Genomic DNA, 104,110 nt, shown 5'->3' with positions numbered 1-104,110 from the left:
CTGGTGGTGGGGAGTGGTCACACTGCAGCCACCAAGCAGGGCTGCTCATTCTCCATCCGCCCCCTCCCGTCTTCTTCACAAATCAGCTTTTACCACCATTTCACACAGTCATGCTCTATTTCTCAATGTGCATTGTTCTGCATGGGCATGTGTGTGTATTTCGTATATATGCATATTGTAAACACTATATCTGTCTATCTATCTATCAGACTGCGTTTGTTTCCATCTGTGCCAAATCCCTCCAGGCACATATACTTATAACTGTAAGGATATCAGGGCTGTGATCACAGTACCTGGCACAGAGACTGAGTAGATAATTTCTAGGAAAAAAAAATGTATTGACTGAAAAGAGACATAGCTCCTGCCAATGCTTCCCCTCCTGTATGAAGCATGTTCCTCTCCAGGATCTCATGCCACAGCACTGTGACAATTAAAATAATGGATCCAGGATTCTTAAACTAAACTCCAGAAGCCTTCTTCCCTCCATGGTTCTGAGTGAAAACATTAGGCTCCATAAAGCCTGGATGATAAATGTGGGCACAATCATAATTACCACAGCCATAGTAAACAGACAAATGCTTTGTACCCCTACAACATATAATTAGCTCATGTTATTTTCATAACAGTTGTTGAGCTTGTCAGGACAGATGGCACCACTCCTGTGTGACTGAGAAGGAGCCCAGGGCACAGAGGGGGGCTATGAAACTGGCCGGCAGTCAGCGTCAGTGGGTGAACTGAGGCTAGAGCTCCAGTCCCTGGACTTGTGTGGGCCTGCAGTCCACTGGGATGGGCATGAGGGGTTCAGAGTGGGTGGCATCATCCCCGAGACAGATATGCGAAGACATAATGTGACCTGCTTTGTTGAAGTAATATAGCCTTGGCTTGTACTTCTCAAATTAAAATTATTTTGCCTGATGGTGGGGAAAGTATGAGAACACATTTGGAACAGAAGGGACTGGAATTAAACAGCACTTTTTCCTCATTTTCCTCTAGTGTTAATTTTCCTCAGTGGTTTGGGAAGAAATTAAAAGATATTTAATTCATAAATAATTTAAAATATTTTGATCATCTAAACTTCAACACACCATGCAGGAGAAAAAATTGCAAGATTTGCATGATTTTTAAAAATGAAAGTCCTCCAAGGAATTTTAATCCCTTAGAAGGGTCTTATTTTTAGCCATGCCCATTTCTCTGCCCTTGGAGTACTGTACTTTCATAGAGACGTTTGAGCTAAAATCAGAGAAAGTCCCTGGCACTGACTCAGAGAAAACTATGAGAATTTGTGGGAGTGTTGGCAGCACCCTTGTGGGAGAAGGTACCTGACCTCGTGAACACGAGTATCCAGTCTGTTGAGTGGTAGGGAAAGAGAACTCACTTTTGCTGTGGGTCAGAACATTAACATTACCAGCCCACTCCTGATACTTCCTTACATTTTGAAGGGCATTAATGAATTTTCATAAGAAGGCACTCAGATGGCCCCACTTCTGCCTGTACGAGAAGGCCTGGCTTCTTCTAGTGCTGCCTGTACTGGGAAGGTAAGCTTCTCTGGGATTCAGTATTAGAAAGACCACCTGCCTACAGATATAAGCCACATTCTCCAAACTCAGCTCTTTTATAAGTAATAGTGAATTGGGGAGGCGGGGCGTGAGTAGTTCTCCATTTGCTTACTCATCTCTAATTTCTCAACTCACTCAGAACTCAGCCTGGAAGAGGGATGGTATTTATTAGAACTCCCTTCAAAATATCAATAATTTTCTCTGTATTCACCATGCACCATTAATTGCACTTGAACTTTTTGTTCATCTTCTCATTTAACTCTTACAAACTTAGAGAATTAGATATTCTTATCCCCATTACATAGATGGAAAAAAGGAGACTCAGAAGTAAAATATTTTGCTTCCACTTGTATTCTCTGGGGCTGTGTCTAAGCCATTGCCAAACTATGGTCTATGAGTCATATCTGATTCCTGGCCTGTTTTTGTAACACAAAAACTGTTTTTGTTTTGGAACACAGCCACACCCTTCCATGTGCATGTTGTCTCTGATTGCTTTTGTGCTTCAACAGCAGTGTGGAGTAGTTGCAAAAGAAATCACACAGCCCACGAAGTTTAAAATATTTGCTATCTGGCCCAGTAAAGGAAAAAGTTCACTGACACTTGGTCTATACAATATAACAAATTTTTGGATTATAAAAGTTAAAAAAAAAAAAAGAGCGAACGGCAAGAAGAAAAGCAGGTTGTAATCACAAAGTGGGATAGTGAATTGGCAGGGAAATTATGGTTAATGACAAGTTGTAATATGTATTCATGGTTCTGGTTATCTAAAGCAGTACAAAGGAGGTCACCAGATTGAGGAGGGACAAAATTTATGAGGATTAAAGTGTCCGATGAATCATCCACATGGCCATAAAAAACATCCAGGATTCGGGTAGGATTCGGGTGGGGAAGGAGGTCATGAGCTAAATAAATATCTAAGTGTTTTACGGTGTGGGGGAGAGGTTGATAGATGGCTTAGAAAGGAGGGTGGTGATGAATATTAGAAGAGAATGATCTTTGAAAAGATGGGGATGTTTATGGAGAGGGTGGAGATTTAATTGTTTGAAAGTGACTCTGCTGATTAACAACCCGTTTTCCACTGGCTCTTTGCCACTTATGTTGAAATATCTGACCCTCGATACTTTCTTTGGTGGTTCAGACTGGTCTGTCAGTTTTTATGTCCCTTTATAACACTAACCAAATTTCTAGGCATTTTGATTTAAATTATAATAAAAAGGAATGATGATGAGATGCATGACCTTTGAGAATCCTCCAATTTGTAAATACTACTTCATAACATATAACTTTCTGCACAAAATATTTACATGACATTAATAGAAAATCACAAAGCAGTGCCAAAAAGGGGATTCTGCACTGTTGGCTGGGACCACAAGGTGTTTACATGACCTTTTGCCATGCACCAGTCCCATGGTGGACTGGACTTAAATTCCAATCCCAGAAAATTGACAAGTGACAATCTGTAATGGACTTTTGGGGTTATTCAGGTATAGATGGAACCAAGACTAAATTAATTGATGCCAAGGGCTACTGTAGCATTTCCCAAAGTGCATTCCATGGAAAGCTGTACTCATTGTACCACATGCTCTGTGCACAAAAGATTTCATAGGAAAATAAGGTCAGGAACATTCTAATGCTCACTACTACACAAATGGTTCTGAGATTTTCAGAAAACAAACTTGTTTCACTTTGTTCAAATGAACATTTTATAAAACGATTTGACCAAAGAACTGCCTGCCTCTGCCCCCAGAGAGCATATTAGCATTTTGTGGAATATACCTCATCAACTACCCCTGTGGTTTCTCACAGAGGGGATATATTAAATCTCTTTCTAAAATCCAGAGAAGGCCTCATACAAAGCAAACTTCTAAATAAGATTCTTTCTCATTAGTTAATTCATTAAAAGCTATGGTACTTTCCCTATCCCATATTTAGTACACTCCAGCTATAGGCAGAATGAACTGATATTTCCTGCAATTTGTTCCCAGCATGGGATGCATTCCATCACTAGAGCATAAATCCCACTTAATGGCAATTTTTTTGTTTTTTAACAACTTTATTGAGTTATAATATACATACCATAAAATTTACGTAAGTGTACAATTCACTGAATTTCAATAAACTTACCTAGTTGTGGAACCATCACCACAATCCAGTTGTGGAACGTTTCCATCATCCCCAAAGGCTCCCTCTTGCCCATTTGTAGTCACTCCCCATTCCCACCTCCAGTCTCAGGCAACCATTAATCTGCTCTGGTTAGTAGAGCTTTGCCTTTCCTGGACATTTCATATAAAATGGAATCACACAATATGTAGCCTTTTATATCTGGCCTCTTCAGTTAGCATAATGCTTGAAGTTCATGCATGTTGTAGCATTAATGAGTACTTTATTCCTTTTTATTGCTGAATAATATTCCATTTTACAGCTATACATTGTATTTATCCATTCATCTTTTGATAGGCATTTTAGGTTGTTTCCACTTTCTGGCTATTATGAATAAGACTGCTACAGACATTTAAGTACAATTTTTTGTGTACATGTTTTAATTTATCTGGTATATACCTTGGACAAGAAACTTGGCCCTATAGTAACTCTAAGTTTCACAATTTGAGAAAGAACCCAACTGTTTTCCAAAGCAAGTTCCCCATTTTATATTCCCACCAGTAATGTATAAGTGTTCCAATTTCTCCACATCTTTACCAACACTTGTTATTATCTGTCTTTTTCATTATAGCCATTCTAGTGGAGTGAAGTAGTATCCTGTGTTTCTGACTTGCATTTTCCTAATGACTCATGATGCTGAGCATCTTTTCATGTGTTATTTGGCCATCTGTATATCTTCTTTGGAGAAATGTCTATTTCGATATTTTGTCCATTTCTTAATTGATAGATTTTGTTTTTGGAGCAGTATTAGTTTTATAGAAAGACTGAGCAGAAAATACACAGTTCCCGTATTGCTCCCCTCTTCCCTGAACATATTTCCCCCTATTATTAACAACTTGCATTAGTGTGGTACATTTATTAAAATTAAAGAACAAAAAGTGATACATTATTTAAGTAAAAGCCCATTGTTTACATTAGAGATCAATCTTTGTGTTGCACAGTTCTGTGGGTTTTGACAGACACATAGTGTCATGTGTCCACCACTCAATATCATACAGAATAGTTTCACTGCCCCAAAAGTCCCCTGTGCTCCACCTATACCCTTCTCCCCCCTCCTGTTCTGTTTCCACCCCAAATCCCTGGCAACCACCAATCTTTTTTACCCTCTCTATAGTTTTGGCTTATCCAGAATGTCATATAATTGAATCATATAGTATACAGCCTTTTCAAACTGGCTTCTTTCACTTAGAAATATGCATCTAAGTTTCCTCCATGTCTTTTCATTACTTGATAGCTCACTTCTTTTTATCACTGAATAATATTTCATTGTGTATATGTACCACAGTTTATCCATTAACCTATTAAAGGACATCTTAATTGTTTCCAATTTTGGAATAAAGCTGCCATAAACACTCATGTGCATGTTTTTTGCATGGACATAGTTTTCAACTCATGTGGATAAATACCCATGAGCGCAGTTGTTGGAATGTATGATAATCCAATGTTTGGCTTTATAAGAAACTGCCAAACTATTCCAAAGTGGCTGTTTCATTTTGCATTCCCACCAGCAATGAAGGAGAGTTCTTATTGCCATATCCTAGCCAGCATTTGGCATTTTCGGTGTTTTGGATTGTGGTCATTATAATAGGTCTGTGTGGGTATATCATTGTTGCTTTTGTCCATTTTTAAACAGTATTTGTCTTTTTATTATTAAGTTGTAAGAGTTCTTTATATATTCTAGATACAAATCCCTTATTGAGTAGATGAGTTGAAAATATTTTATCCCATTCCATGGGCTGTCTTTTCATTTTATTGATGCTATTCTTTGAAGCACAAAAGTTTTTAATTTTGATAAAGTCCAATTCAACCATTTTTTTTTTCATTTATCACTTGTGCTTTTGGTGTCATATCTGAAAAGGTTTTCCCTACCCTAAAGCCAAAAAGACTTACTCCTATATTTTTTCCAAGAGTTTTATAGTTTTAGCTCTTACTTACCTTTAAGCCTATTATTATTTTGAATTAATTTTTGTGTGTAGTGACAGGATGTGGTCCAACTTCATTCTTTTTGCATGTGTATAACCAGTTGCCCCAACACCATCTGTTGCAGAAATTATTCTTTCCCCCATTCAAAGGTGTTTGCGCCCTCCTTGAAAATCTATTGACCATAAATGTAAGAGTTTATTTCTAGACTCTCAAGTTGATTCCATTTACAATCTATCCTTATGCAAGCACCACATTCTCTTGGTTACTGTAACTTTGTAGTAAATTTTGAAGACAGAAAATGTGAGTCTTCCAACTTTGTTATTCTTTTCGAGTTTGTTTTGGCTATCCTGAGTCCCTTAAATTTCTATATGAATTTTAGGATCAGCTTGTCAATTTCTGCAAAAAAGTCAGCTGAGATTTTAATAGGGTTCACAGTGAATCTGTAGATGAATTTGGGGGAGTACTGCCATCTTGACAATATTCCATCTTCCAATCCATGAACATGGATTTCTTTCCTTTTAAGTTTTCTTTCATTTATAGAAACAATATTTTGTAATTTTCAGAATATAAGATTTGCCCTTCTTTTGTTAAATTTATTCCTAAGTATTTTATTCCTTTTGATGCTATTGTAAATGGAGTTGTTTTCTTAGTTTCATTTTGGATTGTTCATTGCTAGTTTATAAAAATACAACCGATTTCGAATACTGGTATTATACCTTGCAACCTTGGTGAACTCACCTGTTCTCATAGCGTTTTAGTCAATTCTTTAGGACTTTTGATATACAAGATCATGTAATCTGTGAATGGAGAGAGCTCTAGTTCTTCCTTTCTAATCTGGATGCCTTTATTTCTTCTTACCTAATCACCCTAGCTAGAACTTTAAGTACAATGTTCAATTGAAATGGCAAGAGCAGACATCTTTGCCTTGTTCCTGATCTTAGGAAGAAATCTTTCAGACTTTCTTCATTAAGTGTGATGTTAGGTGTTGGGGAGGGGCAGTGACGGGGGGAAGGATAATATTTGTCCAGCAAACAGTCCTGCCCTTAAGGAACTCCAATGAGAGATAAGAGCTCAGATGTGTATCCTGATGCTATGGAAGAGAGCTGAACAAAAGAACCCCGGGCACAGGGTGTTCACCATGGGCCTTGAAGATTGCACAGAGCAGCTTGCTGACCTAGGTCAGTTGAGGTTTGATCTATTCTCTTTGTAATATCAGATGCTAACTGTAATCTATACCCAAAACTAGCTCCTCCCTGAGATTCCCTGAGATACTGTTATATCTATAATCCTCTCCTCCTCCCTGTTGACAATAAACCCCTCCCTACCTTGCAGGACTGTGCTCCCTGCCTTATGCTTTCATACCCATTGGCATGCTGAGCCCTTACAAGCAGCTTATTCAGCCCCCCAAAGGGTGGACTGTTTCCATGTTGTGCTCTGAACTGGCCGCCATCCGCAGCAGCTCCTGAACCCATTCAGAGAATCTCCTGATTTCAGGGCAACGTGGCTCAACTTCCCCACCCTGTAGGTAAGCCCTATAATAAAAGCTCATGTCTCAGAATGTGTCCAGTGCTTTCTTTAGTCCTTTGGCTACAAAAGCCCTCTTGGGCCATGACAAACAATGTTTTGTAATTTTCAGAATGTAAGATTTGCCCTTCTTTTGTTAAATTTATTCCTAAGTATTTTATTCTTTTTGGTGCTATTGTAAATGGAGTAGCTTTCTTAGTTTCATTTTGGATTGTTCATTGCTAGTTTATAGAAATACAGCTGATTTCAAATACTGGTATTCTATCTTGCAACCTTGGTGAACTCACATGTTTTCATAGTGTTTTAGTTGATTCTTCAGGACTTTTGATATACAAGATCACGTAATCTGTGAATGGAGAGAGCTCTACTTCTTTTCTAACCCGGATGCCTTTTATTTCTTCTTACCTAATCACCCTAGCTAGAACTTTAAGTACAATGCCCAACTGAAATGGCAAGAGCAGACATCTTTGCCTTGTTCCTGATCTTAGGAAGAAATCTTTCAGACTTTCTTCATTAAGTCTGATGTTAGGTGTTGGGGAAGGGCAGTGGCAGGGGGAAGGAGGATATTTGTCCAGCAGTCTGCCCTTAAGGAATTCCAATGAGAGATAAGGGCTCAGATGTGTATGCTCTTCGGAAGAGAGCTGAGCAAATGCAGAATCTTAGCCACCAACGACTGAACAAAGAAATTTTGCTTTCATAATCTTCAATGGAAGCTGCACTGTTTTGAAATTCTGGTTAAACTGGAGCAGGGGTCGGGCGGAAACATTATTTCCTGCAGTGTTTCCTGTATGGGCCAGTTCATAGTATTTAACTTTCAAATGAAATAATTGGTCACCTTTATACCCACAGGGAATTATTCAAATCCATCCCTTCACAAGACCACCACCCAAGCGACCTCACCTTTGTTAACTGACAACAGGCAGAGACTGAAATGCACAAACTCTGTTTGTTTTTAGTTTCCTAAGCCCTTACATTGACTCCTGACTGCCCTGAAGCTCTCAGGCTCCAGCTCTGAGGCCATCGCCCTTTCTCCACTCCCATCCCACAACATACTAGCTGCCAGGCATCTTGCTACCTTCTAGAGACCTGAGGATAAATGCTGTGGTTATCAGTCCCAAAGCATTTAGAGTCCATCCTGGAAGACAGACAGCAGTACACAAACAATAACGGAATGTGATCTTTGCTATAATGGAGGGAGAGCAAGCACAAAATTTAAAGGTGTTTAGCAGTGTGCCAAAGGCTCCCTGGGAGAGGAGGTGACTGCTTGGGCTTCCTTTCTGGGAAGAATGAGTTTGCTCTGGGGGCTGGGAGTAATGGACAGAACATGCAAATTCAAAGAAGTATAAACCAGGCATATTAGAATTGATAGTAATCAAGTGTGATTGGAATAGAACAAGTCATGGTTGCAACCAGGAATGAAAATGTCTTGCTCCTTCTTGGTCCCAGCACCCCTGCTCTTAAGGACAAGGACGGGATCAATATCCAGGGGGTTCTAGGTCTAGTCCTGGGCAGGACTGAGCCCAAGACATCCCCATGAGGGAATAGATAGGGTCTGTATGGAAATGAGATTGAAGATGTGGGTTTCTTCCTCCTCAACCTAGATTTTCCCTTAGATTAGAGTAAGGGTAGAGCTTTTAAAAAGATTACAGCCATTCTCTTTTATTCAGCTTCCATTGCAGGAAATGCTGTGTTTGCTTTGGTTTCTAGATTAGTTGGCTTAGAGCACTTCTTGTAGTGAGTGAGCACCCTCTGTGTGTAGACCACCCAAGACCTAGAGTCTGGGGACCTGCCTTCAGGAAGCTCCCAGGACCCAGATGCCACAGCAAGCACAGAGCTCCAAGACATAGAAACCCGAAGAAACCAGACAACTGTGCAAAGCTGGTCTCTGGGGTGGCCGCTAGGGCAGAGGAAGGGAGGATTGCAGTGGGAGGTGGGTGGTAGATTTGAGGAGGTTGTTTTGGAGGTAGGTTTTGGGACAGAGGCAGATGTGTGCTTCCAAATTCAGTGGGGAGGCACTCAGAGTGGAGGCCATAGATTTTTGTATTGGGAGATAGAGACAAGTCCTCTATTCATTTTCCATTTCAGGAACACACAGCAGAGTTCCTACCCAAGCTATAGCAGTGATACATCATTGGTATGGCCAAGAATTGCAAAAGAAAAGAAGCCACAAGGATACATTTCTATAATCATTTAAAATGAGAGAGCTATGTTCTAAGTTTTAGAATACAGTACTTAAAGGAATTTAGATATTATTTACGGTCACCTAAAGTGTCTAATTCATTGTGGAAGCCCAATAAATGTTAGCTATTATTATAAAAAAATTACCAATTCAATCTCTTTTCTTGTTGTCTATTTATATTTTCTATTTCTTCTTATGTCACTTTGGTAGTTTGTGTCTTTCTAGGAGTTTACCTATTTCATATAAGGTATCTAATTTGTTGGTATATGGTTGTTCATAGTATTTCCTTATAATCCTTTTTATTTCTCTAAGGTTGGTAGTGATTTCCTTCTTTCATTCTTTAATTTAGTAATTTAAAGCTTCTCTTTTCTCTTGGCTGGTCTATAAGTAATATGTAAAGAGAGTTCAGAATTGATCTGGGGATAAACATTTTACGTCTTGACAACAATAATTAAATTGGATTACCTTTAAGGAAAAAAATTCCCCTCATCTCAAATTATGGATAATTATAGAACTGTGGCACTTATAATGTAAAGAAGGCCCTGGTATTGGCCCCAGTCTAGCAAGGAATGCTGTAAAAATGGAAATACTGCTGTGTATCCAGAAAGACGTTATTTTAAAGAGGAGTGAACCAAGGTTTTTAAGTCTCAAAAAGCAGAGTATAAAAATGTCAGACAGGGCCCTCGAGAGAGAGAGAGCCAGTCCTCTCTGGAGTCTAGAATGTGCCAGAAATCATAAAGGGAGGAAATAAGGCCAGAGGGGAGAGTAGCATGGCTGTCCAAAGATGTGGAGAGAGTCCTCAGGCATTGGAAATGTGCATGAGGCCCAAATAAGCCTGAGTGCTGGCTGGTTTCTGGCGAAATGCAGTGAAACCAGCAGGGCCATTGATTGGAATCAGAAAGTTTAGATTCAACCCTTGACCTGCCACTAGCTCAGTCTCCTCACCCATAAGATAAGAATAATAACTGCACATAGGTTGGTCATGATGACTTAATGCTTTAGAGCAAATAAAGGGCCAAGTGCCTTGTAGGTTGTCAGTTGCAGCCATGTGATAAAGAGGAACCAGTTTCAGGGTGGAACTCCTAACCTCCAGTCTTAGACCTCTGGGTCCCTGGGTTCTGACCTTTACTTTATCCCTGTACCTTTTCTACCTACACAGCCTGTCTTTCTGACTCATTCCAGATTATAATTTTTTTCCTAATGTGCTGAACTATCTTCCACCTACATCAGCTCATAGCAATCAGTTCTGGTTCTCTCTGTCCTACCCTGCTAATATTGATGTTAACTATGTGGGCTTCAGAGAAGTTGTTGAAAAGTTGAAAAAGGTACATATTTCTCTGCATGTTTGGGGATCATCAGACTTTTCATACCCCTTCATTTTCAGAATGGATATATAGAGTAATGGTGTATGGGTGATTTTTATCAAAAGAACAGTGGTATTTGAAACATTATTTCATAATTCTCAGTAAAGTATGACTGCCAATGGGATAAAAGTCATGTTAATACTTTCACAAAGTTTTAAAACTTTGGACAAGTTCAGGACATAATTTCTTGTTAATGGGTCACCAAGATGTGATGGGTTTATAACCACAACATTCTAATTGGAGAGATTGTTGGGGAAATTCATCACTTGAAATGAATGTTTACCATATAACTGGATGAGAGAATATTTTAGGCAATAGCAAACATTTTTTGAACTTATCTTGAATAGACATTATGTCTGTATTTTGCCGAGGTAATAAATAGCATTATCAAAAAGAAAATTGGAAAGGAGTAGGAAAGCTACCTTGGATCTCTGTCCTAGTTTGCTAATGCTGCAGAATGCAAAACACCAGAGATGGATAGGCTTTTATAAAACGGGGGTTTATTTCGCTACACAGTTACAGTCTTAAGGCCACAAAGTGTCCAAGGCAACACATCAGCAACCGGGCACCTTCACCGGAGGATGGCCAATGGCGTCCGGAAAACCTCTGCTAGCTGGGAAGGCAGCCAGCGTCTGCTCCAAAGCTCTGGCCTCAAAACGGCTTTCTCCCAGGACGTTCCTCTCTAGCAAGCTTGCTCCTCTTCAAAACATCACTCCCAGCTGCACTCCCTTTCCTCTTAGAGTCAGCTCATTTATATAGCTCCACCGATCAAGGCCCACCCTGAATAGGTGGGGCCACGCCTCCATGGGAACATCTCATCAAAATTATCACCGACAGCTGGGTGGGGCACACTCCAAGCAAATCCAACCAGCACCCAAGCGTCTGCCCCACACAAGACCACAAAGATAATGGCATTTGGGGGACACAATACATTCAAACCGGCACATTCCACCCCCTGGACCCCAAAATGACATTATCTTTCCAAATACAAAACACATTCATTTCATCACAATATCACAGAAACTTACATCATCTCAGTAACAATAGTCAAGTACAAAATCCCATCAAAATCAATTTAGGCATGGTCAGTCCTAAGGCATAATTTTTCTTTAGCTGTGGATCTGTGAACTTAGAACAAGTTATGTGCTCCCAATATACAAAGGAGGGACATTCATAGGATAAACATTTCCATTGCCATAAGGAGAAAGAGTAAGGAAAACAGGGTTAACAGGACCAAAACAGTTCCTAAAACCCGCAGGACAAACTCCATTAGATTTCAAAGTCTGAGAGTCATTAACAGAACAACATTGCATCCTTGGGGCTTGAGAGAGTGGAAGCCTAACCCTTCCTAAGGGCCTTTTAGGCAGCCCTTTCCTCTCCAAACGCTTAGGTGAGTGCTCCAACATACCCACACATTGGGGAGACCACCTTCTCGGCCCCACCCTCCTCAAACATCGGGGCTGCTCCCGGATTCCCTTCCATCTCTGGGGCACACGCTCAACCCCTTCAGAACAGTGTGGTGGCAGCCAGGCTCTCCCCAATTCCCTGGGAATGTGCTCCACCCTCTTTGGGACCTCGGGTGGCAAAACTCTTCCAGAGCATCGAGGTGGAATGCCCAACCTCGACCTCCGGGGCAAACTCACCCTTTCCATGTGTGTGGGCTGCTCTGCTCTCCCAGCCTGGGACCTCTTGACTCCAGACCTCAACCTCCATGGCTCTGTCTTTGAAGAAACTTTTCCTTCAGTTTGTTCCTTGTCTCTCTCCTCCAGTCCCAACTGGCAGCGGCTCTGTCTGTAAAGATCTTGCAAAAATTCTGTTGGCTTCACATGAAGCATGCAGGGGTCAAAGCCATCAGACAACAGGAGTTTCCACAAATCCTTTCTGGATAATTCCATCTCCAATCTTGGCTTGTACTGAAATGGTGGCTGGGTTCCATGTTTGGTTACATCCTCATGTTGGGCTGTAGCTTCTGGGATTCCACCCCCTGGAAGCTCGTAATTTTCCAAGCCATCAGCTTCTGGTTTCTTTGAACCCAAGAGTTCAGTTCTAAATTTATCTCTCTCTGCTCGCATTTTACTATAAGCTGCAAGGAGAAGCCAGGATACATCCTCCACACATAGTCTGGAGATCTCCTCAGCTAAGTATTCCAGGTTGTTGCTTTCAAATTCTTCCTTCCATCTGACACCAGGACTCAATTTTGCCAAATTCTGTGCCACTTTAAAACAAGAATCACCTTTCTTCCAGTTTACAACAACATATTCATCATTTCTGTTCAAGTCCTCATCAGAAGTATCTTTAGAGTCCATATTTCCACAAACAGTCTCTTTAAAGCAGTTTTGGCCTTTTCTATCAAGCTCTTCACAGTTTTTCCAGAATCTTCCCCTTATCCATTTAAAAAGCCGTTCCAACATGTTTGGTGTTTGCAAAGTCAGCAGCAAAAGCACCCTACTTCTCTGGTACCAAAATCTGTTCTAGTTTGCTAATGCTGCAGAATTCAAAACACCAGAGATGGATAGGCTTTTATAAAACGGGGGTTTATTTCGCTACACAGTTACAGTCTTAAGGCCATAAAGTGTCCAAGGTAACACATCAGTAATCAGGTACCTTCACTGGAAGATGGCCAATGGCGTCCGGAAAACCTCTGTTAGCTGGGAAGGCACGTGGCTGGCGTCTGCTCCAAAGTTCTGGTTTCAAAATGGCTTTCTCCCAGGACGTTCCTCTCTAGCAAGCTTGTTCCTATTCAAAACGTCACTCACAGCTGCACTCCGTTCAGTCTCTTTGAGTCAGCACGTTTATGACTCCCCTGATCAAGGCCCGCCCTGAATGGGTGGGGCCACGCCTCCATGGGAGTATCCCACCAGAGTAACCACCCACAGCTGGGTGGGGCACATTCCAAGCAAATCTAATCAGCACCAAAAGTCTGTCCCACAAGACTACATCAAAGATAATGGCGTTTGGGGGACAAAATGCATTCAAACCGGCACAATCTCTATAATGGAACCCTAATTTATGCTTTGCTTGGAAAATGGGAGTGAAAGTTAATATACGATGCCATTTATTCAAGTGTATATGTGTATGTCCTTCAAGGAATCTCCTTTTCTTTTGGGTGTGCGGAACGGTCTGACGGAGCAAACATGGAAAATGACACTGTCCAGGTTTTTTTAAGTCCATGTATTGAGGCACGATTTATATACAGTAATATTCAACTTTTTTAGCATAAACTCTATGAGTTTCTATGTTAGTGTAACAACCACCACAGATGAAGAACAGTTCTATCACTCCAAAACATGATCTCAGGTCCCTTTGTGGTCACTCCTTGCTCCTATCCCAGCCCCTTCTGTCTGCTTTGGGTTTAATTTGCTCTTCTTTTTCTAGTTTTTCTTAATGTGAAAGATGAGGTTATTGATCTGAGATCTTCATTCCCTTCTAATGTAAGTATTCAATGCTATAAATTTATCTCTATGCACTGTTTTTGTTCCATGCCACATATTTTGATATATTGGGTTTCCGTTTTCATTCAATTCAAAGTATTTTCTGATTTCCTTTGAAATTTCCTGTTTGTCCCATGAGTTATTCAGAAGTGTATTGTTTAATTTCAAAGTAGCTGGGATTTTTCCAAATACCTTTCTGGAAAACCATGTGACATTGTTCTGTACCTTTTGGATATTTGGTTCTGTGTTTCTTTAATTCTTTTTTATTTTTATTTCATAAGGCAATTTCTATTTTCAGCTCGCTGGTCTTTCATCTTGTCAAGTCTACTGGTAAGGCCATTGAAGTCATACTTCATCTCTGTAACTGTCCCTCCAGACCATTCCAACACGTGGGTCATCTCTGAGTCTGATTCTGTTGACCACTTTGCTCACCATCATGGATTGTTGCTCTTGCTTTTTGTTTATGTCTCATAATTTTTAATTTATTGTCTGACAGAGTTTAGAAAAGCAGAGACTGAGGTAAATGGTATTTATACATAGAAATGGCACATCTCTTCTCCTTCTAGGCCATTGAGTCAGTCTAGTCAGGAGTTGAGCTGAGTTTGAGTTTTTATTGCTCTGTTACCTTCAGTTAGCCATCAGGTCCAGATTTCTCTGGAGTCACGCTGTGCTTAGGGTGGGCATGTTTTTTTTTTAATTGAAATTGTACACATACCGTACAATTATCCAAAGATCCAAAATGTACAATCAACTGCCCACGGTACCATCATACAGCTGTGCATCCATCACCACAATTAATTTTTTTTGAATTTTTAGAATATTTTCATTACTCCAGAAAAGAAATAAAGACAATAAAAGGAAACTCAAATCCTCCCATACCCCTAATCACCCGCCCTCCTTTATTGACTCATAGTAAGGTGGGCATGGTTTTAAGAAAGGCTTCTTCTCAATGTTTCTGCCTCACTCTTAGCCTAGCCCTTCCCTGTGTGCCTGTTTCAGAAAGAGTCTCCCTGGGTGCTCTGCCCCTTCTCCAGGGACTGACTGCATTGATTTTACCTGGTGCTGGCTAGCCTCGTGGGGAAAGGGAGTGGGATTCTCTGCTGTTCTGGCTCAGCCTCAGTGTTAGGCAGGCCCTGAATTTCTGGTTTTTGAGGGTGGGGTGTACTCAGTGATCTGTCCCCCTTGCCACAGCACTGGAACATCTCTAATGGTCTGGGCCCAGGATGTTTCCTGTCCCTCTCTCAAGAGTACAAGTTTTATTCCTTTTCCATTCCCCCAACCCCGTTGGGTCTCCATACATGCTCTGGGAGGGACAGAGCTTGCTGCCCTTCCCCCAGTGGCTTGGGGACTTTGTTCCTCAGGGGAGAAGGGTGCAGGCTAGACTTTGTGCCTTTGTCATTAAGGCAATTACCCCTCTCCTCCAGGCCTGCACCACTGAGGGAGGCTTTTTCGGCTCTTCTGACTGTCTCCAGTTTTTCTGTGAATTTCCTGTGGAGGTCCAAGGAGAAGCGCCTGCAGGTGGGTGCACACTCCTTTTACACCTGTGCTCTGAGGAGCTCTGTGTTCTCATGCTGGCCCAGACTCGCGTTAGCAACTCATTAAATATTTTGGCAAAATTCTCCTTACCTGTTTGTGTGGGAGGTTCATAGTCTTCCCCTGGTCTCTCAGAGGTGAGTTAGTAGTGTTCATGCCCCTTCTGCTTTGGGAGGTGTCTGAACTTCCTTAGACTTCAGGCTTCACGGATAGCCTGTGACTTCAGGCCTCTGAAAGGTTAACAGACATTATTTTGTAGATTGTCTAGCTTTTTCCTGACATTAGTGTGGGAGTGATGATGTTCTTTCCAGCTTTCTACATCCTAGGCTAAAACTGGAAGTCCTCCAGTGTTTATTTTAAAGGAAACAAAACTCATGTTAGGGATAAAAGCCAAGAACCTTAGACTGGAGAAGAAAACTCCACTTTAAAGAAAGCACGTATTCAATGAGCTAACTGGGCATTAATTGTTTACAACTAACAATAAGTAACAGTGTGTTATATTCCCCTTCTGATTAAGCGTTATGCTAGTGTTAAATGAGACTGTGAGAGATTTTGGTCGGTATTTAAATTTTGGGCTGGAGGCTGATTTTTAACTGAAAAGAGTATGTTTATCTAAGTGAGTAGGACTTTAAATAGATTAGAAAGATATCAGAATGGAGCCTAGCAGATCGAAACATTTTTGTTTAATCATCTTTTGTTAAAGATATATATGTAAACAGAAATATACATACATATATCCTTTGAAAAAGATAAATAAGGCTGTAACTAATGAGTTAACTGTTATTTGTGACTGTGAACATTTAAAATTTTTATTCTTTTTCTTCATTTATTTATACGGTCTATTTTTCCTGTATAAACATGTAGAAAAAATATTTTGAGTTTAAAACTTTCTATTAAGAAAATAGTGAATAAATATCAATGATTTAAAAAGTCATCACTAAACACAAAAGATATCTTTAAGTTAAATAGATGATAATTGAGTTAATCAGAATTACATAACTTTACCAATTAGGCTCAGCAAGTGTTTATTGAGTACATACTACATAGAAGCACTTTGCTTGCTTTTCAGATTCAAAGAGGACTGAGGCATGAATCTTTCTCTTCCAGAAACGTTCAGTGTAGAGGAAGAGACAGATATATGTATGAATAAATGTATCACAAGGCAAACTGGGAAAGACGGAATAATGAAGGCCCAAAGTGCCCTATGAATACGAGGGAGGAAGGAATTACTTTAGACCAGGAGCGTCTGGGAAGGCTTTTGGGCCTTGGGGGATTAGAAGGCTTTAGCCAGATTAAGTGTGGATGGTGTGGGGTGAGTTATTTCAAGCAGAAGGGATGTCACATCTTTGCTCAATTCATGATTTCATTCACTCACTCATCCATCAATTTCTTAAACATCTATCATGTGACAGATATTATGTTAGGCCAAAGAATACAGAGATAAAAGGCATTATCTGAACACAAAGTGACCTCAAAGAGTATTTCCTGGCTGGGAGCTTGGGAGGAGTGGAGTGAACTATTAAAATACAATATGGTAAGTGCAAAGACATGGGTTCCTAACCTTTTATATTCTTTTATGGTATATGGACCTTTTCTCAAAACAATGTTATTAAATGCATGAATTAAAATATATAGGATAACAAAAAAATATAGGATTACAAAGAAAACCAAGTATATTGACGACTTATAGTTTTCAAAGTATTTTTAGTTATGATACAGTGACATATGTTCTTCTTTATTACTTTAAATAACAAGTAATTTAAACTGTTAACAACTGTAATTCTTTAGTGGTGAGAGTAAATGTATTTCATGACATCTGCTACAATTGTAACATGATATGAAATATTTGTGATTTCTATCAGTACAAATCTTAGATATTGCTAATACTATTGTGCTTTGTTACCTATATTCAAATTAAAGAAAAGAAATGCTGGATTTCAGTTAGATATTGGTAAAAATATAGATGCAATATTTTTCCCTTCCAAGTTCACAGATTCCTCTGAATTCTACCCACAGATTCCCCCTAAACTTGAGTTGAGTGAGGAATTCATGGATTAACAGGCAAGGGAAATTACAAGCAGAGGTAATGGCATCTGCAAAATCATGCAGGTGAGGATGAGTGTTGTATATTCTAAGAACTGAAAATAATTTGGTAGTTTGGAATACAACTAGTAATGTTACTAACAGATGCCATTTATTGAGGGTTTTTTAGATGCTTTAAGTATATTACAAACATTACTCATGTACTTAAGTCTTCACAACATACTTTTGAGGTAAGCATACTCCATCTCCATTTTAGAGATGAGGAAATTGGAGTCTAGAGAGTTTAAGCAAACTTCTCTAAAGACCAAGTCAGTTGTCTTTGGTAGAGCATGTATATAGTCCCAAGTCTGTTTCATTCAGAGTTCATGAGGGCCTTTGGGTGTGGAGGCAGGTATTTCAGTCCAGGAATGAAAACAGATGAGGAGCCTTGTACCCATACTAAGGCAAGTGGACTGTAACCTCAACAGTCATGTGGGGTCTCCTTTACAACTTCATCTCCTGCCTCTTCACATACGTCTTAACCACCTTGTACCACCATCATCCCCAAACATCACTTGATTTTCTTTCCTCCATGCCTTCGCACTTACTGTTCCCTTCTGGCACGTATGCCCTCCCACATTCATCTCCCAGCTAACTGAAACACATCTTTCAAGACTTCACACAGAGTTCCTCTCTACTTTACAAATATAGATGCTGTCTTGTTTAGGAAAGCTGGAATCCCTGGCTTTCCAGAGGTGGGTGGGAAAGAAAGCTGAATAAGGGCAGAGCTAATAGGAATAGGGAATGCAATATGGAGTAAGGGCAGCAAAGGCGAAAATAAGGTTAAAACTGCCTTAAATGAATATCTAGCTGTAGCTAACTTTCCTTCTAGGATCAAAAAATGTAGTCAGAAGACGAATAGAGAGGAAAATGTAATGGTCTACTGCCTGCATAACGAGATAGTCAGGCTTGGAGGGAAAAATGAAAGTAGCATAAGCTAACTGATAAGACTGATGCTTCCTTAAACAATGCTGCCTGGAGTTTAGCCCTATATAACGTGCTTATGATGTTTAAGTTCCCTCTTCCAACTCTAATCTTAGATTGTTAAGTAAAGGAACAGGAACATTATGTCTTAAAATTCCTTTCTCCAAACAGTTTTATAAGTTAGAATTGGTAAGTATGCTTCATAGAAATTCTTTTTGCAAAAATGCATTCATTCAACCAGTATTTAATGAAGACCTGAAATGTGTTAAGGCACCACAGGATGAGGACTTATACAGCAGTGGATCCTCTAAGATCTTACACAGAGGTTGTAAATTTGGACCTCACAGTCATGTTTTGTTTGCTTTAGATTTTTTTAAAATGGAATTTGTCACCAATATTAAAAATTCAAGTTCCTCAAAAGGTTAAACATAGAATTACTATATGACCAGTCAATTCCACTCCCTAGGTATATACTCAAAAGCTTGGGAAACAAGCACTCAAACAGACACTGTACACTAGTGTTCACAGCAGCATTATTCACAATAGCCCAAAGGTGGAAATAACCCAAGTGTCCAGCGACAGATGAATGGACAAACAACACGTGGTCTATCCATTCAATGGAATGTTATCAGCCACAAAAAGGAATGAAATTCTAATACATGCTACAACGTGGATGGACCTTGAAAACATTATGCTGAGTGAAATTAGTCAGACACAAAAGGACAAATACTATGATTCCACTTTTAAGAAGTATCTAGAATAAGCAAATTCATAGAGACAGAAAGTAAACTGGATATTACCAGGGGTGAGGGGACGATGGAATGGGGAGTTTACTGCTTAATGTGCACAGAGTTTCTGCTCGGGATGATGGACTAGTTTGGGAAATGGACAATGTGATGGGAGCACAGCATGGTAAATGTAATTAATGCCACTGAATTGCACACTTAAAAATGGTTAAAATGGCTAATTTTATGATACATAAACCACAATAAAATGAAAAAAGAAAGCTTACCTAACAACACTTCAGAGAAAACAATGCATCAGAAGGAATAAAAACTGTGATCAAACTTGGGCACCCAATTACTGACCTTAAAGAAGCCACCCCCTCTAATAACATGAGACAAGTGTAGAGATCCCAGGGCTTAGAGTAAAAGAGGGCAGACTACATAAGGCAGCAGTGCTCAGGAAAATGTAAAAGAAAGAAAGAAAGAAGTGGGAAACCATGAGAAGGGTTTTCTGTGGGGAAAAAAGAAATGGGATGAAGAATATAAAGGTGCTGCTTTTTAAAATAAGAATTTTAGTATGATTTCATGTTCTAAACTATGTGAATATCTAATTTGATTTAAAAGTAAACATTAAACAAAAGCTCAAAAAACTTTCAGGAGATTTCACGTAATAATAAGAATTCCTGGCTTCTGTTGGAAAAAAAAAATGGATTGGCACACCTAGGCTTGTATTCCCAAATCTTTGCCTTTTCTGGACATTTCATATAAATGAATCGTATGACATGTGTTCCCTTGTGTCTGATTTCTTTCACTGAGCAAAACAGTTTGAAGTACATCCATGTTGTAGCATGGGTCACCAGTTTTTTTTTCCTTTTTATTACTGAATAGTATTTCATTGTATGAGCATACCAAATGTTGTCTATACATTCACCAGTTAATAGACAATTAGGTTGTTCCTACTTTTTGGCTATTATGAATAATGCTTCAAAGAACATTCACGTTCAACTCTTTGTCTGGTGTATTGAATTTTTAGGCAAACCTCTTTGTTTTATTATCAGTAGCTGCTCACCCATGGCAAACTATGGCCAGTAGGCCCACACTGGTCCACAGTCTGTTTTGCTAAATAAAATTTTCCTGGAACACAACCAGATCACACGTTTGTCCATGGGTGCTTTCACAAGTCACTACAACAGCAGAGTTGAGTAGTCATGACACACACTCTCTGGCCTGCAAAGTCCAAAATATTTATATTCTGGCCTTTTACCTCAAAAAAAAAAAAAAAAAAAAAGAAAAGAAAAGAAAAAAAAAGAAAAACTTGTTGACCTTGCCCTGGGGTTTAGAATACGCATCTTTAACTTATCACAGTCTACTTTTAAATATTATATTTCTTCACAATTAACGTAGAAATCTGCAACAATAAATTCTATTACTTCCTGCCATTTTTTCTGTCTCTGTTATGAACTTCACAGTCCAAGTATTAGGGAAATCACAGGTCTTTGTTAAGCGGCCATTGCCCAGACCTCACCTATCCGGTCCTCTTTCTCTGTGGATGTTGCACACACACAAGGGCCATCCTCTGGCCTTCAGCTACCCTCACCTTTTCTACTGTGTGCCATGCCACAACCTGGGGGAGATGTGAAGGCCAATCTGAAAAGGTTCTGCCAGATCTTAAACCCAGAAACGGAATAAGCAGCCCCAAATGCTTATCAGAACAGGAATTCTCAGTGGCAGAGCCCCTCCCCTCCAGGTGGCTACAAACCACACTCAAACAGTATAGACTTGTCTCTCTTCTCTGGTGTGAAGTGCGGTGTGCCAAGCTGCCATCTATGGACACTGATCCAGAGCGGTTTTCAGCCACCCAGGGAGAAAGACCATGACGGACTTCCCCTGTCCTTTTGGACTCTTGATACTATGTGTGTGACAAGGAGATTTGCCCTTCCTGGACTCTTTATCCTGTGCAATAAAGGGATCATTTGGAAAGTGTCTGTTGTGCCCTGAACTTGTGTTCCCACTATGCACCATTGTAGCAACTCGCTCCACAACACAACTATTACTTTTGTTTAAACATTAAGTCTTTTAAAGAAACATACCTGTCCTTTCTTGTGTTCTTCATTCCTTCCTGCGGAATTCAGGATTCATATGGCATTATATTGTCTCATATAGTATCATTTCTCTTTGTCTAAAGAACTTCTTTTAGCATTTCTTATAGTAGCACACATGTGCTGAAGATGAATTCTCTCAGCCTTGACCCAAAAGTGTCATGCTTTCACCTTCGTTTTTGAAGGATATTTTTACTAACCATAGAATCCTGGGTTGACAGTGTTTTTTCTGTTTTCACTTTAAAGATGTCATTTCATGGTCCTCTGGCCTCCATGCTTTTTTTTCTGATGAGCTATCAAGCACTCATTCTTCAGGGTATTCTCTTCTATGTAGTGTGCCTTTTTTTTCTTAGGCTGCTTTTAAGATCTGTCATCTTTGACTGGGATGTGCCTAGTTGCAGAAGTCTTTGCATTTATTGTTCTAGGGGTCATTGAGTTTTTCATAACTAGAGTTGATGTCTTTCATCAATTTTGAAAAATTCCCAGTCATGATCTCTTCAAATATATGTTCTGCTCCATTCTCTCTTCTTGTTTGTGGCCTCCAATTACTTACACAGTATGTTAGACCAACTGATAATGTCCCTTAGATATTAGATATTCTGTTCCTGTTTTTTTTTTTTTCACTTTTCTTCTTTTGTTTTTGTTGTTTTTTGTTTTGTTTTGTTTTGTTGATAATTGCTATTATCCAGTCTTCAAGTTTGCTGTTTCTTTATTTTTCTTGGTCCAGTCTGCCATGAAGCTATTGAATTAATTTTTCATGTATGCATCACTTTTTCATTTCTAGAATTTTCATTTGGTTATTTTTAATAATTTCAATCTCTGCTGAAATTCCCAAATCTATTCATAAACATTGTCCCATCTTTCCACTACATCTTTTAGCTTACTAATCATAGTGATTTTAGAGTCTCTGTCTAATAATTCCAACAACAACAGTTCCTTCTCCTCCATTTATTTACTCAATTATTTATTTTATCTGTCTGAATTATGGATATTTATTGGATATTTATTTTATTCTGTGGGTTATATTGTAAAAGTATTATTTATTTTGTAGTTCAAATTGTTTTAACTTTGGTCACTGGACTCTTTCAGATGAGTGTGCCATTTTGACATGTCCTCAGTCCATTGTTTAGCACTTCCTGGCACCAAAAGATGCTCCAGGATCATCTTGTATTTTCCCCTGCCCAAGTGCTATACTCAACAACTTCTCCACAAAGCTCCAGTTCCTTACAGAGGAAAATCATCTGTAGAAACCAACATCTGGACACTAGGTGTCATTGCTTCTAGGGTCTCTTGCTGAACAGAGCTTGATAATAATGTGTGTGTACTAACCCATGTGTATGTACAAATGCATATTTATTTCCATACCTATCTATATATCTATTTAAAAAAACATGAGATCTTACTGATAATTCCATTCCAATCAAACACCATAAGGTTAATTCTAATACACTCATTTTCTTATTTGTATTTCCTTTCTTCTAAAAGATTTACTATCTGACTTTTTACCAAAAGATTGGTTAACCCCTGGTTTAGACCATTCAGGTTTCATGTTACTATTCACATCTTTAGGTTAAAATCTTCTATCTTGATAATTGTTTTTTCTTTGTTCTGTTTCTTTTGTTTCTTTCCTCTTTCTGTGCCTTCTGTTGGATTAATTGAGCATTTTTATGATTCCATTTAATTTCCAATATTTCTTTATGATTTATACCTCTTTTTAAAGGACCATTTAATGGTTGCACTAAAGAGATATACCTTTAATTAATCAGAGTCTATATTCAAATATTATTACACTACTTCACATATAGTATAAGGACTTTACAATAGTGTTTTCAAGTTCCTCCTTTCCATCCTTTGTGCTATGGCTGTTACATATTTTACTTTAATATATGCTATAAACACACAATACAGTGTTACAATTTTTTAGAGCAATTAAAAACATGGAAAATGAATTTTATTATACCTTCATTTATTCCGTTTCAGCATTCTACATTTCTTTGTGAAGACACAAGTTTGTCTCTGGCATATTTCCTTTTGCCCAAAGAACTTCCTTTAATATTAAAATATAGCTCCACTGGTAATGTATTCTCTGTTTCCGTTTCTTAGAAAGAGTCTTTATTTCTACTTCATTTTTGAAAGTTATTTTTTCTGGGATAGAATTCTGAGTCTACAGAATTCAGGACTTCAAAGATTTCAGTCTATTGTCTGGTATTGCATAATTTCTGATGAGCAGTCTGCTGTAATTTTTATTACAAGTAATGTGTCCTTTTTCTCTGGTCACCTTTTGAATTTTTCTCTTTTGTCTTTTCAATAGTTTGAATGTGATATGCCTCTGTGTGTATGTGCATGTGTGTTTACGCATATAGATAGACATACATATACATATACATATGTGTGTGTGTGTGTGTGTGTTATTTAAACTGTTTACTGTTCCCTAATCTTCTGGGGTCTATGGTTTGATGTGTATTATTGATTTTGAAAATTCTCAGCCATTTTTTCTTTAAATATAACTTATGACTTGCTGTCTCTTTACTTTACTTCTAGTATGCCAATTATACATATGTTAGAACATTTAATATTGTCCCATAGCTTTTAGATTCTTTGTTCTGTTTTTTCTCATTCTTTTTTTCTCTTTGTGTTTCAGATTGTGTAATTTCTATCAGCCTATCTTCAAGTTCACTGATCTTTATCAGACTGCATCATGTCTACTGATACCCTCTCTAAAGTAATCTTCTCTGTCACTGTGTTTTCCATTTCTATCATTTCCATTAATTCTTTCTTATCAATCACTCTGCAGAAATTGCCTATCTGATCCTGCATGGTGCCTGTCTTTTTCATTAGAATATTTATCATATTAATCATAGTTATGTTTAAATCTCTGGAAGATAATTCCAATATATGTGTCATATCCTAGTCTTGTTCTATTGATTTCCTACCTCATAGGAGTGTGTCATCTTCTTCTCCTTTATGTATACCCTATAATTTTAAGTTGAAATTTGGACATCTTGTGTAGAACAGTAGAGTCTGGGGCAAATAGTTAATGCTTTTAAATAAGCACAGCTTTCCTTTCACTGTGCTAGGCCTTTAGGGTGGGGGGTTGTATTACCCAGGTCAGGATCTGAGCTAGACTTGAGGTTTGTGGTTGCTGTGGTTGCCCTCAATGTACCAAAGGCTTCAAATGCATTTAGTAATATCTCATATTTAGAGTGGGGGCTGATTTGTCATTGGGTTTTTCTCAAGGTCTGTTCCACCCTCAGCTTTCGGTCTTCCCTTTGTGCTGTACCTCAGAGAGGGTCTCTCTCTTTCAGCTTTCTTTGTTGTGTTCCACTGTTACTTGTTACTCAATACCTGTTAGCCTGGTGGTAGGGGTGGATGTGTAGAGGTGGTTTCTATCATTCTGAATAAGTCTCAGGTAACTTTCATTCCATTTTGCCCTATCTCAAGTACAACCCAGTTCCTTGCTTTCAATTTCCCAAGCACATCTGAGACAAAGCTATAATTTTCATTAAAATTCTACTATCAATTCAGAGACAACAGAAAGGAATTACAGAGCAAAATAATAATATAATAATAACAATAATAATTACTAAGTTCTATTAAATGTTACTAACTCAAGGACCCAAAGCCTAAACTGGACCTTTTGCATCTGTCACTAGCACCCATAGGGTCAAACTTATTCTCCAAAATAATGAGAACTCAAGAATCTCCTTACTTTGAACTCCAGGCCAAACTGACTCATAGGGTTCCAGTGAGGTAAGAAAATTACCTACCTCCTTATAAGTTCTAAGACCCTGTCTTGGCATAGATCTTCTTCTAGGATAAATGACAGTGGGCCATACTCCCTTGAGGTGAAATCAAGCCCCATCAAACAGGAATCTAGTTTTTCTCAGGGTCCTTAAAAGCAATTACACAATAATCTATCATCAATACATTTCCAATGACTGCTTTATTCAGTAGCAAATAATACCAAGTCATGGAATTCAATAGCCCAATCCACTCTTTGCCGAGTCAAACCTAACCCATTGGTCTTTAGGCCTCTGTTGTAGCCAGAAATGAATGGGGGATCAGGCTGTCATGACTCTCTCCTGGTCGTTGGGATCTCCAGTCACAACCCGGAAAAAGCAAGCAGTAATTTACAACACATGGAGCAGTTCAAATCCATACTGAGAACAAGGTAAGATTACCCCCAAAGAAATAATAAATCCTGTAGAGAAAATACGTAGCTTAATAATGCATATATTTATATTATGAAACAGAACATTTCTCATTCTGAAACATCTGCATTAGGTTGCTCCACTTCATTCAAGTTTTCCCAGAGAAAAAGGGGCATACCTTGGCTTTATAATCATATAACTAAAAAGTTCTTGGCAGGGTGGGGTGGGGGGGAATTCCAGACAATCAACCCTAAAGGGCAAGACTGCTTGCAATTTTTTAAGTAATTTTTTCCTCATTCTATCTTTGGGAGTAAAGTTTGAGTCAGGCAAACCTGTCACACAGAGTTTGATCAAAAATTGAACAGGTGACCAGCTGCCCATATACTCCTGTTGAAGGTGTGCAAATCCAGTAATTCAGGAAACCAACCACATCCTGTTTAAACAATCATATTCATTCATCTAACTAAGAAAACACCAGACACCTATCATTAGTTTTGTTAAAGTGTCAAAGTCAGGTGAGCTTGGACAGATAGAAGTTCATGGATTTCCTGTGTTTTATTTTCCATTGTGATGAATGCTGTTTTATGCATCAGTGAACAAAAACGCAATGCAGCTACAAGTAGCTGGATTCATGTAATGTCAACAGTTTCTCACATTTTATAATCATGTGAAAATTTGGGAGATAAAAGAAAATTCTTCCTGTATTCCCTCCAATGCCTCACAAGATCAAAGTGTTGCAGAAGAACTGGAAGGGTCTGTAGGACATGATGCTGCTCTAGTGATGGGTTTGAGACCACCTCAGCAGCAGGCATAAGTTATTGTTGCACTCCCCCATTTTAATGACTCAACTCCTTTCTGCCTCTGCTCCTCCTACTTCCTCTGTTAACTTTTAATTAATCTATACTCTCTTTCTCTCTACTTCATGGTTCTGCTGCTTCATGTCTTCTACTACTTCATGACTTCTGGCAGTACCTTATAGGGGTTAAAAATGAAGCTCTGGAGATCTGGGTTCAAGTCCTGCCTCTGCTGTTTATTAACTATGTGCCCTTAGCTAATATACTTAACTGCCCCATGTCTCATTTTCTTCATCTGAAAATGGTAACTACTCCATAGAGTAGTTCTAAGAGTTAAGTGGGCTAATGCATACAAAGTACTTAAAACAGTGCCTGACATGAAGTAAGTCCTCCATAAACATTAGCTATTGTTATTATATCTGTGCACCTCTCCACATCCACCCCCACCACCTGCTTTCTTCCCCCCATATATGCATCTCTTTCACACTGCAGAAAATAGGAGATCTGATTGGTAAGTAGTCACTGTCTAACAGGAGCCCCCTGATTGGCGGGGTTCTCATGCCAAGCCTCCTCATAGGATCTCACTATCATATAGTTTGTTGACTTTAAAACAGTTGCCCATTGCTGTTATAGGTTTGTCCGGCGCCTTCTCGCTCGGTCCCGTGCGTCCTGTCCTCGGCCGGCAAGGAGAACAGAGGGAAAGAGGGAGAGACACAGACAAACTGACACTTGAGGCACACAATGGCAGTGAATGCAAGCCTTTTACTGGAGCCAGGAAGAAAACTTTCTCTGTTACATATTCCACACGAGGCCCTATACCCCGTGGGAGAACAACCTCTATGCGGCCGTCAGGCACGGCTCCCTGTGGGCTGTCTCCCCGAGGCTAGCCCGGGTAATTTCTTATGTACTATAGTTGCAACCAATGTGCTGGCACTACGTAAGCGTGTACAATAGGCTAGCAGCAACCGCTGCCTCATGCGTCATATGCGGAAGCAGGATACGGGCGCCATCTTGGCTCAAACGATGGGCGGGGGCTACTCTAGAGCAGGTCGCGGCGTGTCCACTAGGCCTTAACCCGGAAAGCGGCTCCCCACATCTCCCCCTTTTTTATATATTTCAACCCAGTGTCTCCATTGATGAGTGTACTCCCGTGGGCCTGAGTGACCCACTACATGTTTTGGTGCTTTGGGGAGTCTGGACTAGGCCCCTGCCATTTTACGGCGGAACCTCTGGCACCGACCAGAATGCTTACCTCATATAGAGACCGGAGAGCCCGTGAGCTGGAAACAACGTGACTCTCCCTACAGTACTTCGCCTCGTAACTGGGGAAAGACGGTTGGGGCAGGAGAGTGGCAACCAGCGTCAAAGGCGTCACTAGGCGTCTCTGTGCAACGGCCAGAGTCCAGTCTGGCCACAACTGGGACTCCGCCTAAGAGACTCGCCTGAGACAAAAATTAAGACTGCTGGAGTTATATGTTATATCCGGGATACGGCCATGGACTTTGCCGCGAACCTGGCCCCAGAGCGCCCCACCCCGAGTGGCCGGGACGGGGATCGATCAGTATAGAAGCTACTGTCAGAAGTACTACAGGTTGAAGACATAGCCATCATAGTGGTAACGCGCAGTTGCTGCTGTGCTTGAAACAAGCGTTCTAACAGGCATTTGACGATTACTAAACCCACCAACAACCCTATAGCGAGGAGAACCCAAGTGGTCAGATTGGGCCATGAAAACCAGGAGGTAACTCGGTTCCACAGGTCAGTTACCAAACTGGCAAGGTTGAACTTAACGGGGGTCAACTTAACGGTCCCAATCTTGTCCAGGCTGACGTCCACCTGCTGGGTAAGATTGGTAAAAGTTGGCAGATAAGTATTTTTAAGCCAGTCAGAGACTTTGTGGGTGTTAGCAGTTACATTGGCCCTGACCGGAGTGACGCAAAGTCTGAAAAGGATCCATCGGGTGTCACACAGTTGCTCGACTGTTTTCCAGAGCCCATCTATCTCCTGTCCAAGTTCCTGTATTTCACTTTGCATTTTCTGGATCGCTTGCGAATTCAACTCTAACATTAGATTGTGGGCGTGCAACGCGTCCCGGGTGGCATTGGCTAAAGTGTTGACTGTTTCCATCGTCAGGGAGATCTGCTCCGTTGTCCAGGCTTGAAGCACCGCATTCCCCACTGCTGGGACGAACACTGAAGCGACGATGCCGCCGAGGTTCCACAGCCAGCTTTTGACACTTCTTGGTTTCCTGTTAAGGGAGGGATGAAAAGGCCCAGAAAACGGAAAGTTTTCCGTTGACACAACCTGGGTAATAGGGCCTACCCAATCAGTGGTGTTGACCGGGACCCAAACATAGCTGGGACGGTAGGTTAGGATGGCGTAGGGAGGGAATCCGTTCCAGCATTCAGACAGGGTACAGGGGACGCTGGAACAGTTGAAGGTAGGCTCTGTAGAGAGTAGAAAGGCGAAGGGAGGGAGCACACAAACCTGCCTGTGCAAAGGGAAGGAACAATTCTTATCAGCATATGTTCCCTCTGCACCCGAAAAAGAACAATTGGCAGTGGTAGAGTTACCCGTCGCGTCGGTTGACGTGTTGGTAAGGGTACCATTCAATAGCATGAAATAGCGCAGGTCCAGACATGCCCCTAGGGGGTTGCAGGCCAAATGCTGAGCGAAGTTTTGGATACGGGAGGCTTTGGGGTCGATTAGCGGTTCTCGACATTGGTTTACGGTACCCCACGCTGATGCCTCAGTATATTTTCGGATCTTGCTTATTGCTGTGAAATTACGTATGTGAGGGCGCACGGACCAGAGCCACCAGTCCTCACTTAAGAGGAACGGGTGCCTCACGGGCATACAGCTGTGCCAAGAGAAGTCCTCCAGAGTGGCTTTCCTGTGCAGATCATGCGCGCAAGGGGGGAAAGGAGGCTGCGGGACATCAGGATCTCGAGAGCAGTTAAGGACTGTTGGTCTAAACCCAGAAAACTTGAGGCATCTTTTCGTCTCATTTTTGTTAAGCAACCCCTCACAATCCTGTTGATAGCCAGCCGAGGTATTAAGAAATTCTAGCAAGACTCCAAAAGTCACCTGAGTGCAATGGGTATCACAGGCAGTACTTGTGCTGTTTGCGCAGGAACAATTAGCTATAGAGCAATTAGCAAATGAAAGGATCAGCGTGTCATCGGTTAGAGGAAAGGTCTCGTTGAAGGTTATGGAGGAAACATTGGCAGGCAAAGGTAGATGACGGAGGCTAAGAGTTAAATTAGGAGTGAAGAACTGAGGAGAGGCGGGGGACCCCGCAGAAAAGGGAGCTAGCGTCGGGGGATGGTGCCAGAGGCCCCAGAGGAACTGATCTTCTCCCTGAACCACTGCAACACTGCTGAGAAAGAGAAAACAAATCAGGAGGGTATTTATAGGGGAATAGGGGTTGGGATCACCGGTCCTCCCCCTGGACGACGGGGAGGCGGTCAGGATCATTCTCATCATCTTGCTGGTCATCTTGCTGGTCGTCACCAGCGTTGAAGGTTGGGTCTCTTGTGTCATGTTGGGGGTTCCCCAATTGGTCAGGCTGCAGCTTCTCAGCGCTCTCGGGCGTTGATACGGCTCTCACCAATCTCTCCGGAACCCACACCGGTTGACGTCCTGGTTCCTGTGGGAAGACACAAACAGAGCCTCTGGCCCAGCTGAGCACGGGGTCAGGGCCTTGCCACTGTCCTGACAGGACATCCTTCCATCGGACTAGACCTCTATGTGGAGGACTCGGGGTGGTGTGCTGAAGGGCAGGTGTCATGCCCTGTGAATTTTCATTTAAGAAATTATACGTGAATAAGGCTACAGACAGTTGAGCCTTTGGGGATAGGCCGTGACCTATCCCCTCTTTCTGTTTTTTGAGCAAGTCTTTCAGAGACCTGTGTGCTCTTTCAATGATACCTTGTCCTTGAGGGTTGTAAGGGATTCCATGCTTCAATTGTACTCCCATATTATCACAAAATTTTTGGAAAGTTTTACTGGTATAAGCAGGTCCGTTATCTGTCTTTAACATCTTTGGCTTGCCCCACGCTGCCCAAGCGGCAAGGCAGTGTGCAATGACTTGGTGGACTTTTTCTCCTGTCTCAGCAGAGGCAAATAATATTTGAGAACATGTGTCTACTGACACATGCAGGTATTTGATTTTTCCGTACTCTGAATGATGAGTGACATCCATTTGCCAAATGTCTCCTGGGACGAGACCTCTAGGGTTAACTCCCACAGATGGGATATGCTGTTGAGTAACACAATTTCCACAAGCTCGGACTATGTCTCTAGCGGCCGCTCGCGGTATACTAAACCGCTTAGCCAGGGTACCTGCACTGATATGAAATTTGGCGTGGAACTCTCGGGCTTGCTGATATGGTGTCAGCACGGGGAAGACGTGTGGCTGTCGAGTGGCCACATCTACTATGTGATTTCCTTGGGCCACGGGACCAGGTAGGCCTGAATGGGCCCTAATGTGAGTTGTGTAAAAGGGATGTTGCCTAGTACGAATCGTCTTTTGCAGCTCGAGAAAGAATGTGCTTACAGTGGAGGAGCATTTTATAATGCCCACAGTTTCTAGGATTTGTAGAGAATTTACGACATAAAGGGAATCAGAGACAATATTCAGGGGGCCAGGAAACTCTCTCAGGACTGTAATAGTAACCTGCAATTCAACCCACTGCGGTTTTTGTGGTTGAAAAAACACTGTTTTGGGAGTGTCCCCTTCCACACAATACGCCCCTGTACCGGAGCTGGAGCCATCCGTGTACACAGTGAGGGCGTTCGCTAGTGGCCTAGACGAAGTCACTTTGGGAAAGATTACCGGATGTTGGGTGACAAACTGTAAGAGGGGGTCTTTGGGATATTGGTTATTAATACATCCCGAAAAGGTGCATCGGAGAACAGCCCATTGATCTATGCATCCGGTAAGCACCTCAATTTGTGGGAGAGAGTAGGGTACTCTAAGGTTTTTTGGTGGTTGGCCAAGGTGTTGGATGGCCTTCTTGATGGCCTCCAGGGCCAGATCTGCAACTGCGGTAGGGTAATGCTCTAAGATCTTTTTTGGAGAAACTCCGGGGTGGATCCAGAGTAATGGCCCCTGTTGCCACAGCACCGCCGTGGGCTGTGACACCGTCGGCAGCAGGCAAGCTTTGAAAGGCTTATCAGGGTTTATTCTTTTTAACGTGGCACTACTGAGTGCCTGTTCTACTTGGCATAGTGCTTGTCTCGCTTCAGGGGTGAAGGACCGGGGCGAAGCTAAGTCCGGATCCCCTTTAAGCAAGTCAAACAAGGGTCTTAATTCGGCATTGGGTAACTTCAGATATGGGCGAACCCAATTTATGTCTCCCATGAGTTTTTGTAAGTCATTGAGGGTGTTCAGTTTATCTAACCTGAGAGACACCTTTTGGGGGGAGACTTGAGTAGACGTAAGTTTTGCTCCCAGGAAGGTGACAATCTCGGTCATCTGGATCTTCTCTGGGGCTATTTCAAGATTGACCTCTCTAAGTGTAAGAACCAAATGTGATAGTGCAGCGTTAAGGAGATCTGGGCTTTCATGAGTCAGCAAGATATCATCCATGTAATGAAGGATCCTTACTTTGGGGAATTGCTGCCGGGTATCGGCCAACTGTGCAGCGACATACAACTGACACATGGTAGGGCTGTTGGTCATGCCCTGGGGCAGGACCGTCCACTCAAAGCGGTGACAGGGCTCCTCTTGGTTTAGAGAGGGCACAGTAAAAGCAAATTTTTGGGTATCCTCTGTGTGAAGTGGGATAGAAAAGAAACAGTCTTTGATATCTATGATGATAACAGGCCAACGCTCTGGCAGGGCCGAAAGGAGGGGCAACCCCATCTGAACGGGCCCTAAAGGCTCCATGCAATTATTGATGGCTCTTAAATCGTGCAGCAACCTCCATTTGCCTGATTTTTTCTTTATGACAAAAATAGGGGTGTTCCAAGGTGATGTGGAGGGAATGAGGTGGCCCTCTCTTAGCTGATCTGACACCAGAGTGTGTAATGCGGAGAGCTTTTCCCGTGATAAGGGCCACTGAGGCACCCAAACCGGAGATCTGGTTTTCCATTTTAGCTTTATGGGTGTGGGTGGGAACATTCCCTCAGTGGCCCCCAGGAAAAACCCAGGCCTTGCTTGACAATGTTGGAGGTAGCTTGTATGGGCTCTACACGTCCCTGTAACGAGGCTCCTAAGCCTTTGCCAGGGACATATCCCATTCCTTTTAACAATCGCTTAGAGGTTGGGGAGCAACCACTGGTCAAGGTAACGTCCATCTGGGTAAGAATGTCTCTTCCCCACAGGGAAACAGGCAGGGCTAATACATATGGCTGAAAACTACCTTGGTGTCCTTCTTCGTCTGCCCAATGAAGGGCAGCGGCACTCAGCATGGGTGCCGAAACCTGGCCTATTCCTCTGATGGTATCTTCCGCCTTGCACGTCGGCCAGGTGGAGGGCCAGTCCTGTTGTCTTATGATTGACCGATCGGCCCCGGTATCTAGCAGGCCTAGGAAAGATCTGCCTTGTACCTTGATAGTCAGCATGGGTCGAGACTCCAGAGACATATGGAGGCCCTCAAAAACTTCTCCTGAAGACCCAAATCCCTTATCTCCTCTCTGTCTGGGTCTACTCGGAAAGAGTGTATGTAAGCTGGGTAAGAGCAAGAGCTGTGCCAGCTTGTCACCTTTTGCAATGACCAGCGTACCTTGCTGAGATTGTACCATAATCTGGACGTAGCCTGTGAAATCTGAATCCACAACACCTGGTATGACATTTAGTCCTTTCAGGGCTGTGGATGCTCTCCCTATTATGAGCCCAACAGTCTTTGTTGGCAAGGGCCCTTTAAAGGAGGTCCCTACCAACTGGACACCCATGGAGGGGGTCAGTACGAGTCTGGAGGTGGCACAGAGGTCCAGTCCCGCTGACCCAGGGGATGCGCGAATTTGGGCGGGCGTCGTGTCGCCGGATGGCATGCAGGGGGGCCCACCGAAAGGGTGGACCCCCCCTGCCCGTTTTTTGGGTCCTGTTCAGGACGGCCAGAGAGGCGCACACCTTGCGCATCGAAGGCTGACCTACAGTCTTCTGCGCGATGAGGTCCCTTGTGGCAACGGCCACATAGCCTGGTTGCTGCATATGGTCTACCAAACTGTGGAGTGGCAGGTGGTTGACCTTTATTGGGACAGTTCCTCTTAATATGTCCCAGCTGGCCACAATGATAACATCCTCTGGGCTTCATTTCTAGTTCTTTAGATTTCTTTGCAGACACTTGCAAGGAGTTGGCTAGCATGGCAGCTAGACCTGCATTAGTTAACGGGCTGCCAGCATCTCTGCAAAGCCGAACCCAGTCCGTCAGCTGTTTTCCTCTGTTTTGTGCTAAAATAATTTTACATTCTTTATTGCACTGTTCAAATATCATTTGTTTAACTACAGTCTCTGCCACCCCTGGATCTGAGAAAATTCTCTCGGCTGCAGTCTGCATTTTGGCTACAAAGTCCACAAAAGGTTCTGTGGGGCCCTGATGAATATTACTGAGCGAGGCTTGAGCCTCTCCCTCACCTGTCAGCTTTTTCCAAGCTCCCACGAAACAACGGAAGATTTGGGCATAGACCTCTTGAGGGAACCGCGTTTGATTTTGGGCATGGGCTCCCCTCCCCAACAGCATGTCTGTATTCCACGCGCCATGTCTTCCCGTTGCGTTCTTAGCCGCTTGTTCCTCAGCTAACTCCTCAAACCACGCTTTCCAATCTATAAATCGGCCTGGTGGCAAACAAGCACGGGCTAACTGAACGATATCTGCGGGCGTATGATTTAGGGCGGAGAGGTTTTCAACCATGTTCAGGGTATAAGGGGCATTGGGGCCGTACTGATGGACGGCCTGCCTTAGCTCCTTCAAAAGTTTGTAATCATATGCTTCATATTGGTTGTTGCCTTGGTGGTTAATAATAACCGGGTACATTTCTGGGGATGGTTCTGGCTTAAGTGGCTGGTACCCACCTAGTATACCGAAAGGCCTAAAGGTGAAAGAGGGGACCCATTTCCAGAAATGCCTCCCTCCACATTCTGATGATATGGGGTCTAAGGGGCCTGAGTATTCAGGTGGGGGATACGGCTGTGGATGCCCCTCCCCCGGCCCGCCTGCAAGGGGTTCCGGGTCCCGCAAAGGCGGACCATCGTGACTATCGGATTCGGGCACTAGTGGGAGCTCTCGGTAAGGGCCTTTGGCGGAACCGCTCAACCAGCCCACCGGGAGCCGCGGCGTTTTTTGTGACGCGGCGACAGGCGCCGGCGGGGCGGAAGGCCGCGTGGGTGGGGCGGGAGGCTCCTCCCAATCAATTAATGGAGGCGCTTCCGCTCCCTCACCGTCATCGCTATCCGATTCTGAGGCAGAGGTGTCCGAGCTACCACCACTCAACTCTGGCTGCTTGCCTTTATGGGAGCCGGCCGCAGATGACACCGACTGGGTTTCTTGGAGAGCGTGCCGTACCTCTTGCAAGGCGGAGGACGGACTTAGGCCTGTAGCCGACTCCAGTTCAAGGACCGCGCGGACGGTCTCCCATATAGGGACTAGAATTGGATCCAGACAAACGCCCGTCTGACGCGCCCGGTCTATATCGTGACCAAGCTTCAGCCAAGAGGGCAGACTGAGGCTGCCGGTGGAGGGAAACCAAGGGGCAAAAGTTTCAACATCATCGAGAAACCTCTGTAGGGAGCTTTTCTTAACTGAGATACCCCTCTGCTTCAGGAGGGTTTTTAAAGGAGCCAACAAAGGTGAACTTCCAGACTGCCCCATGCTTGCAGTCGGCACTGTACTTTAACCACTCGGAGAGCTCTTCCGAGTCCCCGGGACCGCCTGAGAACCCACGGGCTCTGACTCTCACGTAAAAGAAACACTCACCTTCTCGCGCTGATCAGGCGCGGGAAGTCCGCTGCAGTGCCCCGTACGGGCCACCACTTGTCCGGCGGCTTCTCGCTCGGACCCATGCGTCCTGTCCTCGGCCGGCAAGGAGAACAGAGGGAAAGAGGGAGAGACACAGACAAACTGACACTTGAGGCACACAATGGCAGTGAATGCAAGCCTTTTACTGGAGCCAGGAAGAAAACTTTCTCTGTTACATATTCCACACGAGGCCCTATACCCCGTGGGAGAACAACCTCTATGCGGCCGTCAGGCACGGCTCCCTGTGGGCTGTCTCCCCGAGGCTAGCCCGGGTAATTTCTTATGTACTATAGTTGCAACCAATGTGCTGGCACTACGTAAGCGTGTACAATAGGCTAGCAGCAACCGCTGCCTCATGCGTCATATGCGGAAGCAGGATACGGGCGCCATCTTGGCTCAAACGATGGGCGGGGGCTACTCTAGAGCAGGTCGCGGCGTGTCCACTAGGCCTTAACCCGGAAAGCGGCTCCCCACATAGGTTGTCAGGGTAACAAGGTACAAACATGATGATGACTTAGGCATATGAATCATTTTTCACCACCTTGTTCAAAGAGGGCAATGGACATGGCAGTCACTCCAAACATCACAGACTCTCCTCTGATATACCTGAAAATGACACAGAATCCATGGCCATCTGTTAATAATATATATGGTGCCATGGTGACCTATTTATCCCTATAACTGCCTTGGCATGGCTCTGTTTCCCTCCATTAATATGGTTGAGCTGCAACAGTCAGTGCCCTTTAGCATTGCTTAGTGACATATACAGAATCCTATCCCAGGTTTTCACTGCTGGAAACTTGAATCAGTCCTGCTGTCGCATCTTCTCTAATTTTCGTGTTCATCTTTCCAAAAATAGAGATTCTCTCCTTGTACTTAAATCCCATGGGAATAGGGCTTCCTTCCATGTAATATAGCTCCATGATGATGAGCATACCTTGTTTGATTCCTAAGATTACATTAGCCATTTTCCTAACCTGTAGCTCAGTCTTCAGTGAATGTTTCCCAGACACCTGCTCTTCAATACAACCACTTTGGGTTCTTTTAGACCCTGATCAACACTATCATACCCTATTTATACCCCCAGAGAACTGAAGATTGTATTTTATTGTGTAAACTCATAGTTTGGTGTTCCCAACAATGGCTGAGCTCCAATGTTTCAATTCCTCATATAGACCCATAAATGCAGAAGAAAGAAAAATAATTAAAGATGATGACAAAACCATAGACATAGGTGACCACATCTAACTGCAAAGAGAACATATTAAGGAGGACCATGTATCTTGTTCACACTAGGTTTTTGAGCCATTTGAAAGAAAGCATGAGCTTTTTCTTTTAAACATAATGGACAATAAACATATGAACCACAGGATCTCTTGGTTATACCAAGTGTATCAGAGACACGCTGACTAGCGGAAAGTGCTCTAAAGAAGAGATTGAAATGTCAGGGATTCTCATCTCAGCGCTGTTTCAAACCTCACTAGACGACCTGGACAAATCATTTAAACTCTTTCCTGTGCTCTCAGCTCTTTGAGTGAGGCATATTTATTGTGCCTACCTCCTAAAAAGGTGCTGAGTTAAAATATCAATATCTATATGAATAAAGCAATCTAAAACCCATAAATCTTTGCACACAAGCTGTGATCATTCAGACTAAACCAGCATGGTTGTTGACATCAGTCTCCCATGGAGCAGCCAAACCAATTGCAAATATTTTTCTCTTATTATAGACTCCCTAGGCAGAATTGAGTAATCCTGGACCCAGTTATTCTCATATAAAACTGCTTTTCCAACAGTCATCTTGTAAAGATCTAAAGAGGCATCGTTAAAGCCTGTTTGGTAGAACATGATCAAGGATGTTGAAAGGATTGTTAAAATCTGAAAGATCTTTAAGTGAAACAGATATTGATTCTTGCTTTTTTTCTTTTAATAAAACTGCAAGAGTTGATGGACATCTTCAAATATGTTTAACTTCCGGTGTGGGGCAGCACAAAGGAAGCCCATGGTGGAGCCACAGGGCACTCGTCTCCTACCTCCAGCAGACACCGGTGTAGCTATCCTGGGCAACTGCTCTTTTAAGCACCCTTTCCATTAGAACAAGAATACAAGTCCCAGAGGGATTCAAAACTGTGACAAAACTGTCACTCTCTTGGTCTGAGTTTTAATCAGTATTACTGTCCTGCCTCCATTGTACCCGAGTTTCTTTAACTCAGCAAATTTTATTGTGCACTTATCATGTACAAGCCGATGTGCACTTGAGTCCTGGTAATGGGCTCAGGTGTAAACCAGGTAGTTCAGCTCTCCATGGATGACTATCTCCTCTCAACCATTCACACTTCCAGCTTCATTTATGCTTTTTTCTTGTCAGGTATTTATGGTAGATTTACTAGAATTAGACTAACAAAGGCTCAAGGACATTAAGCTCACCTAGTCTAAAATACAGAAGCCCTTCTCCTTCCTACCTCTGCCTGTGGTTTGTGATCCAGGCCCCCTTCAGGTACACCTGAAACCTTTCACCTTAGCTGGAACAAGAATAAGGCCGTGAATCCAAGCTAAAGATTCCCAGGCTGCCATTTACATGTCTGAATTGTTTTGGTACAGCAGATGGGAAAACAAGTCACATGCTGGTGGCTTCATGACAAAGTTGCAACACCCAGCCTTCCATGTTTCCTTTGTATGGGATTGAACAAAGACTTCACATTAAAGGTATGGGAAAAAAATTGCAAAATTGGGCAGGTGTGGGGAAGGGGTAACATTTATTCTTGGATTCAGAAACATCTAATATCTATGTATAAACAGGGGATCCAGGCTAGAAGGTGCTTCTAGGGGAGAATAAATGTTGAGGCTTGGAAATTTTTAGAAAGGCAGCATGCAACCAGTTTTATTTTTAAAGATAACTTGAAATCCCAGGACAAAGACAAAAAGGAAGATGTGGGCAGAGAAAAAGATTGCTAATGCCTGGAGATTTTATTTTATCAAAAGAAATATGAGCTTGAAAATAATTTTTTTCACCCTTGAGTAATGCTAGAAAGGCTCTGCACATGAGCCTTAACAAGGAAACTGAAAAACCAATTTACATGAAAAGGACACTGGGCAGTGTGGCTCTCAGTGACATTATCTGCTGCGATGTTTTGTGCCTTCTTTTGCATTTGAGGGAGGAGAGTAAGGAACCTGTGAGGTCACACATGGCCTGGAAACCTCCCCTAGACATGAGTAACCTTGCATCCTTGAGCACTTAGCCACTCAGTTTTTACCATCCATGGTGGGCTCCATGTGTTGGCTTCCCTCTTCTGTAGCATATACAAGCTGGTCATCAAATGGTGGTCAAAAGATGAGGAGAAAAACAATCAGGAGGTATCAAATTTTCATATTGGTAGTTATAATCAAAAAACAGCACCTGCGTTTTGTCCGAACCAAGGCAAATGCTAAATTTTCTGAGCTAGCACAGAATTATGTGGCAGCCAGCCTCTTTGGCAAGTCCCTACAAGAGGCTCATCAACCCGGAAAAGCCAGTTAAGCTCCTAGTTAAACACATCTAGCCCAATAATGATAGAGCCCTGCTCACACTTAACCCACCCCTCTAAAACTAACAGGTCTCTGCTCGAATCAATAGAACCCAGCCAATTGCCTTCCTAGTTATAAAACTTCCTCAGTCTTAAGGCTGCTTTCACCTTTGTAAGTGTATGGCTTCCTTACTGCAGCAAACTTGGTGTCCTCAATAAAAATGCTGTAAACTGCAATTTGACTCCAATTTGGCTGTGGACAAGGTGATCCTGGGTTTGTTTACTTTTCTATTTTTTGTTGTTGTTGTATTTTGATTTGTGTGTTTATTTTTGTCTTGTCTGTTGTAGGATCTAATCATGAAAACAAGTATGACAAATCGTAGATCACTGCTGGTACTGTTGTTTCTCCTAGCCTCCTGGATCATTTTTATGGCTTTCCAAAACTCCACAGAGGTAGGAATTGCTATCCTTCTGTGTTTTATAAAAGTCTATCTTCACTTGATCTCTCATTTGTTCTAGGAAGTCCAAAGAACAAGACCTATATATTGTAGGAGGGATGGTCTACAGCTTATGCACTCTTTAAGAGGCAAAAGCATCTGTTACTCATTAAAAACAAATGGTTAGAGGATAACATTTCACCTGTGTGTATGCATCCTCTTTGTCACATTGTGTTGTAATTATTCTCTCCCAATTTTTATCTTGACTTTTCACTTCCTTTAAGGGAACTTCAGACAAAGCATTTTCATTTTTAAATAGTAAAAATTAACTTTTTTATAGTTAATGCTTTTTGAGTATTGTTTAAGAAACCATTCCAATCCTTCCCTACTCCAATGTCTGATTAATTACTGAAATATTTTACTAAAACTTTTAAAGTGTGTTTTTTAATTTAAACCTTTAATATGTTCAAATTTAATTTTTTGGTGATTTTTATTTTATTTCAATAAAAATAAATCATTTATAAAAATAATTATAAAAATATAAATTATATCAATAACCACTTGTCCCCTCTGTTTTTTGTTCCTCTCTTCCCCCTTTCTTGCCTTCTTCTGAGTTAATTGAATATTTTTTAGAATTTCTTTTTAGTCTCTCTATTACTTTTTAGCTATAACTTCTTTTTTTATAAAGTGGTTTCTTTAGGGATTACAATATACATCCTTCACTTTTAGAGTTAATATTGTATCACTTCAAGTACTCTGCAAGAATCTTTCAATCATACAGTTCAATTTATTCCCCACCACATTCTTTAGGCAATAGTTGTCACATTATTACAAAATTATAATTATATTTTAAATAATTATATGTATTTTAAAGAATTTAAGAGTAAAAACATATAGGCTTTTTATATTTATTCATATATTTACTATTTCCAGTGCTTTTTATTCCTTCCTGAAGATGTGTGTTTCCATCTACAGTAATATCCCTTTAGCCTGAAGAACATTTATTGGCACTTCTTATAATGCAAATCCATCACTGCTTCCTTCTTCCAAGTATTGATTCCCTCCAGTTTCTGTCTGCTTTTGGTCACTCTTCAGTGTTTTTAAGTTTGTGTCCAGAATTGAACATTGTTATCTGCAGGAGAATTGGTCCAATACAAGCTATTCTGCCTTTAGTGGAAATTCTGAGATGTTATTGTGATTAGTATTATTGTTTAATGATTTTACATTAAAATATTTTTAGTGAAAACATTTTTATTTATCAAATAATGGAGATAATAATAACAAACACTGAGTATGTGTCAGGTACCATTTAAAGTGTTTTTTCATATGTTAGCTCATTAATTCTCACAATAACTATGTGAAGTGTTTCTTTTTATGACCCCAAGTTGTAGATGATACAACTGGTTCATGAGAAGTTAAGGAACTTGACCAAGGTCACATAGCTAGTCAGTGGCAGAGCCAGATTTCAGTCCTGGGCAGATATTTTTTAAAATGAGTGACCCAGTATTGCAAACAGGCCCTGTGACTAAGATTCTCATGCACTGCTGGCTTGGGTGTAAATTGGCACTACATTTCTAGAAAACAATTTTGTATCATGTATCAAGACCCTTAACAATGTTGTCACAATTTACCAATAATTCTATCTTGAGATATTGACTAAATAAACTGAATTGCAAAGAAAGATTTATATAAAAAGATGTTCTTTACAGGACTATCTGCTATTGAGAAAAGAAGAGAGCAATAATGTTCAAAAAAGATGGGAACAGGTAAATTATTAAACTATATCCCTAGGCTGGACTATTATCTGAGCCTTTAAAATAGGGCAGAGAATTTTTAATGACACTGTTTACAAAATCAAAATTCAATGACAAATATGCAACTTATTCACAATCAGGTAATATGGTAAACAAAGAATGAGAGAAATTAACCAAAATGTTAACAGTAGTTATCACTGGTTGGTTGATTATAGATGATTTATTTCCCAAACATATGTATGCACTGTCTATTTTTAAATAATAAATCAGTGTTAATTTATTATTTAGAAATAATAAATATTTTTATAAACATATGCTTCTGTACCTCCTAAGGTAACAAAAGCATTCTGAAAAATACTAATAAATCTCACAGAATTTTTAAGCCAAGTGTGAAGATTAAATATGAAAAATAGATCATTCCTAGTTCACATAAAAGTCTCATGCATTTAAACATTTTCTTAAGGATTTATTTAAGTAACCGAATTTTAGTTTTAAGATAAGAAATAATAGAACAATAAACATTTGTTCTATGCTATTCAATGAAAAACACATTTTCTCATTTGATCTTCACAATTGCCCTGTAAGGTAGATTTTACCACCACCATTTTAAGGAAGAAGAGCCTAAGGCTCTTTGAGATTAAATAGCTTGATTTAAAACAAATTAAGGATGAGAAGTGAAGTTCCATCTTCGATTTTCTCAGGAAAATCATTTTGCCTACAAAACATATATGATCATAAAATCTCAATATCATTTTATTTTATTTTTGTACCTCCCATTATTCTTTAAAAGAAGGAAGATAGCCACCCCTCTAAAAATTATATTAAATCAGAATGTTTACTATGCTGTCTTTCTATTCCTTATCATATCAGTTTTGGACTGCACTCAAATTGCCCGTCTCCCTCCATCAGTGGAATTTCATCATGAAGTCCTCATGTCCTGAAGTGCCCCTGAGTCCAGTGGCTTCCCCAGCAGAGACCGATGTGAGAATAAAGGAGATCGTGAGGAAACTAGACCAGCTGTTCCCACCCAGACCCTTCACCCACCTGAACTCCACCACCAGTGCCGCGCACAGCAGAGCCACCGTCCTCAACCCTCGAGACACCTACTGCAGGGGGGATCAGCTAGACATCCTGCTGGAGGTGAGGGACCACTGGGGACGCAGGAAGGAACACGGCGGGGACTTCCTGAGGGCCAGGATGTCTTCCCCAGCCCTGCAGGCAGGCGCCTCGGGAAAGGTGAGGGACTTCGACAACGGCAGCTACCTCGTCAGCTTCACCCTGTTCTGGGAGGGCCGGGTCTCGCTGTCCCTCCTGCTCATCCACCCCAGTGAAGGGGCGTCGGCTCTCTGGAGGGCAAGGAACCAAGGCTACGACAGGGTGGTCTTCACGGGCCAGTTTGCCAGTGGCTCCTCTCGTGTCAATGCTGATTGCGCCCTGGTTTTAAACTCAAGCTCTGAGCTGTGCCAGTACCTGGATGCTCAAGACCAAGAAGCCTTCTACTGCGTGAGGCCTCAACACGTGCCCTGCGCTGCGCTGACCCACATGCATTCCAAGAACAAAGACGTTTCTTATCTTAACAAACAAGAGAGGAGCCTCTTTGAAAGGTAAATAATTATTTCTGGAGACCAACTGGGAAAATATGGTAATGATTTTACTTATATGTTGATAGAAATGAATGTCCTATGAGTATATCTACTTTGGGACTCCTTGTGAAGAGCCATTGGGAAAGGATCTGTGGATTCATTTGAGGAGAGCAGTCCCCAAACGTTCTGGGTATTTAATCCTTAATCACTGAAATAAATGGTATATAAAGAAGTAAAAAATTTTAAAGGATCAGAAATATATGAGCATGTGTGTGCTCTAATATATTCTTTCTAGATCTCAATAAATCATCTTGCACACATGGGTGTCTGTATCCCATGTACTAATAAGCAAAGAAATGGAAATTTACTAAGAGGTCTAAAACTTTGGGCATAGTGGTCAACTTTTCACTAAAAGCATTGGATAATCTGGCTTCTTGTGTTTTCTGTTCTTTTAGGCCACCTGCAGACTAATTTCTGTATTTGTTTCTTTAAGGTCAAATGTGGGTGTAGAAATTATGAAAAATTTCAACACCATTAATGTCTCCAAATGCAATAGTAAGTTCCCCTTGTGTTTGATGTGTGGTACTTAGTCTAGTCCCCCTTAAAGGGTTTCCCCTTTCTGCTGGACTTCTTCACTACCATCAGTCCTACAGGCACCCTGCCAATCTAGCTTGTCTAAGGTGGTCCAAGATATCAGTTGTATAAGTCAGTGAATGATTAGAACAACAAGGATATCATAAATTTGTTTTACTGACTATAGTTCCCATCATCAGTCTACTGATCAGGCAACAGATTATCTGCCCATCAACACAATAATGTTCAAACATCAAAACTCTTTCTCAATTCTTCCCCCAGTTTCCTACTTCTGCACACCACTATTACCTCTCACACCCGTATCTCCACCGTCACTGCTATCACCTCTCCCCACACCACTATCAACACCATCACCACTTCCCACATCAGTAGTAGACCAAGAATCACCATCTAGAGGTTTCCAACCTGCCATCTGGGAGTTGATTCATTAAACTTTTCTCCTCGTAATCTTTGCTGCCTTTTAAACAGTTTTAGCACAAAATAGCACCTCCACACTTACATTTACTAGTTTCTCTGACTACAAATAGCCTAGGAATTCCTCATCTAAGATGATTTAAGGCAAGATCTTTTATGGCCCTTTAATTTCAGCATTTACATCTTGCTAATCCCTAATAAATTTATTCACACTAAAGTGTAAATATGAACCTAGAGGTAGAATAGGCATTTTTTTCATAAAGGATACACTCATAAGAATTGTAAAATTATAAAACTACTTTTATAGATTTATCACTGGCCCACCTCCCCAAGGGCTCCTTACCATCCCATCTACCTCAGCCCCTCAGAAACCCAGACTCTTCTTAAACCCATGACTGACAGGTTAGTACCTGGCACGTGTTGGACCTCCAGTACCCTGCTCCAGCCTACAGCCATGTCTGTTAGGACTGTCCAGTGCCAAGGCCAGCTAGTTGTTAATATTTTTAAATATCATCCTCATATAACTCAAAGGATTTACAGTTTGATGGTGGCATATAAGTCTATGACAGAATGTGATAAACTTGGGAGTAAAGTGGGCTAAAATGATAAGGTAATAGCTTTCATTACTAAGCAAGAATCGATGACCTGACTTTCTTAAGGCAGCCAAGTATTTAAAATTTTACCCAGAAGGTCTTTTTTCCCCCCCCGGGAGAAAATATCTGCTCTTACAATGAACATTAATGGGAATCATTTACAAAATTCACATTATAGAAAAATTTTACTGAAAATAGCTATTCCATTAAGAGGATGCTTCAATAAGACTTTTCCATCATTGCTACCATCTTCACCTTCCTATTAAGAGGTCACTTAAATATAGTAGGCTTTTAATAAATATATTTATATAATTTGATGTTTTCGAAGATCCTATCTTGCTTATTCTTTGGCAGAACAAACAGTTCCAATGAAAAAGAAATGCAAGCTTGGAATGACATCCACAATCCCCAGTGGGCACGTCTGGAAAGGCACATGGATTCCCACCTCCTGTAATTTGACTCCAATCAAAATGGATGAATGCCTGAGAGGAAAGTTCGTATATCTAATGGGAGATTCCACAATCCGCCAGTGGATGGAATACTTCACAAAGGCTATCAACAGTATGCCTCAATCTAAGCTATTACTCTCATCCCTTTCTGGAACTTTTTGCTTTCCAGGGAGAAAGAAATATGGGGAGGACCTCTTCTTTTTCATATTCTTTAATCAGAACACACTAAAACTTTTCATAAGACATCGTTATCTTTCTTTTAAAAGAACACATTTATCTGACTGGAAGGGAGCCTGTGTAGGAAAAGGTTTATCACATTCCTGTACCTTCAGTATTTACCCAGCAAGCTTAGAAAATTATTGATGGAGCTGAAGGTAATTTGAGTTACCAACCTTCTTCAGCTTATCATTTAAATTGTGGTAAGAAAACAACTGTTTCACATTTTGTTAAAGGTTAAATTCTATAGCCAGAGTGTGTTTTGGAAAAGAAAACTGAAGTTGGAAGCAGAATGAAGAAAGTAGCCCTGCAATTGTCCTCCTCGCTCTCCCATCCCCTCCATATTCAAACCTCACTGGGTAAGGACTTTTCAAATGCAGCCCTTTAATTCTAAGAGGGTACCTGTTGGAAAGCATTAATAATCCTTTTCTGAACGTTATCCTCAGGAGTTCTAGCTACAAAGAAACTGCCCTTGGTAATGTGATAAGGGTCCAATTAGTGCAATGAAAGATAGAAGCAGTTCATTTTATACTATTCATATATTTTGCCTATTTTCAAAAGTGTTAACATCAGGTAGACTATTTTCACAAGCGTTGGGAAGAACTTCAGGTTAAAGTGCTGGTTCTATCACTTACTAGATGTGTATTGCTGGGCAAGTCATTTCCTCTCTTGGTTTTCTGTTCTATAACATGGCAATAATTTAATATAATAGTATAGTATAGTATAGTATCTGTGTATATATGTATATGTGTGTGTGTGTGTGTGTGTGTGTGTATGGAGCTTTGAGGTGAATGAACATATCAGTCCAAATAAAAGCTTTGTAAACTGTAAAGTACTTCACAAAGGAGTAGTTATACTATTATTATTTTAGGAGAGGTACTCAGTACCATTCCAGGCAAATGAGAAGGAAATGCAGAAGTACAGAATGTAATCCCACTCCAGAATTTACAGAGTAGTTGGAGAAATAGGTAAATTAACAGTTCAATTTGTTTCTTTAAATTTAAAGAGCATCAGTTAGTACCTTTCTCTAGTCTCAAATGAGTTTAGTCTACAGTTAACAAAATATACAAAAATGATACCTGTAAAATTCATCTCATCATCCCACAGTGAAATTACCTCAATGTCTTACCATCCCCAGGCCATCTGACTTCATATTGTTCTAGAAGGGAACATACATAATCTCTTACATTTGTATAACACTTTTGATTGTTCAAAGAACTTTCACAACTATTCCCTCATTTAAACCTACAATAAATCAGACATGATTAACTTATTCAACTATAAGCACAAAATCTTCTGTTCTATTTTTAAGACTAGTCAATCTTTGTAATTTTATTCTCCTTTCATTTGCATGTTTGTCATCAGCACTGAAGTCAGTAGATCTGCATGAATCTGGAAAATTTCAACACCAACTTGCTGTGGATTTGGGTAGGAATATCAACATCCAATGGCAAAAACATGGTTATCCCTTGATTGGATCATTGACCTATTCAGTCAAAGAGATTGAGTACATCACCCGAGCCATTGACAGAACTGGAGGAGATAAAAATACAATCATTGTTATTTCTCTGGGCCAGCATTTCAGACCCTTTCCCATTGATGTTTTTATCCGAAGGACCCTCAATGTCCACAAAGCTGTACAGCGTCTTTTTCTGAGGAGTCCAGATACTGTGGTTATCATCAAGGCAGAAAACATCAGGGAGATGTACAATGATGTGGAAAGATTTGGTGACTTTCATGGATATATTCAGAATCTTGTCATGAAGGATATTTTCCGTGATCTCAATGTGGGCATTATTGATGCCTGGGATATAACAATTGCGTATGGCGCAAATAATGTCCACCCACCTGAATCTGTAGTCAGAAATCAGATTAATATATTGTTAAACTATATTTGCTAGATAATACACATCTCTGCAACTCATTCACTTAATTAAGAACACTTATTCCATCTGCTAGGATGTCAGATGTTGATTTTGGCTCTGAACTCCCAATTAGCCTAAGGGTATAATCTGTACTCTGGCTGATCCATGAGCCACCATTTCAGTCATATCAATTATTTCTAATGTGGGCTTCTATTTAAAAATGAAAATGAAAATATTCATGAAAAGGATCTTTCCTTTTTGACCAGAGCCATGGACCTCTGCACAAATGGCAAATCAAGCTGCAAACAGTAATCATTTTAAATTAAAAGTTCTTCACTCTATGCAAACAAGTAAAATCAGAAATGAGAGGGGTGACATTACTTCTGAACTCACAGAAATAGAAAAGATCATAAGAGTATACTATGAACAACTGTATGCCAATCAAACTAGACAATTAAGATGAAATGCACAATTTATTAGAAACACATGAACAACCTATACTGAATCAAGAAGAAATTGAAGACCTCAATAAACCAATCATCAGTACAGAGATTGAAACAGTCATCAAAAACTTCCCAAAAAGAAAAGCCCAGGACCGGATGGGTTCACAGGTGAATTCTACCAGTCATTCCAAGAAGAATTAGTACTGATCCTGTTCAAAGTCTTTCAAAAAATTGTAGTGTCTTACTCATTCTAAGAAGCCAACATTACCCTAATACCAAAGCCAGATAAAAAAGAAGAAAAAAAGAAAATTACAGACCTATTTCTCTAATGAATATAGATGCAAAAATCCTCAACAAAATACTAGCAAATCAAATCCAATAGCACATTAAAAGAATTATACACCATGATCACATGGGGTTTATCCAGGTATACAAGGGTGGTTCAACACAAGAAAATTAATTAATGTAATATACCACATAAACAAGCTGAAGAGGAAAACCCACTTGATCATCTCAATTGATGTGGAAAAGGCATTGGACAAAATCCAGCATCTTTTCTTGATAAAAACACTTCAAAAGATAGGAATAGAAAGAAACTTCTTCAACACGATAAAGGGCATATATGAAAAGTCCACAGCTAACGTTGTACTCAATTATGAAAGGTTGAAAGCTTCCCCTCTAAGACACCACAGTTACTCAACACTGTGCTAGAAGTTCTAGCTGGAGCAATTAGGCAAGATAAAGAAATAAAAGACATCCAAATTGGAAAGGAAGTAGTAAAACTTTCATTATATTATTTCCAGATGACATGATCCTATATTTAGAAAGTCCCCAAAAATCTACAACAAAGCTACTAAAGCAAATAAGTTCAGCAAAGTGGCAGGATACAAGGTCAACAAACAAACAAAAAAACAAGTAGTGTTTCTATATACTGATAATGAGCAATCTGAGAAGGAAAACAAGAAAAAAAAATCCATTTACAATAGCAACTAAAAAGAATCAAATACCTAGGAATAAATTTAACCAAGGATGAAAAGGACCTATACAAAGAAAACTACAAAATATTGCTAAAAGAAATCAAAGGAGACCAAAATAAATGGAAGGATATTACTTGCTCATGGATTGGAAGACTACTGTCAACATATCAATTATACCCAAATTGATTTACAGATTCAGTGCAACCCAATACAAATTCCAACAACCTACTTTGCAGAAATGGAAAAGCAAATTTATTTGGAAAGGAAAGGGACCCCAAATAGCCAAAAATATCTTGATAAAGAAGAACAAAGGTGGAGAGCTCATCCTTCCTGACTTTAAAGCTACAGTGGTCAAAACAGCATGGTACTGCCATAAAGATAGATATATTGGTCAATGGAATTTATTTGAGAGTTCATAAATACACCCTCACATCCAGGGTCAATTGATTTTTGACAAGGCTGCCAAATCCACTCAACTGGGACAGAACAGTCTCTTCAACAAATAGTACTGGGAGAACTGGATATCCATATCCAAAAGAATGAAAGAGGACCCTCTTACACCTTATATAAAAATTAACTTAAAATGGATCAAAGACCTAAATATAAGAACCAGGACTACAAAAATCCTAGAAGAAAATATAGGGGGACATCTTCAGGATCTTATGTCAGGCAAGAGTTTCCTAGACTTTACACCCAAAGCAGAAGCCACAAAACAAAAAATTGATAAATGGGATCTCCTCAAAATTAAAAACTTTTGTGCATCAAAGGACTTTATCATGAAAGTGAAAAAACAACCTACTCAATGGGAGAAAATATTTGCAAACCACATATCCAATAAGGATTTAATATCAAGAATATATAAAGAAATCCTACAACTCAACAATAAAAAGACAAACAACCCAAATAAAAAGGAGGCAAAAGACTTGAATAGACACTTTTCCAAAGAGGAAATACAAATGGCTAAAAACCACATGTAAAGATGGTCAACATCACTAGCTAATGGGAAATGCAAATCAAAACCACAATGAGATATTATTCCACACCTACTAGAATGGCCACTATTAAAAAATGGAAAATAAAGTGCTGGGGAGGATGTGGAGAAATAGGAACACTTATTCCCTGCTGGTGGAAATGTAGAACGGTGCAGCCACTGTGCACCATTTGGTGGTTCCTCAGGAAGCTAAGTATAGAATTTCCATATGATCTGGCAGTCCCACTACTAGGTGTATATACTCAGAAGAACTGAAAGCAGGGATGCAAATAGACATTTGCACATCAGTGTTCATAGTGGCATTATTCACAATTGCCAAAAGAAGGAAACAATCCAAGAGTCCATCAATAGATGAATAAACAAAAGTAGTATAAGCAAACAATGGAATATAATTGAGCTGTAAGAAAGAATGAAGTCCTGATGCATGCAACAATATGGATGAACTCTGAGGACATGATGTTGAGTGAAATAAGCCATGGACAAAAGAACAAATATTGTATGGTCTCACTAGAATGAACTAATTATAATAAGCAAACTCTTGGAATTCAAATCTAGAGTACAAGTTACCAGGAGATAGAATGGGGGTAGAGAATGGGGAGCTGATGCTTAATTTGTACAAAATTTTTAATGAGGTTGAGTGTAAATGTCTGGAAATGGATAGAGGTGATGGTAGCACTTTACTGTGAGGGTAATGAACAGTGCTGAATTATGGGTGTGATTATGGATGAAAGGGGTAGTTTAGGGTTGTGTACATCACTAGAAGGAAAGCTAGAGGATAAAATATGGGACTGTATAACATAGTGAAACCTATTATGGATGATGACTGTGGTGAATTGTACAAATAAAAGACTATTCATACATGAACTAGAGAAAATGTACATTACTATTACAAGGTGTTAATAATATGGTGGTATATGGGAAAAATACAACTAATACAAAGTATTGAATATAGGCAACAGTATTATATTCTTTCATCAATTGTAACCATTGCTAACTTTCAATAATAGGGGGGTATTAGGCATATGGGATTTTTTTTGGGGGGTAGCAATGAGAATGTTTTCAAATTGATTGTGGTGGTGAATGTACAGCTCTGTGATTATACAAACAGCCTTTGACTGTACACTTTGGATGGATTGTATAGTGTGTGAATAAAACTGTTAAAAAAATTCTTCACTCTAGGGATGCATGGAAATTCACAGCAATAAAGAAACTGTAAAATAAACACTTCGAAAAAGCAGTCCCGTTTCTTTATTTTTACCACTAAAGATAAACTCAAGATAATTTCCAAGTGGAAAGAGGAGAAACCTTGTGAAGCAAATTTCCAGAGTCCACAGTTCAGAGAGGTAAGAGGGCAAGGGGCTGTAGAATTCTGGCAAGATCCCCTGGATCCTGAATATCATTGACTCTTCTCTCCCTATATGAATTCCCCTGCTAAGAGCTAATATGACCCAATAATGCTTATCCCTCAAGAATATAGGCTAGCACCAGAGAAAGAACATTACACTAGAAGTCAGGGGAGCTAGACTTTAGTCCCAACTCTGTCAGCAATTTTAAGACTTTGGATAAGTCACTTCAGCACTCTGCCCCACAATTTCTCAAATGAAGGAGTTAGTCTAAGATTTGTGATTTTCAAACCTTGCTCCATGCAGCTCTGGATGCCTTAGGTGAGCCTTCAGGAGCTGACTAAAAGAACAGGAGTCAAGATAGGCTCCTTGTGAATCAAAATCACAATGAGATTCTAATTCACACCCACTAGAATGGCTGCTATTTAAAAAATGGAAAATAACTGTTGGAGAGGTTGTGGAGAAATAGGAACACTCATTGCTGGTGGCAATGGAAGCAACCCAAGTGTCCATCAACTGATGAACGGATAAACAAAATGTGGTATATACACACATGGATGAACCTTGAAGACATCATTCTGAGTGAAATAAGCCAGACGCAAAAGGACAAATATTGTATGAAATCACTTGTTTTGAAACAATTAGAATAAGCAAACTCAAAGAATCAGAATGTAGGGTACAGGTTGCCAGGTAACAGAGTGGGGATGGGGAATGGCAAGTTAAGGCTTAAAATGTACAGGGTTCCTGTTTGGAATGATGGAAATGTTTTGGTACTGGATGGTGGTGGTGGTAGTACAGCATTGTGAACATAATTAACAGCACTGAATTAAATAATTGGATGTAGTTAAAGGGAGAAATTTTAGGTTGTATATATATTGCTAGAATAAATTTATTTTTTTAAAAAAAGGACTGTACAACACAATCAGTAAACCCTAATGTAAACTATGTACTATAGTTAACAGAATACATATAATAATATTATTTCATCATTTGTAAGAAAGGTGACACACTAATGCAAAAAGTTAAAAATAGGGAAACTGTAAGGAAGATGGTATAATTTTGTGGAAATTCTATATTTGCTGCATGATTTTCTGTAAACCTACACATTTTCTAATTTAAAAAAACAATTGGTTCTCTGAGAAGATCAATAAAATTCACGTATCTCTATCTAGTCTGATCATGAAAAAGAAGACGCAAAGTGCCAATGTCGGGAAAGAGAGATGTGGCATCATACAGTTTCTACAGCTATTAAAAGGATAACAAATATTACAGACACTTTTATGCCAATAAATTCAACAACCTTAGATAAGATGAACAAATTGTTTGAAAGACACAAATTGCCAAAGTGCACACAAAAAGAAATAAATAACCTGAAGGGCCCTATAGGTATTACAGAAATTGAAATACTGTGAGGGAAATTTCCTACCACGCAGAAAACTGCAGGTCCTGGTGATTTCAACAGTGAGTTCTACCAAACATAAAAAGAAGAAATTATATCAATTATACATAAAATATTCCCCAAAATTTAAGATGAGGGGATACTTCCCAACTTACACTATGAGACATTCGCCCTCCGTGCCAATTATCAATTATCTCTCTGTTCCAAATTCACCCTTTTTTGACTGCTCTGTGGAAATGGATATGGGCCCTGTATATATTATTTCTTTGTCAGTTGGCACTAAAATTTTGTCAGTAGAGGCGATACAGAAAGATAGTGCAGGAAGAAAAGAGTTTTGCTTCCTGGTTCCGCTGTGCTTGCTAGGCAGGCTTCTGCAGCATTCGTGGCTTTCTCCAGCACCCGTCTCCTGCAGCCTTCATGGCTTTCTCCAGCACCCATCTTCTGCAGCATTTGCAGTTTCTCCAGCGACTGGCTCCTGCAAGGCAAGGAGGTCAGCAGCTTCCCCTGGGCAGTTCTGTACCACAGAGCCTTTGGTGAGATATCACCAATGAATGGCTTTGCCCAGCAGCACCCTAGAGGGCAGATTTCTGGCAAGTTTCAGATGGCAGATTTTCAGCAAGTTCCTCCAGTGTGGAGGAACCTCCAGTGACTTCCTTGCCAATCAGCAAGTTATAGCTATGGCTTTTCCACAAGGTCTGGAACTTAGCACTGGTGCAGGGGAGGGGCTTTTCTTGAGTGCCCTGTCTCAGCTCTAGGGTTGGTAACCAATTCTTGTATCTGTTATTCCTATATTATGTACTTCTCACTAGCCAACCCCTCATTACTGTAATCCCCCATTACAGTTAATAATTCTTTACATTAAACTTTTACTGTTCAAATTACTGTGTGGTTCCTTTCTCCTGATTAAACCCAGATTGACACATGAGCTGGACAAAGGCACTTCAAGGAAAAAAAAACTACAGACCGACATCCCTCATGAACGTAGATGCATAAATTCTAAATAAAATTTCAGCAAGTCAAATTCAACAGTATATTTTGGGGGGATTTTTAACCTAGTAATGCAGAGTTGACTTAATAGTCAAAGCTCAACTCACCATATTAACAAACTAAAAAAGAAAAACCATATGGTCATCTCAATATATGCGGAAAAAGTATTTGATGATATTCGACATCCATCCCTGATAAAAACTCGCAGCAAACTAGGAAAAGAAGGAAACTTTCCCATCTAAGAAAACCCTACAGCTGCATCATACTTAATGGTGAAAGACAAAAATTGATTCAAAATGAACCATAGACCTAAAGGTAAAATCTAAAATTATAAAACTTCTAGAAAAAAACATAGAAGAAAATCTCTGTGACATTGAGTTAGGCAACAATTTCTTAAATATAACACTAAAAGCACAGTCTATAAAAGAACAAATTAATAAATTGGATTTCAATAGAATTAAAAATGTCTGTCCTTCAAAAGATACTGTGAAAAGAATGGAAAGGCAAGGCATGTATTGGGAGAAAACATTGGTGTTCTAGTTTGCTAATGCTGCCACAATGCAAAACACCAGAAATGGATCGGCTTTTATAAAAGGGGGTTTATTTGGTTACACAGTTACAGTCTTAAGGCCATAAAGTGTCCAAGGTAACACATCAACAATCGGGTACCTTCACTGGAGGATGGCCAATGGCGTCCAGAAAACCTCTGTTAGCTGGGAAGGCACATGGCTAGCGTCTGCTCCAAAGTTCTGGTTTCAAAATGGCTTTCTCCCAGGATGTTCCTCTCTAGGCTGCAGTTCCTCAAAAATGTCACTCTTAGTTGCACTTGGGGTATTTGTCCTCTCTCAGCTTCTCTGGAGCAAGGGTCTGCTTTCAATGGCCGTCTTCAAACTGCAGTTCCTCTCTCAGCTTCTGGGAATTCTTCAGTGTGTCCCTCTTGGCAGTAGCAGCTTGCTCCTTGTGTCTGATCTTATATAGTGCACCAGTAATTTAATTCAGACTCACCCTGAATGGGTGGGCCAACACCTCCATGGAAATTATCCAATCAGAGTCATCACCCACAGTTGGGTGGGTTGCATCTCCATGGAAACACCCAAAGAATTACAATCTAATTAACACTGATAGGACTGCCCATACAAGATTACATCAAAGATAATGGCATTTGGGAGACATAATACATTCAAACTGGCACAATTGGCAAAGCATGTAACTGATAAAGGACTTTTATCCAATATATACATAAAGAACTCTCAAAACTGAACAATATGAAAACAAGCAACTCAATTTAAAAATGGGAAAAAAATGGAAACACCTAGAAGATATACAAATACAATTAAGCACTTGAAAAGATATATTCAACAAGATGTTCAACATGATTAGTCATTTGGGAAATGTAAAATGATGACCACAACACAATGCCACTACATACCTGTTAGAATGTCTACAATTAGAAAGACCGGCCATACCAAGTGTTGGTGAGGATGTGGAGGACTGGAACTCTCATACATTGCTGGCGGAAATGTAAAATCTACAACTATTTCAGAAAAATGGTATGGCAGTTTCTAAAAAAGTTAAACATACATCTTCCATATCGTCTGGTCATATATGTCTATACAAAGTCTCACGTGTGATTGTTTATAGGCAGCTTCATCTGTAATAGTCAAAAGTTGACAACAACCCAAATTTTTATCACAGATGAATGAAGAAGCAAACTGTGGTATATCCACACAAAGGAATACCAATCAGAAATGAAAAGGAATAAACAGGCACATGCCACAACATCAATGAATCTCAAAATAATTATGCTGAGCAAAAGAAGCTAGATCAAAAACATACATACTGTATGATTCTACTTATGTAACAGTCTAGAAATGTCAACTAACCTATAGTGACAGCAAGTATATCAGTGATTGCCTTGGGATGGGAGTCAGAGAGTTAGGAAGGAGCGATAACAAAGGAAACTTTTAGAGATGATAGATATGCTCACTATCTTGATTGTGGTGATCGTTCCATGAGTGTGTTCATGAGTCAACATTTATCAAATTGTAAGCTTTAAACGCACGTACTCAATTTTACATTTTACCTCAATAAATCTTTTTAAAGGAACTATTAAAAGACATATTTCAGGAAGAAGGAAATTCAATCCAGAAGGAAGGAGTGGCATAAAAGAAGCAAAGGTGAACAAAGAAATTGTTAAATTTGTGGGTAGATACAAAGAAGCACGATCCTCCCGCTGCCCTCTCCCTTCTCTGGCCTCATCTTCCATTGCCTTTCCCCTCCCTCCACTCCAGCCACACTGGCCTCCCTGCTGTTCTTTGAACATGCCAGGCAAGCTTCTGCCCTAGAGTTTTGCACTATGCTTACCTTCTTCCTGGAATAATTTCTCTCTGATATTTTCATTGCTAAATTCCTTACCTTTTTCCAGTCAACACAAATAATTACCTCCTCAATGAAGTCTCCTCCCACCATCAAATTTAAAATTTCAATCCATTGCCACTGTCCCACCTTCACTCTCACTGCACTCCATTCCCCTTACTCAGCTCTCTTTTGTTCAGAGTGCCAATCATCTAATGTGATGTAAGATGTGATTTCTTTCATTATGATTATTGTTTATAATATGTCTTCCCCCCACCCTAGAATGTAATCATGATGATGGCAGGCATCTATGTCTGTTTAATCATGTATGTGAACAATGCCTGGCACTTTGTAAGAGTGCAATAAATGCTAGTAAACAATATAATAATATTGACCAAAGAGTGAGAATTTAAAAGAAGGTTGAAATAAATGTTAGATAAAGCAATACAATGTGAGACAGGAAGAGGTAATGGGAGTTAGCTGTACCCCTGCAATGCCAAAGGTCTTACACATGCAAAAGGAATACAGGAATATCAGAATTCCCATATGAGACCTGCCCTGGGTTTTCAAGCTCCACACTGAAGACCTTTCTACTATGGCCTCCTGCCATGGAGTGTGTTTCTACTACCCCCTTTTCTTTCATAGCCTTTCCTCTGCAGCAGTTCTTCTCAAAATGTGGTCCACAGACCTTGCCAGTCCACAGGCTGCTTGTTACTGGTCCTCACTCAGGTAAGTACTCACCTTCAGGGTAAGCATGTGAAACTTTCCAGGCAAGTTGACATTGCCATGACATTCAAGCAGATTTTTATTGTCTCTTCAAAAGCAGTGGTGGGTGGATGTTGGGACATCAAACACACAAAGACATAACTTGTCTTTTTCCAGAGACTGAGAAGCATTGCACTGGGATTGTTTACAGAGTACATGTCACTTGTGATCCTCGAAACCAAATCCTAGAAGTAGGCACAAAGGTTTGGGATCCCAGCCTAGGAAAGGAGATGAAGTTGGAGTTATGTTTCAGAGCTGAAGTTCCAGTCATATGACAAAACTGAAGATGCTGGGGGGTAAGTGCCTGTGGCAGGGGAGAGAGCCTCCTCAGCAAGAAAAGGAACTGCACTCCTCTTTCCCTGTGCCACAGAGAAAATAATCCTTCCCCATTTATTAGAGATCCTTTTCAAACTGATAGAAATATCTCAAGCACCCACAGCTCAGTGTCCATTGACAAGATGTCCCTTTATCTGTCTTGAGACCCCTGTTTTTCAGAGGAAAGTCTGTGCATAGAGTAGAACCACTCGGGGTATTTTCACACACTGACATCAAGGACTTTTCTTGTATTAGAACTCAGAGATTTCCAGAGGTCTCTGTTTCCACATGAGGAGAAGCAGGAAGAAACAGGAATTTTCTGGGAAACACCTACTTAGCAGAGCCTGTGGAATTATATTATTTAATTGCACTGTTCTTTATTGCCTCTCTAAATCTATGCCCCAAGATCAAAGATCATGATCTCACTGAAACTTACTTCCAAAATAACAAAAAAAAAAAAAAAAAAAAAAATACAGGAACTACAGAGACTGATGGGAAGAAGAACCAAAACATATTCCTAGACAAAAGAACACAGCCACAAGAGCCAGTTAAGAACTCATGGATACTTTTCCAACTACTTGAGTGGAAAAGACATTAAAACAGGTGAGTAAGCAAAACTATGGTGATGCTATCATTCTCTATCATTCTCTGCATCTAACCTTGCCTGTGGTCAGTAGAGGAAATTAAAAAAGCTAAGAAAAGAAATTAGAAAGACTGTGTCCCTGTCACAAGTCTTCTCTCAAGTAAGAGAAAGAGAAGAAAAGGAGGAGACGCCAAAAGAAAAGTGTAGAAACAAGAAATGATAAGGAGAGAAAAACTGATGGCCTCTCTTCCGGACAAAGACAGGCTGGTTTTGACTGTGCTTTGGCCTGAAGAGAAAATATTTTTCTAAGAACCAACTAACAAAAGTAAGTCGTGCACCATGGGGAACTACCACATGGATGCATCTGTAGTCACTCAGCCCAACATCTAGTTGGAGAAAAGGAGATGTGTGCCAAAAATACGTTTACAGCCCATATGTCTTTGTCTTGTTTCATGTGAGACGTTGTCTAGGTGAGAAGTGTATAAACACACCATGGGAATTCAGAATATAGGAGAGATCAGTGTGGTCTAGAGTTATCCTGGAAAGGTTTTGGTAGAGATGGGTCCTGGGCTGGGGACTGACTGACTACAGAGCTTGGATGTGTGCAGCCATCCCAGGTGGACACAGGATGTGTCATAAACAAAGGCAGAAAAGCAGGACGGTTTCCTTATTTTGCTTTGAATGTGTGTGTATCCTTGAATTATGTTCTGTGTGCATATTTTTAATTTACACAAATGATGTTGTGATAAAGATTTGTGATGTGCTATTACCTTCCTCTCTTAGTACAGTTTTTAAGAGCCCTCCATGTTATATGTAAATCTATGAGCTGCTTCTAACTGCTGTAGAGGACCCCACAGTACACATCACTACATTTTCCTAACATTTCAGAGTAATATATATTAAAGTCTATCTTATTTCCCACAACTCCACACACAAATACACGCACAACTGAAATAAAGTTTTGTACATGATTGTTTGTGGAACTGACTGAGAAGTTCCCTGTGATAGATGCAAATTGGACTGTTGGACTGTTTGGACTTAAGGGCATAGATATACCTAATTTCTAAAAATAATGTTTCCATGCTGCTTTCAAAAATGATTACATTAATTTGTACTCTCATGAACAGTACAATGGTGCTATGTTTAAAAATACTGTGTGTGTGTGTGTGTGTGTGTGTGTGTGTGTGTAAAATGACCCAGTCTGGATTAAGCTGGCAATGGTAGGGTGGTTTAGCTTTAGAAAATTTATTATTGTAATTCAGCGCATTTGTAGATAAAAGGAAAAAATCATATAATCACCTCAATGAACCAGAAAAAGCCTGTGACAATAATTCAACTTCCATTAATGATAAAAACACTTAGCAAACTGTGAATATAAGAGAACTTCCTTCATCTCATAGATGGCATAAAGAAATAGCTAATATTATTTACATCAAACCCCGTACATTTATTCAGACATGGGGAATATTGAAATTAATAAGGGAACAAGACAAAGGTACACAACATAGCCACTTCTAACAATTTTTGTACTGGATGTGTGCTAACATAAAAACAATTTAAAAATAAATCACTTTATTTCTATAAGCCAGCCACAAGTATTTGTTTAGAAAATGAATTTAAGACAATACTATATATATATCATATATACCTGCATGTACATACTTGTACACACACACACATATATATAATCTCTGCTTGCAAACTAATAGACAAACTTGTATTAGTCCAAATATTTCAAGAACAACTAGAAAGCCAGATATAATTTTTAAAAATCTGTTTGAAGCATAAGTGGCCTAGGTCCAGAAAGAAAATAGAAGAGCAAAGGGTAATTAAGGGAATAAAAGGAAAATGGAACAACATATTCAAAGTGCTGACCAAAAACAAAAACAAGACCAAAAACAAAAAACCTGTGAAAATAGAATTACATACCCAGCAACTGCATCCCTCAAAAACGACAAGAAAAAAATGTAACTTTCAAAATTTATTCCTAGAAGATTTTGACATACAGAAATACTAAAGGTAGTTCTTCAAGCAAAAGAAAACTGCTCCAAATGAGAGTACAGAAATGCAAAAAGGAATGAAAAGCAACAGAAAGGGACATTAAATATGTAACTCTTAAAGAGTATGGATTATACAAAATAATAATCTTAATATATTGGAGTTTTAAATATTTATAGAATTAAAATACCTGACAGTAATAGCAACACACACACAAAAATGAGGGATTTGAATGCAAATACAGTTATAGCTTTCTAAGTTCTTTTATTTTCTAGGAATTAGTAAAAGTGCCAATGTAATTGACAGTTCATTAAGTCAAAGATGCATATTGAAATTGCAAAGTAGAGTAGAAGAACATATGACTGATAAGCTAACTGAAGGGGAAAATGTAGTAATAATAAAAAATATTATATTAATACAAAAGAGTCAAAAGATGAGAGAAACAGGATAGAGAAGAGGTGGGACAAATAAAAACCAAATAGTAAGATAAAAATTACACAGATATATCAATAATAATATTAAATGTAAATGGACTAGGAAGGCTAAGTTTTGTAATAGGAAGCTTATATGGGACTTTCTCACAAATAACAATATTGAACTATGGAAAAAATATTTAAAAGCAATTATTTTAAAGCACTAAAGAGTGGCCAAAAACTGACAGAAACCAGAAGGGATATGACCCTTCAAAGAAGGCAAAAACACTGGTGAGAGTCACTTTTTAGTGGCTTTTCCCCTGAGGACGTGCCCCAGTCTACTGTGTGGGGCACCTTCAACCCAAGCAGAAAACGGCAGACATTTGGCCCAGGCATTCAAGGCAGTGAGAGTGGCTGGAAATTGAGCAGGAAAATCTCAGGAAGGAGAGAACCTCAGAGGGAAGGGCCCCAAAATCTGGATAAAAACTACTCTGAAATCATTGCCTGACCCCTGAACTCGGCATGTACAGGGGAGACCCCAAAGTCCCTTGCAGAAAACAACAGCCTGAAATAACCAAGCAGGAATTTCACGGGCTGCCCACCGCAGGGGAGAGACTTTATAGTTTGAGTCCCAGTAAGGTAGAGGGGCTTGGTAAAAAGGTCAGATTTTCCAAAGACTCACTCTAAAAATGCGTAAAACCAAGTTTCCACAAGTTCAGAGTGAGAGACAAACTACATTTATGAGCTGGAAGACTGTGTTGTTAAGAGAGCAATTCTCTTGTGGTGATCAATGCACAACTATGAACAACTGATTGTACACTTTGAAGGATTGTATGTTATATGAATATATCTCAATGAAATTGCATTTTAAAAAAAGAGAGAGCAATTCTTTCCAAATTTATCTACAGATTAAAAGCAATAAATTCTGGCAGCCTTTTTTTTTTTTTTTTTTTTTTGTAGATTTGTAAAAAAGTTAAACATTTACCTACAGTACATTTACCCAAAAGAAATGAAAATATTTGTCCCTACAGAGAGTGTATAGCCATATTCTTAGCAGCTCTATTCACAATAGCCCCAAACTGGAAACAACCTAAATGTACATCAACTGATGAATGGAGAAAAAATACTACGATATATACATACAAATATCCCCTGAATAGAATATTACTTAGTAATGAAAAGGAACCAACTACTGATACATGCAACAACATAGATGAAAACATTACATTGAGTGAAAGAAGCCAGACACAATACGTTCTGTATGATTCCATTTATATGCAGCTCTAAAAAATAAATCTAATCTCTGGTACCAGATATAGATCAGTGGCTGTCTGCAGCCAGAAGTGAGGGTGGTAGTGAGAATAAAAAAAATTGGCTAGGAAAAGGCACAAGGGAACTTTTGGGGGCAAAGGAAATATTGTATATATTGACTGTGTTAGTTACACAGGTATAGATATTTATCAACCTCATGAAACTGTGCGTGTAAAAAGCCTGTATGCTTATGGTATGTACCTTTAACCTCACTCAAGTTCATTTTAAAACGCTGCTGCTGCGAGAGCTGCACGTGATCTGAAGCAGGCAGTGATCGTGATCCTAGGGAGAGGACCACGGGTTGAAGAGAACTTAATGGGGAGTGCAGGTAGGCTGAACTGCCGTTTTAAAAAAAAATCCCAAAATGCATTGATTCAAACAAAATAGTGGCTTATTTCTTTCTCATATAACCATCCAGGGCAAGATTTGCCCCTTGAGGTCATCGGGGCAGTCAGGCGTCATTGGTGTTGTGACATCCTCCACCCATGGTCTTAACCTGGGGTCTGTGGACCCCCAGATGGGCTCAGGGATAGAATGGAGGAGGTCTTTGAACTTGAATCAGAGAAAAAAATCAAATCTTTGTTTTCACTAATCTCTGAATGAAATTTAACAATCCCTTCAATTACAAATAGTGACAACAAATCACAGTAGGATTAGGAGTACCTGTGGCTTAGTGACAAATTGAAATCATGGATATTTTCATATCACTATGCAGTTATTGCCAATAACTTGAAATATCATTCACGTTGCTTTGAAATTATCATAAATATTAGATGTGCTGCTAAATAATGTTATTTAGTATTAATAAAGAATTGCTATATAACAAATTAGGTTATTTAAATATTGATAATATTACTTCATTGTAACTGTGTTTTGTTATAATTCTATTGAAATATTAATTAATTGTATTGAAAACCATCATTTGGAGAATAGGTCTAAAGACTTCACCAAACTGCCAAAGAGGCCAATATTACAAAAATGTTTTCAGAACTTCCTGTTCTAGGATATTGTCATCTCCTCCATGGTCAAAGCTAGGCTGCTGCCATATCTAGTTTTCAATGGGTAGAGGAAGACAAAGGAGAGCATGGAGGAGGTATACCCATGGCCTTAAGGAAAAGGCCAGGCTATAGCACATACTACCTCTGCTTACATTCCATTTCGAAGAACTCAGTCTCATGGCCAAAGACAATGGAGGCTGAGAAACGTAGCGCAACTGGGCTGCCACATGCCCAGCTACGTTTCTGTTACTACTGATGAAGGGGACAGCTAGCAGTCTCTGCACATTGAATCAACAGTGTCTAAGAATGACTGGATATGAGCATAGGAAGACATGGCCAGATTTCTGATTGGTGACACCATTCACAAAAATAGGGAGACAGAGAGCTCATATTGAAAAAGAGAAAACAGTCCACTTGGACATGTTCACTTTGAGATTCCTATATGCATCTGTATATTAATAAACCTGCTCCCCAAGAAAAAAAAATAAAGTAATAAAACCTGTTTGCAGTGTTTGCTGATTTTCATAAGGTAAACAGACTGTAGGGGCTGATTTCAAGCTACCAACAAGATGCCACTGAACTAGGAGTTGGGAAGAGATGTGCATAATGTGTTCTCACAAGCTGGGGTGAGCCAGCTCCAGCCTGTGAGGATTTCCAAGTGAAGACATCCTGAACTCAACAGCTCTGCAAGTAGCCTTACGCCATGAAGCCATAATTCAGTCCTAAGGTAGTTACTTCATATGAGTTGCAGCTGTGTACCACATCGTGTTTAAAACACTTTCATCTTGGACTCCCCAAAAGTTAAATAGATACAAGCTGACCTGCATTCTCTAGCTTTTGTTTTGCAAGAGCAGTCCCTGTTTTTGCTCTGCACCAACCAGATTCAAAGTTGAATTCCTAGTGAATTTACTCACACAGAAGCATTTCACACAATCTGGTCTTCAACAACAATTTGGTAAAGGACAGAGAGGAGGGGCTTTATACTGTGCTCCCCCAAACTACACTATTAACAATGAATGCAATCTTATTTCGGTTCTCCATGGCCATACTAACATGGACATGTGGGGGAGGAACTTCTCTCTCTCCCTCTCCCCCCACCATGCCCTCTTCCTCTCATTCTCTCTCCCTTTCTTCATGCAGTACATAGCCTTGTTGGCTAATCTCATCTTTATTAGATAGGGTAGTTGTGGCAACCCGCGGCCTGAGCAAAACAGGCCTGCAGATCTTTGGTGCACAGTAGTCTGCATGACCCAGGCAGCTAAATGTTTAACCTGTTGTCTTTCTGAGCCAGTAAAGAAAAAAAGGGTAAACTGACCTTAAAATGTAACTTTATGCAAGCAGACAGGAAGAGACAGGCTCTTAGTCTCACAAAAAGAGCAAAATGTAATTGTTCAAGTGTTATTCTAGTCCTTCCTGCACCACCCCCCAGGTCAGAGTAACCTGTTCCTGCATCTATGCTCCCCCCCCCCTTAGGAAGGCCTTTGTCTTAAACCCTTATAAAAGGCTTTCTGTCCTCATTGCATCACTCAGTCGTCTTCCCTGCAAACGTGATGCCTGCCCAGCCTAAGAACCATCATGATCTCTCCATGATTTCTCACCCTGTAAGACCTGAATAAAAGTTCATGTATCAGAAAATGCTTGTTGTCTTCTTTGGCCTCTGGACTGGCATGGCCCTCTTGGGCTGTGACATTTGGTGAGCCAGCCAGGAGAATCAAATAGCCACCAGCTGGAGACTAAGGAAGCCCCAGGCACTGATGACATGAACTTGGGGAGGGGAAAGGAGAAGGTCCTGGGCAGGATACCGGGGAGGCCTGTGATGTCTATGTGGGAAGGGCTGCCCACCCTCCCAGTGGAATGGATGTCTATGTGGGGAGGGGTGGCTACCCTCCTAGATGAGTGGAATCTGCCGAGAGAGTATGGAAATATTTATAACTCTCTGGCTGGACAAACAGCCATCCAGTATCAGGCCACAGGACCACTGGGGATTCAGAAAGAAAAAAAAGGCCACCAGATTGTGGCTGCAGTGGGCTGGCCATTGTTAGAGGCTGTATGCACCACTACTGAGGAAGCTTTAGCAGCTAAGGTGGCCATAAGCCACCTGGGAGGTAAATTAAAGCTAGAAAAAGATATGAGGCTAGCACAAGCAGAATTGAAAGATGCTCTGGATATAGGTTTAGAAATATTGGCATCCCAGCACACTAGATTAAGAGGGCATAAGCTGCCCAAAGAGCAAGTTAGGCATATCCTGGCTTCCCCTGACTGGGACCGTAAAGTGTGGGACACTGTTGATTCCTCTTCAAAAGATGATGAGCCCCTGTCTGACTGGGAAATTGATACTAAGGAAAGTAGGTGTACTCGACTTCTGTTCCAACAAAGGGTTAAAGCAGAGGAAGTTCAGCACCCTGATCCCCCATGGAGGGAAGAGGGTGAGGCAGTAGCAGCAGCTTCTAATCAAAAGTTTTCCTTAGCCAAACTAAGAGATATTAGTAACCAATATTGAAAAAAACCTAGGGAGCCATTAGTGAACTGGTTGCTCCTGTTTAAATGTGTGTTAAACCTTGCTAATATGTTATTTAGAATATTTTTAGATTTTTTTCCAGTCAACCTGTGTTAGGCTTCATGTGGGGAAAACAACAATGGACATTTGCTTTGCTTCCACAAGGATACCTTCAAATGTGGAAACCTCCAGAAGAGCCTGATTGCTCTATCAAGTTCTTGGGTATTGTCTGGTTGGGTAAAACTAAGGCTATTCTTTCAGCTGTTGTTAAAATGCAAAGTTATCCCACATTGCTCACTTCTGAACAGTTGATGGCTTTTCTTGGTTTGTTAAGTTATTGGAAAGTGTTTATACTCTATTTAGTATGAGTTTTAAAACCTTTGTATATCCTAATTAGAAAAGGAAAAGTGTGGTAATGGGATTTTCCACAACAGGCTGTGTTTAAAAAGACTAAGCAAACTATTATGAAAGCACAGACTTTCAGGGGGGGTGGATGCCAATATACCCTGTGATTTGGTTGTGGCCAGTACCAATATTGTCTTTGGGTGTGGTTTGTGGCAAAGGCAATATGCTAAATGTGTACCTATTCGATTCTGGACCCAACTATAGAAGGGCACAGGATTCAGATATCGCCCTTTAAAAGAACAGTTGTGCACAGTTTGTTATCCTGTGTTGCAAATGTTAAAGGTCTAACTCAGGTGCCCAGTGACCTTACAGAAGACCATACCCATATAGATATTCAGATATGGGACACTATAAATGAGCCCCACTTGGGGAGTGCTCAGGTGAGCACACTGACAGAGTGGAAAGTCTGCCTCCTATGATGTGGCATTTTTAACAACTGCTCTCTAAGTATAGAGATGCATGAAAATTTAGGACTGGCCTCCTATGTGAAAGAGCAGCATGACATTTCCTATTGATCCTCCTGAGGTGGCTCCTCCCATGCCCACTGTTGACAGACAAGGAAATACACCTGACTCTGCATGGATTGGCACATGGGCAAGCTGCTACCTGGGCAGCTGTGACTGTTCAGCCCAGTACTGACACCATCTGCTGGGAAGACATCTGGACTGCCTGCCACAAATGTAAGGTAACCGTTTTTCATGTTTCTGCCAACAATGCCAGTTCATTAGCAGGTAACATAGAAGCGGATGCCCTAGCGAAATTCCACAGCCTAACAACAATAATGCATGAAGTGGCTGAATGGCTGTGCCGGAAGACTGGGCACCGAGGACACCAGATTCCTGTCACCTGGTGGCAAGTAAACTATACTGGCCCCTTTCCTCTGTCCAAAGGGACAAAATATGCCTTCACCACCATAGATACAGCTAAACACTTAAAGGATGATGGAAACAATGGACTTGAGGACTGTATCAGCATTAACTTCAAATAAAGGGGCTGGCTGCCTGCAAGCCACAATGGGGCAATGATAATAACTCTCTCTTGCCTGTGCCACAAACACTAGAAATTGGGGAAAATAAGGTCAATTGGCTCTGGTTCTGGCCCATGCAGCCATGCTGGTTGAGGATCCTAAGCCTATGGGTATTAGAATTATGTAAGAAACTAACTGTAGATCTGAAACTGAAGGGCTCCCTGCAGGAGGAGGAAACATGGTATTGAAAACCCCCTCACCTGGAATCCTTTTATCTACTATGAAGACTCAATTTATATATACTCTTAAACCACTCAGCTGTCCAATTTAATGCTTACATGTGTTAATTCTTGTTAAAAAAAAATGTGTTACTATTCAATAATGCAATGACTAAAATGTTTTCAGTATTTAGCCTTCTAACAAGTGTAATGTTATTGGTAATAATGTGTTGTGAAATGCTAAAGAACAATTTCCAGAATTATTTTGATGACTTGAATGTAGAGGGTATAAGGGGTGTCTTTTTATTATTATTATTATTGAAAGAAAAGGAAGTCATTTTTTCCTAAATGACTGGTTATATCAGAATAAAAAAATAGGAACAAAACCTAAATAGGTGTGAAAAGTTGCAGAAATTTGGTAGGGGGAAGTTTGTTTCTGTGGTCAAGGTTGAGAAAATAGTAAAACTAGATATAGAATAAAGCAAAACGCCTGGTAGTGTTATACTTTAGCTAATTTTAGCCCAGGCAGTAATTGTGCTAAATGATAAAACTCATTAACCTGGTCATAGCACCATTTGCTAATAGGTTTATTATCTCTCTATACCAGTGTATTATTACTATGTTGTTTATTCTATTGTTGTTGTGAATTATAGATGTAAAGTCTCTCCTATGGTCAATGCAAAAAAAAGGGTAAATTGACCTTAAAATGTTACTTTATGCAAGCAGGCAGGAAGAGAGAGGCTCTTAGTCTCACAAAAAGAGCAAAATGTAATTGTTCAAGTGTTATTCTAGTCCTTCCTGCACCACCGGCCAGGTCAGAATGACCTATTCCTGCATCTATGTTCCCCCCACCCTTAGGAAGGCCTTTGTCTTAAACCCTTATAAAAGGCTTTCTGTCCTCTTTGCATCACTCAGTCGTCTTCCCTGCGAATGCAATGCCTGCCCCGCCTGAGAGAGCTGTCGTGATCTCTCCATGACTTCTCACCCTGTAAATAAGCCCTGAATAAAAGTTCATGCATCAGAAAATGCTTGTTGTCTTCTTTGGCCTCTGGACTGGTATGCCCCTCTTGGGCTATGACAGTTAGTTCTGAACTTTCTACTTCCAAATTTTGAACTTAGTGCTTGTTAGGTTCAGAGCCATTCAAGAATTCATACAATGCAGCGAGTCAAAGTTTAAGTATAAAGTTTAAGATTTATTAGAGGAAGAAAGCAGGTGGGAGCCAGCAGAAAAGAAGGAAAAGATAATGGCTCCTGCTCTCTATCTGAGAGCAGCATTCTTTAACGAAAAAAGGAACCCACATTTGGGTAGGGTGTCTGCTGTGATTTTCTGTGCCTCGATTGAGTAAATGCCTATATAGTTTTGGGCTGATTGGTTGGTAGAATTCTGAGACAATATTCTTTTTAGGAAAGCAGCTGTATTATGTAACTGGGGAGAGCAGGTCTTTTTGGTTGTTTATTTTATGGGCATATCTGTCCTTGCCTTACCCACCTTTGAGGGGCCACTGGGACAGCCTTGAACAGCTTTGAACAGTCTTCATTCTTTAGTTTATGGGGCACCTGTTTCCTGTGAGATAAGCTGCGGGGCCTCTGAGTTAGAAACTCCTTCTACATGTTAGTTTCTTCTTCTGGGATCTAACATTCCTGCCTTTTGCTTCTAATAAAAATTGGCACAGGTCTGGCTGCATTAGGGTTAAGGCTTTAACTTAGCTCAAGGCAACTTTTTGCAGGGGTGGGAGCGTTGTTTTTCTCTTTGACTGCTTCTGGCTGGGTGGGGTCATAGTTGGGGGTAGTTGCCTTGAACTAAGCTTTAGCATTATTAAATTGATATTTGGATATTTTCTGCTGGAACTGGCTGTGGCAGGAGCAGACCTTCAAATTTTTGTTGTAGCAGGAGAATGTTTTTGGAATTTTGCTGGTAAGTTATGGCTGCTATTGACCTATTGATAAATTTAATCAGACATTGTAAGAGGCAAGGAGCAAAAAGAAAAATTAATATAAGGATAATTAATGGCCCAATAAGGGGGAGTAGAATAGCTCATACAGGCATGGAGAAGAATGAAGGAAAATTTGATAGAAAGTTTTTTCACTAGGTAGAAGAGAGAAAGCTGTTTGGTTAGCATTTTCTTGTTATTTTTAGTTTTTTTCTTATTTAGGCTTGCTTTTTAAGGTTTTGATTATGAGACTATATACATCCCTCATATTTTACCACTGGCAATGCTGGGAAAGTTTTTGGTAGCAGAGAATAAGTTTTTGTTGTTGAGCTAATGAATGCTTAAGTTTTTCCTGAGCCACATTGGGTGTTAAGTTTACGGTACCATGCATGCTGTCTCCTCAGAAGAGCAGGCTTTAGTGTTAATTATTAACTGCTTTTAGGTTTCAACCACATCACACTGGCAATTACAGGCTCGGAAGGTGTCTTCTTGGTACAGTTGTTGTAGCACTGCATCGTTGGTCTTCTGGGAAACAGGACGGTGGGCTTCAGGGTTCCATTGGGCTGTTTTATAGTGCCCTCTGATGCTATGCAGCAGAGTTAGTCTGGAGGCAGTGTTCACTGAAAAGCCAAAGTGATCGAGTCTTTTCTGGCAGGCAGAGGCAAAGGTGTTTGTAGTAAAAGGTGTTTGCGGTAACAGCAGGTTCTCATTTACTTCTGGAGCACGTTCATGTGATGTGGTTGACACCCTTACAGCTTTAGGGACCACAGAAATGGGTCTTACCAATAACTCTGATGGGGAGAGAGCATGCAGGCATAGTACTAGGAGCTTGGTTTAAATGTGCAAGCACTTTACATTTTTACTAGGGTTTAGATAATGGGTAGAACATAATTTATATACTTGCCTTGCTTCTTTTTTAAAAAGTTTTCCTTTGTTATAGCTGAAGATGAAGCTTTGACTTGTAGCTAACTGTAAGCTCTTTTAGAGAAGGATTAGAGTAAAACAATGTAATTTACAAGGACATTTGGCCTTTTTGTTTTTGTGACAGGTAACACTTTAAAATAACTGAAATTACAATTAACATTACTATATCGTTGTTTGATGTTATGCACATCAGTAACCACAAGAAGTTAGAAGTTTTTAATTCTTATAATATTGTCTACACATTTCTTGTGCAATTTATAATATATTATATGAATTTAATTATTTTTAGTAGTTTATTTACATATATATATTTATATATATATATATTTTTTTTTTCCCAAGGTAAAAGAACAAATTCTTTGTAACTGTTGGGAATAAAAAGATACTGTTTAAGGTTTGACCTTGAGAAAGTAAAATGTTAAAAGTTATTAGGTTTGAAGCAGTATTTATTTATTTATTTATTTATTTATTTTTAATCAAAGTTAAGGAAAAGACTTAGCTTCTTTAAAAGTGAGAAGACAATATTTTTAAACAACCAAGGACACGATAGAGTTAACATAGAGTGTAATAAATTATTTTGATAGAATAGATTTTTTGCCTTTTACATTGATTAATATTTTACTAAAAAAAAAGATAATATAGGTTTAAACTTGTTAGAATATTGCTAAATAATTAAAACATTTTAGTTAATGCTCCTTGAAATAGTAATAAACAATTTTTGGCAAGCGTTAATGGAATGTATAGGTGTTACATTGTTTTTCTTAAAAAAAACACACAATGATTTAACTTTGCAAGAATTTTGAAATTTGTGAAAGTATTTTGTTTTCTTAGTTTTGTTAAATTTTTATAGCCTATTGGCTTTATGAATATGTTGATTACTATAATACTGAACAAGGGTGCAGTTATGAATAAGATTTATAATTTTGTATAACAATTATTAAATTAGAGTATTTGAGAGGGTTTTGCTATTTGCCATTTTATGGCTGCTTTTTATGCCCACCTTTGGTGTGCTTTAAGGTAGCTTCCTTGGTAGGTTTGGGACATATCAGGAGGATATGGGTTAAAGCTTTTGCTTTGTGATTACAAGGAGAAGTTTTTTTTAATTTAATTATTTTGCAAAGTATTCTCTTATTATTATTTTTAATGTAATGTGTTAATACTGTTAAATATTTGAGGTTTGATGTCAAGCTGAAGTGAAGATATTAAGTTTTCTCTATATATTCCAGGTTTATTACAGTGGTTACTAAGTAATTGATGGATATATGTATTTGAGGTATGGATAACTTAGAAAACAAATAATATTTTTATACATTTACAAAGTTTTATTTAATATAAAATGAGTAAACATAGTTTTATTTGTTGGCTAAACAAGGCTGTTAGAGGGACTTTGTGTTAGTGTTACAGGTTTGTTTGTTACACTTTAAACCTATGGTTTTTATTAGAAAAGGCCTGAGCCTTATTAGGTTGTCATTTAGCCAGTTTGGGATTTATTAAGTAACCTCCCATTCAAATAAGAGTATAGGGACAGACAAAAATTTAAAAGTAAAGAGTGCTTAGTAGAAGAATTTAAATAAACAATCAAGGACATAATAATGTCAACATAAAGTGCAAGAAGTTATTTTGATAAAAGAGACTTTTTGCTTCTTATGCTGATTACCTAGAAAAACACTTTTACAATCTTTTATTAAGAAATAACACCTCAGTAATTTAAGGAAACTTTTTCTTTACTAAAAGCAGCAGGAGACCTTAACGTGAGGAGCTTGCAGTACAGTGAGGAATGTTTATATTGTATGAATTATTAGGTACATACTTACAACACTGATATTAATTACTGCTTTGGGTGGTGGCCAAAATATTTAATGCTATTTTGTTTTATAAAACTACTTTTTTCTTTAAGTTGTGAGGCTCTGTTTTTAAGCAATGTAATTACTAGTTTTTACCATTTTTTAACTTTGACCACATAAATAATTGTTTTCACAAACTTTTTACAGCCTTCTGTATCTATCTTTCAACCTTGACTACAGAAATAAATTTTCCACTCGACAAACCTTCTACAACTTTCTGTATTCATCTAAGCTTTATCTCACATTCCTATCCTTAAACAATTAGTCATTTAGGACAAAGCTACTTGCCTTTTTCCCTTAATTAGAAAAACATTCTTTATACCTTCTATACAACATGCTATTACCATTAAAATCAAACTTGTTAGAATGATGCTAAATATTTTTAAACATTTTAGTTAGTGCATTTTGAAACAGTAATAAACAATCTTTTGGCTTTTTTGAAAATATTTACTGCTTTTAACTGTTTAGCTTTTGTTGAAGTACAAACTTTTAATACAGGACTTGGAGGATATGAATCATTTGTCCTAGTTATTATATTAAGACTTTTACTTTTTATTATTTAGAAATTGTATTTTAGTGTTTTAGGCTGAAATTTTGTTAAATATGCTTTTATATTAGAAGGAATAACTGTTTTTTTTACCATGATAACACAAATCATTAGTTGGCATATGAGAATAACAAGACTTCTTAGCTGTTTGATTTTTACAGAAAGAGGGAGTTAAAGTTCTTATTATCAGATTCTTTAGTAGAGATATTATTTTATGACATTGGTTTGACAATTTGCACTTTTGCTGTTTTTAAATTGCATTAGTTACTTTTGATGTCTTTCTAGCAATTTTAGGTTTTTGCAAGGACCCTTTTGATGAAGTCTTTTGTCTTTTTAATTTTAAAAACTGATAGGCTAGCACATTTACATTATTATTTTTTTATTTAATTGCTTTGGAAGTTTTGATATTAAAGCAGAGGTGGAAGTCCACATTTTTTTTAAACTGTAACTTTTCTTTTAACTTACAGATTTCTTTGTCTTTCTTGAGACAGTTTGCTGTAGCTAGCCATACCACACATAAAGGCTAGCTGGCTGCAGCTATCGCTCATTAACAATTTTAATGATACTTTCTAAATTTAGACTAATTATTAAGAATAGTTTTTAAGAAAGATATAGCTGGCATATTTTAAGAGTTCCCCACAGCTGAGCAATAGCAAAAGAAATTATAAAGACAAAACATAGGAGTAGAAACTGTTTAAATGTAACTGGTTTTTTACACAAATGCAAATCGTGCAAACTGCACAAAATTTAAAAGGAGAACTACAAATTTGTGTTTGTATGGACGACTTTTGGATTAACTTAATTAGCCTTAGTACACAATAGACTAATTGAAACAAAAGAAAGTAAAGTGAAGACAATAAACAAAAAATTGCACACTTACCCAGCACTGGGAAAGTTTTAATTGCCACGTTACCTTAACTCAGATGCATTTGGTGTTTGTCTGCAGTGGGCGCTTCCCCTGTACTTCTTAGTCCCAGTACTGTAGGAAAAATTTCTGGACAGCTGAGGGGAGCTTTACAGCCTATGAGACATGGATTAGGGCATTTGAAAACACGGTTTTAAATAGTTAGGCTTACCTGATGTTTTATGAAATAGAGAAATAAGTTTTCCTTTTGTTAGGGGAGAGGGAAATTTTTAAGTAAGTGACTTGTGGCTTAGAAAATTGTTTCCACTTTTGGAAACTTTAAATTCTTTCTGTTGGAGGTAGTTAAGGAGAGAGGCTATTTTTGCAGTAAGGTTTTAGGGGAGCTGCATAGTAGGTTATTTACATATTGAAGCAGCTTACTGGGATGTAAATTTAGTGTTTGTAAATCAGGTTAAACATTGTTAGGGATGGGGGTAGGTTTGGGAAAGGAAGGGGTTAATAGTAAACCAGCAGGAGAATGTAACTTGAGGAGTTTTTGCCTTATTCATTTATTTTCTGGTTGCACCAGGCACACATTCCAGACTTGCATTGTAACCCCCTGCCCGGGAGAGGAGGGCTGAGTGGGAGATGGGGGGAGAGGTGCGTGGATGGCCAACAAACTGCCCATGGGCAGGGTGAGGTGGGGGGGCCGCGACGGGATGAGAAGGGAGAGGAAGGGGTTAAAGATGAGGAGAGGGGAGAGAAAGGGGTTAAGGGTGAGGGAAGGGGAGTGGAAGGGGTTGCAGAGGAATTGGGAGGGGAGTATAGTTATGAGGGGGATGGTTTGCAAGGTTAAAGAAGCCAATGCTGTTTAAAGGCTTTTCAGGGTTAACTTTTGTAGAAAGGAAAGCAGAAGACTTAGAAGGCTTTTTTTTTGTGAAGGAGGAGGATTTGGTAGAAGACGACAGAGTGGCATAAACGTAGCCAGGACGGAACAGTTTAAGATTAGAAGCTACAGACCACTAGTCATTGTGCCAAATAAAATTATTAAGTTCAGTGAGAATTTGCCAATCAAAAGTGCCATTTTCTGGCCAACATTTTTGTTGTTCTAAAGGATATTGCGGCCAAATTGTATTACAAAAGTGGATGAGTTTTTTTTGCTTCTATTTCCCCTTTTAATTGAAGTTTACTAAGATTGCAGATTAAATATCTGAGGGGAGTAGATGTAGGAGGAAATTCAGTTTTGGAGCCACTGAAAAGTGACTGTATATTACCCATGATTATTTAAGAAATTTGAAAGGCTTGAGGTTTGTTAGGGAATTTTGCTCATTAGAGGCTTATGGAGATCGCCTGTGGGAGACTCACGTCCCCCACCCCCCACCGCTCCTTTAGAGACTTAACAGTTTCCCTGTAGGAACTTTTGCTCATCAGAGGCTTACGGAGATCCCCCGTGAGACCCCCACAGTCCCCCTGCTCCTTTAGAGGCTTACAGAGGCCACCCAAAATGTTGCTCAAGTAAGACCAATGGCCCAGATCCACACGACTGCCACAACAACAAAGCAGGGGTTCCCAGTTTGTCATTGAGGGTCAGGAAATGCATGCAGTCTTTCACCCAAGGTGTCCCCCAGGTTACTTTGACTGCTGCAATGGGGAAAGATGCTCCTGCATCAGAGAGTTTTGACTTAGTGCTCAGGTTTTCCTAGGCTTATGAAGCTGGGCGTCGCATTAAAGCGAGCCAAGGCACCACCCGGAGGTGGGCCGGGGTGTCCCCAGGACACCGAACAAAACTCTCGAGAGGGGATCTGGGCAGAAAGACATCACTTACCTCGCTAGGGCTGAATTAGTTGTAGATATTTGAGAGCTGTGAGGGTGAGCTGGCATCACGTCAAGGTGGTCTGAGTTGATGGACTCAAGCCGCTGAATGCATGGAAACCTGAACGGCTATGTAGTTTAGGGAATGGAGTCAACTGGGAGGCTGCCCCATTGCCCTGAGGGGCCAGGAAATTTAAATCCCAGTCAAACCTGCATCCCGGGTTTCGGCACCATATGTAGGTTCGGAGCTGTTCAAGAATTCATACAATGCAGAGAGTCAAAGTTTAAGTATAAAGTTTAAGATTTATTAGAGGAAGAAAGCAGGTGGGAGCCAGCAGAAAAGAAGGAAAAGATAATGGCTCCTGCTCTCTATCTGAGAGCAGCATTCTTTAATGAAAAAAGGAAACCACATTGGGTAGGGTATCTGCTTTGATGTTCTGTGCCTCGATTGAGTATGTGCCTATCTAGTTTTGGGCTGATTGGTCAGTAGAATTCTGAGACAATATTCTTTTTAGGAAAGCAGCTGCATTATCTAACTGGGGAGAGCAGGCCTTTTTGGTTGTTTATTTTATGGGCATATCTGTCCTTGCATTACCCACCTTTGAGGGGCCACTGGGACAGCCTTGAACAGCTTTGAACAGCCTTCATTCTTTAGTTTATGGGGCACCTGTTTTCTGTGAAATAAGCTGCGAGGTCCCTGAGTTAGAAACTCCTTCTACATGTTAGTTTCTTCTTCTGGGATGTAACAGTACTCAGTCAAACAAAAGCTCTCCCCCACCCCACCCCCAGTCAAACAGCACCACTTTCTTTAAGGGTATTTCACAGATTATCTTGGTAACATAACCATATTCTTGCTTATTCTTCCCTAAAAGATATTCTGATGAAATAGTTTTCTGCTTCTCATGCAATTGTGGTAAGTGTTGTCTCACAGAAAATACAGAGCACAGTGAAAGAATACGTGGGGCTTATGACCCTCCTCCCAGAAGGGGAGGTCATGGAAGGAGAGCAACAATCTAAACTGCACTTGGATACAGAGTAGTCAGTAGGTGGGCAGAGACGTCTGGATGAGGGAAAGAGGAGCGTGGTTCACCAAAGAGGAACAGCATCCCAGAGAATAAAGTATGAGTTAAAAATAAAAGATGAGGTGAGTACGGTTGATTCAACTCACACATGAGTCCTTCTCTTGTGTCGTCTCTCCTAGGACACTCATCATGTTCTCAAATACGACACTTCAGAAAACGCTGGTGATGTTGATGTCTTTATTGGTGATTGCCTGGATTTATTTTATAATTTATCCACAATCTGCAAAGGTAGGGATATTGTTCTCCCATTTGGCTCAAAGCTCCTACCTGGGCAACCCGTCTCAAGACAATCTTGGCCAGTCAACCGTTCCCCTTCTTTCTGACTCTAACCCTGCTCTGCCTTCTCTCTTTCTCCACTGCATTTCTCAGAGGAATTGTGGACACTGGCCATCTCCATTTCCTCACCTCCTATTCATCCTCCATCCAGTCTAATCAGGATTCTACCTCCAAGATAGTGTTAAGGCCACTAATAACTTCCTTGTCACTAAATTCAAGTGCATATTATTACTTGGATGCATAATCCAGTCCATCTTTATTTTGTATATTATTTCTTTGGTTATACAAAAGTTATTTTGAAGTAACTCAACTGCCCTTTTTATTTTTGGATGTCAAGTCCTAATTAGTAGAAGTTTTTCCCACTCTGAGATTACAGAGGAATTAGCCCATATGTTCTTATTTTTTTGCTTGTATCACTCCATTGTTTGTATTTAAATATCTGATCCATTTGGAATTTATTCTGCTGAATGGTATGAGGTAAGGATCTAATTTTACCTTTTTTCTATATAGTTGTCCAGTTATCCCAGTCCCCACTGATTTGAGTGCTGTCTCTATCAAATACTAAATTTACATATATAATGAGATCCATTTCTGATTTTCTATTCTGTTCCATTGTCTTTTTAATTCATGTGTCAATACCACACTTTAATTATAGAGACTTTACAGGTAAGTTTTACTATCTAGTAGAGCTAACCACTACCCACACCCATCACCCCTGCTTTTTTTTAATACCCCAAGGTGTTTTTGGCTATTCTTTCTTATTTTTTTTCCAAGTGAACTTTACAGTTGACCTAACTCCAGAAAATATTGATGATACTTTTACTGTGACTGTATTGAATGTATAACAACTTAGAAAGCGACAACATCCAACAACATGATTTCCTTTCCATTTGTTCAACTCCAATTTTGTTTTCCTCAGTAGTGTTTTGTGAGTTTTCCTCATGTATGTCTTGGACACTTCCTAACTTCATGTTAAGGATATACCCAAGTATTTTATTGTCTTTTTTCTATCACACATGGGGTCATCTCTTCTATTATATCTTCTCTCTGGATTTTGTCTGTATATACAAAGGCTCTTGATTCTTATATATTAATTTTATAACCTGCTCTTTCACTAAATTCTTATATTGTTTGTAGTCATTTTCCATTGATACATTGGGGTTTTCCATATATATAACCAGCCCATCTAAAAACAGAGATTATTTAAACCCTTTTCATTTCCAATTCTTTTGTCTTGAATTGTTTTCTCTTGTCCAACTGCATTCATTAATACTTCCAAACAAAAGTTAAATAGTAGTAGAATCCCGGGCATCCTTGTTTTGTTCCTGAGTTTAGTGGGACAGTCTCCAGTGTTTCCCCTTAAGTAAGATGCAGGCTTTTTTGCTAAACTATATGTTTTAGTTTGCTAAAGCTGACAAAATGCAATATACCGGAAATGGGTTGGCTTTTACAATGGGTATTTATTAACTTATGGTTTACAGTTCTTAGTTTGTGAAAATATCCAACTCAGGGCATCAACAGTACAATACCTAGACTCTGAAGACAGGCTGCCTGCATCTGGGGCTCCCCTGTCACATGGGAAGGCACATGGCGACCTCTGCTGGTCCTTCGCTCCTGTGTTTCATTGCTTTCAGCTTCTGGCTTCAGTGGCCCCCTCTCTGTCTACTGTGTGTCCTCTCGTAGCTCCTCTGAGGCTTTTTTCTGTCTTTTATCCTCTTATAAAGAATTCCAGTAAAAGGATTAAGACCCACCTTGAATGAGGTGGGTCACATCTCAATTGAAATAACCTAATCAAAAGGTCCCACATACAATAGGTCTACACCCACAGGAATGGATAAAAGAACATGATCATTTCTGGAGTACATACAGCTTCAAACCATCATGCTATATATATTACATGGAGAGAATAGCCATATACTCCTTTTTGCTGTGTGCTCATAACATGAATCAGGGCTAATTTTGTCAAGGTTCTTTTCTGCATTCCTGGAACAAAACTCATGAGCCATGATACATTACTTTTTCTAATTTTCATTTAGATTCTGTTTGCTTGTATTTTATTTAAGATTTCTGCATCAATATTTATAAAAGAGATCAATCCATAGTTTTATTTTTCAGCACAATCTATCAGGCTTTGAGAGATATATTATATTTCATAAGATTAACTTAGGAGTTTCTGTTTTTGTTTTTGGAAGCACTCTAAAATTGTTTAAGTAGTATTGAGATTGACTGGTCTTTAAAGTTTGGTAGAATTTCTCTGTGAAGCCATCTGGCTTGTGCTTTTCTATGGGAGTGCTCTTTTACTTTTTTCTCTGAATCTTTTCCTATGATAATCAACTGTTTAGATTCTGTCTCTACTTGGGTTAATTTTGGAAGGTTGTATTTTCTTAATTATTCATTTTATCTACCTTTTCAAATGCTTAGAATTGTGAAAAATAGTCTTGTGACTTTTTAAATTCTCCCTCTTTTGATGTTTCCCTCTTATAATTTCTATTTTTATGTATTAATGGATTTTTTCCTTTTGTATTGATTAGGTTAGCTAATCAATAGCTAGCTTGCCTTTTGTTCGTTTGCTTATTCTTTGGTTGTTTATTCTATCATTTTTCTATTTTAAGGAACTAGTTTTACTTTTAGCTTTATATCAATTCTTTCTGCTTTTTAAAAATTTACTTTGTTCTCCTTTGAACTGTTTTAGCTAGGTATTTGATTTATTTTCTTTTTTGTTTCTTATTGATATCAGTATTTAGGGCTACACATTTTTTTAATTGTTTTAGCTATATCTCATAGATTCTGGAATAATGTGTTTTAATTATGGTTAAGTATGGTTCATTTGGTATTCTTCTTTTTTATTATTATTTTTATTTTTTTTACATTTTTTATTGATATTGTTCATATACCATACAATTATCCAAAGATCCAAAGTGTACAATCAGTTGCCCCCAGTACCATCATACAGCTGTGCATCCATCAATGAATTTTTTTTTCAATTTTTAGAACATTTTCATTACCCCAGAAAAGAAATAAAGACAAAAAAAGGAAACTCAAATCCTCCCATACCTCTAACCACCCTCCACCATTATTGACTCATAGTATTGGTATGGTACATGTGTTACTGTTGATGAAAGAATGTTAAGATACTACTAACTGTATATAGTTTGCAATAGGTATATTTTTCCCTATATGCCCCTCTATTATTAACTTCTAGTTATAGTGTCATACATTTGTTCTAGTTCATGAAATAGATTTCTAATATTTGTACAGTTAATCACAGACATTGCCCACCACAAGGTTCACTGTTTTATACATTCCCATCTTTTAACCTCCAACTTTCCTTCTGGTGATATACATGACTCTGAGCTTCCCCTTTCCAACACATTCATGCACCATTCAGTACTGTTAGTTATTCTCACAATGTGCTACTGTCATTTCTGTCCATTTCTAAACATTTAAGTTCAACCTAGTTGAACATTCTGCTCATAATAAGCAATTGTTCCCCATTCTTTAGCCCTGTTCTGTATCCTGGTAATTTATATTTTGTGTCTAGGAGTTTACATATTATAATTAGTTCATATCAGTGAGACCCTACAATATTTGTCCTTATGTGTCTGTCTTATTTCACTCAATATAGTGCCCTCAAGCTTTCTTCATCAGCCCATTTTTAAGACAGTTTTGTTCACACACCATACATTCCATCATGAATAAACAATTGATGGTTCCCTGTATAGTCATGCATTTGTGTATTCACCACCATCACCACCATCTATATAAGGACATATCCATTTCTTCCACAAAGCAGGAGGAAGAGTCAAAGAAGGTAGAGGGACAAAAGAAAAAGAAAAAAGAAAGAGAAAGAAAAAAATGACAAAAGGAAAGATTGCATTAAACTAAAGTATAATAAAGAGTCAAACAACATTACCAATGCCAAGAGTCCCATACGCCTCCCATATGTCTACCCCCCATATGCATTTAGCTTTGGTGAATTGCCTTTGTTACATTAAAGGAAGCATAATACAATGTTTCTGTTAATTATGGTCTCTAGTTTGCATTGATTGTATTTTTCCCCAAAACATCCTTATTTTTATCACCTTGCAAGGTTGACATTCATTTGTTCTCTCTCATGAAAAAAAAAACATTTGTACATTTTATCACAATTGTTGAGCACTCTAGGTTTCACTGAGTTATACAGTCCCAGTCTTTATCTTTCCTCTTTCCTTCTGGTGTCCCACATGCTCCTAATCCTCCTCTTTCAACCATACTCACAGTCATCCCTGCTCAGTGTACCTACACTGCTGTGCTACCATCACCCAAAATTGTGTTTCAAACCTCTTACTCCTGTCTTTTCCTATCTGTCTGTAGTGCTCCCTTTAGTATTTCCCATAGAGCAGGTATCCTGTTCACAAACTCTATCATTGTCTGTTTGCCAGAGAATATTTTAAGCTCTCCCTCATATTCGAAGGACAGCTTGGCCGGATACAGGATTCTTGGTTGGTGTTTTTTCTCTTTCAGTATCTTAAATGTATCACACCACTTCCTTCTTGCCTCCATGGTCTCCGCTGAGAAATCCACACACCTTCCTATCAAGCTTCCCTTCTATGCCATGTATCCCCTCATTCTTGCTGCTCTCGGGATTCTCTCCTTGTCCTCAATGTATTAAGTGTCTTGGTGCAGGCCCATTCCGATCTATTCTTCCTGGATCTGTAATTTCACATCCTTCACAAGAGATGGGAAACCCTCAGTGATCATTTCCTCCATCACTGCCTCTGCTCCCTTTCCTTTCTCCTCTCCTTCTGGAACACCACGAAATGTACATTCAAGTGTTTCATGTTGTCATTTAATTTCCTGAGACGTTGCTCATATTTTTCCACTCTTTTCCCCATCTGCCCTTTCGTGTGTAAGATTTCAGGTGTCTTGTTCTCCAGTTCCTGAGTTTTTTCCTCTGCCTCTTGAGATCTGCTGTTGTATGTCTCCACTGTGTCCCTCATCTCCTGTGTTATGCCCTTCATTTCCATAGATTCTATCAGTTGTTTTTTTGAACTTTTAATTTCTACCTTATGTACACCCAGTGTTTTCATTATATGCTTCATCTCTTTTGCCATATCTTCCCTAAACTTTTTGAATTGATCCAGCATTAGTTGTTTCAATTCTTGTATCTCAGTTGAAGTGTAAGTTTGTTCCCTTGACTGGGCCATGCCTTTGTCTTTCTTAGTGTAGGTTGTAGTTTTCTGTTGTCTAGGCATCTGGTTGCCTTGGTTACCCTAATCAGGTTTTCCCAGACCAGAACTGGCTCAGGTCCCAGAAGGAGAAAATATTCAGCACCAGGTTTCCCTGAGGCTGTATCTTAGAAGACTGAGACACCCTGTGAGGCCTCAAGCTGCTGTGCTTTTCCTAACCTGCCCAGCAGGTGGTGCCTGTCAGCCTGCCACTCCCAACTGGTATAAGTAGGTGTGGCCTACTTAATTCTCACTTTAAGTTGTTTCTGGTTTGATTGTTTTCCCCCGAGCCCTGGGGTCTGGTTCTGAATGCAAGGCAGGTAGTAGAGCTGGGCACCACCTCTTTCCTCTTAAGGAATACACACACACCCCTAGGTAGTTTTCATCTGCATTTAAATAGGTTCTTTGTCTCTCTGACTCTGCTATCTCTACCCTTGTCTGAGTCTGAGCACTGCTAACTGAAAATGGCTGAGGCTTTCTCCACTGCAGAGCACTGTGAACTGAAAATGGATGAGGCTTTCTCCACTGAGCCACTCAGGTTGAGAGAAAAAGGGAAAGAAAGCCCCCTTTCAAGGCCAGTCCATGGCCCTCAGTTTCACCCATTGGCCAGAGATAGCACCTGGTATTCTGGGCTCCCCTTCCTGAGACAGAGAAGTCCCCTGGCTCTTCAAGGTCAGTTGTCCCTAAAAGCCTCTGCTTGTTGGGGGTTTACAACTTGCATTGAGCAGTCCAAGTTTGACAATGAAAACCACAGTTGGAGCTGGACTGAGTTATTCCCTTGTTCAGAGAGTGCGGCCCTGTATCACAGCAAGGCTTTAAAGTTCAGGCTGCCATGTGGGAGGGGGCTTCCAGCTCGGGTCCACAGTTTCTTCTCACAGATTCCACGCTGCGATCTCAGGCATTCCTCCCAATCCAGGTTGGTGTATGATGTGTGGACAGTCACAGTTGTCCCCCAGCAGTTATTCCAGATCATTTACTAGTTGTTCTTTGTTGTTTATTAGTTGCTCCAAAGGGACTAACTAACTTCCACTCCTCTCTATGCCGCCATCATCTTCCATCTCTATTGGGTTGCTTTTTAATCTGGTATTATTCTTAATTCAAGAGTTTAAAAACTATTCTTTTCATGTCCAGACAAAATGGTATTTTTTGTTTTTCAGCATATTTTTATGAAATTTCTATGAGATGTCTGCATTATAATCAAAGAATACTGTTTTTATTATTTCTATTGATTAGTATTTATCGAGGTTTTCTTTGTGACCTGCAAAAGTTTCATATGTTCTTAAAATGAAAGTGTGTTTTTTATTATTGGAATTCAGAATGCAGTGTATATCTATAAGATCTGCTTTACTGGCTGTGCTATTTAGGTCTTCCATAGCCTTACTAAATTTTTATTTATTTCATATATCTTAGATAAATTGCATATTAAACACACATATCATTCATGTGAATTTTTCTATGTCTCCTTGAATCTCCTATATTTTCTGCTTTATAAATGTATTGCTTCTTGGGTTCATAAATATTAATCACTTGTAAATTATCACCTTCAGTCCATAAAGTGTCCTCCTTTGTCTCTTAATACCTTTTCTGAATGTTTCCTTGTCAAATACAAAGATTGAAACCCTGCTTTCTTTCCTTTCTTTTTTTTAATTGGTGTTTACCTGGTATATTAACACCCAACCTCTAAATGTTTTAAGATTTAATAAACTTTTTCCTTTAGAAGAGTCTCTGATTTAAAAAAAAAAAAAAAAAATGAAAGAGTTCCTGTATATCCTGCAGCCAGTTTCCCTATGTTTAACATTGCAGTGGTACATTCATCACAGCTAATGAACCACCATATTGGTTCATTATTACTATTTGAGGTCCATACTTTATTTAAATGTCCTTAGTTTTTACCTAATGTCCTTTTTCTGTTCTGGGATCCCATCCATGATGGGATTTAGTTGTCATGTCTCCTTAGGCTTATGTAGATGGTGACAGTTTCTCAGACTCTCCTTGTTTTGACAGTTTCTCCTTAAGAACTTTGAGGAGTACTGGTCAGATATTCTGAAGAATGTCCTTCCATTTTAGTTTGTCTGATATATTTCTCAGGGTTAGACAGAGGTTACAGGATTTTGGAAGGAAGACCGCAGAGGTAAAGTGCCATTCTCCTCACATCCTGCCAGGAGTGCACACCAGCATCACAACTCATCACTGACGATGCTGGCTTCATCCCTGGCTGCGGTAAAGTTCATCAGCCTCCTCCACTGTAAGATTTTATCAATTATGTGTTTTGCACATATTTTCTTCCAGTCTATGGCTTGTCTTTTCATTCTCCTATCAGAGTCTTTCACAGATAGTTTTCAATATCAGTAAAGTCCAACTTACCAATTTTTTTCTTTCATGGATTGTGCTTTTGCTATTTTTCTAAAATCTCATCACCAAGGCCAAGATTATATAGATTTTCTCCTATATTTTCTTATAGAAGTTTTATAGTTTCAGATTTCACATTTAGGTAAATGATCCGTTTAAGTTAAATGGTGTGTAGAGCGTGAGGTCTGTATCTAGGTTAAATTTTTTGTATATGTATGTCCAATCCTTCCAGCACTATTTGTTAATAAGACTATCATTGCTCCATTGAATTGTCTTTGTGCTGTTGTCAAAAATCAGTTTATTATATTTGTGTGCATTGATTTCTGGGGTCTCTATTCTATTCCATTGATCAATATGTCCATTTTTTTTTTGCCAATACCACACCGTCTTGATAATGGTAGCTTTATAGTAAGTCTTAAAATCAGGTAATGTGAATCTTGAATCTCTTTTGTTCTTTTTCAAAACTGAGTTGGCTTTTCCATACAAAATTTAAGATTCAGTTTGTCAATATCTATGACAAAGTTTTCTGGGATTTTGACTGAGAGTGTGCTGAAACAATAGATCAAGTTGGAAAGAATTGACATCTTAATTATATTGAGCCTTCCAATCCATAAACAGGGAATATCTCTCCATTTATTTAGATCTTCTTTTATTTCTTTCATCAGTGTTTTGTAGTTTTCCCCATGCAGACCCTGTACATATTCTACTAGATATAGAATATTCTACTAGATGTAGAAAACAATGACAGTTTTCTTTCTTCCTTTCTAATCTGTGTACCTTTTATATCTTTTCCTTTTTCTCACTGCACTAGCTAAGACTTTCAGTTCAATTTTGAATAGAAGCAATAAGAGATGATCTTTGGTTTGTTCCCAATCTTAAGAGGAAAGCATCCTTTTATAATTTTAACATTGCTGAATTTGTGCTCTAAGTATGTCTCTTATATACAGAATAGTTCTGGATTTTGCTTTGTTTTCCAATCTGAAATTACTTTAACTGATGATATAAACCTGCTGATATTTATTGGATATGATAAATATGTTTGGCCTCAGTTCCAACATACTGTTTTATGTTATAATCCAAATATATTCATGTTTTACATAGTCTATTATTTTCTCTTTATATTTTTGAGTTCTTCTTTTCTGTTATTTAGGAAAGTTTATATCCTTGTTCTGTTGGTTACCTTTGTAGTAACCCCTTTATATTACCCTCCCTTTTTATCTCAGTTAATTTCTGTTGACTCCCTATAATTAGCAATAAATTAACCTGTAGTCTTTTTAATCTCTTTTTCCCCTAAACCTCCCTCTTCTTCAACGTGTGACTGGAAGTAATATCTTTTCACTTCAGTAAATAACTGTTAGTTAGGTAATCAGCAACCTAATTCTACTTTCCATCTTTCTCCCTATTCTCCAACCATTTTGATAGTTGTACTATATCTATATTATCGCAGTACAGTATGCACAGCCATTGCATACCATGCTCTATTCCTTATAAGCATCATTACACTTATTTCTTTAAGGAAATATTTATTTAATTCTCACCACAAATTATTATATCAAAGTCTCCAGTCATTAAGTTGTTTGAAACTCATTCTATTTAGTTGATTCCTTCGGAAGGACTCAGTACAAAATAGTCCCTGAGTTTTTATATGTTCATAAGAATTTGCCTGTGGGTTTTGTAACCGAAGGTCAGTTTGTCTTATTATAAAGTTTCTGGCTTATATTTCAGTTCCTTAAAAACTTTCCTACACTGACTTCTGGCATAAAATGTTGAGGTTGAAAAGAAGAGAAAAAAGAATTTAAGGATAAAAGCATAAGTAAGAATAAAATGAGATGCAACATAAGGAATAATTTACAGGGAAGACACAATATTCATGAATTTAGATGCCCCCAGCAATTAAACCTCAACTTACAAAAGCAAACAATCATAATAACAAGTTAAAATTGATACAGTCACATTTGTTGTGGGAAATTTTATTATACCTCCATCAGAAACTGACAAATCAAACAGAGCTAAAATTAGTAAATATATATAAGGTCCAAACATAATTGATAAGGTTGATCTAATAGCTGAACATTGAGAAGTAGAAAGTCAGTTTAGCAGAGCAAGTTGAAAGATATATTTTTTATCTTAGGTATTATTTTGTTCTGTTATAAGAATTCCATTTGGTTCTTTTTTATCTTTTCTATATCTCTGCTGAAATCGTACCTTATCCATTTATTACAACATAGTTTCCTTTTCCCCATTGAGCATAGTTATAAGAGCTATTTTAAAGCCCTTGTCTGATAATTCCAACATCTAGGTTATCTTAGGTTTGGCTTCCACTGACTATCTTTTCCCTTGAGAAGGGTCACGTTTTCCCGGTTCCTCCTATGTTGAGTAATTTTGATTGTATTGTAGACATCATGACCAGGCAATTAACTTGGTTGGACTCAATATCCTGTCTCACATGTAGTTGGCAGCAACTCAATTATTAGTTGAGTTCTTTTAGCTTTAAATGCAAACTGTTTTGTGTCTACCCCATATGTGGGCTTCAGGGGACACCCAGAGATGTGAGCAGAGTTCATATTTAAAATTTATTAATAGAGTACCTTTCTCCAGCTCTCTCCTTTCTGGGGCTCCCCATCTCTTTCCAGTGACTTTGTTTGCCATACACTCTGTTCTCAGGTTCTTCAGGCCAGAAAAAAGTGGTGAGTTTCTGCTGGTGTTTTAGCCACTCCACGCTGCCCCTGTGGCCTTCACTCAGGCTAACACTGCAGAAACAGGAAACTCACCTCTTCATGGCTGCTTCCTCCATGTTTCATCTCTCCTCCAAAGTGTGCCCACCCCACCTTTGTTCACTTTCCATAGCCTTCAGGTAACTGGGGTGTTTTTTGTTTTTTTGGAATTTTGTTCAGAGTAAATAATCATTACCTGAAGGAGAGTCGGTCTGTTACAAGGGATTTGACCATACCTGAAACAGATCTCTTTTTTTGTTTTAACTTTATTATTTTTTTGCAATTATTCCCCACCCATCCTCTCAATCCCTTTCCCAATAGGCACCCACTCCATAGTATTTAATCCTCATAGCATTCCAACTCGTGTGCAATACAAGTGTTTAGGTATATATGTGGCCTTCAAAGATGTATAATGCTATGCTAATATGTATTTATTTTAATTTACATAAATGGTTTTTTACTTTTTTCATTCAAAATTGATTTTTGAGATCTAATCATGTTGCTATATATAATCTAATTCATAATCTCTCTGATAACTGCATTATTCTATTGTATGCATAAACTAAGTTTAACTTATCCACTTTCCTAGTAAATTGAATCTAATCCTTTCCTAATGCACTCAGTTATGTGATAAACATTTTTGCACATGTTTTCTGGTAAATCTGGGTGAGAGTTTCTTTGGAATATATATCCAGATTTCCCTTCTTTGAAATTTCAATTTAAATCGTTTCTGCATTTTTTATTGGGTTGATTGACATTTTTTTAAATTTTCAGTATTAACTTCTATATTTTAGGTAGTAATTCCTTACAGTTTTTAGATGCTGCATATATTTTCCCCAGTCTATCATGTATCTGTTAACTTTGGTTTGGCACTCTGTATTAAATAAAACTTTCAATTTTGAAGTAATTGGATAGTTAAACATTTTTCTTTATGTTTTATGCTTTGGAGGTCTTATGTACTTCCTGATCTGAGCCCATAAAGAAAGTATGTAACTTTAATATTCATTAAAATTCATTAATTCATTTGGACCTTTGACTGTGGCATGTGGTGAGTACCTATCTCTATTTTTTTCTATACAAAGGAGACAATTTTCCCAAAACAATTTACTAAATATAATTTCCTGATTTGTAGTGTTTCTATTAACATATAATACATTATCATATATAAACAGGTCTGTATCTATTCTATTTGATTGGTCTCTGATTGATATTGCACCTGTACAATACTGTTCTATTACTATAATTTATGAGAGTTAGCATTATTCTCTTAAAGTTCCTAACTAGTCACAGACTTTTATCCTTCACATAATTTTAAGCTCAGTTAGTTAGGTCCCCTCTCCCTCTTGGGATTTTATTAGAAATACATAGAATTTTTTAAATCACTTTAAGGAAGAATAAAGGATTTTATAATATTAAACCCTCCAACATTTCAAAGTGGTATAGCTCTTCATTCATTCTGGTCTTTTTTAAGAGTCCTTAAAAGAATTTCAAAATGCCTTCATAAAGGTCATATGCATTTTTTATTAGGCTAATACCTGGATACTTTACAGTTTTAGTTGTAATTGTGAATGAGAGTCTATTTTCCTATTGTATTTTCTAGTCGATTATTATTGGTATAGAAAAATGCTATTGATTTATGTAAGTTTGCTTAGTCTCCAGCTCCTTTCTGACTCCCTTAATGTTAAAAATTTGCTAACTCTATTTGGTTTTCTACATACACAATCACAATATCTGCAAAAAGTGAAATAAAATAAAGAAGGAAACTTTTTTTTTAAAAAAAAAGTCAAAAAAGACAGCTAGCCCCTTCCTTTACAATTCTCATACCTCTGATTTATTTTGTTTGTTTTTATTTTATTACCCAGCACTTCTAAAACTGTGCCAAACATTAGTTCATTTGATGGTAGCTAACACCCTTCTCTTGTAACTGAACTTGAAAGGAAGGTGCTTAAGTTTTCCATTTATTGAACTTTAATGCTTTTTTAGCAATTGCATTTTGTTGATCATGAGATTTTATCTTTAATCCATTAACATATAAATTATGCTGAAATATTTTTCCCTGTGGGGCCATCTTTGCAATTCTGAATTCATCCATCATCACCTATGACTAACTGTCATGCATGTTCTAAAATGTCAGTGGGTGAGAGGCTACTATCACTGGTCTAAGCCATTGTTCTCAAGTTTGCCTGGTCACAGGCTTGTCTGTGAGTCTTCTGAAAAACATAAATCCTTGGGCAATACATTTAGTGATGATGACTCCATTGATTTGGGCTGAGGCCTAAGAATTCATATTTTTAGAAAAGTTTGGCAAGTGCCAAACCCATCAAAAGGTTTGGAAATCACTGTTTTTTGAGTACCTAAAAGACACTGGCTACTGCTAAAAGTATAAGAAGTGACCTCAAAGGTTATAGTGATTTCTAAATTAGAAGTTAACAGATGCTTAGGAGGTTTAAGGAAACTGTAGAAGTGGTGAGCAATCCAAAAAGAGGAAAATGTATTACTAAAGAACAAGAGCTGAGAGAAAGGAAGATCGGCTCCTATTATTAAAATATTGAGTGCAAGAGAGAGAGCTAAAAGTTAAAAAGAGGCCACAGCATGAAGTCATGTTAAGGAGATGGACTTTACCCCAAGCATAATAAGATGCCATTGAAGAGGTTTAAGCAGGGAGGAGAGAGAAAAAGATTTGTCCTTTAGAAGGATCGACTTAGCTACAGTGGAGAAAATTGGAGAGAAAACAGGACTGAAGACAGAGACTTCACACTTGAGGTGACTATTATAATCCAGGGGATAAATAATGATGGCTTGAACTATGATACAGTTGGGGAGGAAAAGACTATTAGACATAGATAAAAGATATATAGAAGCAGAATTGAAAGAAATTAGTGATGACAGGATGCCAGGTGCGTAAGAAAAGGAAGAGTAAATGCATCTGTATCAAGTTATTAGTCATGAGTATTTTCTGGGCTATGCACTTTAGATTCAATATGTTTAGCTACAACATATTTAGGAAAAACCATAAAATTGTCAGATATTTTAAATAATATTGATGACACGTACATAAATATTCAAACTCATAGTAAGTAAACATGGCAAGGGACAGGTTCATTTCATAGTATGTCACATTCCTTGTCATTTCAGTTTTGGTCTGTTGTAAAATTACCCTCCACGGAGTCCTCACACCTTAAAATACCAAAGAATCCTCTAAGATCACCAACAGAGACTGATGTGAGAATAAAGGAGATCGTGAGGAAACTAGACCAGCTGTTCCCACCCAGACCCTTCACCCACCAGAACTCCACCACCAGTGCCGTGCACAGCAGAGCCACCGTCCTCAACCCTCGAGACACCTACTGCAGGGGGGATCAGCTAGACATCCTGCTGGAGGTGAGGGACCACTGGGGACGCAGGAAGGAACACGGCGGGGACTTCCTGAGGGCCAGGATGTCTTCCCCAGCCCTGCAGGCAGGCGCCTCGGGAAAGGTGAGGGACTTCAACAACGGCAGCTACCTCGTCAGCTTCACCCTGTTCTGGGAGGGCCGGGTCTCGCTGTCCCTCCTGCTCATCCACCCCAGTGAAGGGGCGTCGGCTCTCTGGAGGGCACGGAACCAAGGCTACGACAGGGTGATCTTCATGGGCCAGTTTGCCAACCGCACCTCCCAGGCCCGCTCCGAATGTGGCCTGACCCTAAACACAAGCGCTGAGCTGTGCCAGTACCTGGACACTCGAGACCAAGAAGCCTTCTACTGTGTGAAGCCTCAACACGTGCCCTGCGATGCTCTAACCCACGTGACCACAAGGAACAAAAACATTTCCTATCTCACTGTCAAGGAAAAAAGCCTTTTCCAAAGGTAAATACACTTTTGGATATACCAAGAGTACATACAAGCAGAACTACATTGCCCATTTTAATTAATATTGAGCATGACCCTCTCAGACGCCGCCTCTACTCATGGTTCAGAGCACATGTGTGGCGGCTCCATGGGACCCCTGTTTGTGCCCCCCTCTGCCAGGGTTTGCACTGTCAGGGAATTGTTCATGAGAAAAAGGGCTGCACAAGGTGTAACTCTGTAACATATGTGCCTGTACTTCTCCAAAGTGACTAGTATTCTCAGATTCACTTATCTTATTGTAGATAGGTTTTACAAAATATTTTCCATTGAGAAATATTCTGCTGTGTGTTGAAAGGTTACATCAGAAATGGTTTCCTTGAACACTGTGTGGTAACATCCATGCTCATTTACACCATCTTATCACATTCTTTACATTCTGCTTCTTAAATACCTTTTCCATCCACCCGTTTCTCTCTATGCCTAGTGTTCCAACCACTATCATCTCATCCAGATTACTTGTATCAACTTTCTAACTGGTATGCCTCCCACCAGTTGCGTCCTCTGCAATCCATTCTCCACACTGCAACCTGAGTATGTAATAGGTCCAAAACACCAACTCCTCCTGGTAATCTCTGGTTGATGTCATGGTCAAATATTCCTCAGTATATACTGCTCAGTTTGGAGGAGTCCTTTATACTCCCCAAATTGTGTACTGATGATTCCTGGAGGCCCTTGGCTGAACAGACCTCCACAAACTGTGTTGTAAGCCTGTTTCTCCCATCAAACAACCACAGCCACATCAACCGCATGCCTTTCTCCACTTGTTAACAAACAGATGTTTTCTCCTCAGTCTCCTTATTCTCTAGAGCCAAGCTGGAAAACACTTCATTATTTAGAATGAGCTGTTAAAGTCTCTTCATGGGTCACTTGGAGGATTTGCAAAAGGTAACTATCCTACCTCTGGTCAACAGAAATCATAGAACCCATGGGTCTTTCTCTTGCCACGCCCCAGGATCACCTATCAGCTCCAGACAACTTTTGCTCCTTTGTAACTTTCAGTAAGCCTCAGGGACTCAGTTCACTTTCTTTTCCTTTCCATTTGGCCACCATCCATTTTGTTCCTTGAGATTCACTTTTCTAGAGCTTGGCTACAGAGTGGAATGCTAGATGCTCAGCAATCTCTTTCTTGGCAGTTTTCAAAGTCAAGTTTATAGTCTTTTTCCCTTAAGGTTTCTTTGCTGAGAAGATATAAAGAATGGATACCAAGCATGGAAAAATAACACGTATTGCACAATTTTACCTAGTTATCCGAGTTTGTGCTCCTGATCTATGGTCCCTCACTTCCTTCTGAAATAAGTAGCACAGTTAGGTTTCTGTTTCTTCCGTTTTATCTCTGATGGTGCAGCTCACCTAATCACCTACCCACTAATCATCCTTATGCCTAAGTTCCAGTAGGGATGAAAGACATGCTGATCCCTTCCAGAGCAGAAAATCAGATACCAACCTATATCTGGTTTTCTTGGCACCTGGCCCCCATTCTCCCCTTAACCCCTTTCTGCCTGTTCCCATTTACATACACACATATAAAGGTTTGAAACAAAGGGTGGATCAAAGGAAGGGTAAGGGCTTGGAAGCAGGAACAGTCGGGTAGTCGTTCAGCCATTGGAGGAAAGAAATACAATATATGTGTTTATTCATGCGTCAGATTGAACTCTACCCTCTGCCAGCACTTCGGTAGATGTTAGGGAGGCAGCCGTGGACCAGGCAAATGCATTACCTTCCTTCTCAAAGCTTACAGTCTTCAGAAAGCAAGTGTTTGGGAAAAATCAAAGGTAACCCTAGCAGGAAACATGGATCAAGAGAGAAGCAGGGGCATTGTGATAAGAGGTCTTCATATCTTGGTAAGAAGCCTGGACCCCGAAGGTCAGTGACCCGGGTGATGACGAAGGATGTAAGCAGTGAAGCAGCTGCATTTGCATTTAGAAAGGGGACTCTGGCAGTTGTGTTGAAGAATCCAAGTGGGATAAAACTGAGACAGGCTAGTCAATTAGAGGCTTACAGTAATCCAAGAAAAATAAAACATGAATATGAATTGCTGATGTGGGAGCAGAAAGAGGAAACGGAACTTGCAGATTAGATAAATAGTTTGAATCTAAAATTCCAGGACAATTTGATTGCATGTGGCAGATGCATTAGCGCTACCCTGGACTTCGATGCGCTCAGAGGATTGGAGTATCTTTCCAAATCATAATTCACTTACAATGCCCAATATATTTACAATTTACAGTAACAATGGTTTTCAGTTGTTGAAAATTAAAAATCATCCTTCATTCACAAGCAGGTGTTTCATGTAACCTGTCTTGTATGGACAGACCACAGGCTAATTTATTGTCCTATTTTTGAAGGTCCAATTTGGGCGTTGAAATGATGAAAGATATTAAAGTCATTGATGTCTCCGGATGTAACAGTAAGTCTGCTCTGTCCTACAGAACGTGATGCTTGGCACGGGTTTTTAACGGGATAGCTTACACAGGGGAACATTTATGAGTACAACCCTAGTTAATCATAGTTGTCCTGAAGCACAATTCCTAGCAGACGTCTGTGCTTTTAATCACTTTGGATTTTAAAGACAGAAATCAATTCCAGGAAATTATTTCAAACTCTGTTCATAACAGAGTTCATCCTGATTTATCCAAAAAGGAAAATATGAGTATCCTCTTTTCAATATGAAACTTGGTAGTCCATCTCTTAGAGCCAAGCTGAGGCACTGTGCAAATCTCTTTGATGAATATCCATAACTTCAAAGTAGGAACATATTGATTTTGGCTTCCTGTTCCCCTGTTGGCATAACCTCCTTTTAGTTGATGCCCTCAGCAATTTTTATACAGAGTTTCCATTTTATTAAATGTGTTTTAATGCAAACACAAAGCCATGTTACTTATGAAAGAATGATGCCCATGCTACTTTAGCTTTAAAATAACTTGCTACAAAATCCTATTGGTTTACCAACAGCCTTCCTTATGAGATTGACTTCAATTCATAATGATTGATTGCCTGGTATGTACAATTTATTCAGCAAACAATTATTAAGGATATAATCGCTCAAATGGAGGGCATTTGAAGAAATTAAGGGCAAATGGAGAAGAATAAGTGCTCCTCAAGTCTGCAATCTTGAAGTCATACAAACTACCAACTCTGCGGAGAAAGTAAAAAGGCAGGAGGGTTTATGTTAAAGTTGGTATTTGACTTGGCCCTGAAGGATATTTATGTAGTCAGAACATAAGGTAAAAGAGAAACCTCGAAAAGAGGTTTCTAAAGTGGCCAGACTTAATAAATGAAGGATACATGAAGCCCAGTGAATCTGAGTAATTTCTAACTGCCTATATATATATGTACATTGGGATAAAGGGAAAATATTGTGTGGGGCATACTTATACTAAAAAATTATTCCTTTTCAGAAAATAATTCAAATTTAACTTGGAATCTTGTGCCTTTATCTGAAACCTCTAGTCATGAGCAAAATTATCATGAACTTTGTTCAACAGGCCAATGGGAGTGAGCATATGGTGGAATGCAGCAAAAGATGAGACTAGAAAGAGAGGAGAAAACTAAGTCATGGAGGTTCTCACTTACCATGCTAAGGATTCTAGAGTTTATTCAGAGGCTTTCGAAAGCCACAGAAACTAACTGAGAAAGAAAGGGATATGATCTACTCTGTGCTTTTAAAAGCTAATTCAGAATTTTTTTTTAAATGTCCATGATCTATAGAAAGATAATTTAAAATGTTACTAAGGGATATAAAATAAAACCTAAATAAAGAGAAAAAATACCCTGTTTCTGGATGAGGTCCCTTGATATTGAAAAGATGTCAGTTATGTCTGTATTGGTTTTCTATTGCTACTGTAACAAACTACAACAAACCTGGTGGCTTAAAACATCAAAAACTTATTAGCTTATAGTTCTGTAGAGCAGAAGTCCAAGACAGGTCTCAGTGAGCTAAAATCAAGGTGTCAGCATGGCTGCATTGCTTTATGAAGGCTGGAGAAGAAAATCCATTTCCTTGCCCTTTCCAGCTTCTAGAGACAATCCATCCTCCTTGTAGCTCCCTCTTCATCTTCAAAGCTAGCAACAGAAGGTCAAGCTGTCACATCACATCTCTTTGACCCACTCTTCTGACTTCCTCTTTTACTTTTAAGGACTCATGTGATTAGACTGGATACACAGATGATCCAGGATGATCTCCCCATCCCAATGTCCATATCCTTAATCACACCTTTTGCCAAGGAAGGTAACACGTTCACAGGTTCTGGGGATAAGGAGTATGGACATCTTGGAGGGGTCATTAGTCTGCCTATCACTGTCTCTAATCTAATCAGTAAATGTAATGGAATCCTAATACTACTAATTACATACAGTTAAAAACACTCAAGCTTATTCTAAATTCTTAAGTAAAATAAACATGCAAAAGTAACCATAAGATAATTTGTTATATACTTGAAATAGTCCTGTAGAGCAAGCTAATGACACCTAGCAAAATGAATACTCTGATACATAAATATTATACAAGATATTATAGAAGGGGCACTTCCCAAATCTGCATTCATTGCTCAGCGTGGCTAAATAGAAGTTACACCAAACCAGGCTGAAGAGGAAAAGATGGTTTCATTATGCCGGTGGGAAGCCATCTACTCACCAAGGATGCCAGTACATATTAGGATGAAGGATATTTGATAAGCACAACTCTGAAGTCCCCAGGGTCCTGGTATTCAGCCATCCAGGGTGCAATACCACCAAGCCTCACAGAATCTCAACCATGTCACACTGAAAGTCCAACATCATTAACTTACAGGAGTATGAAAATTCCTTTTAGCGAGCCACATCCCCAGGACTTAATGACTAGATTCCAGCTGCACCTTCCAGTTCTGTCACCAGAAGAATATGCCACTTTGTCCACAAGTCACATGATTTAAAATAGGCCTCAAACCTGTGAAAAACATGGCAAACATGTACTGATGACTACTCTGTGGACATAGGCGACCAGACACTACATGGCCCGTGAGGGACTAAGCGTGTCGGGAGAAGCAGAGATTGCTAGTGTTCCCCTAGAATGCATTCCCTTTAGTCACTCCTCTTTAGCACAGGACACCATTAATTCTAGCTGGACCCATGATCACCTAGCTAAAGGTCACAGTTCTCCTTGCAGCGAGTTACGGCCATGACTAGATGTTTACCAAGAATGTGAAGGGAAGTGATATGAGAAGCTTATAGTCATGTCCTTAAAAGTATAACAACATGCCTCCCTTCCTTTTCTTTCCTCCCTTCTGGCTGAAATGTAGACATAATGGTGGGAGATGAAAGAGCCATGAGACCATGAGATTGAAACCATATGTTGAGAACTGCAGAGCTACAAGACAGAAGGAACTAGAGTCCCTGACATTGTGCAACACTATAGTGGTCCTGGCCGATCACTGTAGGGCTGTTATGTGAGGGAGAAATAAATCTGTGCCTTTTCAAAGCACTGTTATTTTCAGCATTCTAATTTGTTTCCTATCTCATACAGGATGGATGTGGTGTCAGTCTAGGAGTGCTGATCTAACAAAGCCTAAACACGAGGCATTGGTTCATTGCGGGGCAGGGCACAGTGAGAAGAAACACAACAAGTGAGAGATCTGGTGATTTTGTTACTTCATGGCAGAACATTTGGTAAACTGCTACCTGTGATACCTTGGAAGGTAGACCATGTGCCAATAGAGCTTTTAATTCTGGTAGAACTTAATGGAAAATCTCGAGTATTGTTTTGTGCTGGCTGCTTCATGCCACTTTTAGCAAAGTCCTATTTAAAGCAAGGCTAATTCAAGCTAGATATATTCTATTATTTGTGTTTTAAAAATGTATACATATTATTATATTTTGTTATTTTTTAAAAACATGGAAAAATTAAGATGATTCCTTCAATAATGGAACAAAGGCAAGTTATTTGATGCAAGGACACCACCTAGCAGACCATTAACATTATTAAGATTAAAGACAAAAGCCTAACTTACCAGAATCAGTAATCATGGGAATAAAAAAAAAAAGACTATCAAAATTTAACTAACAGCCATATTTTGGAGAAAAGGAACAAGGGAGGAGTCAAAATGACTCAAAATTTCTCAAAAGAATGAGTGAACAAAGCTGGTGACCAGAAAATAGGAAGGGAAGGAAGTAGGGAATAGCATTTAGAGAAAGAGAGGAAAAGATCAGGAAAGGGAAGCACAGAGAAAGAAGGTTTGAAGTTTCTAAAATGACTTATGCCAATAAAATCACTTAGTACAGTCTCTCTGTTTCCAGAGAGTGAAAAGAAAAAAGAGAAGTGCCAAACCGGAATCAAGATTCCTGTCCCCAGTGGTTACACTTTAAAAGGAAGTTGGATGACAACATTTTGCAACCAGATTCAATTAAACGCAATTAAGATAAAGGAATGTTTGAAAGGAAAACTCATTTACCTCCTGGGAGACTCTACACTCCGTCAGTGGATCTACTACTTACCCAAAGTAGTAAAAAGTATGTAGTTATTTTATATTCTTTTAGAAATTCAGGCTGATTTATAAACATTTTTTAAAGAGTTCTCTATTCTCTTTTGTGGGCCATTTGGTTTACAATTTCATCCAGTCTTCTGAATTTGAGCCTTGTTTTAGTTCACTAAAGTTGCCAAAATGCAGTATACCAGAAATGGGTTGGCTTTTACATTGGCGATTGATGAACTTACAAGCTTACAGTCCTGAAGCCGTGAAAATGTCCAACTCAAGGCATCATCAGATGATATCTGGACTCCTCAGTCACATTGGAAGGCACATGGCATCCTGCTGTTCTCTACTTTCTCTTCTGGGCTTTTTTGCTTCCAGCTTCTGCTTCAATGGTTTCCTCTGTTTTCTGTGGCTCTCTCTCTCTCTCAGCTTCTGTGTGTGTCCTTCCCTCTCAGCTTCTATGCCTTCTCTCTATTTTATGCTCTTATAAAGGACTCCAGTAAAAGGATTAAGACCCATCTGGGGTATGCCTCAACTGAAATAACCTGATCAAAAGGTCCCACTCACAATAGGTCTCCATCCACAGGAATGGATTAGCTTTAAGAGCATGATCTTTTCTGGGGTCCATAAAACTTCCAAATCATCATAAGTCTTTTTATTTAAAATATATTTTATTTGTTCTTTCATAAGAAAAGTTGATCCTCTTTATAAATTCCAATGAAAGCGTTACATTTTAATTGACATTTGACTAAAATGAATTGGTGCTCTATCCTAGAAGGCAGAAATGTTCCAGTCAGAAATAATCTGGGTCAGTGAGTACTTAAATGATAGGACTTGCTTTTTAAAAATATTAATCATTGCCTCCTTGTTAAACAATCTGTTTTGTTTTGTTTTGTTTTTATCAGCACTAAAATTTTTTGATCTTCATGGAACTGGACTTTTGAAGAAACACTTGCTTCTGGATGCAGAAAAACATACTCAGATTCAGTGGAAAAAACATAGCCATCCTTTTATTACTCTTCAGCTCTATTCTGTGATAGATGAGGATTATGTCCCTCGGGAAATTGACCGTATAACAGGTGACAGAAACACAGCTGTTGTCATCTCCCTTGGCCAGCACTTCAGACCCTTCCCCATTGATATTTTCATTCGTAGGGCCATCAATGTCCGGAAGGCTATTGAACGGTTGTTCTTAAGAAGCCCGGCTACTAAAGTGATCCTTAAGACAGAAAACATCAGGGAAATGCACATAGAAACAGAGAGGTTTGGAGACTTCCACGGCTACGTTCAGTATCTTACCATGAAGGACATTCTCCAAGATCTCAACGTGGGTGTCATCGATGCTTGGGACATGACCATTGCATATGGCACCAATAACGTCCACCCACCTGACAATGTGATTGGACAGCAGATTAATATGTTCCTAAACTACGTGTGCTAAAGGATGAAGATAGAAAAGGACCAGGAACCATCTGTACTGGTTTTGTATATATTATGTCACCCAGAAAAAGCCATGTTCTCTGATGCAATCTTGTGGGGGCAGACATATTAGTGTTGATTAAGATGGAACCTTTGGATTAGGTTGTTTCCGTGGAGATGTGACCCACCCAACTGTAGGTGATAACCAGTTAGATAATTTATATGGAGGCGTGGCCCCGCCCATTCAGCATTGGCCTTGATTAGTTTATTAGAGCCCTATGTAAGAGCTCAGACAGAAGGAGCTCACTGCTGCAACTTACATAGACATTTTGAAGACGGATGTTGAAAGTAGAGTTTTGCTGATGCTTTGGAGATACTAGCCCAGAGTTTGCCCCAAGAAACTGATACGGTGACATTTTGGAGAACACCATTTTGAAACACAACCTAGGAGCAAGAAGACGCCAGCCACATGCCTTCCCAACTGACAGAAGTTTTCCAGACGCCAAAAGCCTTTCTCCAGTGAAGGTACCCTATTGTTGATGCCTTACATGGACACTTTATGGCCTTAAGACTAACCGTGTAACCAAATAAACCCCCTTTATAAAAGCCAATCCATTTCTGGTGTTTTGCAAATGGCAGCATTAGCAAACCGGAACACCATCTCTGCAAACAAATAAGAAGTTTTATTTGTTTTAGGGACCAAAAATAGGGACAAAAAATATTTGTTTGGGGTCAACCAAAAGAGGACAAACAGCTAAGAGAACCCAACCTGAAGAACGATCATGCCTGGAGCTTGCCTATATGTGGTAATAACATTCCTATTTTTTACACATCAGGTCACAATTTCTGTTACTTGTGGCTGAAAGCATCTGACCTGATACATTATTTGGGTAAAAGAGGTGTTCCAAAACACGTCTACCCTAAGTTTTTCTGTAAAGGGTCAGATAGTAAATGTTTTAGGCTTGCAAGCCACACTATCTCTATCACACTGCTCATGTTGTAGCACGATAGCATCCCTAAAGAACAAGTATGGGTAGGTTCCAATAAAACTTTATTTATGGACACTGAAAGTTGAATCTCACATGATTGTCATATGTTAGGAAATATTTTTAAAAATAGAAATACCATTCTTAGCTCACAGACCCTACAATTAGTCAGTGGGCCACATTATGACCTATAAGTCAGAGTTTGCCAACATCGGATTTAAAATAAAAAACTTGGTAGAATTGAACACAAATATCTTGGAGGTAGAAGGGAAAATCTCATAACAAACTAGAAATAGAAGAAAACTACCATAACTTGAGAAAGTTTATTAACAAATTATAGCAATATCACTTAATGGATGAAACAACTAAGGTAAGGAACAAAACATGGATGCCTGTGAGCGCTTCTTTTGAACAATGTGTTAACAGTCCTACCCAAAACAAATTTTGAAAAATGAAAGCCATATATGTCAGAAAGGAACATAAGTAAATGTTCCTGTTTATTTGATCATTCGCTTTCAAATATATATATAAATAACAGACAAAACAGAAATATTGTAAGGGAAAAAAAAGGACAGAATTTAGAAGGTTTGAAACTGTACGTATGCCAGAAAAGCATGTTTCTCTGGTGTGGACCCATTGTAAGTAGTATCTTTTGATGAACAAGCTACTTCAGTTAAGGTTTGACATTCAGGATGGGTCTTAATCCTTTTACTGGAGCCCTCTATAAATGCAATGAATACAGAAAGAGAAGTTATGGCAGCAAGAAGCTGAAAGCAATGAAAGCTGAAAGAGAGGGGAGAGACCAGCAGATGCCGCCGTATGCCTTGCCATGTGGCAGAGGAGCCAAGGATCGTCAGCAGCTGGTCTTCAGGAAGAAAGCATTGCCTTGATGATGCCTTTATTTCACAGCCTCAAAATGTAAGCTAATAAATTCCCATTCTTAAGCCAATCCATTTTATGGTATCTGCTTTCAGCAGCCTAGCAAACTAAAACAGGGCTCTAACACAAGCTCAACATACAAAAACAATAGCTTCCCTCATAGAAGCAACAGCCAAATAGACAACTTAATTAAAACTTTATAGAATCTCTGCATGGAGACGGTGCATATCTTTTATTATATTTAATCCTAGAAACTTGGTACTTTTTGAACAACTGTAATTGTATCTTTTTAAATCTTTATAGTTGTAAAACATGAATATGTTTAGAAATGTGAACAAAGCTTAAAAATACAGCTCAGTGAACTATTAAAAACAAATACTTGAGTAATTCAATAGTTAGAAATAAATTAACAAAATATATGCAAGATCTCTATGCCAAATACTATAAAATTTTAATGAGAGAAATTACAACAGACCCAAGTGAAAGGAGATATATATATATACTATATCCGCAAATTGAAAGACTATATAGGCATCTTGATTTGATATAATTCCAATCAAAAACTGAAGAGATTGTGTGTGTACATGCTGTAATTTGACAATATGATTCTAAGCTTTCTAAGGAAATGTAAAAAGCCAAAAATAATCAAAACACATCTGAAGAAGGTAGCAGAATTTTACTTTTCCAAGTCTCAAGACTTATTTTAAACCTGTAGAATTATGGCAGTGTGGTACTAGTGCAAAGGCAAACCAAAAGACCAGTGAAACAATAAAGAGAACAGAAAAAAAGACCCTGCACATATGGACACTTGAGTCATGACAAATGGAGCACTGCAGAGCTGGAAGGGAAAGACAGCCTTTTACATAAATAGTTTGGTGGAAATAGGACCTCCATGTAGCAAAACCATAATAATAAAAGCGAACCCCTACATCACACTATTCACAAAAAATAGCTGAGGGAGATCGTAGACCTAATATGAAAAGCAAAGCAATAAAGCTGCTAGAAGAACATCTCACACTAGGTAAAGGGTCTTTTTAAAATTCATTTCTAGGCTCTCAAGGATCCACACATGGTCCTGCTGCACGTGACCACTAGGCAGCTCATGCCACCTGCTACTCACCACTCGACAGCACCCAAACTATCAAGGAGGTGAGTCCACTGCTCACACACTTGCATGCCATGGCAATGGCACATAACTACAAAAGCTAAATGCTTACTCTCAATTTCTATACTTAATCCCATCATGAACCAGAAAAAATTGTTCACAAACTAGCACAAGTCCTCAGACTAAAGTCTGAGTAGCATAGTAATAAGCAGTTCTTCAATTGTTAAAATGATACAGAAAAAAATTTTCATGACTTCAAGGTACAGTGTATTTTCTTAGAATTCCAAAAGCACTAATCATAAGGAAAGACACTGGTGAGTTTCAGTATGTTAAATTAGGGCCTGCTTATAAAAAGATACCATTAAAAAAGTAAAAAGATAAACCAAAAACTATGAAAAGACATTTGTAATACATAGAATAAAGGACTCTTTCTTTACCCTGTATGCAGACTGGTAACTCAAAATACAGATTGATAAATTGGACACTATTTTTTTAAAAGACATTTTACATGCCCCCACCCAAATCAAAGCAAAGTCAAAAGATAAATGAGAAATAAGGAAAGAACACTTGCAATTTATATCCTACACAATAATGTACCTATTATATAAAAAGCTTTCAAAAATTGAGAAGAAAAAGATCCAGATAGAAAAATTGGCAGAAGATACAGAGGTAATTCAGTAGAAGAAATGAAAATGGCTCTTAAACATAGGAAAATAGAAATTCATATTACAACTACACAGAAAAAAATAAGCACACTGAGAAACCCTTTCTCATTTATCCAATTGGCAAAAATCCAAACTTTGAATACACACTATGTTGCTGAAGCTATGGGGAAATAAGGCACTCTCAAACATTGTTGATGGGAATTCAAAATGGAGGGAAATCTGGCAATATTTAGAAAAACTGCTTCTGTATTTACCTTCGACCCGGCATTCCCAAAAGCCACACTAGCAAAAATATGAAATGATTATGCATAAGATTACTCATTGGAGCATTGTTCGTAACAGTAAAAGGAAACCTAAATGCACCAATAAAGGATTACTGGAATAAATTAGGATACATCTTCTCAAGAGAATACAATGCAGCCATAAAAAGGAAAAAGGAAGAGTACTACAAATTGCAATGCAGTGGTCTCCAAAATACATTTTTAAAGGAGAAAAGCAAGTTGGAGTATATATCATATATATAACCTTTTGGGTAATATAAAGAGAAGAATATGTCCAGAAAACACTGGAAGATGAACCAAAAACTAATAAAAATAGTCATTCACAAAGGGAAAGGGAATTCAGAACAGAAGGGACAAGGGTGGAAACAAGATTTATCTTACAACACCTTGTTACAAAGTTTTGATTCTGGAATCATGTACATGATTTACAAATTCAAAAAATTAAATTAAAAATAATTCCTAAAAATTGAAACAAACAAACTTACTTGTATACAAAGTCACTGACATTAACAGAGAGAAAAAATTCTTTCAAGTGACTTAAAAACACTTGATTGATTTTGATGGTACTTCCATAATGAAACATATTCTGAGGATTAATAGAGCTGGAAAACAAATCCCAAACTGCAGTCAACAGTCATCTTTATTAGTAATAATATTGGTATTATTGTTTTTAAATTATTTATAAAATTTGCATCTTATTGAATAAAGCAAATGATTATATTAGTGATTTCAGGAAAAGAGATTTTAGTGTAAAAGAAGAGACGCAAATAGAAAAATCAAAGTCAACTAATAAAAACCCCACGATGTTAAACTGGATTGGAAATAACTGTACAAATCCATAATTCTTTTTATTTTTAACTGTATACATTTCCGAGCTCTGACTATCGAAAAAGCCTGGAAGCAATGATAACTGTCCTAGTTTGCTAATGCTGCAGAATGCAAAACACCAGAGATGGATAGGCTTTTATAAAACGGGGGTTTATTTCGCTACACAGTTACAGTTTTAAGGCCACAAAGCATCCAAGGTAACACCTCAGCAATCGGGTACCTTCACCGGAGGATGGCCAATGGCGTCCGGAAAACCTCTGCTAGCTGGGAAGGCAGCCGGCGTCCGCTCCAAAGCTCTGGCCTCAAAAGGGCTTTCTCCCCGGAAGTTCCTCTCTAGCAAGCTTGCTCCTCTTCAAAACATCACTCCCAGCTGCACTCCATTCCCTCTCTTTGAGTCAGCTCATTTATATAGCTCCACTGATCAAGGCCCACCCTGAATGGGTGGGGCCACGCCTCCATGGGAACATCTCATCAAAATCATCACCCACAGCTGGGTGGGGCACATTCCAAGGAAATCTAACCAGCACCAAAACGTCTGCCCCACAAGACTACAAAGACAATGGCATTTGGGGGACACAATACATTCAAACCGGCACAATAACCCATTAGCAAGAATCATTCCTAGCACACAGATTGGGGTCTCAATAAAACATTGCCCACCAAAAGGTATCAGGAGTCCTTAGAAGAATGGCTGATTCCATGTCTCGGGCAGGAAATACAGATGATGAGCCTGGACATCTTCTTATGCCAGAAAGTACATTATCAAATCAAACAGAGTCATGTCACAGGACACAGGAGCTAATGCAGAGATCTCCTCATTGGCCATAGATGAAACAATTTTAGCATCAAAAAGAAGAAAGGACTACAACTGATTGAAATACAATGAGAGTTCATAATGATACTCAAAAAAAAAAAAAAAGAGAAACATGCAAAAATAAAACAAAACAAAAAATGCTGAGTCATTATTGGAGTTGTTTATTCTAAAAGTTGGCAATTAAAGGGAAATATATGAGTACTCATCCTCTTTTCTGTTCAACTATATTTCATGGAAATCAATAGCCCTAATTTTTGAGGAAATGTTCTTCTTTATGAATAATTCTAGCTAATAAATAAATGTGGAAGAAGTGACAAAATCAGAAAATTGCTATTTTAAAACTCATAATTAAATAAGTAATTAAGGAGGGAGAAGATGGCAGCATAGAGAGGAGTGACAGTTAGTTAGTCCCCCCAGAGCAACTAATAAAAAACTAGGAACAACTAGTAAAAGATCTGGAATAACTGCTGGGAGACGACCGTGACTGTCCACACATCATGCAACAATCTAAATTGGAAGAAATGCCTGAGATCCCAGCATAAAATCTGTAAGTAAGAACTGCAGACCTGAGCTGAGAGCCCCTCCCTCACAGCAGCCTGAACTGCAAAGCTTCGCTATGATGGAGAGCAGCACTCTCTGAACAAGCGAATATACCTCGGCCCAGCTCCAACTGGGGTTTTTATTAACAGATGTCAATTGCTCCATACAAACTATGAATCCCCAACAAGCACACTGAGGCTTTTGGTGACTGCTGACCTTGGAGAGTCATGGGATGACTCCGAGAATGGTTGAAAGAGGAAGGTTAATAGCATGTGGGACACCAGAAGGAAAAAGGAAAGATAAAGACTGGGACTGTATAACTCAGTGAAACCTAGGGTACTCAACAATTGTGATAAAATGTACAAATATGTTTTTTCATGAGGGAGAACAAATGAATGTCAACCTTGCAAGGTGTTAAAAAGGAGGAGGTATTGGGAGGAAAATACAATCAACGTAAACTAGAGATTATAATTAGCAGAATCATTGTATTATGCTTCCTTTAATGTAACAAAGGCAATATACCAAAGCTAAATCCATGTAAGAGGGGGGCATAAGGGAGGGGTATGGGACTCTTGGCACTGGTAATGTTGTCTGACTCTTTATTCTACTGCAGTTTAAGGCTGTCTTTCCTTTTGTTGCTTCCTAGCTGTCATGTTGTGGTTTTTTTTGTTTTTTTCTCTTTCTCTTTCTTTTTTTTGCTTTTGCCTCTCTACCTTCTTTGACTCTTCCTCCTGCTTTGTGGAAGAAATGTAGATGTCCTTATATAGATAGTGGTGATGGTGGTGAACACATAAATATGTGACTATACAGGGAACCATCAATTGTTTCCTTAGGATGGAATGTATGGGGTGTGAACAAAACCATCTTATAAAAAAAAAATGGGTTGATGATGAAAACTTGAGGGCAATATATTGAGTGAAATAAGCCAGACACATAAGGACAAATATTG

At 39.2% G+C, this 104,110-nt stretch overlaps 2 protein-coding genes across 3 annotated transcripts; both read left to right on the top strand.

Annotated features, from left to right (window-relative positions):
- Positions 1-39,265: 39,265 nt before the first annotated feature.
- LOC119537821 (NXPE family member 4-like) lies at positions 39,266-46,852 on the top strand. The gene is made up of 5 exons (XM_037840401.1): positions 39,266-39,364; positions 41,973-42,706; positions 43,179-43,240; positions 44,641-44,847; positions 46,317-46,852. The coding sequence occupies exons 1-5, from the start codon at positions 39,269-39,271 to the stop codon at positions 46,850-46,852; spliced, it is 1,635 nt and encodes a 544-aa protein (XP_037696329.1). The 5' UTR covers positions 39,266-39,268.
- Positions 46,853-65,245: 18,393 nt separating this feature from the next.
- NXPE1 (neurexophilin and PC-esterase domain family member 1) lies at positions 65,246-97,247 on the top strand. 2 transcript variants are annotated; one of them, XM_037841517.1, is made up of 6 exons: positions 65,246-65,281; positions 74,885-74,993; positions 88,447-89,156; positions 91,544-91,605; positions 95,469-95,681; positions 96,550-97,247. In XM_037841517.1, exons 2-6 carry the CDS (start codon positions 74,895-74,897, stop codon positions 97,083-97,085), a joined length of 1,620 nt encoding a protein of 539 aa, XP_037697445.1. In that variant the 5' UTR covers positions 65,246-65,281; positions 74,885-74,894; the 3' UTR covers positions 97,086-97,247. The 2 variants fall into 2 exon arrangements, with proteins under 2 accessions (XP_037697445.1, XP_037697444.1); XM_037841516.1 differs by lacking the exon at positions 65,246-65,281 and adding an exon at positions 67,561-67,696.
- Positions 97,248-104,110: the final 6,863 nt, after the last annotated feature.

The sequence above is a fragment of the Choloepus didactylus genome, chromosome 6 (assembly GCF_015220235.1).
Source record: "Choloepus didactylus isolate mChoDid1 chromosome 6, mChoDid1.pri, whole genome shotgun sequence".
NCBI classification, from domain to species: Eukaryota; Metazoa; Chordata; class Mammalia; order Pilosa; family Megalonychidae; genus Choloepus; species Choloepus didactylus.
This window is presented reverse-complemented; position numbering and strand designations above follow the sequence as displayed.

Coding starts and splice junctions, on each gene's coding strand:
- LOC119537821 (XM_037840401.1), top strand. CDS start 39,269: ATGAAAACAAGTATGACAAATCGTAGATCACTGCTGGTACTGTTGTTT. Junction 39,365..41,972: donor CTTTCCAAAACTCCACAGAG/GTAGGAATTGCT, acceptor TTATCATATCAG/TTTTGGACTGCACTCAAATT. Junction 44,848..46,316: donor CTTCACAAAGGCTATCAACA/GTATGCCTCAAT, acceptor GTTTGTCATCAG/CACTGAAGTCAGTAGATCTG.
- NXPE1 (XM_037841516.1), top strand. CDS start 67,677: ATGTTTTTGGAATTTTGCTG. Junction 67,697..74,884: donor ATGTTTTTGGAATTTTGCTG/GTAAGTTATGGC, acceptor CGTCTCTCCTAG/GACACTCATCATGTTCTCAA. Junction 91,606..95,468: donor TGATGTCTCCGGATGTAACA/GTAAGTCTGCTC, acceptor CTCTGTTTCCAG/AGAGTGAAAAGAAAAAAGAG.